The sequence below is a fragment of the Oryza sativa genome, chromosome 8 (genome assembly GCF_034140825.1).
Source record: "Oryza sativa Japonica Group chromosome 8, ASM3414082v1".
NCBI lineage: Eukaryota > Viridiplantae > Streptophyta > Magnoliopsida > Poales > Poaceae > Oryza > Oryza sativa.
This window is the reverse complement of record NC_089042.1, coordinates 12,309,531-12,453,709: the sequence shown is the minus strand read 5'-3', so window position 1 is coordinate 12,453,709 and position 144,179 is coordinate 12,309,531. Positions and strand designations below refer to the sequence as shown.

The following is a 144,179-nucleotide window of genomic DNA, read 5'->3' as shown; positions in this document are numbered from 1 at the left end:
ATAACAAGATAATAAACATGATATTTACAATGGGATTTGATCCAGTGATAGTTGTGAATGTAATCAACATAGCATGCTTAACGTAGAATAAGCATTAACAATCATATAATAACGTAATGTTGACATTGCGATGAACATTAACAGTAAAACTTCTAATGTAAGAAGGTTATACCCTAAAAATGGCCCTCCGCTGGAGTTTGAGGAAATATTTCCTCCGTTGGTGTTGACGGGAACCTCCTTCTCCTTGTCTCCAGTGTTGCTGTTGTCTCCAGTGTTCGACATGTTGGTGAAGACGATGTAGACGTTGACGAACAGTGAGTAGTCGCGCCTTACGCTCCCCAAAAACCTGATCGCCCTCCCGTCCGTGCAAACATCACAGCAGTGCGTAGTTTCGGAGGCCTACTCTCCCAACGCGTGTGTACACACTCGTCGGGATGGGATTACCGTAGCAGCAACAGCCTTAGAAATGGATGAAAGTATATCTCTTCTCTCACGCGGGAGATCAAATCCATTCTCATTTTATAGGAGGAACGGAAGATGAAGAGTAAGAGTTATGGAATAGGAAGAGCAATAGAGTAACTAATTCTCATCAACTAGCCATCAACCATCCTCCACTACACATCCATCAACCAACCATTAATTAGGAGTAATTGATGTAGGTTACCAATTCACTAATCAAATGGATTAATTCTCAAAACTCTTCATCCCATTGATATCCCATAAGAGAATGAATACACATGAATTCCTAGCATAATGAGCCTTGGAATTTATTTGATTTAATTTATTTAAATGGATCAATTACCCAATTAAATCTAACATTACAAACGTGATGCTCAAGTTAAGTGAGCTTACATAATAATAAGAATAGTGTAACAAACAGAAATATGCATAGCATAGGAAATCCGTAAAATATCATATCTTAATCTTTGCTATGAATTAGTTCAAAATTGAAAGTTCTTAAAAAAATACTACAACTTCATAACTCTTTATTTTTACTTTTATCAACTAAAAAGGTCTTATTAAACCAACTCGCCCATAAAATTTAACATTGGAAAGAAAGATAAAAACCAACTCGTCCCATCTACATATGTGAAAGCAACAAGCTGTCTCAAAAAATGATGAGCCATGTCATCTGGAATACTAATGGCCTTAGGATGAGAGTAGGAATAAATATAGACCGTTGGATCATTTGCGTGTATACCAATCACATGTCAGGAGAATTCTAGATGAGAAGGTCCCATGCATATGCAGATACTTTCATATGATAGTCAAAGCAATCTAGTCAAACAAACAATAAAAAATAGAAAAAAAAATAGAAGTATTGGGAAGGTAGCAGAGCAATGAAATGAGGGGATAAAAAAAGGTTAATTGAATCATGCCATTTGTAACTTTCTATGTTCAGAAAAACATCTTAAAGAAGTTTGACTATTAAAAAGGTTTAACTAGAAGAAAAAAAGTTAAAACGACTTATATAATATAAAACAGATAAACGGAGGTAGTAGCATTTTAGTCTTTTTTGTGCAGTGGTTTAGGATTTATTTCATATTATACTCATTTTCAGGCGGTGTAGTATATGTTAATAGATGAAAGCAACCAACTTTATTCAAGGAAAATGAGCCACATCATTGGAATTGCAACGGCTGTCAGACGCAATAGACAAAAAATGTAAACCCTTCGATATTTTACGAGGATGGTATCCATTGGACCAATTAGGAAGCTTCTGGACCAAAGGGCCCTTAGCATCAGAGAACTCTCTTTCATAATCAAAGTCAAAGAAAATACATAATTTTTCATAAGCATAATACTACACAATACAAAAATGTAGATGGAGAGCACCTGAAGCTCATCTCATTGGCATACAATGGTAGAGCTCCATCCATCTTAGTGCTAATTTTATTACTCTTTTTATCTCAAAATATAGGCACCTTTAATTAATATTTAAATTTTGTCCTAAAATATATATATATATATATATATATATATATATATATATATATATATATATATATATATATATATATATATATATATATATATATATATATATATATATATATATATATATATATATATATATATATATATATATATATATATATATATATATATATATATATATATATATATATATATATATATATATATATATATATATATATATATATATATATATATATATATATATATATAGCTACTTCAAATATTCCTTCATTTTTTTATCTTAAGCGTGCTCTTTATTAACTCATTGGCCCGATACGATCACGAGCCACTAGCACATTTACATATTCTGGGAGGGGGTCTGCCCAAACAGACATCTGACCCAGGTCCCAACTTACACTTAAACGAGCAATGTCATGAGCACATCTATTACATGAATGACCTGCAAAAGACACCTTGACATTTGGGAAGTCCATTTGGAGCAAAGCTCTGATTTGCCTGAAGACTACACCACCCGGAGCACATTCAAAATTTCTTGATGTTAGGGCACCCACCAGAGCAGAACAATCAGTCTCAATAGCAAAATGCGAGATGCCATGGTATGCACAAAGTCAATTCTTCCCGAGCCCGCCAGCACTCCGCTTGCTTCATGATCCCGAACCACAAAGCCCCGGATGCCTGATTTATTGGATTCAAAGAAAGCCCCATCCAAATTCAGTTTCAGCTCGCCTGGTGGTGGAGGTTGCCCATCCAAATATTCCTTCATCTTAACTAAATACAACTATCTTTTATTTAATTTCTTCATTTGTTTCTTTATCTCAATCAATCATAATATCCACCCTTTATGTTAAAGAATAGAAATAAAACAAAACGTTCTCATTTAATTTTATTGCCCTCTCCTTGGCCCTTCATTTTTTTTTTGTAAAGGTAGCAACTCTCTTTGTCTATAAATATAAGCATTACAAATGAAACATATTCACAAATATAAGGATTTATAGAGTATTATTTAGCCCTCCAACCATTCCTCGATAAAGTGATATAAAGGCATTTTATGCTCTAACGCAATCTTTGTTAAACAATATAAAAAACCTTATATTTAAGGACAGAGAGTAGTCTCGTGAAACATATACTGTAATTGTCTAGATCAATAGTCAATTCCTATACACAGATTATGGTATAGTGCTTCGCACACGGATTATGGAAGAGTACTTCGCACGACTAAGGCTATGTTTGTTTCAGCTTAAGATTATTATAATCTAGATTATTAAATTAGATTACTCTAAGCTGGATTATAATAAGCTGACATAAAATAAGCTGCGAGTTGTTGCTGACATAAAATAAGCTACGAGTTATTTGTTTCTCAGGATTATTAGAGGCATATAAGGTAGTGGGTCTTTAGCCACTCAATAATCTGGAAAAAGCTCATCTAGAGGAGATTATTGGATTATACTAATCTGGCTTATAGATTATAATAATCTAACATAATAATCTACTTGTTTGTTTCAGCTTACTTCTAATAATTCAGATTATAATACTCCTAAGCTGAATCAAACAGGGCCTAAGTGGCTGCTAAAATTTAAAATTGAAAAGAAAGAAGTAAAAGGACCTGACCTTGAATTAGACCTCTATCCACTACTCTGAAATTGTGTGGATTTTTTAGTTAAACACGGTAGGATAAAATGATTAATTTAGAAGGGATAAAGATTTTCCTAACTATGTCAATCTTTAATGGGAATCTTGATGGAGTCGAACCATCACTCCCAGCAATTGCTCGCTGGGATGCTCTTTCCAATTCAGAGCTATAAGATCCACGATGTCGGAGAGTTCATTATAAAACTAGGTAATACCCCGCGCTTTGCTGCGGAATTTATAGATGAATATATGTTAAATATTGCCGAAATAAATGTTGAAAAAATAATAAGAGGGAAATGATTTGACACATACTCATTGATCTCTATAATATATATTGTAAATGATGTGTCATGCTTGCATGAGATTTAAAATAAGCTAGAATAGTAATTGCTAGTGAGTGAAGATGTGGCATGCTTGAATGGGATTTAAATGGGCAGAATAGTAATTGCTAATGAGCGTAATGATGTGGCATACTTGCATGTTGAGCTTTAACTTCTAATAATTGTTAGTGGGTACCACCTATATTATTTTTGCCAGAATTAACTGTGAAGGGCCGAAGTACCGTCTTGATGGCAGCGTGTAGAACCTGTCCAAAACGCCCGCAGGGCAAAAAATTTTGAACCACTATTGCAAAAAAAAAAAAGAAAAAAAAAGAAAAGAAAAAAAAGAGTATTGCACGGTAGAACAGATTCAACTATTCAACCGTGCTTAAACTAAGCTGACTGAAGCAGTTTTTCCTATTAACAAATTGTGCTCCTCGAGTGATGTTTTTGACAGGAAAAGAAACAAACTCGGTTATATCTAGTGTATTTCCACTGTTCTAAGACAAACACAAACTTCAAAATTCTGCTACTTATCAAAATTCACCTTACACATATTTTAAGGGAAAATAACGAGGCAAAATCTAAATCTCGTTTTAGTGCTAACGAGAGACCCTATCTAGATAACTTAACTGTAGTATTAGTCATCATCAAGTAAGTAGAAAATATATTCTTATCACCTATGTTTCAAATAAAATTTTCTCTTAAACTACTCATTCGATCTCCGATCCGATCACACGGTTGTGTTCGTAAGAATTAAATTTTTATAACAAGATCTCACGTGATTATATTTTGATAAAAAATACAAATTACTTTTATATTATATCTAAATTACTTTTAGATTTCACTAAACTACTTCTTAAACATGTAAAAGTAATTTCAGTAAAACTTAAAAGTAATTTACATATATTATAGAAATAACTTAAAATAAAAAGAAAGTACCTTTATCATGACATTAAAAGTAGATCCGCTATGAAGATAAAAGCGTGAGTATATCTAAAAATTAAATTTAATCAGTACAAATTATAAAATTGACTAAAAATGATAATAAAATAAATAACTCAGAACATTATGAGTGCATAGTAATTTAATCAAATAAAAAGTATTTATATATATAATAAAAGTAACTTACATATATAATAAAAGTAATTTACAACATTTATGTAAGATCTTATTGTAAAGATTTAATTGCAACGAACACAATAGTGTAATCGGATTATAAACCGGATAAATAATTTAAAAGAAAAATCTATAAGAAGGAAAAAATACATGTATTATTTGGTGTAATAGTAGACAACAAGGTCTAAGATAGCAACAAGATCTAAGATAAGTCTCTAGTTAAGACAATACAGACTAGTACAGTCTGTATGTAGTATTGTAGTCATGTCCAAATAACAAACAGTCCAAATAACAAACAGGCATGACGTGCACATGGTGTTGGTGGCTGATGATTTTGATCCATCTGACAAATATTTTCAATCATTATTTGTTTTGTTAAATACAAGACAGTTTACACATAAAAGTAAAAAAAATGCATTAAACATATTTTTTTAAACTAAGTGGCAAGCTACAGGAGTAACATAAAAATTGAGAACGCATAAAATTCTATTATTAATTCATAATAAAGTTACCTCTTAGCTATTTTAATTGATGTTTCATATTATAAATTATTTTGATATCTTTATTAGTCAAACTTTTTTGAGTTCAACTAAATTTATAGAAAAAAATAGCAACATTTATAATACAAACTAAACAATTATCAAAACATATTCAATGTTATATTTAATAAAACTAATTTAACTAACTAAATGTTGTAGATATTGCTAGATTTCCATAAATTTGATAGAACTCGAAAACGATTAATTACAAAACGAGTCGAAACGACTTATAATATGAAATGGAGAAAGTATCATTTTTGTATTTTAAGAAAATGTTATTAAGTCCCTAACTAGGATTTCAGGTTGCAATGGAACAAGAATTATCACCGAAACGTCTCTTATAGTAACTAAATAAAGTATTAAGCACCAAAAAATATTGTCAAGAGGTTGCAAACAAACAGTAGGTCTTTCTTTCTTTTTCTATAGGATACACCACTAGAAGGATAAAAAAACAAAAAAACTGTCATACCCAAATGCTGAAAACAGATGGGAGTGAGCCAAAAAAAAAAAAAAAAGAACCACGTAGCAAGTACAACAGCTTCGAATTAAAATAGGTTTTGGATAGGCGACCAATGCCAAACACTTAACCTTAGTAAAAACCTAGCAAAAGATGGAACTCAGTACAACCTCAGTAAAAATCTAGAGCAGAATTTATAACTTCATTAAAGCAAAACAGCTCCTAGTGAATAAAACAACAATAAACTGTGCGACCATCCTAGGATAACGAAATTCCATAGGAACGGTAAAATCTGAGCCTCTACAAATTGCTGCAGTGACCCAGAATAAAACATGCATGGCAAAGAACTACTCCCTCTGTTTCAAAATGTAAATCATTCTAGCATTTTCCACATTCATATTGATGTTGATGAATCTAAACATATATATCTATCTAGATTCATTAACATCAATATGAATATGAGAAATGCTAGAATGACTTACATTGTGAAACGGAGGAAGTACTAGCTTAAATTAATTATCATACATCACCAGGCGTGCAGTCATGCTATCACCACTTCACCAACATATGCAGATCTTTCACCTCCCCCTCAGCAAGCAACGAGGAGCAGATATTAGCATAAATCTATGTAGGCTTCAATTATGTGACACCCAATAAGACAACAAAATTCAGATGAATCAACAGAATCTTCCCAGAAGAATTTGATCCCATGATTTTACTGCCTCAATGCCACAAAAACCATAGGAACAGCTTCTTTAAGATTACCCATTTCGCCTTGTGTCTTCCTCAACAAATTCCAGATTCGCCAGACTCACCATCAGGACATCGCCTTGTATCTTCCATCATGACACCAGTCCCCTTCCAAGGCCAGGTTGGTGCTGGTTGCAGCATCATGATGAATACTAGCTTCAGATATGTAAATTCTCCCCGCAGCTCGCTAAAGATGAACTAACAGAAAGCATACTCAAATGATAACAGCTGTGGACATGCATGTACAGCAAGCTCTGTCCAGCAACTGCTCATTTTTTGTACAACAAAACTCATATACAACAGCAATTGGAATGAAGCACCCCTTGACAAATGAACACCACATACATTTGTGATTGTAATAGTCAACAATCAAATGTACATCAGCAAAACGACAATGAAGTTCAGGAGATTAGTCAATACCGAACGATTGAGATACTACATGATTTAGCTTTTGTGGCGACGCAAGGAAATGAAAACAATTAAGCATCTACAAATGTGGAGTGAATAGAAAACTTGGTATGTTAAGCCCTAATCACGTATGGTTGTCTAGCGAAGTGGCAGGCTACTTAATTAAGGCCAAATTTAATATTATAGATTTTCATCTTAGCTCAAGGCATGGTAGCTAAGCTACATGCAGGTTATATCGGGGACAAAAGTACAACCTAAGCATGACAGTAAGACCGACCGTATTCAGTTTGGAATGCAACAAGTTAGTTTAGTTGAGTTTAAATTAGCTGAAATTGCTAGTTGCAGTATTGTCTCGAGCAAATTAACAATAAATGATATTTTAGCCACATGAAGGACTGAAAGGCAGTAACCTTTCAGTGTGGAATGCAACAAGTTAGTTTAGTTGAGTTTAAATTAGCTGAAATTGCTAGTTGCAGTATCGTCTCGAGCAAGTTAACAATGATTGATATTTAGCCACATGAAGGACTGAAAGGCAGTAAATTATGTGTACCTTCGACATGTAGTTATCCATGAGATGTATCGTTGATGATCTTCGACATGTGATTATCCGCATGGTAGGACTCATGAAAGCGCACAGTCACGCACCACATGAACACCAGGACATAAGAGAGAACACAGTGGAGACAGGGACACCAGGTCGGGGTGAAGAACCCGGGGCAAAATAAAATGAATAGTTCCCCGTGCGATCTCCACCCCAACAACACAAGGAAAATATCTTTTTATTGTCTTGTGGCCTGCCAAGCGAGCGCACCCAACATGGCAAAGGCCTTCCTACCCTAAATCTAGATACATCATACATAGTATATAGTACAACATGATTATACAACATGCACATACATGTGCATTAGCTTACCGAGGTCATTACCTTATCTTCTGGTTGGGAGATATGGACATACATCATCTAATTAGCAGCACATCAATCATCAAACAAGAAACATCATCACCATCACGATTCCTAGATGAAGGAATGCTCATGGCACCATTGCAAGGAAGGAAAGCATCTGTGCATAGTAGGAAAATCTTAGGAGTCTGGCTGTAGGCGACATTAACGAAGAAATCATCGTACATGGTTACAGCTCCACACCCAAAAGATCAATTACGCACACAGGCCACCAGTTGCAAAGTGAGCAACACGGATGAAGCAAAAATCTCATCATATCTGCAGGAACAGAATAACAGAATTAGAATTAGGCTAAAACTGTGCGTGCAATAGTTCTTTCTACCATGAAAGAAGGTATATAAATCTACCAATTTAACAGGGATTATTCAAGTCAGATGAGAAAAAACTAACATAAGAAAAAGGTTCAGAAAAATACCAATTTTGGGTTCAAGTCAGATCTAGACACAACTATGAGGAAAAACAGATCTAATCTATAAAACCTATTGAGACGTGATAAAATTCAACCACCACCACCACCACCATCCTGAGAAGGCAAATCAGATCAAGAAAAGCCCCAACACATCAGGAGAGGTAACTACCACCACCATCCTGAGAAGGCAAATCATATCAAGAAAAGCCCCAACACATCAGGAGAGGTAACTACCAACCATAGCAAGATGGAGAAGACAATATTAATAAGGTGCGGCGGCTTAAATCAGCTAAAGTAACGGAAATAGATCCTGATCTATGAAATATGTATGGCGCATAAAAACAAAACAGGACGAAAACTGAAAATCAAAATCTACTCCATCCCAAAACAAACGTAATTTAATCTTCCAATGTAATCAACCATCAACCCATCTTGTACTCCTATACTAAACGTTACTCCCTCCGTTCACAATGTAAGACTTTTTAGCATTGCTCACATACATATATATGTTAATGAATCTAAACACATATGTCTAGATTCATTAACATCTAAATGAATATGAGCTATGCTAAAAAAATCTTATATTATGAAACAGAGGAAGTAGTAAGAAGGGAGCGGAAGAACGAACGAACCTTACGAATCGAAGAGGACCCCGAGGAGAAATCGTGACGAGACGAAGAGAGAGAGGAAGAGGGGCGAGGGGGAAGACCATATATACCGGCGTGGCTGCCCTGGTTGGCGGTGGAAAACAAGTCGGTTCGTGCTTGCTATGGAAAGGACGGGTCGGTCATGGATATACCACCATTGGGTCTTCTTGCGTGTCGGGTGCGGTTTAGTGCGTGGCTTTGCTGCTGGCCACGTTACGTATACTTCCATTGACCTTTGCTGCTCGTTTACGTCATCCCTTGCGTCACATCTAGGATGGATCGCCTGTGCCCATCCAGCCGTATGGCCGGATTTATAGGTGTCCAAACGGGCGGCACGGCCCGGCCCGGCACGGGCACGGGTCCGGCACGGCCCGTTTCGGCACGGCCCGTTAGGCACGGCTGATGAAACGGGCCGTGCCGTGCCGGCCCACGTGCCGAGCCGCCGGCCCAAGCACGGCCCGTGGATGGCCGGGCCGTGCCCGTGCCGGCACGGCACGCCTGCGGCCCACGGGCCGTTCGGGGCACGGCGGCCCGTGAAGGCAGGCCGGCAGCTGAGGCCCAGTGCACAGTGTTTTTTTTTTTAAAAAAAGCAAAGGAAATGTATAAGGAAAAAAAAATTAAAAATGGAAATAAAATGTTTAAAAAAAAGTAATGATTTACTAATGTTAAAAAATGAAAAAATGGTATTTAAAAAATGGAAATAAAAGTTTTTAAAAAAAGTAATGATTTGCTAATGTTAAAAAAAAGAAAAAATGGTATTTTTTTGTTGTGTTGAAAAATTTAAAAATATAGATTGTGATTCATTATTTTGAAATAATTTAAAGATAAATCCACACTTGCGAAAATATTGCAAAAGAATTTGTTAAAAATAGTAATGACCTTTATTGATGTTTATATCATTACAGGATACAATGATACATGCTGCCTCGTTAAAAACTTTGTCATGTAAAAACTCATAGGGGAAAATGAGAAAACCATGACAAAGAAAAGAGTACAGCTCAAAGGTCAGAACTACTTCTAACAAAATTCTACTGGGGTTAGTCTGGATCCAGGTAGAGTTGCTCGAACTGGGCGGCCAATTCTTGGTTGTCCGCAGTGTATTGGGCATGTTGTCGAGCAAGCTCCCAGTCTTTAACGCTTAGTAGCATTTCGACGTGGTCGCTGCGCAGAGTCGTCCTCCGGTCTTCGATGATTCGGCCGCATAGACTGAAGGCCGATTCGGAGGACACCGTCGACACGGGCACCGTCAACACATCCCGTGCTAGTTTTGAAAGCACAGGATATGTTATCTTGTGGTCATTCCACCACCCGAGGACGTTGAAATCTTGAGCTTCGTGGTGGATGGCGTCGCTGTCCAAATAACCGGACAACTCTTCGGCCACAACATGCGAAGAGGCGTCTCCACTTGTAGCCGACGAACTGCCACCACCTTGGATTGAAGACGATCCACCCCAAATCCTACCCCACTGTATCTTCTTCTTACCTGTAGTGGGGATAGGAGGGGGTCTCTGCTGGCGAACTTCCTGAAACTTTACTTCATATCTTCCAAAAACCTCATATAATTTACGTCTAACCTCAGTATAAAAAGAACTATAATCTACACCTATAGTATCTCCAATAAGTGATAAAATAGCAGACAATCCCCTTAATTTACACCTAGGATCTAAAACAAAAGCAAAAGCATACAACATAGGTATATTTTTCCAATATTTCAAATATTTTTGTTTCATGTGAAAGACAGGTTCAGTTAGAACGTCATCATTTTCGTATTCTTTAAATAAATTAGCAATTTCAAGAAGGTTGTGCAAAATTATATTAGCAGTTGGATAATAAACTTGTGACAAAGTTAGAGTACAATCATAAAAAGTTTCTAGAAATTAGTGAAATTTTTGGACAATTGCCCAAACATGCTCGTTCAGTACTGAAGACCCGTCACTGTTTCTTGGGCCACCACGTGACTGAACAAAATCAGAAAGTAAACTACTATAAGGTAAAACAACTTTTAACATTAAATACGTTGCATTCCACCGATGCTCTGCATCGGTGGCAAACTTACGAGCTTTCACACCGGCCGCATTGCAAAACCTCTTCCATGCAGCAATCCGTGGGTTAGAAGCAGTTAACCACGCGATTGCTTGACGAACAGCATCGATGTGGTCACCTACCCTCTTCATGCCAGTCTTAACAATCAAATTAATTATATGACATGCACAACGCTGATGGAGTAGAAAAGATTGAGCATACACACAAAATAAAGGTTGCAATATTTCAATAGCCCTAGAATTAGCAGATGCATTATCTAGGGTGACAGCAAATATTTTATCAGCAAGATTAAATTCATTAATTACTTCCCTAATTCTTTCAGCTATGTTTTCTCCTGTATGTGAGACATCTATTAACCTAAGCCCTAAAACTCTCTTTTGTAATTGCCAATCATCATCAACAAAATGAACAACTACGCTAAGATAATCCTCTCTAGCTCTACTACTCCATATATCTGAAGTAACACTAACAGAGAAAGTACATGTACTAAACAGTTCCTTAAGTGCAGTTGCTTCCTTGTGATAAACATTCTCTAAATCTCTAGTTGATGTTTGCCTACTCACAGCTTTAAACCTAGGGTTATGAGATTGCTGAATGTAATGTTCAAAAGCAGGGGACTCCCCAAAGTTCAGGGGTAAATCTTGCCTGGCGATTAACCGGACAAGAGATTCCCGAGCAACCATGGGATCGTATTCCCAACTGCGTACCGTACCGTCTGGGTTTACCATAAGTTGCTGCTGCCGGAGTTGTATTCCTTGCTTCTTGGCACACGACTCCGCATGGCGCTTGAGGTGACCTGTACCACCAGAAGAACGAGCAAATAAAATTTGCCTACATATTCTACAACGGGCTTTCGATACCTCCCTTCCGTCGGGGCATGTTTCCTTTATCTCGTCGAAGTTTTGCCACACACCGGAGGTTCTCGATCTCTTCGAGCCGGTGTGTGTCGAAACACTTCCGCTCGCGGTTCCGGAAAATCCTTCCGAAGCTGTCGCCGCCTGAACCGGTACCTCCTCAACGACAGCCGTATGAACCGGTACCTCCTCCACAGATGGTGGAGTTGGAGCCGATCCGGAGGTATCGTCAAACCCCGACATGTAGTTGGGGTCGAAATCACCCAAGGTGAACGACGGCGACTGGTATGGAAAGTTCGGATCCATTCTGAAAATTTAAACCGACATAAACAAATTTTCGAATATTTATTGAATTCACAAACACAATACAAATAATACACAAATTTGAATATTACTTACATCTTTCCAACCGCGAGCTCTTCAAACCTCTGCGATCAAACTGTTGAACTACGAAGCTAATTTTGATTTTTGACAAAATTTGAGCAAATTTTGTCAAAATCAAAAAAAATGCACACTTGAGAACAAAGAGAGCACTTAAAACACTTGAGAGCACAAGATGAGGAGTGTGGGATGAGGAGAAATGGCTGGGGTTCATGCCCTATTTATAGGGCGAAATTTGAGATTTTTTGGAATTTTTTCGAAATTTTTATGAATTTTTTAGCCTCCCAACGGTTATTTTCAAATTTGAACGGTCAAATAGCCGTTAGTGCCACGTGGCGCCTTCCCATTCGACCGCCGCCCGCCCTGTCAGTGCGCCGCTGGCCCGCTTTCGGCCTGACGGGCCGCCGGCGAAACGGGCCGTGCCGTGCCGTGCCGTGCCGGCCCGCGGGCTCGGCCAGCGGCCCAAGCACGGCACGGCTACTCGTGCCGTGCCGGCACGGCCCGTTACTGTAGCAGGCCGTGCCGGGCCGTGCCTGCTACAGGTTCGGCCGTGCCCCGGGCCGCCCGTTTGGCCTGGCCCGTTTGGCCACCTCTAGCCGGATTCGCGCGTAGCTGGTGGGCGCCGCGAAGTTGGCCTTCGCAAAACGGGAGGCGGGAGACGAGGGTTGTGTGGCGGCCTCCGAGGCCATCGCATCATTGGCCAAGCCACCACCAACTCCTTCCCAAAATCACCCCAACCCCGGCGCCCTCTTCGGCCACCATGGGAGATGGCCTGCTCTTGCCGTAGCCGAGCTCGCTGTGGCCCCACAACAAGGAGGAGGTCGTGTTGCTGGTCTCCGACGGACGCAGCATAGTGGCGGTGACGTCCCAGACCCCGAGACCTGTACCTACTAAGCTCGGTCTTGCTCTTCATCTTCTTCACCTACCACGGCGCCTAGAACCTGCAGAGCACCATCAACACAGTAGTAAACAGAGTCATTTTCTCAAAACTGATCTACATGCACGCTAGCTTCCATGGCGTCAAATTTCGATTGAGCTAGTGTAGGACAAGAACCTGGGGTTGGTGTCACTTGGATTGTTGTACACCGCATTCTCGGTGGTGGGCTAGCCGTTGGTACGGCAGATAGGGTCCAAGCGGGCGTTCGTGCGGCGAGGAGCAGAAAGGGAAGACCGGGCGGCGGCGACCTTCCCACCCTGCCCCCGCTCGCTGTCCTCCTCCCTCCTCGCCCGGCCGCTGCGCGCCGCCCCTCCTCACCCGCCGGCCACCGCGCGCCGCCCCTCCTCACTCGCGCCTGGAGAGAGGACAGAGGAGAGGGGGAGAGACGAAGGGGAGTGAGGCCAAGAACTTTCAGAATATGCTATCGAATTCGCACTGCTTCAGGATATGCCATCTAATTCGTGCTACTTTTAAAATACACCATCAGAGACGAATTTTTTTGTTCCGTGCCACTCCGTCTCTTCCGTCCATAGCGTCGTCGTCTTTCGTCCGCCCGGCGGCACCGTCGTCAGTACGCCAGTCCGCCACCGCCCGCGCCGACGTTTGTCCGTCGCCGGCATCGTCCATCCTCGTCGGCGTCGTCGTCGTCCACGGCGTGGCGTGGGCGCGGAGGGAGGCAAGTGCTAACAGCAAGGCAAGCGCGGACGTGAGCACAAGCTCGAGCACTGCCGCGAGTCCGCCACCGCCTGCTGCCCATCCTCGCCATCTACAGCCGCCGCATTCGCCCCATTCCGCCTCGCCCCGCCATCCACAAGGGGCTTCTCCCTACCCCTTCCCCACCGCAGCAACCGCCCTATTCCGCCTTGCCCCGCTGCTAGCACTCGCCTCCCTCCGCGCCCACTACATGCCGTGGACGATGCCGCCGCCGATGAGGATGGACGATGCCGGCGACGGACGGACGCCGGCGCGGCGGTGGCGGACTGACAACAGCGCTACGGATGGAAGAGACTGAGTGGCACGGAACGAAAAAAATTCGTACTCCGATGGCGTATTCTGAAAGTAGCATGAATGGATGGCATATTCTGAAAATTCTCGTTGGGCCTGGAGAGAGGACAAAGGTTTGGGAAAGAGGAGGAAAACGAGGAGGGGTGAGCATGACATGGGGCCCACCATTTTAAATTTAGTTATTTGGTGTAACTGACATGTGAGACCATGATTTTTATTATTTTCCAAATCAAATTGCCACGTAAGCGCTACGTCATATGACGATCAAGTCAAATTAGTCAGATAGACGTGCACGTCAGCGAAAACTGTTGTCCAAACCACCATGGGACCCACCGGTTTTGTCAATTGAGGGACCCGTTGTATCTAGTTTTCTAGTTGAAGGATGATAATCGGATTCATTGACAAGTTAAGGGACCTCAGATGAACTTATTCTGCTAGAGAGAGATAGGGGACGGAAAACGGACTTTTCTGGAATTGGCCCAAGAAGAAGAGGATTTAAATTATTCATTGAAATGATATTTTAATTTTTAAAAATACTTCCATTGCACAAATAATTCTAAAAAATACTTGGATACTCAATGTATTCAATAAAAATTTATCTAGCTCGATTTGATGTTCAAATTTTTCATAGTTTTTATTCAGACACTTACTTTAATTATTAAATAATTTCTAAAATTACTTTTTCACAACAATTTATAATTTAGCAATTTTTAGGGTGTGACAAGAAGAATGGGGAAGATGTAATAAAATAGCGGAAAAATTTAAAAAGTAATGCCATGTCGTCGAGACCGGTGGCAACGAGAATGAAAACATGGGAGAGTGTCATTTGAGCATATGCAAGTTGGGAAGGTCGCCGCTAGAGACGTCATTGTCATGGTCTCGGCCATGTGCTCACGCACACATTGCGTCACCAAGAGGAAGGGGATGATGACGAGCCGCTCCTCGATCTACTTCGTTGTCGACTCCGCGAGAGAGGAACTGTGGTGCGGATGACAGAGGTCATGGAGGTCACCAGAGCTGCACGCTAGAAGGTCAAGCCCCCGATGGAACCAACCGCACGTGCGATGTCCACCACTGCCAAGATCTGGAAGAGGGAGCTCAAGGCTAATATCGGAGCATCGATATCGTGTTAGAGCGTCTCATGTGAAGCTTGTCACTGGTCATTGCCACTTCACCTGCATGTGGGCCCTTTAGCTCTCATCGTTGCTACCGAGCTCGAGCTCAACGAGGTGGCTATCTAGAGCTTGAGCTGGCGATACAGAGAAGCCACTCGCCATTGTTTCCTTTCTCTCGTCAATGATGCACACGCAAGAGCTCATGGTGGCGGCCATGGCAACCTCGACAAATGGCAGCTATCTTGGAAGAAGATAAAAAGGAAAAAAAGAGAAGGAAAAAAAAGTGGGAAACGAGAGAAGAAGCAAAAGGAGAAAAATAAAGAAGAAAGAAGAAAGAAAAAAAATAGGTATCTGGTGGCCAAATATGGTAGTCAGGACCGTAGAGTTAATGATGATATCAAATCAGCGCAACTTAAAGATTCTACAGGATGGTGATAATTTGGTATAAGTGCTTGTACAATAGTCTTTATTAGTGGTCTTTCTATTGCCATGCAAGTAAAATTAATGACATAGAAGAAATAGAAATATGGTTGTTAGAGCAAGTATAATAATGAGCTATAGGTGTACTATAAGCTTATGTGAACTGTGAAGGAGAGAGGTAGCAAAAAAATTAAGAGTGTTGGCTCTCATGCAAGAGCTAACTTAATACAATCTACAATACAAATACATTCATTGTATAAGTTAGAGATAGAGAGCGGAGAAGAAAATTGTAGCCAACCTTATAGCTAATCTATTATATATATTGACTTTAAGATGGGCTAATAATAGGAAGTAAGCTATACTATTATCCTTGCTCTTATGCATGACAATGGTTTAGAGTCGACTCTTAGCATTTATTAGCACAAATTTTATTGCATGGTGGCGAAAGAAAGGAAAGAAGAGTAAGAAAAAATATTTTGATACATTAATGATTAGAGATCATATTGTCTTCAACTGTTGTAGAATACTGGTCTCTAAATAACGTAAAGCTCATACCTGACTCTACCTCTGTACATGCCCTAAAATAAAGTTTAACAAGTTTTGTCATCCAAATTTGGATTTTAAGAATATAGGAACTTTAATAATAGAAGCGATTAAGTTTAGTGAGTGGTTGTCTGTATAGTTTACTGTAAAAAAGTTTATACTTGTGTTTTTGACAAGCTAAGGGTGCGTTCTAATAGGCGGGATGGTTTAGCCGACATAGCTGCACGTAAATGAGAAATGTGATTAGTATTTGATTAATTAGATAATATTTTATAAAAAAGTTAATAAATAAATTTATTAGATTTTTTTAAGCAATTTATATATATAAAGTTTTTTCACAAAACATATCGTTTAGTAGTTTAAAAACATGCTGACGAAAAACGAGGATTAGCTAAGCGGCTTTAGCTGGAAAGGACGCACCCACTAATACTGGAAAATATTGAAAAGCTAGTAAAAAATAATTACTAAATTAAGTTTGAAAATGTAAAATAAAACACAAATATTTTCAAGGGAGGAGAAACCGTATCGTACAGGAAAAAAAGAACGTTCATCACATTTTAGTATTTCAACTACTTTCAGGCTTTCAGCAGAGTTCATGGAACCGATGTGTTTCGACGGAACCGATGCGCTATCATCCCATGGCCTAGGCTGTGTGCCTTTCTTTACCTAGCGAAACTTTGTCACTTTTACGGGAGATATTTAACTAAGTGCAAGTCTGCGACTCTTACATGTAGCAATTGAAAATTTATCACCACTAAACCTATATGCTATAGGCATATAAGGACCCATATCCACATGTCATGAACTGCGAATGATAAATTTTTTAAATTTTTAATTGCCACATCACAAATAGTTAGATTCCCTCTTTTATAGAATTCTATCAAATCCAACAATCCAACAGTTTTTATTTATCGATCTGCCTTTTTGTCGATCAAGTCGATTTCACGAACCATTTTTAGGCTGCTTTCCTTTCCAGCCGTTCCTAACTCAGCGTGTACGTTTTTCAAACTACTAAACGGTGTGTTTTTTTAAATGTTTCTATACAAAAGTTGTTTAAAAAAATCATATTAATCTATTTTTTAAAAAAAGATAGCTAAAACTTAATTAATAACATGCTAAACGCTGCTTCGTTTTGCGAGGGGTTTTTAACTATTTACCACTCTTCCGGAGTGCCACTATCCATATGCCACTCTTCTAGATTTTTTTTTATACAAACACCATAAAAGAGATATTTTCTCCCTAATTAATATGCTATGTCAGCAAGGGAGACTTGAAATGACCTTTTTGCCCTTGGTTTCATATAATTTGAGAGAGATTATATACAAACATATGTTAACAAATATTGATTGAACAAGTTCACCACAATATAATAATAGATTAAACGTAGCCACTTTCATATAGAATCGAACCATCCATATTACAATATATATTGGCAACCTGTCATGTTCACAAGGCCATAATAAGACATCGCGTACAAGTAATCTCTCATATAATAAAGTTCATTGAGAGATGCTAGGCCGTACATGCAGGCCATGAAGTTCGGTTTAGTTTCAAAAATATCACATCGAATCTTTGGACGCATGCATAGAGTATTAAATATAGATTTTAAAAAAACTAATTACACAGTTAGGGGAAAAATTGCGAGACAAATCTTTTGAGCTTAATTAATCCATGATTAGCTATAAGTGCTATAGTAAACCACATGTGCTAATGACGAATTAATTAGACTCAAAAGATTCGTCTCGCGGTTTCCAGGCGAGTTATGAAATTAGTTTTTTTATTTATATCCGAAAACCCCTTCCGACATCCGGTCAAACGTTCGATGTGACACCCAAAAATTTTCATTTCGCGAACTAAACAGACCCGAAGTAGTTTGTAGCAAAATAAGAAGGCATACGATCATTAGGCCATACACATCATATCACAACAAAAGGCGCCAAAGGCTTATCAGACCATTCATCATTTCATAAGTTCATCAGGCCACATCACATAGCAAAATCAGTTGAATAGCTTGAGTGGTGAAGCAATTTTGGGCTTGTTAGCTAGCTTTTTTCTAGGAGTAAGCTTCTTGGATTGCTAGCAAAAAGGTCATTTCAAATCTCCCTACTGACATAGCATACTAATTAGGGATAAAATCTCTCTTGTGGTGTTTGTGTAAAAAAATCTGGAAAAGTGGCATATGGATAGTTGCACTCCAGAAGAGTGACAAATAGTTAAAAAAAAAACCCCGTCGGCCGCCGCGCGTCACTCCCTCCTCACCCGCCGGCTGCTGCGTGCCGCTGCCTCCTCTCCCGTCTCCCTCTGGCCGCCGTGTGCCGCCACTCCTCACTCGCGCCTGGAGAGAGGACAGAGGAGAGGGGAGAGAGATGAAGGGGAATTGGGGAGGGAGGAGGAAGAAGAGGAGGGTTGAGAATGATATGTGGAGCTTCCATCATTTTAAAATTAATTTTTTGGGTGTAACTGACATGCCGGCTGACAATTTTTTATTATTTTCGAAATCAAGTTGCCACATAAACGCCACGTCTTTGCCATGTTATATGAAGACCGAATCAAATTAGCCACGTAGGCGTCACGTAAACCGCCATCCAATCTGCCATGGGACCTATATTGTATTGGTTTTGACAAATCGTTATATCTAGTTTTTCAGTTGAAGGATGAAAATTGGATTCGTTGACAAGCTAAGACACCTTTTATGAATGGAAAAAGTATACTGAAGATCCCTCAACTTGTCATCGAGTTACAAAATCATCCTCCAACCACAAAACCACGTATGTCTTTAGTTGGTTTTAACCCCGGTTTTGTCATACGTGACGGCTGAGTCAGCGTGGGACCCACATGGGTCCCACATGTCAGTAGCCACGTCAGCCTCCTATCTCCTTCCTCATCTCTCTTTCACGCTTTCTCTCAGATGGGTGCCCCCACGCGCGTCGCATCCCCGCCACGAACGCCATGGTGACGAGCCCCATCGCCGCGGCCCCCGCCACAGCCATATGCGGCGCGGCGCACGCGCGGCCGGGACGGTTCGCGCCCAGCTCGTTCCCCACCCGTGTTGACACGCCGAAGCCCAGCAACGACGGGAACATGTACTCCAAGGGCTCCGGGAACACGCCGAATCCCGGCTCCCGTGTCGTCGCCGCCGTGCTTCAAGGGCAAGAAGATGTGGGATGACGAGGAGGAGGTCCAGAGCCTTCTCACCGGTCGCGAATGGCGCCGGCCGGGAGGTTGAGGTCGAACGCCCGGGCGGCGGAGTGGCCGTTGCCGGAGCTGCGGGCGGAGTCGGCAGCTTGACCCGGTGGCTCGTCTTGTGGCCGCCAAGCGCCTGATAGGCTTGCCGCAGACGGAGCACTTGAACTCCGCACCTGCCGACGGCCGCACCAACGCCGAGAGCGGAGGCGGCGCCTGGACACGGTGGTGGCCGCCGCGGGCTAGCATGAGGAGGCAGAGCCGCAATATGTAAATTGATCAACTAGAGGCTTCTGTTTTCTTACCGTGTCTGTAAGCAAAGGAGACTGAGGTGCCAAAACAAGATGTTTCGGTTCTGTACAAATATGATCATGAAATCAATCTGTGTTTATGTTACAGCGTACTGTACACGAATCAATCTCCCAATATGATCGAATATGGTCTACAATATATGACCGCCAAAAAACTAAGTGTAAAAGATACAGGTACAGTTCCAGTGTACAAAGAACCAAGGAAGAGCTAGACATAGTATCTGTATGACTATGTATGGCTATGTATCACTCGTTTGCTATGTACAAAAGCAGGAACAAATTAAACAATAGCGGCACAAAACGAATCAACGAATAGTTTGTTTCGACCGTGAATTTCACTCCCTAGACCAAAAACTGTTTGAGAGATCAGATCCGTGCAGCTGCTGAATTACGCGGTGAGAAGGCGAGGGGGCTCTGGACCTCGGAGGAGGCAGGAGCCAAGACGGGAGATGCGGGCGGAGTAGGCAGCTTGAACCGGTGGCTCGTCTTGTGGCCGCCGAGCGCCTGGTAGGAGCTGAAGGACCTGCCGCAGACGGAGCACTTGAACTCCGCACCTACCGGCGCCGAGAGAGGAGGCGGCGCCTGGACGCGGTGGTGGCCGCCGAGGGCGAGCATGAGAAGGCAGAGCGCGAGGTTCTCCTCCTCCGATCGCTGGCGGCGCGACCTCTTCCGCTTCGCCCACCCCTGCGGTAGGTGCCCGCCCTCCTCCCCGCTTGTGGCGCTGCTGCTCGTCACGACCGCCGCCTCCTCCACCTCGTGCTGCTGCTCCTCCTCCTTGAGCACCGCGGCGTGGAGCGCTTCCGTCTCGCCATTCGCGACCTGCCGCCGCCGCCTCACCCTGGCGGCCTTCGCCCCAGCCACCGGCCGGCTTGCCGAGAAGAGTGAGAGAGAGAGAGATGAGGAAGGGAGAGGAGGGGGAAGAGAGAGAGAGGGTGCTGACGTGGCCACGCTGACAGGTGGGACCTACGTGGGTTCCACGCTGACTCAGCCGCCACGTATGATGAAACCGGGTTCAAAACCACCAAAGGACCTAAAATGAATGTTTTTTAAGTTGGAGGATACTCTGTATCTGGTTTTCTGGTTGGGGGACGATTTTGTAACTCGATAACAAGTTGAGGGACCTTCTGAACCGGGTTCGCGACGGATGGCCGACGTTATTAATCCTATTTTATCAGTGTAAAAATAATTGTAAATGATATCATAAATCTATTTAATCCTTTTAATTAGGCTTTAATTGGATTAAATATCGTAAAATTCATAACTAATTCATGCAAACTCGAAATGAAGTCGTTCAAGTCTCAAAATTCATCTCAAATCTCATAGTTAAACTTATTTCTTTTCATATGGACACAGATTTGGACAAATTTTATTTGAAATTATAGCTCTTGACGAGATTTATAATTTTATAGGTGATTTTTTTTTCATTTGAAATGTTTTAGATACTTAAATTCATGTTTCAAGTCTCAATTAAGTAGGCTCAAATGAAAACATATCTATCTTCTAATGAGATATTTCATGAAATGCCATTGACAAGCATCCAAATACCAGAAATGCCATCGACAAGTGTGAGTTCCAAGAAATGCCATCGTACAAACGACTTTGTCCCAAAAATGCCATCGCCATTAGGGTTCCGTTCACTCAGTACCGTTAAGTTCTATAGGATGAACAGTGTATTTAACGGCGCAAAATAGACGGAACCCTAATGGCGATGGCATTTTTGGGACAAAATCATTTGTATGATGGCATTTCTTGGAACTCGCACTTGTCGATGGCATTACTGGGACTTGGACGCTTGTCAATAGCATTTCTTGGATTATCTTTTTTCTAATAGAATTTATATGTAGCTGAGTTGGTAAAGGAGAGAGGTGTTGGGTTCGAATCCTAACCATGACAAGGCCGGTATAAAAAAAATACTTAGGATGATAGTTTAATATAGTGTGGAACTAATGCTACATATGAAGTGTTGCAATGTAATTTTTTGCCATATCTATTTTGTGGCAATATGAAAATTTGTTATCACTAAATAAAAATCATTACAATAACCTATTACCACTATATTTATTAGCAACAATTTAAAAATGATAGCAACATATATGTATTGCCACGATTTTTTTTCGTGGTGACAAATCATTTTCGGTAGTGATATTCGTTTCATATTATAATTCGCTTTAATTTTTTTCCTAGTAAAACTTTGTTAGGTTTGATCAAATTTATAGAAAAATTTAGTAACATCTAAAACGCCAAAATAATGATGTTAAATTCTACCAGGAAAATAGTATGTTTGTTTTGTACGAAAATGGTACTATATCTTTTTATAAACTTGTCAAACTTAATTTTTTTTAAAAAATCAAAACAACTTATAATATAAAATAGAGGGAGTAATATACAAGCAAAAAGAAGAAAAGAAAATTGAATGATTGTGTCTATGTCATTCATGACCACCAGGTATAGGTGCTGTTATTATTGCACAAAATTCACAAAAACTCAATGACCAATCCAACGTGTATGTACGTATATTTATGTGCAAGCACTCCATCATCATCATCCCTCGTTGTCCGGCCAGAATGTATGTGCGTGTATCAATATAATGTACTCCTCTGCATCGATCGATCAGCCGCTGTCGTTGGCTAGCCAGTCGAGGAGCGACCGGAATTTCTTGGCGACGGCGCCCTTCTGCCACCGGAGCCGCTTCCACCGGCTTCCCACCAGCACCGGGTGCAGCCCGAGGATGTGCTCCGGCATGAAGTCGTGCCTCGTCAGGATCCCCACCACCGGCGACCTCTGCAACGATCTTATTCGAATGAGAGTTTGTAACAGTGGAACAAAAGGTTAAGTAATTTGTAATTTGGATTGGAGCAGGTGTGTGTTAGTAATTTGAGTAGTGGACATCGATTCACATACGTCGCAGGACTTGGGCACGACGAGGAGGTGTCGCAGGCCGACCTCGCGGAAGAGGACGAGCGCCTTGGCCAGCGACATGGTCTCCACCACCGTGTACGGCGACGTGTTGGTGAAGGGGTGCAGGTCGACGTACATCTCCATCTCCTCCGGCGACAGCTCCACGTCGGCGATGGTGTCCTGCTTCCCGGACCCGCGCTTGTCGAAGTCCTGCGCCTCGAACCTCCCGGCCATGTAGTCCTTGGGGCACCGCACCGGCGCCGTCAGGAACTCCCGCTTCTTGAGCAGTACCAGCAGGTGCGCGCGCAGCACGAGGCCGTACAGCACCGGTGCCGGCGAGAAGGGCGGCTCGTCGACCACCGGGAACGCGTGGTGCCCCGTGGTCCGGAGCGTGTGCACGATGTGGCCCACCTTCTCGACGCCGTTGAAGCTCCGCAGCGGCCCGGCCACCACGTCGCCGACGGTGAGCTGCCGCATGTACGGCTCGGCGTGGCCGTCGAGGTGCGGGAGGCCCTTGAGATTGAGGATGAGGTCGTAGATGCTGGAGTTGAAGGAGTCGGCGACGGTCTTGGAGATGAGCAGCACGAGCATGACGAGCGGGAGGAGGAGCAGGTTGTTGGTGAGCTCCAGGATGATGACGCACACGGACACCGTCATCCGGAGCGTGCCGCCGAGGAAGGAGGCGGAGCCGAGGATGGCGACGAGGCCGTGGTCGAGTCCTGAGCGGCCGCCGAGCAGCATGGCGACGAGGCGGCCGTAGGTGGCGCCGGTGAGGATGATGGGGACGAACAGCCCCGACGGCGCGACGACGCCGTAGCTGAGCACGCCGAGCGCGTAGGAGGCGACGAAAAAGGCGAGCATGGAGCCCGGGTGGTAGACGTCGTTGGTGCCCGTGGAGTAGAGGTTGCGGATGGCGTCGTCGTTGATGTTGAGGAAGAGGCTGGCCAAGTCGTTGTAGTGCCCCGCCGGGCAGTGGAACCGCCGGAATCGGTTCAGCGAATGGCACGTCCCGTTCGGCGGCGACGGCGCCCCGGCTGTCGGGCACGGCCGGCACGGCGCCAGCCACGGCAGGCCGAACACGCAGCACGACGTCAGGATGGACACCACCGCCGCCAGAAGCAGCTTGTGCGCGTTGCCCCTCCTGCACATTTCAAAAATTAATTTCATTGGATTGGATTGGATTTTTCACTAGAATATAATCAGTTCAACTTCAATGTGTTCCAAATGATGTCATAATTAATTAATTGAACGAACAAGTAAGCCATGTGAAATTGGCAAAGATATGGAATGATCGTAGCTAGCTAGCCATACTCGTTGATCACGCTGTAGACGCGCAGGACCTTCATCATGAGGAAGTTGTAGAGGGCGCCCAAGATGGCGCCGATCACGCCGATGAGGACGACGATGGGGATGTCCTTGAGGTGGTAGGTCATGAGGTCATCAAACTTGGTGCTGACGTCGTACATGATCAGCCCACCCTTGCCGAACAGCCCGCACTTCCCCGACGCGCACAGCTCGATGAACATCCGCAGCACCACCGCCACCACCGCCGTCGTGAAGAACGACCGCCAGATCAGCGCGCTCCGCCACCTTGATTAATTATCAGCCACAAATTATACATTCTTGTAATTAAGTTGTCAGCCAAAAGCTTCAGAGGATGAACAGAAAAAGAAAATTGCAGCAGTGCATATCATTCATGTGTAATTTGATGGGTAGTTTTACCATGACGAGAGTGATTCGAGAGCGAACAGGACGCCGCCGACGGGGGCGCGGAAAGCCGCGGTGACACCTGCGCCGGCGCCTATGGTGACGAGATCACGGCGGTCGCGGTCGTTCTTGAAGTAGCGCAGCCAGCGGCAGGTGAGGCCGTACTTGCGCGACCCGCCCTGGCCGAAGATGGCGGCGATGCACGCGCCCGTGTGTACCATTGGGCCAGCTTTGCCGACGTGCAGCGAGGATGACACGGCCGCGATGTTACCGATTATCTGCACAGTTGGAAATCAGAATAGATATGGGGAGTTCAGCTTAAAATGCTCCAGTTTTGTCAGTTACACAACGTTCGACATGTGTAATCATCCCTATTATTATCACCGTATTTTTACTCCCTCAGTTTGTTATTATTCATGATGTTCCATTTATTTTCCCCATATTTGAACGTTACGCTGGTTCATATCTGTGCCTGGAGTTGTACAGGACATCATTGCCTTTGCCTAGACTAACCACAAAAGCATAAGAAGAATGACCTGTTTAATTTGCCATTAAAAATTTTGCACAATCCTATGTTTGCCATATATTGTGGTACCCTGCCGGTCTTGATTCAATTCCAACAATCCAATATTGCCGGCACATTTCTTGCAAACTCTTGGGGTACATTATTATTTTATTTTTAGGAGCTGATCAATGTATGCTTTAGGATAAGTTTACCATACTTAGGGCCCCTTTGATTCAAAGAAAATTCATAGGAATTTTAGAGGAGTTCATTCCTATATAAATTTTTCCTATATAGCCATTTGAATTAAAGGAATGGATCTTATGAAATCCTATGAAATTCCTATGGAATGACTCTTTCCATGCAAGTTTCGGAGGAAATTTAACATAAGGTAGAACCTCATGGAAAGAATCCTTTGAGTCTTTATCTCTCCTCAAATTCCTGTATTTTTCCTATGGCCCAATCAAATAGTCATTCCTATGTTTTTCCTGTGTTTTGCAATCCTCTCTTTTACACTTGCATTCCTGTCAGAATCTTATGTTTTTCCTATTCCTCCGTTTTTTTCATTCCTATGATTCAAAGGGGCCCTTAAGATATTAGGAGATAACATATTTTTCTAAGTGTAAAACTTGATATCTCCAGATACTAGGTATTACACTTAACTTTTATGTAAAATTTTGATGTCTACAAGTGCTTTCTTAAGAACCATAAAATTTCTCTTTTTTTTAACATATGGATTTTGTCTAATGACCCAATAATTCTTTTTCTAAAAAAAATAAGAGTGAATTTCACTACTTTAGCCAAATTATCAGAAACCTACAGATTTGACATGATGTTTCATAATACTACATATTTAACATTAAATTTATCACAGAACTACAGATTTAAGGTGGAATATCGCAAAATTACACATTTAGTAACAAAGTTATCACAAAACTACATGTTTTATATCAATGTAATCACACAATTTGGGCATTTACAACTCAAACATAAAATTAGAGCTAAATATTTAAATCCCAAAATCAATAATTGTTTGATAATTTTATTATTAAATTTATAGTTTTTGGATAAATTTATCGCTAAATCTGTAGTTTTATGATACATCAGTTAAATATGTAATTTTGCGATAATTTAACCCATGTATCTGTAGTTCTATGAAATTTACTAAAAAAATAATTGATAGATAGGAATATTTCAGTCGCTCAAATGAACAAGTTGACTCGTTTTATGAATATTGGGGTTTTAAGAAATCTACAGAAAAACAAAATAAGTATCAATTATTGAGGACTTTGTAGGCATTCCAATTCAAACGGAAGTCGTGCTGTTACATTTCACTTTCATGAGATAAAGATCTAGAGATTCTATATCAATCATGGATCCATTTTATAACTCTGTCAACCCCAATAGAGAGCAAACAGGTAAAGTAAACGGATGAGTGATGTATGTAGTGGATCCAAACAATAATAAAAAGGACACCCAAGGTCTCAATTATTAATGATGCCCATGTAAAACAAACAGCCACACACATAAAACAATTCTTTGCTGCAAGAACATGCCCTTTCATCGTAAAAGAATTAGCACTAATTTTTTGGCAGAAACTTGCACGATCACGGCTATTCTTTTGATCCTAATAGTACTACCACTAAGGCCGTGTTTAGTTCTTTGGCCAATTTTTTTTAAGTATACGGACACATATTTAAAGTATTAAATGTAGATTAGTAACAAAAATAAATTACATATTTCGTCTATAAACTGCAAGACGAATTTATTAAGCCTAATTAATCTGTCATTAGCAAATGTTTATTGTAGCTCCACATTATCAAATCATGGTGTAGTTAGGGTCAAAAGATTCGTCTCGCAATTTGTATGCAAACTGTGTAATTGTTTTTTTTCGTCCACGTTTAATGATCTATGCATGTGTCCAAACACAGAATTTTTGGAAGTTTGAAGGGAACTGAACACAGCCTAATATAGAACGAATTAATGTCCCTTTTGCCCGTGGATAATTCAGGCACACAGTTCCAAAAAAAGAAGAGAAAAAAAAATCAGTCGCACAACTGGCAATTACAGTAATTGGGAGTGGCTCATGTGCTAATCTGCGCTGAGCTGTAGAGGAGGATAGGAACGCACCTTGACAGCGAGTGTCCTGAGCGAGAAGATGTTTGGCGCGTCCACGCCGTTGAGGTAGGCCTTCACCTCCGGGATCCCCGACCCGCCGGCCGCCGGCGACACGAACGCCGTGATGGACGACGCGAACAGCAGCAGGGCCAGGTTGGTTCCGGCGAACAGCCAGAACGCTGTCCAATAGCTGCATCCGACATGAGTTTCAGACTTCAGACTCGGAGTAACAGACAGAAATTGATCTTTGTTCCAAAAATTCAGTCAATTTTGAGGGTTCAGAATTCTAGATCACTTGACAGATAGCATTCTCAGATTTGAACAAGAATTGATCTGATCAGGGACAAAAAGAGTACGGGATAATAATAGACAAAGCAGGAGACAAGCATGAGTGAATTTGTCGTACTCAGCAAAAGCAACATTACTTTTTTCTTGGACAAGGCAATAGGAGGCAATGAGCAGAACCTGCTGGACTCCATGAGGGCGGACACGGCGGTGTGCTTGAGGCCGGCGACATTCTCGACGGCGAGGTTGATGACGAAGCCGGCGATGCCGGTGATGATGCCGATGGCGAAGCAGAAGGTCCACTTGAGCACCACGTACCGCACCTGGTCGGCTTTCCCTCTCGACCTCCAGTTCTGATCGAACAGGTCGTTCTCTATTATCCTGTAACCCAAATCAAATCCCCAAAGAAAAGGAAAACGAATTAGCATTGTCGCAAACCGACGAAAATATTACCAACAGGTTACAGAGCTGTGTATATTACTATATTAGCAAATTGGAATGGTAATTGCAGCGAGTAAGATAACCTCCGCAGGAGTAGGTGGATGAAAATGCAAGTGGGGGCAAGCAAGATACAAACATTTCTGACAAGACAATAGGTGGCAGGAACATGACATGTCCTTGAGAGGACAGCTGAATCAATAAACAGAGAGCAATTGGATCACCATACGAAACGAGGCAGCAACATTGAGATGCTATCCCAATCAAGAAGCAAATCATGGAACACTATTGGATAAGAAAAAGCATTTCATCTCGACATTGAATCAACAATTCAACATGATGGAGAAGCAAGGATTGGGAAAGATCAGACGATACAGGTGGTAGGATCCAGAGTCCCTGACAAGAACGAACGGAGAGAGAAAGGGAGGCAGAGCCACAGAGGAGAGGGGGCGCGTACTCGTAATCGAGGCTCTCTATGGGGCAGGGGTTGGAGCCGACCATGGCAACCTGGGAGGTGTTGTTGGTGGCGCTGCGGTGGAGCAGGGCCCGGTTGAGAGGCGGCCGGTGCTCGTCTTCCTCCATGAGGAGGTCCTCCTCCCGTGGAGCCGTGCACGCCATGAGAGAGCTTGCCGCAGAGGGAGACGAGGGGAGCAGAGCATCTGGGTATTGCGAAGTGTAAATAGCGGGGAGCAGAGACGGGTTTGAGTTAGTTAGGCCTGGTCTATAGACCAAGATGTGGAATTATTGGAGTGTGTTTATTATTTAGTGTGGCAAATGTCCATATCAATAGTAGTACATATTATTTTGTCAGCAAATATTTCTTGCCAACCACATGGCGGAAAAAACTATTTCCTTAAATTGTACCGACCAAATATGTGCCTTCACTGTCGGTACGAACTTACGATGGATAAACTATATTAAAGAGTCTATATACCCCACTAAACTTTGGTAGGAAATTCATCTAGCATTCTTAACTTTAAAATTATACATCCAACCCCCTAAACTTTGCAATATCATTTATATTGTCCTCTAATGCCTTGTTCGGTTAATCCCTGCGAGGGAGAGATTGAAGGGGATTTATTCCACATGTATTGTGGTGTAGAATTATTCCTCATCAATCCCCTCCAATATTCTTTAATACTCTCTAAACCGAACAAGACCTAAGGTGTTTTCGGATGGTGGTTTTGTGAATTTAAAAGCATAAATGAGTGATTTTGAATAATTAATATAATATATTTATATATCATTAATACTCGGTTCTCAATTTATACTCGATAGTGATATCATAGTAATATTATGTAAGTCAGAACAAACAAGGAGGAAAAAAAATAAAGATTTGGGTGGAGATTTTAACACATATATCCAATGTGTATGCCACGTAGTCAAACTCATTCAACGTATATACATATTAGATTAAAAACCACATTGCAAAACCACATTAGGAGATTATATATAATGGTATTATAAAGTTTTGGTGAGGTGGGAGGGGATTAAATATCCGGTTTTAAAGTTGAGGACTTTCAATCAAAATTAGGGAGTATTTGGAATTTTTCCTAAACTATATTATGTCATAATTATAATTAAACTATAAATATATAATAAAAGGAAATTTTGAAAACTAATTTCTAAAAAAATACTAACTCTATCATAAAAATACAATAACCTACTATGAGATGTGACAAATTCTAATATTACGAGTTTGGATAGGTCCCATGTCCAAATACCTAATATTAGGATGTGTTCCATCTCATACTAAGTCGCTATTTTTGAAATATGGGAAGTAGAGAATATCATGTAAGTTTATCTAATTTGACTACCTTTGATCAAAATTTATAAATTTGATTTATTTTAAGGAAAAGAAGCTCCCTAGAAATAATGAAAAATTTAGTCATACCTCGGTGAAAGATTGGGATTTTAGTTTTACTGAGTGAGTACTAAATAAACATGGGATTTACCATCAATTATGATAGGAAAAAACAATGCACGATCAACACTGTTAATCTTTTTAGATAAGGATGCTTTGTGTTCATGGGAGGAGGAATGCCTAAGGTAAACCGGAATAACCTGAATGCACCAGTTGCTTTGAGATTTCCTGAACGAGTAGCTAGTAGTGTATAGACCGAGCCCACAGGATTCTAGGGAGAGAACAAGAGCGTGACAGGGCTGGGAGGGGTAGGATGACATGATGAGTTGGCAACCCGGGCTGGTGTCTTTTGCCTTTTGGGATGCAGGGGAGCCGTTGTTAATTATCTCATGCCAATTATTGATTTGTCGTGGTCGTGCGATGCGCCTGGGCCAGGAGCATCTGGGAGAGACACCTTCTTTTCATGAATACTCCGTAATAGCAAAGGGAGGACAAAATAAATTGCTCGTAAGGATGTGGTATGGGTTGATCACTTGATTGCCTATTGCAGTTGTAAGAGCATCATCAATATTGATTACAAAATATCGATTTTCCTTCGGAGCTAGAGATGGTTTATAATAACGATGAAAATGCTTATTCAGACTACTGAAAGCTTGTTTCATTAATATAATATATGTGCGATGAGTACATGATGAGCTATAGAAATGAAGAAATTGTAATATGCACTTTTTAAACTTCATTATTCTTTTATTTGCCACACCAATCCTATATACCTATACAATTCATCCCCACTAATAGGAATTTCCTGCATTGTTGTGCAGCCATGTCACCTCAAATTAGCACAGCCATTAGATGAAATAGCAATGGTTCAGATTGCAGTCCCTCTCTTCCCTGCCTTTAACCACATCCCAATATAGATGGGCAAGCCCAAGCCACTGCCTAGGCCCAATTCGCCCATTCCGATTATACTGCGTCGTTATCACTCCCGACCCCCAAGCGTTCACATCTGCCGGTGCCGCTAAAATCGTGACCGACCCGCCGGCTCCTGACCTCCCGCGCGCCTTCCATGCTTCCCGGCTTCTCGAGACTGATCGCCTTCATGGTGTTTGGAGAGATAAAAACTAATCGCCGCCGCAACTTCGATTTGTCTCCTACTTCATCTACCTCGCTGGAAACAGCCTCTCCCTCCCATGAAACCTTCACGGCTTCACCCGCTCAGTCGCTCACTCACCTTCGAGTATATTCCTCTCCAAAAGTATGTTTCCTTCTCTTCTTAAATCTTATATATGTTCATTCAATTTATTAGCATTTATTTTCTTTCCAGTCACGCTAGACTGATTTTTTTCATATTGTCAGTGAAGTTATCAAATGATTAAAAAACAGAGAGATGGATTTGGTTTCGCATTTCTACTAGCAAGATTGAAATTTATTTGGTCTGTACACATTGAGTCAATTCATGGTATTTATTCGGTTTATACTAGCCCTGTTCATTGTATATAAACCAATTTTACAATGTTTCTACACCTATAATTTGTTGTCTTTATGTATTCATATTGCAGTTCATCATTAATATTAATTCCTATTGCAGTTCGTTCCTATTACTACTGCCTACTGAGGTCAGTCCCCAGAACACTCCCATCCAAAGCAGCAACTGATTTGGTTTCTCTATATGAGTTCTCTATGAAGTAAAAATCCCAATATATTCGGTACCTCATATTCGTTCATGGTCATCGGCTTTCCAGATATTATTATTATATGACCATCCTACGATACCTTCTTTGTAAGAGGTACTAAGCAATTTCTTCCATAAAAACACCGTTAGAATTTTCATGTGTAGACAGAAAAAGATCATGCTATGATTGTTTCAGCAATTAACTTAATTTAGGTACATATATTGGTTCCTGGATGTGCACATGCTACCCTTCCTTGCTATATGATGTTTCTACTTTACGTTCAGGTTTGTAAGCTACAGTTTTATGATTGATGTAACCTTATTCTTCGCATTTTGTTCTGCTGGAGGTTTTAATGTAGTCCAAGGATGTAATCACATCAGCTGATGCAATCAACCACAAAACAGAAATGCCATTGATCGCCATTGGCAACAATACATATAGTAATTTGATTATCCTGGTGTTCAAAACTTTTTCTCGACAACTTTTGGATCTCAGATTTTCCTAACCTCCATCCGGTAAGTTTATTGATATTGTGGTCATAAATTTCTATTTGTGCTACATATTGCTTTCTCCTTTCTATCCGGAATCATCCGCCAGATATCATATTTTCTCTTTAATTAGTTCGCTAAAATTGCAGTTATGTATCTATGTGGTATTTCAGTATGAGGTAAAACTGACCCTTTTAAAGCATTTTATGGAATTGTACTTTCTTTTGTTGAACTATTGCCTTTGTTATACATGTTGCGGGCACCTACATTTTGTGTCTTCTTAACAGGATGTTTCAGCTGTAGACTTGCTGCATTGCACCAACTGCACAGACCAAGGTTAGTACTTTAGATGGCAGCTTAATTAGTTGCAAGGCCCTAGCTACAAAATTGATTACAATTTAATCTGCTTATTCCACTTAGACATGGTTTAAGAATATAATTCACTCTAAAAAAACTATTTCCTTTAATTATCTAATCTATATATGCATTACATTATACCACAGCATCACCAATCAATTGCACCCATGAATGGTACTTTGATGCTTCAGATTATTGCATAATATTTCTGTACTATATTAATCATGCATTTTCTTAGATATTACACAGTTCAGATTATCGAATAATATTCCTGTACTATATTAATCATGCATTTTCTTAGATATTTCACAATTGAACTATTGATATATGTTTAAGTTTATTATAACTATATATTGCACATGAATCCCCGCAGCAACGCGCGGGGTACTATCTAGTTATTATTATTATGGGTGATAAATTTTGCTTGCACACGCCACTACACACATATTGCATATACCACTAGAGTGTGTCTCTTTAACACACGCTTAAAAGTTACTCCATCTGTTTTAGGTTATAAGACATTTTGACTTTGGTCAAAGTTAAACTACTTCAACTTTGACTAAGTTTGTAGATAAATATAATAATATTTATAATACCAAATTAGTTTCATTAAATCAATAATTGAATATATTTTTATAATAAATTTGTCTTGGGTTAAAAATATTATTATTTTTGTTTACAAACTTAGTTAAAATTAGAGCAGTTTGACTTTGATCAAAGTCAAAACGTCTTATAACCTGAAACGCAGGTGGTAGATGCTAAAGATAAATATTTAGTCTTCATGACTGGGACACAACATGATTTTGAAAAGTTGAAAGGCTGTTTATTTTGTTTTATATTTAAATTGTTGATTACATATTGTTGTTCCCATTAATCACTAGTGTATGTGTCAAGTTATAATGTTTCTACAAACTAAACAACCATTATATTCTAGAGAAAATCCAACAAATATCATTGACAAATGTCCTATTCTAAGAAACACCATCGACGAATGTCGGTTCTAAAATATGTCATTGTACAGGGCTATTTGTCCCAGAAATGCTACAGTTATCAGTGTTCCATCCATTTATCTTCATTAACCCATGTAAAAATGTGATATGGTTAACGAGTGAAATGGATGGAACCTTAACAAAGATGGAATTTCGAACATAAGTTGGCTCATACAATGGTATTTCTAAAAGTTGCATTATTATTTAAAATGGGCACTTGTCAATGACATTTATTATATTTTCTCTATATTCTAAGGCACATAAGCCGCTCATAATTGGAACAAAATACTCCTATGGAGCAACATAGGGTACATGCAAAACTTTACATACTATTAGTACATGTACCTTGGCTTGTCCTTTTATCACTTTCTTAATTTTTGGCATAATCCCTACAAAGGAAGCAACAACAAGATATAGATTTTTGATTTCTTGACTTCTTCCTTGAATAGCTTTCAGCTAATAGAAGCAACATATAATTTTCAAATGCTTTAATATATACTATCACCGGATTTCATAAAAAACTGTTGACTTTTGATATAGATCATACCTTTGACTTTTGAACATATGTTTGATCATTGGTTTTATCACAAAGTTATATAACTATTATTTATTTTGTTGTGATTTGGTTTATCATCAAAGGTATGACTTACAATTTTTTATATTTATGAAGAAAAATGTAATAAGACAAATAGTCAAATATATTGCCAAAAATCAACAATATTATCTATTAAAAACTAGAGAGAGAATGAAATACAAAGCCATGTTGAAAAAAATTGCATATAGTTAAATAGGGGAAGTTATAAAAAGCCACGATAATTCTATCCATACATGTTAAGGATAATGTGGCATATGGTTGTGTCATTGTCATGCTCAAGGGTAGACTCGGGCCTCAGGACACTGGGCTGGGGCACAAGGCCTATGATTGAAGGTCCATTAGGATGAAGATTTTTCAACCATATAAACACATACATATAAACACATACAAGTCCCAACTCTCAATGGGCTGGCTAGGGCCTTAGGCTAATCCTGGTTCCGCCCATGATCACATTATCTCTGTTTTATACTATTAGATGTGTTGATTTTTTATAAAGTCAAACCTTTTCAAATTTGACTAATGTTGACTTCAGCAAGGGGGTTGGGAGCCCTTCCCCTCTAGCATGCAAAATGGAGTGGTAGATTAGCACGTGAATAATTAAGTATTAGCTAAAAACATAAAAATGGATTAATATGATTTTTTTAAGTAACTTTCCTCTAGAAAATTTTTGCAAAAAAAAAAACACATTGTTTAGCAGTTCGGAAAGCGTGCGCGTTGAAAACAAGTGAGTAGAAGTTGGGAAAGTGTAGTATAGAACACTCATAAGTTTATAGAAATAAGTAGTAACATTTTCAAGACAAATAAATATATTTAAAAAATATATCCAATGTTTGATTTAATGAAACTAATTTAGTGTTATCGATGTTGCTAATTTTAATATATTTAATGAAACTTAAAGAAATTTGACTTAGAAAATTTCAAGATATCTTATATATGAATTAGAGGGAGTATGATGCATCACATATGGCTTATACTAGGAGCATCTGTACCAGTGATCGAGTATTGGAGCATGAGGGCACTTGACGTGCCAAACAGACTAAAATCCGACGACGATGGAGCCTATAGGAAACCAATAAAAGTGTGGCATCTAAAGAGAATATGATGAGGATTGCTAGTTTGCGTGTGTGTGTGCCGCAAACATAAGTCACACATGTGGTGCGTCCCTACCGATTCCGCTCCTTGCTACTGAGTAGAGAAGCGTTAGCTTTCTGCTAATTGAGAACTCATACTACGTTCAAAACATCAACTTGTGCCATAAACTTTAATCTCAAAAAGTCACAAACTTTCAAATCAAATAAAAAACTTTCAATTCAAATCTAAAACCTTCATATCAAAATCACAAAAAATCTCAATTAAAGTCTAAAACGAAAATCTCAAATAAAACACTTTCAATTTAAGTCTAAAACTTTCATATCAAAATAATAAAAATGTTTAATTTAAAGTCTAAAACTTTCATATCAAAATCACAAAAACTTTCAATGAAAGTCTAAAACTTTTATGTCAAAATCACAAAAGTTTCAAATGAAGACCTAAAACTTCCATCTAAAAATCACAAAAATTTTCAATTCAAATCTAAAACTTTCATCTTAGAAAATACACAATACTTTCAATACAAAATCTAAAACTTCAAATAAATACCAAAATCTATCTTCTCTTCTAGCCTCAGCCATCGCCCTTCCAGCCCCGTAGCCACGAGCACATCGCAGGGTGCACTACCTATGCTCCTCCTACTCTGAAAAGGTTAGCACGATCCCGATGCGGTACACAATGGCAACCGTGAGAGAGACGCGGAGACAAGGAGTCCCCATGGCGGGAGCAACGACTGCCAGCGAGGTAGGATTTTCACAATGAATATACAAGTTAAGTAGCTCTTGCTGGATAATAAAATGAATGCTTATAGTATGTAGAAAAAAATGGTGTTTTAGATTATGAAAGACAAATAGTGCTTTGAACTTTAATTTCCACTCAAATGGAAACATCTAATTAATTAATTAGAGTATGGCCCTATTAATTGTTGGACTAGATCAGTTGTAGTCACATATATAACAGTTTGAGTACCATACCAATATGTTGACTTGATATGATCAACGTAAGAATTCCTTAGCCTTGATTTGTGGTTTGTTGATATACTGATGATATTATTGTATGATAGTACTACTTATTGTGTGTAAGCTCATGGTTCACTACCCACACTAATCTAGTGGTTAGAAAACCGACTAATACTAGCTATCGGTCAATCGGCATTAACCGTGTCAGTTTGTAATATACTGGCCATAAACCTAAGATGATGGAATTGCATGATATATAGCTGTCTCTATTGCTGTTACTTGCTTCGTCGTTATAAAATAATTAAACGTAATTCTAGCATTTAAAATTTACTCCACCAAAAAATATAATTCTAACTTATAGAGGGTATCATGTTTTTTACTTATTATTTTAGATATGGATACATAGTCTGTAAAGTAAAAAAAAAACCCAACCCATCCCATAATACAACAATTGTAGCATAAGTATAAATTGCCACAGCCAATGAGCCATCGCTCTCAATTTCTCATTCCCTGATCAATCTCCGCAAAATAAAATAAATAAAGAATAGCCATACAATAATAAGATTAGTGCTGCTCAATTATTATCCGCCCTGCTGCTCTGCTATTACCGAAAGCTCCATCTTAGAGCAAGTTCAATAGTATAGCTAACTACTAACTTCAATTCATCTATAGCTAATCTAACAGCTCATTCATATAATAGTTACATACTACACTATTAATATCTGGTCCCACCTGTCATACATAATATGTGTCTTGGAGTCCGTGCTATAGCTGGCTACAAATTTATAGCCCGTTGCCCTTTTCTCTCCTCATTTATCTCTTTAAAATATGTTTGCAGCCTCTATTTAAAATATGTTTGCAGCTGGCTTATAGCGTGCTATTTCCACTGACATCTGTCGCCACGAAAACGTGGCCCCTCCGGCAAAGTGACACGAACCAATAAATGCTACCATCGCATCCTTTTCCTCCGTACCCATCGCAAGCAACGAGCCAACCGGCAATGTAGATATTCAACGCACATCTTCAAGCCCCCACCACATCCCAAGCACGCGATGCGAGATCCACCCACTCCCACTGATATGTGGGCCCGCGCGTTCACCGACACCCCACTCCTCACCCTCACGCAAAGTTCCCACACAACAGGGGATTAAATAATTGCAAATCCGAATAATAAAAGAAATATAAAAAAATTGGAAAAAGAGAAATAGAAAAGGAAGCGCACCACCGCTCTCGGCTCGCCTTCCCTTGGTTCCCGCACCTTCTCCTCCGCATCGAGGCAAATCAATCAATCCAATCCATCCCACACACCGCCCATCTCCCTGGCGGGCAGCCTCGGCCTCGCGAGGGAGGGGAGGAGGAGGAGAGTGGCGGCGGCGGCGGCGCGCCATGGCGTTCCTGCTCGGCGCCTTCCTCGGGCTGGTGCTCGGCGTCGCCGTTGTCATGGCGTTCGCGCGCCTCGAGAACACCCGCGCTGAGCAGCGCCGCGAGCTGGTACGTACGTGTCGCGAAATGAAATCCTCCCAATTCATTTCCTGTTCGTGCCGGGGTAGCGCATTGATTCGACCCAGTCCGATACCCGCCGCGGGTGGGTGTCGGTAGTGATTGGGAGCTGGTACTGGTGGTGAATTGCGAATTTGCGAGAGGTGTTGGTTTTCGGAGAGGAGCGTGGAGGGGGAAGTTGCTGGCGGTGCCAAACTGTGAGCAGACTGGTTTGGAACGCCGTATGCCGCCGTAATTGCTAGGATTTTTATCCTAATCTTCCTCCTTGCCACCAACTGTGTATGTTATGCAATACGTGGGCCGTGGGCATGATGGAATCGGCAGTAATGATCATTAGAGAATTTATTAGATAGTGCTTAATATGGCATTATACCGAGTAATGATTGTTTGCAAGATGTCGTTGATCTTGCTTCCGTGTGAGTTGAGGTGATTAGTTTTGACCAGGCCACCCGATCATGCGGGTCAATTTAATTACTGTGATTTGATATTGTTTTAGTTTGGTTTATCTGAGTGGAGAAAGGACATGATGCTTAATTTTGGAAAATTATTGTGTAGGCCACCCCGGATTTTCCTAATATCATCCGCCATGTGGCATACTCAAACTTGCCCCTTTAGTTTGTTTTGGGTTAGTTTATTATTGAAACAGTTCATTTGAAAGTAGTAAGATTGAAATCTCATGAGTAAAATGACCACTGAGTAAGTATCACAACTTATAATAGTCAAACACACCATCTTCAAAGGCTGACATGTTGGTTCTGTTTCTCAACTTCTTACTATTCTAGTATTTTTATAGAGTAGTTTCTCAATGGTAGTGTATCTCAGTGAACCTCCTCAATTGTGCTGTACATGGATAACAATGCTGCATATTGTGTGTCAGTGTTCACCAACCTAGATAGTTCTTTAAAGCTCAATCCTCGTTGGTGCCTTCATAGCCATATGTTCTGTTGCAATTGCAAAACAATGGAATAAACCTGTAATTGGTTTAATTCTTATGAGTTCTGAACCTCTGCAATTATTCATTTCTGAAGTTGCTATTGCTATGATCAACATGCACTAATAGTATGTACAGATAAACCAGGAAATTAAATCATCTGAATTTTTTTAATGTATCTGTCATAGTGAGTTTTGACAGTATCTTCTGATCTATTTAGTGTAGTATCTGCATGAGTATATGATTTTTCTAACTGATAAGGTCATAAAATGTGCATTATTCTAATCATATATAGTTCTTGGATGGTACATCCATATGGTTGTTTGTCATTTATTTGCAGATAAGTGTCATTTTTGGCTCATGCACACATATTAGGTGTACTTCTATTAATAAATGTCCAGTTGGCATTGTGGTGGATTATGATAGTCTGATTTGGTTCAATGGCTTCTAGACATTGGTGTTTGAAAAACTGTTTCTATACATTGGTGTTTGGTAACCATAATATTATTGCATTTTGAAAATTTGGAACATCCAAGAGAGACATGACAGCTAGATCATATATTTTTGTCTAACCTTAATTTAATTCATAAAAAAGTCTATAATGAATATAAGCTCTAATTTTCACAAAATCTTAAAAACAAGCACTGCACAGAAAAAACAAACTAAGCATAAGTCCTTACATTCACAGTTCGTAAAGCCCAACTGGGTGTCACCATGGTGAGATCACCTGTCAACTGGTTAGCATGGCTGGCTTCATGAGGTTTTGTCTGAGAATTCCATCCATTCCACATATTTCTAGTATTGTCCTATATTACCATATAATTGCCTTACACTAACTGCAATTAAGAACTTCAATCATCATCCATTAGAGATCCAAAATAAAATTTGCGGATAATGGTCGTACACCCAAAATTTCTTTATCTCACCCCTTGCAAAAATTACATTGCCAGCACTACAAGCCATAGTTCCATCCCATCTCATTTCTGAGCGACATGACTTGGTGACACCACCTCCCCTTATCTGCAATTGTTGCTGTTCTCTCTCTTTCTAATGCATCTCCACTATGTGAAATCATTGATGTTTCCCTTCCTATTCGGCTTCCCACGTCTCTATTCAATATCATGCTTGAGTTTGTCACGTCTTCTTGAATTCCTGTTGGTTTATCACGCATAATGGCCATACATGTGTATCTGTTTGAGTTTTCACCAAATATGGCAAAGTAGCAGCCGCACGAGGCCACTACGTGGAGGATCCATCAGCATTTGCTGGCTGTGCCTCCAACTCCAAGGGTGTCAACGGATTTCATCAACAGCGGGTATAACTTGCTTAGTTGTTTGCAATCTTGACCAGTTCCTCTGACTAGAAGCTGCCACATGGCCCACATCATTGAGTGCTCCATCTCCATCTTCCTCAATTCAACAAAATACAGAAATGATCTTACCTACTATAATTGTTCTCTGTTGCACCAATTTGCTCAGATCAATCATTACAATAAATTTTTGGCAGCATTGCATCCGTTTTCCACTGGTTTTTAAAATATTACATTGTCCTTAAAACATCTTATAAGTTATAAGCAATTGGTTTTCCATGCCACGGAAATTGTCATTTGATGTAATACTATTTTAATATCTTCTTTCATTTGTCATTAGATGCATTTTCTATCATGCTTCTGCTATCTCCCATTTTCTTTCCACTCTGATTTGCTCGTTTATTTGTTGATACACCAAAGATGGATTTACTGCAATGCTATGTTGTTTGCCCATTCCCAATACATACTTCTCTGCTTCCAAACAAAATAGAGTATACGGATGTTATAATCCATGTTTTCTTATGCTGGCTTTTGTCACCCTTTCTTGCCCTCATTAATTCTTCCCAATCAAGGAAATAATTAAACATTATAATTCTTTCTTCATTAAACAATTATCGTGTCCAGTTTCAGTAACTGTTGTTATAATCAGATAAATCATTCGGACTAGTAAAATCAGCTAATCGTTTGGACTAGTAAAATCAATGTTCTGGTTGATTGGTTATCTTGTTCTTTATCTTTTCGCTGACATTATCGAACACTTTTTTGTTACAATACCTTCTTAGATTACATTGTAAGAGGATATAAGGACGGAATGATTATTTTTCTTCTCATGGTTGATCTTTCCATATGTGTTCTATGTCTCTTGACACCTAATTTTTACCTGTTTCTGCAGGCTGCTACTGTTTCATCCTTCTCAAAGTTGACTGTAGAAGATTTAAGGAAACTAATTCCTCTTGAGTTATATCCATCATGGGTGTCTTTCACTCAAAAGCAAAAGTTGAGTATTTCTTTATCTTTGCTTATGTTTTGATGTTGTTGATGTCGAGGATTTGTTTGTGCTAACACTTTATTAATTTTAATTAGTACAGCTTAAATGGCTGAATCAAGAATTGGTAAAAATCTGGCCATTTGTCAATGAGGTGATAATATTTCTTCCATTATTTTAGTACTCCGTCATTGTGATGCAAGATGTTTACTTACTGTTCTCCTCGTATGAATACTAGTACAATCAATGTGTTGCTTTATCCATGATTAGTGATGGTTACTTAGGAAGACAATGTTACTTTTGTTGTAGGCTGCATCAGAACTGATAAAAACTTCTGTGGAGCCTATTTTTGAGCAGTACAAGTCATTCATTTTGTCCTCACTCCATTTCTCAAAGTTGACACTTGGAACAGTTGCCCCTCAGTTTACAGGTAGGTCATCTTTAGAGACTTCTGGGTGTTCTTATAGTTATATTGCTTGATCATGCTTTTCTTTTCAGACTCAAGTATTGCTATATTCTCTGGTTTCCGATATAAGCCATTTTTAGGGTACATTAACAACAGTAGCCAATGTTCGCGTGTGAAATTCTTTTCCAGAATGATTTGCATATTGAGTTTATATAATTCTGGAAAATGTGTACTTAACTCTTGAAGTATTGTGGTTGGTCTACTTAACCTCTTGTAGTATGGAACTGGATATTCTCTTTGTTTCTTTGACTAAAAACAACAGGAGAGACCCCTAAAAGTTGATATATTAATAATATGGGGCAATTGCAAATTTACTACCTTTCAAATCGTTATTGCAAGCTTGCCATTAGAAAATTGCAAAAATGTCACCAGAATTGTCATTCGAATGGCATTGTTGCAAAATATAAAAAAAAACTAGTGGAAAACTTGCAAATGCCCCTATAATATATAGAGTATTTACAAGGATGGTTTGGGGGAATTTACCAAGCCTAAACTAGTGATTGCCAAGATGGTCTTGTCTGTTTCCTTCATTCTCTATATATGTAGAGTGGTATCTTCGTTAAAGCAGTGTTTCCAGGCTGTAAAGTTTATCTGATGTTGAAAATCATACCATTCTGTTGACACCAGATGCCCCAAGTAGCTATGCCACCACTTCAATAAGGAAAGGTTGCACAAATTCATTCCTAGCCGTAATGACCTTGTTCATGAATTTCATTTTCTCATTCCTAGATTATGCCAGCTTGAGTTCACAAATGGACAAGTGGAAAAGAGATGTAAGTTGTCTCCAGTGAAGCATAGCTGATCTACTAGCAATAATAACCAGATAAGCATTTAAGACTTTCATAGAACATTTGATATCCCAGATAATTGCCAGTGGCAGTGGCAGTTGAATATGCATGAAATTTATAGCATAGACCTTCGTCTGCTTTACCGACCATTTCCCAGATATAGCCATATGTCTTTTGCATCTGCCAGATTAATGCTTTGCATTTTCAATCTCGCATTGCACCTTGCGATAATGTAATAAGCTTTTCTTCTGGAGGCGTATTACCAATAAACTGTCAGACCGGCTCATCCTCATTTGTCACAAAGTTAATAAAGAGCAGGGTACTCAATTTGCTTGTAAATGGGCATTTCAGATCTCTCCAGAACAGAACCTAAACTACCTGTTCCAATTGTTACTTGTGAGAGTGCTCTTTGGAGAGGTGAGAGTTGCGGGATGTCTTTTGACCATAATGAACCTGTTTCTTGACATGCGTCATGCATGTGGAGTGTCAGCTAGGTTATAAGTTTGCCATATTAGTTGTACACATGGGAGTTCTTTCCTGTTTAAAAACTTATCCAAATGCTTCATACGTGAAGCTTCATTTTGATGTTGTAGGCTAATTATTCCCAGACCTCATTTTTTTCTTGGCTTAGATACCATATCCAGTGCCACTATGGAATTTGACAAACTTGTACTCCCTCCGTTTCAGGTTTTAAGATGTTTTGACTTTGGTCAAACTGTTTCAAGTTTTGACCAAGTTTATAGAAAAAATAGTAATATTTTCGACCCAAGATAAATTTATTATAAAAGTATATTTAATTATTAATTTAATAAAACTAATTTGGTAATGTAAATCTTACTATATTTGTCTATAAACTTAGTCAAACTTGAAGCAATTTGACTTTGACCAAAGTCAAAACATTTTATAACCTGAAACGGTGGGAGTAGGTCAAAGATTTCTCTACAAACAATATCTTCTTGTTCTGTCTGTATGAGCAATGATCTTTTTAGCTAGTTTCAACATGCACATATATGAAGTATGCGAAGATAATAACGCTGCATTCTCCCTCTATGAGATGGGAAAGTTGAGATACATGACAAGCAGAGATCCACTCTGAGATAATGGTGCAAAATCAACCACTTTTGTCTTGGTGATGCTCACTAGCAATAGCAAGTTTGTGAAAGGGAGTGCACCCACTTGACCTAAGGTGCCAGCAAGGGTTTTGGATAGTATCTTCAGGCATGTTAACTGGAACCATACAGGATTTATGAACGTTAACTTTCAAGCTTGTCCACTGTGCATAAGTATGTAGGTGGGCTTTAACCTTTTAAGACGGAATACTTCCTTTTGAACAGTGGAATGACACGTAATGTATCATCTGCTATTGTGCAATTTGTAATTGTCCACTTTCCTCACAAGTTATGTATCTTCCACAAGTTTTGTTGATGATGGATTGTAGGAGATCAGCAGCAAACAAAAAGCAATGGTGATAGATGGCCACCATGCCTAACTTCCCTCTTCCTAATGACTGGGTCCAATATAACTGTATGTTCCAGTGAATTAAATACCTTTTCAAAATCCAATTTACAATATTTTCACCCCTTCTTAATATACTTCAGCCAGCTTCTTTGCCGGCCCGGCGAAAAAAAAACACTTCATAATATTTTTTGAATGAAAAAGGTTCCCAATAATTATCTCCCTTGTACTTGTAAAAACCTCAGTTATGCTTGAAATATGTTAATTCCAGACTAAATATTCTCGTTACCATTGGTTCAAGAATTAAGTGGATCAACCATAATACTTCAGGGGGTTAATTCAACCTTTTCCTATACTTTTCGTGGTTGACTACATTTGTACGAAGTACCTTAGTACTTACTGCAAGTATATTCATATAAATCTCAAGGAAGATATTGTGTGTTATTTTTGTTTTGTATTGATAATTTTCTGTTTCAGTCAAACTACGTTACTAGTGTTGTTAATTTCGATACAATGAAACATGCTTTCTGTTTCTTTTGAGTTATGTTAACAAATGTGCTTTTCAGGAGTTTCAATTTTGGATAGTGATAGTTCTGGTATCACTATGGAGCTTGAGTTGCAATGGGATGGCAATCCAAATATAGTACTGGACATTCAAACAACACTTGGAATCTCACTTCCTGTGCAGGTAACTCGTAATTTTTGTAACATGACCTAAAACAATGGTTATATGTAAAACTGCTGTACAAAATATAGTGTGGAAACAATTTTTTTGTTATATTTATTTATTAGTGTTCTGTTCTTTTGAACATCTTAGATAGAAAACCACATTCAACTTCATCTCCTGTTTGCTTTATGTTTAACTCAATTAATAAGACAGCTGTTTCTGATATTGTTTTTAATAGTAACTAAGGTACTGAGTGAGTGATTAATACGGGGTACTACACTATCGTAGAACATCATGATTTTATGATCTACATTTTGCATGATAAATGAACAACTTTTACTATTGTAGAGTATATTGGAACTAAGGATTTGATTAAACAAATTTGTTGGTGATTTATGTTGGGATTTTATTGACTAGTTTGCAATTGGTGAACAAATTTGTTACTCTGATTCAGTGATTTACTAGTTTTGCATGTTTCAGTTTTCAAATTTCCTCTTTTGAAATATTTCAACCTACAAAAGGAGCTTCTGAATAATAACTGTTTCAGCTTCTACTCCAGTTTTAGTTGCTCATTTGTTATTTTGAGAATGTGGAGTGAGACCATTTTATGTTAAAAAAAAATATGGTTATGCCTAGAAAATGAATTGTAAAGAATCTATTTTCATGTAATTTCATTTGGCTGTATGTAGAGACTTTTGTGTCAATTTATGATCTGGATAAGGTAAACATAATTACCTGAAGAGGGTAATTGAGGCTTCATTTACTATTGTGTCATGTTATACGTATTTTGTCATACAACTAGTGTTCCTTAGATCATGATGTATATGCTATACTAATCTTGTCATATGACTAGTTTTCCTTAGATCAGTGTGTGACCATGTATAAAATTCCAAGAGACTAATTTTAAAATGTCTGTCCTATATTTAGGTGAAAAATATTGGATTCACAGGAGTACTTCGCTTAGTTTTTAAGCCTCTGGTTGCAGAACTGCCTTGCTTTGGAGCTGTTTGCTGTTCTTTGAGAGAGAAGGTACAATGGTTTCTTTTAATCTTGTGATCTTGGAATTGTTCATAGTAGGTTGCATGATTTCTGTTAATTCGACTGTAGAGCAAGGTCGATTTTACCCTCAAGGTTATTGGTGGTGAGATGACAGCAATTCCTGGAATTTCTGATGCAATTGAGGTTCAGTAATCAGTAACCCCTGCAATATCAACTAATACTTCAATACATAGTGCACAAATTACATTGTTAAACAATGCAGGGAACGATACGTGATACCATTGAGGATCAGTTGACATGGCCTAATCGCATAGTTGTACCTATTGTGCCTGGAGATTATAGGTGATTCATAGCTTTGACAGTATCAGAGTTAATCTAATGTTTATCCAAGGAATAGACATATTGACAGTATGCCTGCTCTTTTCAGTGACTTGGAGCTGAAACCAGTTGGACTATTAGAAGTAAAACTTGTGGAAGCTAGGGACTTGACGAACAAGGATCTTGTGGGGAAGTCTGACCCTTTTGCTGTGTTATACATTCGGCCATTGCAAGATAAAATGAAGAAAAGCAAAACAATAGTAAGTGATGCATTCATCTGATTAATTCTGCTATCAAACATCCTTATATTTATTTTGAAGGGAACATCATTGTATTTGTTCTTCTGCAGAATAATGATTTGAACCCCATCTGGAATGAGCACTACGAATTTGTGGTCGAGGACACATCTACCCAGCGCTTGACTGTGAAAATTTATGATGATGAAGGACTCCAGGCATCTGAGCTTATTGGCTGTGCTAGAGTGGACTTGTCTGATCTTCAGCCTGGAAAAGTCAAAGAAGTTTGGTTGGACCTTGTCAAGGACCTGGAAATCCAGCGGGATAAGAAACGTCGCGGGCAGGTCAGTTGCTGCGCTTTACTGATACATGTTACAATATTTAGTTGGAGATATCACTATACAATGTGATATTGTGATCCTGTCGAATGGGTCAGCAAATCTAACAATGTTAAAATAATCATGTTTCTTTGTCTATCTTTTCGCAATAATTGGATAGAATTGGGAAATTCCTTGGGGTGAAGCTTTTGAATGATTTATTACACAGGTACACCTGGAGCTCCTGTATTACCCTTTTGGTAAACAGGAAGGGGTTTCCAATCCTTTTGCAGATCAGATTCAGTTAACTTCTTTGGAGAAGGTCCTCAAGACTGAGTCTAACGGATTTGATGTTAACCAGAGGAAAAATGTTATTATGAGAGGAGTCCTATCAGTAACTGTTATCTCAGCAGAGGACTTGCCACCAATGGATGTGATGGGCAAGGCTGACCCATTTGTAGTCCTGTACCTGAAGAAGGGAGAAACCAAAAAGAAGACAAGGGTTATTCTCTCTCTTTATCTTGGGACCTTTTCTTTTGTGATGGTAGCTTTGTTCTTGAGGCTGTTTTGTTATATTGTTTTTCCATACTCATGATTATGTTTGCAGGTTGTAACTGAGACACTGAATCCAATATGGAATCAGACGTTTGATTTTGTTGTTGAAGATGCCTTGCATGATTTACTCATGGTGGAAGTATGGGATCATGATACGTTTGGAAAGGTATAATGTATCTTTTTTACTTTTCCACACTGTTTCATTGTACTATGTTTCAATTGCTCTCCTCTTGTTAACATTGTATAAGTGCTCCATTAATCCTTAACCATTACTCCCTCCATCTACTTTTGATAATCATATTTCATCTTGGCACACAGACCAAAGATAAGTAATTCTACTTATTATCCATTTAAACATGCTACTAATCATTCATCGTAAACAAGCGATTCATTAATATTTACATTTCTCGATGCCTATGTAACCAATCTTGTGTGGAAGAATGTAGTCACGCATTAAATCCGAGAAAGTAATTAATAGGATAGGTTGTTGGATTGAAATATACCTATCAAAAATAAAATTTTCAGATTTGGAAATATGCCTATCAAAAGTAGATGGAGGGAGTATAATATTGGTTGGCATTTGTTGAATTCATGTGCATTTTCATAGCGCCTCAGTCACTAAACATTGTTCTAGTTATTGCTGCATATCTACATAAACTTCGTGGTTGTACTAATACTGTAGTTCTAATGCCAATCTTCTACCTAGTATCTGGTCCTGTAGTCCTGTTATTCTTCTGATCTTGTCACACTAACTTTATTTATTCAAATTGCAGGATTACATAGGGAGATGCATCTTGACACTTACGAGAGTAATACTCGAAGGCGAGTTTCAGGATGAGTTTGTTTTGCAAGGTGCTAAATCCGGAAAGCTGAACTTGCACTTCAAGTGGACGCCGCAGCCAATTTATCGTGATCGTGATCGGGACCAGTGAAATCTGTGTAGATACATCACGTCAAGCAGCTGATAAATATTTCTTCCCCTACGGTGCCTGTACATTAGTTTTTCTGTACAGTTAATTCACTTATCTTGTAGCAACAAGGTGTAATGGAATAAAAGAATGGTGGTTTCATGTTCCGACGGAAATGCGATGTGCTATGAATGGAGGGTTGCAGAAAGATGGATGGTAACACGGGGAGATGGGTTACCCAAGTATGGAAACATTAAGTTCATCATGCAAGCAGATACTTTATGCATCTTCTACTGGTAAAACTAAACGTGTTTGTCTTTAAAATGCAACTTGTAATATAATTCCTTGTACTAACAATTACTACCTCCGTCCCATAATAATTGCATTTCTAGAAAATTGGAGACAGATTAACAACAAACACAATTTACCACAATAATCCTATTTAATAACTACACTGCATGTATATATTCCATATGTAAACTTGATTAAAAGGAAGGTTGAGGAACATATTTCATATGTAAACTTAATTAAAAGGAAGGATTGGGTACATATTCCATTTGTTGCGTCCCATCTTATCAGAAATATAATCTTTCTGGGACAAAATTTGAATGGTAGAAATATAATTATTATGGGGTATCAGAAATATAATCTTTCTGGGACAAAATTTGAATGGTAGAAATATAATTATTATGGGGCGGAGGTAGTAGTTTTTAAACTGCGGTACTGCCTCCCTGATTCTTGTCTTGAACGTATGTTTGTCAGAAAGCACTAATATAAAGCCGATGTAACAGGATGAATTTAACTCAACACCAGCTAACAGTGCTTTGAGACCTGGGCGGGGTAAACTTGCAACAATAAAATTCGAGTGAATTTCAAAAATCTGTCCTATTGTTTTACTCGTTTCTTCGTTGTTTTATAATGGATCATTCATCCATTTTGATTTTAGTCTGAATAGCCCCATTTTGATTTGGCAATGAGCCGGTGTGAGTAGCCTAGACCGCTGCAATTCAGTTCGTGATGTTATCCTATCTTTCTATCTTTTAAGAGCAAATATAGTAAGGCTTATTCAGCATGCGATATAAAATCCACATCAGACTCGGTGGTGATTTGGACGAGAGAGAGAGGAGGAAAAATGGTGCAAGCGGGCGATAGATTAGTCGCCAGCTCCGCACTGGCTCCAAGACACCACTTGTGATACTTTTTTTGAAACAGGTGATACTTTGTCAGTGTTGCAGCAGAAGAGAGAGAAAAGAGCACCAAAGCACCGCAGAGAAAGTCATTGATGTGGTTAAAAAAATAATAAAGCTTTTGGTTGTTTAACGTGACTATTATACTCTCCAACTATTAGGTTGCTTTTAGATGACATGGTACACAATTATCGCTAGCAATCGACGATAATATTAAACCTGCCCTAATGCCGACGTAGTCTGTCTTCACGGAACAAAGGTCGCAGCCATGTCCCCGAGGTCAGTTTTTGGCTCAAATTTCGGAATCATGATAAACATGCTGTCCTTCCTGTTGTTTTTTTTCGCGAACTGTCCTTCCTGTTGTTTCCAAGGAGATGATGATAAGATACTCTTTTTACATGAGCTGAGACATAAGCGTGCTCTTTGTGTTGGCGCTTAGATGGTTGCAGATGATTTCAACTTATATATACAGAAGAACTTTGTGTTGGCCATTAGATAATAGCAGGGTATTTCAACTTATACTAGAATTGTATCGAGCGGCGACACGCCGCGCACCGCATGCAAATAGTGATTAAACAAAAGATTTACTCCATTGGCCTAAAAGAGTACCCAGACGTAGCATACCTATACAAGTGACATTCATTAAAAATTAGATTACATAGGTCAGTACTTCAGTTGCAAACTGTACTATATGACTAATTTTAAGTTTGTTATTGAGTGGCGTCAAACTTCAAAAGAACACATTTCGTGTAACTAATACCATGATCTCACAAACATTGTACACATAATTCAAAGTTTGGCAATAGAGTGGCTCTTTAGATAAATTGAACAAACTTCAAACAAACAAATCTCGTGGAAGCATTCGCTAATGGAAACTTGCAAACATATCTGGACTGGTCAATACCCAAAACATCACTCTTAAAACTATCCTTGCATTTGTTCATTACATTACATTGTAAGAAATAAGCATGGTCAAGATCTCAAGATGTGAAAGGCAATGAACCTCTGTAGAAAAATGGCCAAAGGAAGCAACAAGGGGAAAACTGACATAACCCAAAAATCCACATGAATAATCGCCCATGAGTCAATAACTTACAACAGCCTCTCATGGCCACATCATCACAGTGCTCCATTTGACATAAAGAAATTTGAAGAATTCATCCCATATTTTCCCAATTCTACGGACAAAGAACCATGCGGGCATGCTCAGGCGCGGGGGACGGCGATGGCGCCAAGGGGTGTAGCGGCGGCACACGGTGGGGAGGAGGTGGGAGGCGGCAGGGTATGGTTTGGAGGTGGGATATATGTGGTTGTTTTCCGAAAAACCCCGTCTTTTTAGGTTTACAGTGCTACCCTAGAAGCAGAATTTTCACTTCTTCTGGTTGTACTTCTATGGAACACGAGGGGTTTTCTGGATAAAATACAACGGGGTAACCATCGGTTCGAGGACGTGTGTGCAATTCTGTGCAAATGCGAGGAGTTTTTTTACAAAATAACAAAACACGCATAATCTTTCCGAGGAGCCAAAAAATATCTGATGGAACTGGAAAATACCCGTATAAGGAAACCGACACACAGACAGATGGCACGCAGTGAAAAATCGGTTTTACCGGCGCACCGCGTAACAATGGTTACAGCGCGAAATCGAGACGCTGAAGGAAGCATGTGGATACGGGTAAATCAGCGAGATAGCCAAAAAAAAAATTCTAAAACATGAGAAAAACGAAGCGGCATCAAGTTTTATTATATGATGATATACACTAGCACTATACCTTCTTTCGTGGTTCAGAGACTTCACAGGAGAAAAGAACTTAGTTCGTCCTGTAGTCACAAGATTTGCCGCGGCCTACTAAATATTGAAGTCACTTCATGAAAACCAAGGTACTTTAATAAACTCGTTCTGCTCAGAAAAATGGTGGTGCAGCAGGTAATAGTTTTAGTCTTTAACCACTTTGTATTTAGCATTCTTGCTGTAAACTAAAGACTACTTGTTTACTTCTATTCATGAAGATTTCCAAAAACTGAAGAGGGAAGACAGTAGGACAAATCGTGCTAGATACTAATGGATTTTGGCCTAATCGTCTAACATATGCCTTTGGTCAAAGTTCTGCGCTTAGTTGATTCAGATGAAAAGCCTGCCATGCCATACATTTATGAGCATATGGTCCATGCAAAGAAAGAATTAAATAAAATTTTAACAATAATGTGAAGAGAAACTACATGCCTATATTGAAAATCATTGATGAAAGATGGGAATCACAGCTTTCTATAGGCCTTTACACACTGCTGCATATCTTTTGAATCCAGCCTTCAGTATAAGCATTGAGACCATGCCTCCTAATATTAAGTTTGGTTTGTATTCCTGTATTGACAAGATGACACCCGACAAATCTGAGTTAGTGAAGGTTCACCTGTAGCTTGATAGATCTAAGAGTGCAAAAGGACATTTTGGAGACTAAGTGGCAGTCTTAACCAGATCAAGAAAACTCCAGGTAACTAATATTTCCATCTGGAAGTGTTGGGCTCCCCTTTAATGCAAGTTTTTCATTTGGTTGGCCGTATAATAGGTGTTGGACAGCCGATTGATTGGCGAAGTGAGGCCTGCAGCACCTGTGGTCTACCCTCTTTGTGATCAAAATGAGGAATCCATCCAACACATTATAATTTCTTGTGTCAGTCTCGCCAAGTGTGGACAATATTCTTCCTACGGTTGGGGTTACCCGATGCGGCGCCTCAACCTTCCACGGATCGTTTTTTGAGATGGTGGAGCCAAGCTACTAAATACCGGCCGAAGGAGGTACAATAAGGGATTAATTCTTTGGTCACTTTAGTGGCTTGGGAGATTTGGAAGCATCACAACGACTGTGTTTTCAATGGTGTCAATCCTAGAGTTGCGTCTGTCTTGCAAGTGGTAGAAAACGAGAGTAATCTTTGGTGTTCTGCAGGTGCTTTGGCACTTCAAAAGCTCCTTAGTGGGACAGCTAACCTAGGCAGTTAGCGCTCCCCGGTGTGGTCTTGGGTGTGTGGGTCTCAGTGGAAGTGGAAGGGCTCGGGTCCTCATACTTTGTAAATATTTTGTACTTTGTTTTTTCCCCTTAATAAAATGAAACGCAGTACTCATGTGTTTCTAAGAGAAAAATAATATTTCCATCTGTACATATTATATACATTCTCTAATTCATTCATAAGCTAATTTATTTTTATATTAACTGATTGGTGGGATTTGTACGGGGATAACTTGTTAGCGCCTTTTCCGGCCAACACGGAGTCGCCAACCACCTCAATCTATAAAGCTCTAAATTAAGATGGGTTTAGAAAAGAAATAAAACCGGCTAGTGAAGCCAATTTAGAAATCAAACCAACTTCTAGACCGATTTAGATCCATTTAAAGATAACCACCCATCTCGTGGGCGAATCAAAAGGTTTATGGGACAAACCTACAAAGAGTATCACACTCTCGCAACAAAGGCAGGCGATTTACAACTGCAAATCGACACAGATGGACGAATCTAGGTTAAAGTAGAAAAAAATGGCTGAAAAGTAAAGGTAAAAGAGCGATTCGATTGATTGTGTAGGAGTTGAGGTCGGGGGCTGGAATCGAATCGGCCATAGCCCTTAAGGGGTTGGTCTGGCCTCCACGGGGCCTTATCCACATCCTATTAGGCTTAGAGATCAATTAAGACACAACAAACCTTAGGCCCAAACAAGGAAACACGATATTTGCCTTAATTGAATTCGGACTTGGCCTCTGCCAGTCTGACCGGCCACTAGCCATCGGTTTGACTGGCCCTAGACCGTCGGTTAGACTGGCCTCGCATGGTAAGCTAGGACTCTTCCAAATCTAGCCCGAGTTTTCCTATTTTCCATTTAGGTGTCAAATTTTGGTGTTAAATGTCCACTGCCTTTTAGACAAACTTATGTGCCGAAAAGTCTAGAACGCATAGTCTTAGGGCGATAATCTGTATCGGCCTTACAGGCTCCCAAGTTCTTAGCAAATCTTTCTCTTTCTAATATTTCAACAAAGCAAGAGCTCCTAAGAATGATTTGCACAACTCGATTAGGCATTCCCGACTAAATGATTACCCAGCGAGCTCTTTACAGGCTTCTAACAGTAAAATCGTCTTTTCATGCCAAGTCTTTAATCCCGAGACGATTCCACTCCAGTTCTGTTGTTATGGGTTTTGGCTATAACTTCGTATTATCTCTTTAGCTTGTTCTAAAGTCTTCAAACATTTATCGGTCACTTTATCACTATTAACGTCTTATAACCACTGACTGATAAATCATCTCACTCAAACAAGGAGAATCAACAGGCTAAATAATTTATCCCCTAAGCTGATTGATAAATTCGATAATGCCTCATAGCACTTTATCCATAGCAATTTTGGATTGGCCAGCATCTAAACATCTTGAAAGTACTAGCTCTATGGTTTGCAATGAAATTCTATATTAAACAAAATGTATTTAGATGCTCCAATCAACCGTCTTGTTTAGATCTTTGAAATATTAAACTAGTGGAATCCTTCGATTGGTAATCTTAAATTCATAACACATCAATAGCTATGTACTACGGGCTGCAATCCTTGGTCAGACGGGCATTATCCTCACGGTCATACCGTTCCTGTGCTCAATCAGACAGGACAAGAAGCCACAGTCAAACTGACATTGAATCATCGGTTAGACCGGCCATGTAATTGAGGTTAGACCGACCTGATCTAGAATTATCATACACAATTTGTAATCAAGCACTGGCTTTGTAGTACAAAATTTGGCTCTCCTATCTTAATAACCAAATGCTTGTTGTGTCAAACTATTGGTCAACATGATTTCTGAAGTAGCTATTTGAAATAATTATCAAAGAGAAAATCCATTCTATACCCCTAAGTTTACTCTAGTTCAATGATTTGCCATCGACTTTATCTCCCTCTATAATATGCCACCGACTTTGTCAATTTTTCTATAATATGTCATCGAGATGGATACTTTTTAAAAAATGTCTAAAATGCCCTTCAAGCCATATAAGGGTTATCGATTGATTGTCTCATTATAAGCTTCAAAAAATATGAAAGTTTTGGTGTAGCCTTCATATACGACATAAAAGTTTGTGTACATATTTTAAGATTTTCTTCATTTTTTTTGAAAAATTATTTTTATGTGGTATATGAAAGATGAATCGCGTACACAAAACATAGCTAGATTAAAAAAATAATTTTGTGTATCATATGAAAGATGATTTACATAAAAGAAATCAATGCTAAGGTATTTTTTTTACTTAAATGCTAGGGTATTCTATTAGCATGTGAAACATAAATTATATTTTTTTAAAAAAATAATAAATGAAAATTAAAAATCTTAATATGTAAAGAGACTATGCAAAAAAAATTAATATTTTTTTGATACTTCTAGAAGGTAAATTAATTGTCAACCCTCTATGTCTTGAAGGGTATTTTAGGCATTTTTTAAAAAGTAGCTACTCCAAGGGCATATTGTTGAAAAAATTGACAAAGTCGGTGGCATATTATAGAGAGAGACAAAGTTGATGGTAAACCGTTGAACTGTAGTAAACTCAGGGGCATATAATAGATTCTCTCCATTATAGATGATGCATCCGAAACTCACAGCCACTTGATGCATCATCTATAATGAATCACCCAAAAGATTGACATGTTTTGCACCCATGGATTCTAATAAACTACAATGTATGTAACTGGCTCAAGCATAGATGAACAAAACTCTAATAGGGCCAATGTAGCAAAATAGCATCTCTAGGTACTATTAGAAATCAACATACTGGCCATTTGTATAAGACAAATTATTAAGAAGTAAAACTCTCATAGTGCAATATTAACAAAATCAATATTTAATATGGTGATCCATAAAATCATATATAGTTTGGCTTTTAATAGATATAAAAAAAATCAAGAGCCAAATCATACTCAAACAAAGTGTATGCCAACTTGTTAATTCTATCACTAAGAACTGGCCTTTGCAGCATGTATGTACAATATCGATTTAACAAGCAAAGACACATGTGCTAGATAGCAAGCAATGTTCTAACATGGTATAGGCATAATATAACGATGAACATGATACACATACATTGTCTTAGCATTCAACAAATTTTGGCTCAAAGATGTGATGTTGTACCCGTTGCCGTTCATCTCTCTCGATTTCTTCAAAAGAACATTAATGTCTTACCCCCCGAGCAAAATCAGCTTTTCTTAGTGCTTGATTTTGAGGGCAAGATAAACACCATATTAATGTCAACAACATCATGTGGATCGAGGAAGCTTATGACTAATGACCGATGGTTCTTCTCTCAACGAATTGGATTTATCACTACTTTGGGAAATCACCGTTCTCTCATCTTTTACCGCCTTGGGTCTCCACACTCTCTTAGGAGCTTGAGGCTCTAAATTGTTGCACGTTTGGTTCTTCACATCTTCGGCCTTTGTCTCCTTTCGATCCTTGGCCCCAAGACATTGTAGCCTCCTCTTTTGAGAGCGCGATAAGCCAGAAGGTATCCACTGCGGTTGTGATTGTGTTCCAGGAGGCAAATGATGATTTTTGATACTCTTGTTTGAATTGGAAGCTCATGTACTACTCTCAGATCGCCTAGCTATCTCTGATGCCCCCCGGTTAGACCGGCCTTGGGGCTCTGTTGACGGTCCTTAAGTACCAAATCCGACCATCAATTCCTGCATAAAAGTAAATGAAAGAATACAAAATGGAGTAGCAAACTTAGAGGTAGTGGTTATTAGTAACCATTTTCATAAGTCTTGTGAATATTTGTATGTAGGTGAATTACGAACGGATGCGAGTACATGGATTGGAGGGCCCACATATCAATCAAAACAAATTACAATTGAGCCCAACCAAGGTACAACATGTAGATGGCCCACCAGATAGCTTCCCAACCAAAGGAGTAATCGGAAGGTGGGACAAAGGGGTCATCCGAACCCAAGGTTGGCCGAACCTCCTTTGTCTCCCCTCGCCATCAGCTTCCACGTGTAGGTTCCTGATGACTCCCAAAAGGCGGTTATGAGTGATTCCCATGAGTTACTAACTTTATAATCGTCATAGGATGGCTATAAAATGAGGAGAAGCTCTTACTCTCAAACAACAAAACAAGTGGAGTACAACTCACTTACACATTTAAGCTACTCTCTAGTAGAGTTAGAATATAGGAGGAGAGAGAGAGGGAAAGCTCCGGAATGAGTGCCCCAAATATCAGAGTTCCGGAGGAGTGCCATAGATGTCGGCATTCTTCCAGGGGAGTTCCGGAGGAGTGCCGGAGATGTTGGCACTCTCTCCGATCTTATACTTCGACGGATGTTTCTTTTATAAGTAAGCATTCATGATTCTTTTGGTATTTACTTTTTTTTATTTAAGATATATAATCATCGTTGCGGTTTCATCGCTCTGCTTAAGTAGAGTGTTGACAGTCGTTAAGTACCGATTTCGGCCATCAACTATCTGTTAACGACCAAATTTGGTAACCCAACGATCGGATGTGAAGGAGGAATCGAGACGGAGTTCGAGGTAGAGATTGTTCCGGAAACAGAGTGAGGATCGGCTGAAGTCTGAATCGGCTGCGACTAGGATCGCCAGAGTTCGAGTCGGACAGGGTTAGCCGATTGAGCCGAATCCGACAATATGATGCGGCATACGTTGTCGGGTTAGGTTGACGTGCTTCATGATGGTTGCCACGCATGGATAGAGTCCTGAGAAGGCAATTGTATCTATTAATTAGGATATTTTATGTAATTTCCTTAGAGATATGTTTGGGCAAAAGTCTGCCGCAAAGACTTATGATATCTTAGAGTTTGTTAAAGATAAGAGTCATGTCCGATATGGACATATTTTGTAATTCTCGGGTATAAATAGACCCCGAGCCCCATGTAATCAAACTAACACACGTTCAATACAATCTCGGCGCATCGCCACCCTTTTACTTTCGTTTTATTTCGACGAGTTCTTACTTTCGGGTTGAGCTGCATCGGTTTCGATCTTCAACAAAAGGTAAAACTTGTTATGGCGGCTTGCGTTCTCGGCATTAGTGCTTCCATCTCTATGATACTCTAATCTTGTTTATGTAATTCGTCGAGTTATCATATATCTTATATAATCTCCGGCAATATCGCTATCTAACCTACAATCGGCTAACATCTGTCAGTAGAAGGTAGCCGATTAGGTTAAATATCGATGCTGGCTTAGATTATACAAGATATCCACCACTCTATGAAACATCCAACGGCTTGATTGTCTAGATATTGTTCTTCTTTTCATACTTATAGCTGCATCAGTTGAGTTTGATCTTATGAGTCGTGATTAGAATCTCAATCTCTAGCCTGCCTTTGATTGCCGATTAGGGTAGTATCGGGGTTTCAGCCGATCTTACCTGATTTAAGTACTTTTTATCTTATATGCTTGATTGACATGTTAAATCCACCCTTTATGTTAAGATCTTGTTGCATTTAAGTATATTAGGCTTTTGTTTAGTATATTCTACTTGCCTTAATATCTTAATATAGAGTGGTATCGGAGTATTAGCCGATACATGCTAGATCTATCTGATCGGCTATGCTATGAACATATATAATCTTGCTGTTAGTATATATTTCGATCTAGGTGATTTATACTGTCTTGGCATGGCGACCGATCTATCCCAATCACTTGAGTTAAGTATATATCGACATAAGGATTACGTATTGTGAATATCTACAGCCGATCGAGTAGATTTAGTTCTTTCTTACTTATTCATGACTGCCGATCGATTCACATATGACATCGGCTCAAGGATAAATGATATGTCATCGGCAACTAACCGATCGGCTATCGTTTATAGATTTAACCGCGGTTTCTTTGTCTTTGTTTCTTGTTGATTGCAGGATCAAATCAACTGGCATGCTCACACACCTAAAGGCAAGCTTTTGGACCTGCACTGGAGTTAAGCAGATCTCCCAGGCCTCGTGTTTTTACATCAACACTATCTCAATGAATAAAGAGAGAAATAATATTTCTTACACTTATATTAGTATTAAATAATGTAGTTCCACTTGTCATTAGAGAAATACTATAGATTCAGGGTTATGAGACAAATTAAGGAGAAAATGCACTGACATGCGAAGAAATACACTTCCGGTGAATCATGTGAGAGCACACGGATTGATGGGCCACAAGTCTAGTCCAAACCGACTTAAAGTGGGGCCAACCAACCATGCACCGACCAAGGAGTCCACATGTCAGCCTCAGGACAAGGTCGGTCAAGAATGGTGGTTTCCCTGGTTCGGCCGAACCAGGGGTGGCGCCCCTTGGTCCTAGCTTCCATGTGTCACTCTCTTAGCCACTCTCAATGATAGTTATGCCTTATTCCCGGACCAAAACCGACTTAAGCAACTGTCATTGGAAGCTATGAAAAGAGGAGGCCTTCATACTCTCAAAGCACACACTTCAAGGAGCAATTCTTTGATTCCATATTGTATTCTCTCTAATAGTAGTGGAGTTAGGTTTAGAGTAGTCTTCGGTCCTATAGCCTTTATGGAGATTCCAATATGTCTTTAGTACTTTATCATTTTGTTAGACTATAGTTGCAATAAAGAAAGTAGCTTCTTTATTTAATTGTGTTCATAGTCCATAAACTACTTTGCTAGTTATGTGTTCTATGAATAGATTATACTTCATTTATATGCTTCACTTGATTAGGCTAGTCTATCTAAACTATGGTAACGACCCAATGATCTTAACGGGTTGCACTAGTTCTAACTTGTCCATCCTCTGGATGGTAATCCGGGGAAATTAGTGGTATTATTTGTTAACATAAGCATGGTGCTTAGATTAAATAAATACCATTAGATGCAGGAATGCCCCACAGAAAGTGAGGTAGGCGGCATGTGGTGATAGCTCTATCCATCCTTTGTATTCCTCCATGTCCGGGTATGACGTAAGAGTTCGTAAAATGCCCTCCTTGACCACTCGAGTTCCTTAACCATGCACACACTCAACCATAGTGCACATCTTCACCTTCTAGTTTTCTTCGCGTACATCAGTCATTGCACAATTGATCTTGTGAAGTTTGTTATGAACACCTCCTGATATGATATCACCATGTTTTTTATTGAATAGTTTCATTTTCAATTTTCCGATATTGTTTTCAATTCCGGTTACCATTTTCGACTGTGTTTCCGGTTAAAAAAATACGAATGTCGAAATGGTTTAGGTGTTTTTCCGACAGTCTCAGGCTGTTTTCATCCTTCTCTATCCAAACTCTAAAGTGGTTATATCGTGGCCGTACCGAATCGATTAGTTTAGTGATTAATTTTGACAAATTGACCCTTCTATAAAACTTATTGCCAAAATAAACCGTGTCAAAAACTAATTTCAAAAATAGACCGTCAAGGGCCAACTAAGGTGGCGCTGAGACATTTTAGCTCAGCGCTGTCGGGGTTGGTGCTGAGGCCACGGTCTATTTTTGAAATTTGTTTTTGGCATGATTTATTTTTGAAACTAGATGATGCCCCCGCGCTTTGCTGCGGGATATATGTTAGATATTGGAGAAATGATAAAATGATTTGTATTGAAATATTATGAAAATGATTTGAGAATGATGATTTAGTATGTGTATGTTTAGTTTTAGAATAAAACTAGTTATCGTGCACGTGCAAGGCACGTTTTGGTTTATATACATAAAAAATAGAATAATAAATATAACTTTTTTATGTACTGCACTCCATACAAATTATACAAATTCTAAAGGTAGGTCTATAGTAGGATGACAATTTGCAGATGGAAAACAAAACCAATAGTTCAATAGGTCCCTGTCAAACACTTTCAATTTGGCAGTAACCAAATAAAGCACTCTTACTATCACCCCTGTCAGCCCATAGGACAAAAAAGTACAGGAAACATAACTGTAAAAATTTCAAAATAAGGTTGTGTTTAGTTCCACGCCAAAATTGAAAGTTTGACTAAAATTGAAAGTTTGAAGAAAAAAGTTGGAAGTTTATAGGAAAGTTTTGATGTGATGGAAAATTTGGGAACTAAACAAGGCCTAAGATACGATGCTATATAATTAATTTAGGAAATCTGCTGATTTTTTTTGCAATGATTGATGTATACTCAATATCATTTCTCATGAAACTTGCTGAGTTGATCATACCTTCGTTGTTCCAAATATAACCCAAAATCACCAACAAAACAACCTTGATTCTCTTTATATTCACTACAGGAGATTCAAATTGTCTTTCGGCTTGATAACAGGTATTTCAGATAATTACCTATCCGTCAATTTGGAACCATTAGGTTGTAAATAAACTATTAGAGAAGAGATGAACTGCACAGGAACTAAAGGAGGTTAAAATGTTTCTCCTCTTCACCTTGACCATGCAGTCCGCTCTCCTGCCCCAAGAACTGTAGCCAAGAACATCTGTTCACTGCAAAAGTTGTACTTCCTCCATTTCACAATGTAAGTCATTCTAGTATTTTTCCACATTTATTTTGATGTTAATAAATCTAGATAGATATATATGTAGATAGATATATATGTCTAGATTCATTAACATCAATATGAATGTGGAAAATGCTAGAATAACTTACATTGTGAAACGGAGGGAGTAACTTTGAGTTGTTGAACTATTGCTCTTCCACTCAGGTCACACCATCTTTTACAGGATTGTGTATAGCTTGTACTACAAAGACAACGATGGAGTATTTTAGCCTCCCTACAACATAAATATGCAAATAGGAAGAAGAAAAAGTAACTTTTCAATAGTGCAACAAGATTTAAAACATAACAGGTAATTAGGACTGCTAGCAACTGCGAGCAGTTGTGATTCCTTCTATTCGAGCGTTCTATACATCACCAAGAATGATTCCTTCTATTCGAATCAAATCAAATAACACAGTTGTGAAACTATTCGTTTGTTCTGAGAGCACTGGATTTGATCTCGGTTTGGTAGATCAAAAAGAAATCAAGAACCAGGTGGTGATTCAAAAAGAGAAGAGAAAGATAGGAGCGAAAGCAATAGAGCAGTACCTTGGGGCGGCGGCTGCAGCGTTACCCGCGAGAAGGAGTGACTGCGGGGGCAGCAGTGGAGTGCGGCGGCGGCAGCGGTACACGCGAGGAGGAGCGACAGTAGGGGCAATGGTGGAGTGCAGTGGTGGCAACGGTGCACGCGAGGAGGCGAGGAGACTTTTCAGGGGTCCGGTGTGAAACTAAATGTAGAGGTGTGAAACTATACAATGATAATATATGAATTATTGTCATAAACATTTAAATTGCATTTAGAAATAATATTTATATAAAAAAATTGTATATGCTACCTCAAAATTTTTTTCCGAGAACACACTAATGTAGCTAGGGCCTTCGTTGGTTCATCCAATTCTGAGAACAACTGAATTAACTAGTATGTACCCCGCGTGTTGCCGCGGGACATAATGAAAATTGGTTATTATAAGCATGGAGTGAAGCACGGAAACAAAAGGTATTCATGTAGATTTTGAAATATAAATCCAACGTCAAAGCTGATATGATTAGAAACTGCAGTGTCGTTAATATAAATGTGAATACATATATTTTTAATATTTCACATGACAACAAAAATATTACTGGAAGTTTACTTACTAAAGCATATAATATATGTAAGATATGTTATTTCATCGGACAAAAGAACTGATGACGGTAGTCAGTTGGCAATTAAAATAGTTATATTATTTACATGGCAGGCATACAGGTGAGTGAGACAAATAATTTATCTCGTAGAACACTCTTGCAAGCCAAAAGGTACATACTAGGGCATAGAGGTGCATTGATATGTTTTCTAGCAGAACACCTGCTGATGGAAAAATGAAATTTATGATGATCATTGAGATGGCTGGATGCTTGGTTCTTCGTATGATGGCAGCCTGCATTATAGTAAGATTATGAGCATCAGCCATAATCAAGACTGGTAGCATAGTGAATAACAGATTAATTTTTAAGTAAAATAGGTATGTGTGTGAAACATCCATATACAGTTGTTAAAGTAGCTGATCACATTGAAACAGGGAAAATAATATCATGTGACAGTTGATGAGATGACAAATGAAGTGGTAAGACATGTTATGAAACATATATATGGATGGAAAACTTAATGAATTATAGCATACTATGAACTTGTATCAAGACTAAATTAATAGGAGTAGGTGTGTGACCAAATATGATAGACTACTTAAAAGCATTAGCTGTGAGAGAATCTAGATTTGGTGTGGAAGATTTTTTTTTTTGGCAATGCAGGAATGCAAGGATCTTCAAATTTATATAGGTAACCTGTAAAATGCTGTAAACTTCTTTTCACATTGAACTTGTTTAGTGGTCAGAATGCAAAATATAAAAAGAGGAAAACAAACTTACGAAGAAACCATGGATACCAGAAGGCATATATTAGAGGAAAGTTGAGTGTGAAGATCACATAAAATAGACAGGAAAGAACTGAACTATTGTAACAATACCAACTGCGTGCTGCTTTGACAAGGCAGAGGTTTCGGATAAAGAATCCTACAAACAATGAACATAGGTAAATTTGACATTAAGTATCAAAACACAAAGAATATAATCAGGTCAAGTTAGTAGGTCTGAGAAAAAAGAACCTAGGACTCACATTGGGGGCAAGGCAACAAAACACAGCAAATTACCAATAGGTAGAACACGTATGCTTGACTTACCTGTAATCATGTATGCATTCCTTGTTGATCCAGATCGTTAAATATTTCTTTGTAAACAACATTGTGAGTGCTGGTCACATGCTCAGTTGGACTATTCTCAATTAGAATACGAAGACCATCAGGCGATGTTAGACGTGAGAATGCGACATAAAGTTGTCCATGTGAGAAGACATGGCTAGGTAAGTAGACACCAACTCTACTAAGTGTTTGCCCTTGACTTTTATTTATAGTCATTGCATATGACACACGTACAGGAAATTGTCGGCGCTTTAATTTAAAAGGCCACTTCTTATCAATTGAAGTGGTTACTATCCTTGGTATATATGCCTTGGATCCTTGGTATATATGCCTTGGATCCTTTAGCCTTCCCTGTAATTATCTCCCCTTCTATCACACGACGAGTCAATTGAGTCACTATAAGTCTGGTTCCATTGCAGAGACCTTTAGATGGGTTCAGATTGCGCAGCAGCATAATTGGCACTCCTATTTTTAGTTGAAGGTGATGGTCTGGCAAACCGCTGATTTTTATAGTGTTCAGGAACTCAGTTGGGTAAAGAGCATCAAGAGTGGCACGATTACTTGTAGTATCTTCAATTGTATCTGAACTGTAGTATGACATTTCTTGAGTAGTCAGCTGAGCAATCATTTGGGAATTTATACTTGCAGCGATTTCATTTGTTGGGGCTAGAATTGCTCGCTCACAGAGATAATTGGCTGTGTGAGAATTGATTGAGGCATCATATACAAAAGAGATAAGGCCTGAAAGGTTTCTTGTGTCATCTGGCAAAAGCAAACACTCTGGTATTTTTACCCAAGAAACATCCTCTCCATCAGTAGGTGAAGAATCTGCTACTGCTCCCTCCCCTATTGCTAACAACCATTCTGCAAATTCTTGAAGGTGTTGGCGATGAGTATTAGACAATGTTGGGGATTGAAGTCTCATATTTTCCGTAAGATGCATGAGAATGCAGTGTTGCCATAAATGAGAACGTGTGATGGATGAAGATAAGATTTCCTGTTTTTTTTTTTTGCATAGGGTAGAACCGGGAGAGTTTGCCTAAAATCTCCTCCAAGAACAACTGTAATGCGTCCAAACTGTTTGTTAGCAAGTGATGGATCATTGGATGCAAGAATATCTCTCAATGTTCGGTCAAGAGCTTCAAAGCAATGTTTGTGATTAACAGGTGCCTCATCCCATATGACTAAGGAGGTTTGTTGAATTAATTGAGCCAAGTGAGTGTTCTTCTTAATAGAACAAACTGAATGCTCTTGTATGTCCAATGGTATTCTAAAGCAAGAATGAGGCGTGCGGCCACCAGGAAGTAGAAGTGATGCTATACCAGAAGAAGCAACTGCCAAAGCAATTTTCCTTTCAGCCCTTACACTATTTAGTAAGGTATTCCAAAGGAATGTTTTCCCTGTCCCTCCATAGCCATAGATAAAGAAGGTATGCCCAATGTCACTATTTAAAGAATTGAGAATAGCATCATATATATGTCTCTGGTTCAGATTTAACTTGCCTAACTGATCAGCCGCTTCAATCGATATCTTCTCTAGATCATATGCTTGTTCATCTATTAGCAGCCTATTGCCAAGGATGGATGTGCTTTGAATAGTAGGCTCAGGTAAATGGAAATATGCCAAAGTACGACCAACATTTCTAAGTATGCTATCGATCTCGGAAAGAACATAGGACTTGACATATTGTATGACTGAAGGTGCAGAAGAATTTATACCTAGTGTGGCATGGTTAAGGTGGTAGGCTGCATCTTGACCCATTGAAGACAGATGCTCTTCAAATAAACTCAGTGGGTGTGTAACATCACAGAAAAGAAGCAATGTTACAAATAACTCACGGAGTTGGTAGGGAAGTGCCCAATGAGTCGCATCAGTCATTGCGAAGGACCATTCACGGTCATCACCAAGAAGGCCTAGGGCTTGACATGCAGCTTGGAATGTAGGATATACATGTCCTTCAATGGTCCGGAGATCAGAATAGGATTTTGCTCCTTTGACAATGTGCAGCAACATTCTAAGGTAGTAGACATCTCCTTGGGCAGGACAAACATGTGCTATCCTTCCAATTTTCTTGCGGCAATTTTTCTGTGGAGCCCAATATTTGCCATTACCATGCCAGGTAAAGTATTCTGGGAACTCTGCATATGTATATGCAGCAGCCTGAGAGTATTCTCTATTTGCAGCAAACCATGCTGTAAGTTTCGTAACACGATTGCGTGGGTTATCCAAGATCTGTTCCAGATTATCATCCTCTGTGAATGTAACATTATTCTCTAATGGCATATGTACATGGAGACGCTCAATAGCAGGATCAGTATAATGAATCTCAAACTGAAGTAAACGCCATGCCGCCTCATTCGGCGCTATACATCTACATTTAAACGCCATGCCGCCTCATTCGGCGCTATACATCTACATTCTAAATAGTCATGAATCTCATTAGTTCCAGCACATGCCCGCTTGCGCTTGAGACTAACCCTCGAACAATCAAAACCCTTAGCAACATATTTGAATAGATACTTTTCCATTCCATCACGATTAACTCTTTCCACGTTGATATGCGCCTCATATTTGACTAATAAATCGATGTTGTGGGGGACAACATGCCGATTATCAAGAGAAATTCTATTTTTGGCAACAATTATATCATTTTTTGGCCGAGCATACCTTACATGGCCATTTGGCAGGATTGTTGTTTTCTCAGAATATTCCTTCGGGTAATTCTTTGAGCATTTACCGTCAACCATGCATGAACAATGCGGATTTGCATCACCACAAGGTCCATGCATCATGAATGCCGCAACAGCATCATAACCAACTCGATCAATGGATGGATCTGGAAGCTGTGCCGATATTAGTCTGTCAATATCAGCAGGTGTCAACGGACCACTCTTATCTAACCACAATATGATGTGAACATGTGGAAGTCCACGCTTCTGAAATTCAATTGTGTACACAACTACATAAAAGGAAAAATTATGTGAGAATGACACATGCAAAATATTTGAATATATGAAGTGTGCAGTATGTTGTGTCATGCATGATTCATGAACAATTAAATTACTACCTGCAGTGACAGGGCCAAAAAATTTCTTCTTTACGATGTCGTCCATGAAGAGGTGTAGCTTAACATGGAATACACGATTAATAATATCAGGCCTATCTGCTGAGTGTTGCCCAGGGATGATAGCCAAAGCTTGTGTTACCTCTGACCATAAGGAATTTGATGTGAAAGTGATAAACAAATCAGGGCAACCATATTTTCTACATAGAGCAACTGAATCTAAGTAATTTTGATATAAATATCTTGGCCCCCCAATATAAGAAGAAGGCAATATAACTCGCTGCCCGGCATCTGATGCTTCTGTGATGCCTGAATGGACCATAGTGGATACCTCACTGAATGAAGCTGTTCTATACTTAAGCTGAAATGTCTTGGATCTGTAGTGACTCAGGCGAGATTCTTCCATACAACAATAGGCATCTATGACATAGGCCTAGGTTCCTCTCTTGCAGCGCATAGGAGTATTGAAGTCATCAGCTCTGTCATGAAGCCTATATGCAAAGTATTCAACCATAGTAGCCTTCTTTCTTTTGATAGCTTGTGATCGAGCACAACGTCGGTATGTGATATTTTCATGATAGCCATCCTCCCCATATGGAAATAGAATTGGATATTGCATTGACATAAATTTACAATGCTTTTCTTCAACTTTTTGTAAATGACCCGCTTGGTCCTGCACAATAAGGTCATGGCCAACATCACTTATACCTACATCACCAACAACTAACCCAACAACCTCTGATGCAACTGGAGCACTAAATATATCACCATGCTTGTCGGGATCACCAAATAATCTTATGATGTATCGATCATCACCATTTTCAGCCAATCTATCACGAGCTGTCCTAAATAGGTGGACAATAGGATTGTGGGTGTTGAACATGTCTATAAGTCCAGCCACAATATCCTCATTAGGACAAAAACTCCTATTTGCATAGGTTCCAACATTCATCCTATTCCTAATCTCATTTTCTGTGTCAAAGATATATAACTGAGCATACTCTGGTCGTCTTCCTTCTTTTGGTATGAGTGACCCAATGCAGTGGCAGAGCTGGCCACTAATCTTGAAAACATATGGGCCTCGTCCATCATTGATAGAATCAATGACATTTACACCCATCGATGTGAAGGCAAACATCGAATTGTAGAACCTAATGTTCTCAAAAAAATGGGCTGACAATGATCTGTTAACTCCTGTGAGTAGACTATGCAAAGGTTCTGGGGGTGGCCTATATGGAGGTAAGATGACACTCCCACCTTTACAGCATGTATTGTATATTGGTGATGAGCTGTGCTGTTCTCGGCGGACACGCTCCTCAAACCAAAAGAAAGCCCCACAATATGGACAAGTGTGACATGGGGGCCCAAGCCTTGATGGAGAGAAAATAGTGCCTAGTAATTAAAAGAAAAGGACATAAGTGTGTGTAATAGGTGGGAATTTTTTTTCGTGCTATTGATTGACATACATCAGGTCGAGCATCAGAATTACATTAGTGAGTCGAACAGCAGGTCGAGCATCATACTGTATGAGTGATCTGATTTGACATGTCGAGCATCAGGTTCACATCAGCAAAACCACGATAATTGATGAGCAAATGGTCTGTACATTATTAGCATTGTAGTTGTCATGATTTGTAAAGGGTGAAATGAAATGATAGTTGTAGAGAACTAATATATGACTAAACTTATGTTGGTGTGTGGGAGATGGAGACAATAAGGCAAGAGGTCGACGATGAACATGCTGTCATTGGTTACATTTGTTGAAGAATTAGGAGAGAAACACAGTAAAATAAGTGGAAATAGGAATAGGACAGACCTCCATCGACAGTTGCAAAAGGTTGTGTATGGCCACAATTGATAGGAACCAAGGTGGATGACTGAGATAGACTGGTTCGTTGTCGAACATTCCGTTGTAGCACATGGATATGCGTCCGATGCTCTATCATTTCAGTGGTACTATTAATTTCTAGAGAAAACAACACGTGTTAGGGAAAAAAAAATTTTGTATAAGGCATGAAAGTGCACATGTAGATAAACATGTGAGTGGATAAAGAATATAATCAAACCTCTAGATGATTTGGCAGCCATAGAGAGCTTACGCTTTCGACATGATTGAGCAGCTGTTATAGGATCCGGGTGGGGAAATCCTGATTTAGAATATGAGCAACAATTTTCGGTCAAAAAAGAATTAGGTTAATAACATGGGAAATTGATATGTAAATGTGGACTGCGGTAGGTTGAACTGGTAGTGATGATTATGCATAATAAATGGAAAGAAATGCCATACATTTGGAAAACAACAGGGTAGACAATTAGAACGAAAAAAAAATAATCAAAACAACAAATATTATACCAGCAGACTGAGCAAGTAGTCTTCGACGTATAGAGCGCCTTGATGGCAAATGAAAACTTGTAGGGAAATCACCAACATGGGAGAGGGCGTCATCAGCCAGCAGAACAACGCCATCGCTAGGAATATTCCCCAGGAAATAGATATGGCACAACAGAATCATTTGTTGACAAATAGGAGAGCTCAATAGGAAAATGGTTTCAAATGTAGAAATAAAAATTTATATGGCTTGGAGCTAACCTGAAGGTATAAAAGCTCTCTCGGGTTGCCTGCGCTTGCGAGCTGGTTTAGGTGTTGATGGCCCAGAAGAGGCTGACATCATTCAAACTGATTTATGAAAGTAATTAGTGGTTTACTGGAACTATAATAATGAAAGTGATATATTTATTATAGCAGCCAAAACATCATTATATGTGTAGCAATCAAGTAGTATACATATAAAGAGAAATTTATGCATCCATAAAGTGGCACATTAGGTACTGGCCAGTTTGCTATATCTTTTTTTTTTTTGCGATAGGAAGCTCATTTCATTCGTCAGGGAACAGCAGGATTACAATCTTCAGTCACAAGGTGCTCGATACAAGCTGGGGCTGACTGCCACTCACCCAGCCTGTCATCAGCCGTGACTTGCTTCGCTAATACATGAGCTACATGATTGCAAGATCGGGGGGTGTACAGTAAAGTAAAACCATGAAAACTGGAGCTAAGCTCTATAGCATCACTGATAATCGACGCAACATGCGATCTTTGAGAGCCACCCTGCTTCCACAGTTTGGTTAGCTCTTGGCAGTCCGTCTCCACCTGGATTCTTAAGACTCCTTTCTCCCGGGCAAGTTGTATCCCATCCCGGCAGGCAAGGGCCTCCATCATCAAAGCATCCAGGCCATGAGGATGCCATCTAGCCCGGCCGCCTTTGAACCTCCCATCAACATCTCGTAGGACTGCCCCTGTTGCTCCCTGGCTATCGTTCCTAGAGAAAGCTCCCTGGCCAGTTTGCTATATCAGGTAATACTAATTAAACTATATGGGAAGAGCCATAAAAGGAAGCAGATAAAATGCACTACACATCTAGTCATAATTAATCTTTTTGACCAATTGATATGGAGTTCTTTAAATGTGAGTGTACTTGCAAATTGTAATGAAGAGGCTATAATGCATTTTGTTTATGAAAGAAAGCACCAAACTGGAAAGAAGGTTAAAAAAAAGATATGCACATAGGGAAATTGATAGGCAGTAACAGAGAAAGTTCAAAATCAAACCACCAAGACCAAATGCCATGCTGAAGCGTACATATATTCTAAATCGACCCAATATGGCAAGCCAAAATAAATAGCAAAATTAGCACTGCAATAATCCAAATGCCAAGCTGCAAGTTGACGGCCTACAAATATTTAATAAGCTGACAGGCAAAATGAGAACATATCAAGGAAAAGCGCATATCTATCTTTCGTTCATTAGCATATTGTCATATAGTGTTTAATCTGAAAAAATCGCAACCTTGGTAGTATTCACTCAGCCTAACTATCGCAAGGAAGCATAGGGAAATAGATTCATGTTTTGGTTGTTAACAACAGCAAAGATTGATCAGCCTGGGCATTGTCTCGGTGACTCAAAACTGAAAGAAAGCAAGATTGGTATCCAACAGCAACAAAGAGCAGTATAGAGAAAAATGACTTACTGAAGAAAACCGAGGATGGAGGCAGCCGTCCAGAGCAGACGGGCTGGCAGATGGCAGCCGCTCGACCAGGGCAACAATCGGGAGCCTTGTTGGGTACGGCCAGCGCGCTGACAGCCTGACCGATGGAGATAGCTGGACGACGACTATAATCAGCGGCAACCACCACGGGGCAACCCTACAATCACAGGTGGTGGGTGGGGAAGAACGCAGGTCGGGGAAGAGGAAGGCAGCCGCCGGCGAACTGGTGATCGATGGGGCAGAGGGGATGACGTCGATTTCTCCGATGGATTAGAGAATTCTCTTCATGAATTGGGGATTGATGGGTGTGTGGTGGAGAGGGCAAGCAGATGGATTAGGGATTTATTTTCATGAATTGGGGATTGATGGGTGTGTGCTGTGTGGAGGGCAAGCATATCGGGTTGGCAAGCGGACGGACAGATCACAGCCACGACAGAGCATCGCACGGCAACGCAGCCGGAAGGAAGCTGTTGCACTGTAGCAAAATACTGGCCTCTGGTGGAGCAAGTTACTGTTGGTAGTGGCTTAGGAAAAGGACGCGACTACACAGCTAGTGCTAGCTAATTTGTCTAAACAAGCTACTACTCCATCTATGAAAGACACTATCCACCTATACTTCAAATACAATTTTCTCTTAAACTACTTATCTGATCTACGCTCCGATTGCACCGTTGTGTTTGTAACAATTAAATCTTTATAACAAGATCTCACACGATTATACTTTGATGAAAAATCACAAATTACTTTTATAATATATCTAAATTACTTTTAGATTTCACTAAGTTACTTCTTAGACATATGAAAGTAAATTCAATAAAACCTAAAAGTAATTTACATATATTATAGAAGTAACTTAGATCAAAACGAAGGTAACTTTAATTAATGCCTTTTTTCATTGAACAAATTATCATATATATAAGTTACTTTTAGATTTTATTAAAAATACTTCCTATACATTCATAATGCTCTGAGTTGATTACTTTTATTATTGTTTTTAGTTAATTCTATAATTTGTGCTGATTAATTTAATTTCTAGATAGAGTCATATTTTTATCTTTACAACGAACTTACTTCAAATGACATGCCAAAGTTACATTCGTTTTGTTTTAAGTTACTTCTATAATATATGTAAATTACTTTTAGACTTTACTTAATTTACTTTTATATGTTTAAGAAGTAACTTAGTGAAATCTAAAAGTAATTTAGACATTTCATAAAAATAATTTGTGATTTTTCATCAAAATATAATCATGTGAGATCTTGTTGTAAAGATTTAATTGTTACGAACATAACAGTGTAATCGGATTGTAAATCGGATGAGTAATTTAAGAGAAAATTTTATTTGAAGCATGAATGATAGGAATATTTTCCCTACTTACTTAATGGATTAATACTATAAAAGGCACGCATGTTGACATAATAGGTTGGTACAAATCCTTTCACCCTAGCATTAAACTCTAGCTTAGATTTCTCTCATACTTGGCAACTGGACCGTCGCTGCTTTGTACTAAACCGAGAGTGCTCTTGGTTTAGATTTTACGTTAGGAAAACTAAAGATTTAATATGATTAACCTAGCATTACTCGTATGTGAACAACAAGCAAGTTAGAAACAGCAACTATGGGAACAACAACTACTGAATCAATTTTTCACATGGGCTTGACGCGATGGCAAATTGGCAATTGCGAAATTGACTCACCTGATCAGAAAACCTACGATCGTTGTCCTCGTTCAAAGGTCCAGTCGGTGCGCAAGCAAAAAGCAGCGGACAGCCGGGCTTGCGTCGGCGCGGCGGCAGGGGTGCTCGGCGCGCCGCTCCCTTGAGGATTGCGCAATCTACCGATCTCGTCGCATGAGGAGTGAGGATGAGGGTGGCGCCGCGGCGGTAATCTCGCTCGCTCGTGAGGAGTGAGGTCTCTCTCGCGTCTCTCGCAATTGTCACCGCGCCTGTTGGGTTCCGTTTTCTCGCATGCGCCTGTTCGGTTCCTGGATCAGGGCGATGTGGATGCAGATAGATGGACGGTATGGATTCACCTGTTGATTTGGCTGGTAGGGTTGGAGGGGTGCAACTCCTCATTTTTATATTAGTATAGATATAGATAAATTGTAGATATAATTACTATATGATTGCATGTTGAACTTTTTGTGCTTAATGGGTTGATGTGACATGCTTGCATGTGATATTTAATTAACATTAGCTTTATAGAAAGAAGGGATAAGTTATACTCCCTCCATACTCATAAAGGAAGTCATTTATGACAATGTTTAAGTCAAACCTTGGGAATATAAATCATGAATAACTCTCAAGTTATTGAGATTGAAAATGTAAAAATTATACGTATAGATTTGTCTTGAAAAATATTTTCATAAAAGTATACATATATCACTTTTCAATAAATATTTTTATAGAAATAAGAAGTCAAAGTTGTGTTTTAAAGACCGTGCCGCTGTCCTAAACGACTTTCTTTACGAGTATGGAGGGAGTATAGAAGTGTCAATTTGTCAAAATAACGGTAGTGTTGAGAAATTTAACAATATGCCACTCCATAAAAATGGTTTTAACAGAATGCCACCCTCTAGGATGTTCTTATAAAAGTTCCACTCAATAGAGGGTACTCCTTAATAGAATGCCACTTTCGGCTGTTTTGAAGCTTTTAACGTGAGAAATGACAAAAATATCCCTGATTTGTATGAGCGGCGGTGGTGCAGTGGGGGCGGCTTGGTGGGGGAGGAGGGTGGGGTTGGTGGCTGTCGCGGCGAGCGCGGCAACGCCGTTGTCAGTGACGAGGTGGAGGGAGTGGAGCTTGAGTCAGTGGAGGCCTGGGCCAAGGCGGTCAGTGACTCGCGCGAACGTGGGGTTGACGCGACGTGGAGCCGCGCCCGCGCGTAGAGGATGAGGCGGCGCACGAGGCGGCGTTGACGGAGAGCCAGCGGCGCAGACGAGGAAGCAACGCTTGCGGTCGCCAGAGCCGAGGAGGCCAAAGACAACGGCCAGGAGCTCGGCAAGGAGGTCGGCGGTGTGATCCTCCTCCGCGGGGGCGTCGTCCTCAAGGTAGGCTGTGCCGCCACATGCTTGGCGGGGGTGGAGAGGGAGGAGGCCGAGGTGGCTTGCAGGGGTACCTAGCGATGATGGTGGTGGTAGTGGTAGTGGAGTGAGTGTAGGGGCCTCATGGCCTAGGGCCAACGACGGCAGCGGCGAGAAAGAAGGAAATACATCTGGTGGTGCAGGGGTATTTTAGTCATTTCACGAGTGAAGTCTGATAAAAATATCCAAAGTGGCATTCTTTTAAAGAGTACCTCCTATTAGGTGGTATTTTTATAAGGACATTTTAGATAGTGACATTTTGCTAAAGTCACCGCTACGAAGTGGCGCCCCGTGCGTCAGTTCCCCACTCAAACCCTCGCTTCCGCCGACCACACGGCCGCACCATGGCGCCGCCGCCGGAGCTCATAGACAACGTCACCGCCTCCCTCCCGCCGGATCTCATCTCCGAGATTCTCCTCCGCCTCCCGCCGGATGAGCCCGAGCACCTCTTCCGCGCCGCCCTCGTCTGCAAGTCATGGCTCCGCGCCATCTGCGAGCACGGCTTCCTCCGCCGGTACCGCGCCTTCTCGGCCTTCTTCACAGGCTCAAAGTCATGCAGGGAGACCCCGCCGCCCGCCTCGCCCGCACCACAGCGGTGCCCCTCTCCCCCGATCCCACCTTTCGCCGGGCCCTCGATTGCCGCCATGGCCGCGCCCTCCTCCACGCTTCGGACGATGATTGGTATCTCATTGTCTGGGATCCCGTCACGGGCGAACGGCACCGCGTGCCAGAGCCTGGCATCCCGTGGCTGATCTACTCCGCAGCAGTGTTCTGTGCCGCGAGTGGCTGTGACCACCTCGATTGCCACGGCGGTCCCTTCAGAGTGGTTTTTATAGCCACGGACGATGACGACGAACTCGTTAAGGCGAGCGTCTACTCGTCGGAGACGTGTGCGTGGAACAAGACAGTGATTCTTGCTGATGGTTATCAAACCTGGCAAGAGCGTTTGCAAGCCATCACTAGAGGTGAATCATACCGTACACCTTATGTCCAGCCCAGGCGAGGTGCCCTTGTTGGAGATGAAATCTACTTCACGCTTCGGAATGAGAATGCAATCATCAAGTACAACTGGGCCGCGAACTGCTTATCTAAGATTGACCCGCCGATACGAGATGTGTATGACATTTCCCTCATGGAGATGGAGAACGGTTCACTGGGTTATGCCTGCATTCAGGGTTCCAGCCTTTATGTGTGGTCGAGGAATGCCAGTTCAGAAGGGGCTGCAGAATGGGTACAGTGCTGGGTGATTGAGCTGGAGCAAATGGTACCTGTTGCCAATCGCGGTGATGAAGCATTTGTTGTTGGCTCTGCAGAGGGTGTGGGTGTCATATTCATGAGCACAGGTGTTGGATTATTCACGATCGAGCTCAAGTCAAGGCGGGTGAAGAAGGTTGAAGAGCCTGGGGTCTACTCTAGCGTCTTACCCTACATGAGCTTCTACACTCCTGGTATTGTACTAAAAATTGCTTATCTCCTGTCCTTCATTTCCTTTACAGCTTCTATATATTTGCTTTGTCATAATGTAACTGCAATATTGTAATTTCAATTGACAAAAACAGTTTTGTGTATGCTAGAGAATACTGAATAGAGGCATTGCAAATCAGAGCCTTAATTTTTGTGATGAGAGTTTGCTTGCTAAGAACCATGACCTTGCATTGGTCTAATATATTCGGGATACAAACTTGTTGATCTGGTATATTTGTTACTCTGTTACTTTCAAGCATATCTGTTACTCAGGCCCAGTTGATTCATGGAATAGTTCATGCAGCAGTAAGTAGCTAATAGGCTAAACTGGCTATTGCTAAAGATTTATAGAAGCCTTCTTGTTATGATATTTATAGAAACATTAGATTTTCCTTAAATGGTATTGGTACCTTCTGGCATAGATGAAGCTCATATCTCAGACCCAACCTTGTAACCTTTGGAACTGGTTCTCTGTACATAGTTCGTCAAACTGTAAAGTTTGAGCTGGACAGTTGGTTATGAGTTGTGTGCTTGACTGTTTGGTGTGTTTCTTTTTTTCAGATCGTGGCACATTGTTATCGCTAGCGAGGACTCACTGATACTCAAAACATGTTGCAATTGACTTCTTCCAGAACTACCACTATGAAATCATTTATTTTCTGTTCGGCAGTATAAGTATGAACAATGCAAGTAATCATGTTTCGAATGTGGTTCTAGTGTCGAATTCATCCTACCAACCATGAACTGTATTTAATTTATCATGTCTGGCATATTTCAGTTGAGCCTCAGGTACAGGAAACTAAAATCTAAAATTATGTTGACTTTTGTTGCTTCCATTCAGAGATCTGCAAGTCATGCGAAGCTGAATAGCTGGATCATGTTTACTTCGATTACAACCTTACAGGGCCGGGGTAGTGAGGTGGGTTTGATCAGTCTTGCAATTTTTTGGTGGTCAGTTCAACCCGAATATGAGTGGAATATTCTTTTTTTTACCAACTAAACCCACCTAATCCTCAAACCAAACAGCTGCAAAAAAAAAAAAAAAAAAAAAAAAAAAGGATGGCCCCGACCCGACGTTCAACTTGCAGCTACATACTGGTATTCAAGTAGTAGCTCCTGCCCCATCTTAACTGCCATCTTAGTGAACCTTTTGCATCATGTCTTATTGGCAGGAAAATGTTTTGGACAAGGACGGGAAATATGGATTATAGCATCATCGATCCTCTTGCACCAAACAATGCTGCCGTTTTTGTTTCCGTTTCATGAATAAATGAATGTCAAGTGGTACAGCTCGATCGAAACTTGTGCTCTCAACATTTTATCTGCTTGTTTCCGTTCCTACAATACTTGTGGACTACGATTACTTTTTCAGTTGTAGACTACTGAGTACCGACTACGGAGTACTAGGCTTTTGTCTGATCACTACTGTGCTCAACTTATTCAGGAGTTCTTTATATTGTTTGGGACAGGGAGTCGTATGTTTATAAAGTTTTCCCAGGTTTTACTAGTTTTATATATCCCACGAAAATTCTATTGGCTGTTCTGTTTTCAAATAGCCCTATTGGTTTGCAAACATGTAATTATATATTTGTTAGCCATTTATTTATTTTAAAGCTTCATAATATCTTAAACTTCTATGGTGGCTTCATATATGCATTAATAGTTACATCTCTATTTCAGGTGAACTATTTGTTCAAGTTTAGGTTCAAAATTACAGCTAATATCTCCAATGAGGAACAAAACATAATATCCACACTAATTTCTTTAATCAAGGATTAAATTTCTGGGATGTTAAAGTCCCTTAAAAACTTGATGTGCATAAAAGGCAACATCAAGTTGTGGATAATGAAATGGAAAAAGTTACCCCCCTACACTATTCTGGAAGTACGAATTACCCGCTCAATTAAAAAACCAAATATTCTTCACCCTCAATTTTTCATACGGGACAGATTTACCCTGATAGATTTTGGAGCGGTTTTGTTTCTATGTGACAGTCCAGTTAGTATAAAAAATTATAAAAAATATAGGACCCACATATGGTAACCAAGAGAAGAGGCCGAACGAATAAGTGGGCCTATTATTTTTAACTTTTTTATGTTCACTGGTCACGTGTGCACCATGTAGGACCAAAACCGCTCCGGAATCGTCAGGGGGTAATTCGACCGATATGAAAAGTTGAGGGCGAAAAATGTCTAATTTTTTAATTGATGGGGGTAATTCCTACCGCCACAATAGTTTGAGGGATAATTTGGATTTGTTTCCTAACGAAATATGGATAACGAATGGGCGGACAATTAATCGGAATTTGTTGGAAATTTAACATTTTTCAAATATACGTTAGTTGATAATAATTTGACCTCTTTTAGAGAGAAATATATTTAAATGTATTCCTACCATCCTTGTCTCATGGTCGTCATCAGAAGCAAAGAAGAGGAAGTCAGTTCCTTCATTCCTTGTTACTTTCATAGTGTTGCGCTGTGAGAATTTTGGGAAGGCAAACGTCTAGGTCTAGCCAGCCAATAGCAGTAAAGAACACACTAATGGGTTGGAATGCTAGATTATTGTGGGATGGGCCTATGTCATCGCACAATTATATTGTTACTAGCAAAAGTGTCCGTGCGTTGCACCGAGTGATTACGGAGTGTGTACAGTGATCAAAAAAGTGTTGCTTAGGGACCTAAATCAGACTTTTTCCCGCCCTAGCCGGTCGGCCCATGGCCTCTTATGCGCACATGCAGGCGCTCCCCACCTCCTCGGGCCGCAACCTGGGCCTAGGCCGGGAAGCCTCCCCACGCGCGCCTCCACTTGGGTTGAATTCGGTCTAGCCAGTGCCGGCCGTCCGATCTTAGGGTTTCGATCAGACGGTTGGGCGCCGACGTCGGAGGGACAAAACCCCTTCCCTCCCGGCGCCGGCGAAAACCCTAGCCTCCTCGGCCCTTCACCGGTGTGCGCACTCGTCGCAGGGTGAGTGCGCCGCCGTCGAGCGGCCTTGCCCCAACGGCCCTCCCCATCGTCTTTCAAGCGGCGCCCCTCCCCATCGTCTTCTGCGGGGCACCCTCCCCTCCACTAGATCCAGTGGGAGGGGAGGCGGCGGTGGCCCGGCGGCCTAGATCCGATGTCTCGGATCTAACACTAGTAGAGAAACCATCTTTGGTCGGTCGACCCAAATCCATAATAGTCCCGGTTCTATTAAAAACCGGGACTAAAAATGATTTTTAGTCCCGGTTTATAAGAGAAAGATCTTTAGGACCGGTTGTTGTTACCAACCGGGACTAAAAATCATCTTTAGTCCCGGTTGGTAACTCCAACCGGGATCTTTAGTCCCGGTTGATTCCATGTCAGACCGTATCAGGGTACTAGGATCTTTAGTCCCGGTTAGTAACACCAACCGGGACTAAAAACCTATTTTTAGTCCCTAAAAATAAAAATAAAAAACACACTATATAATCCCTATTACCGATCCTCTTTTCCTGTCCACACAACAAACTCCTCCCTCTATCTCTTTCTCCCTCTCCAACTTCTTTATCTCTTCCTTATCTCTAACTCCTACCTTCTCTTTCTTTTTTTTCCTTCCATTAGTCACAGCGAAGCAGACGGCGGCCGGCGAGGGGGCGCAGGGGGCCGGTGCGGCGGCGGCCGGCGCGGAGGCGCGGGGAGCCTCACGGCGGCAGCGGCGCGAGGCCGCGCGGAGGTGGCCTGCGAGTCGGCGCGGGGGACCGCGCGGCGGCGGGCGAGGGGCCGCTCGGCGGCGGCCGGTGCGGCGGCGCGGGGGACCGCGTGGCGGCGGGCGAGGGGCCGCTCGGCGGCGGCCGGCGTGGCGGTGCGGGGGCCCGCGCGGCGGCGGCGGCGGCGGCGACCGGCCGTCGCAAAGGGGAGGAGGGGAGGCGGCAGTGGCCGGCCGGCCGGCTTTTCTTTTTTTTTCTTTTTTACGATTTATCCTGTGATGTATTTGATTTGTGTGTGGTGGGGATCTGTGATGTATTTTTCAGAACTTGTGATGTAATTTTTTAAAAGTTTGTGATGTATTTGGAGATGATCTATTTGAGGATTTAGAGATGTTCTGTGATATGTGAGAATTTGGATTTGGGATTTCTTGACATGATTAGGGGATGGTGTGAAATCAATATTCAATACTAAAACAATGAAAAAGAGAAAAGAAAGAAAAAATATCTTTAGTCCCGGTTGTTGTTACCAACCGGGACTAAAGATCGATTTTTAATCCCGGTTATTTGAACCGGGACTAAAGATAGCGATCTTTAGTCCCGGATTCGTAGTCCCGGTTGAAAAACCGGAACTATAGGGGGGTTACGAACCGGGACTAAAAAGCATTTCTCCACCAGTGTAACGGGAGGGAAGGGGAGGTGATGGCGGCCCGGCCTCCCCTCCGTCGGATCCAGCGGGAGGGGAGCCAGCGGCGGACCGTTGTCCCCTCGACGGCGGTGGCAGTTCGGTAGCGACGGTGGCACCCTCTCCTTCCGGTATCCTTTTTCTTCTTGTGTTCTTGTATCCAATTCATATGCTTCAGTTTTATTTGTGCGATGGAATTCCGACTGGGACTTGGATTGGGGGATGTGCGATGGAATTCCGACTGGCGATTTTTTTTGGGGGGGGGGGGGGCGGACGAAAGACCACTGCACGGATGAGGTGATAAAAGGAAAAACACGAATCTTTTAATTAGTTTTAATTAGTTAAGAGATGGAGACGGATGATTATCGGTAATGACAGATTTATTCGTTCATTACACACTTAATGATGACCGTATCGGCATGACGGTTAGGGAATAACCGAAAATTTTGGTTTTGTTATTTGGTCTTTAGTCTTAAGACCAATTGGACTTCGACAAACCTCAAGACCAAGCACTTTGGCCTTAGGTCTGTTTGGTTCGGTCTCGGTCATAGACCGAACTAATTGTACCAGAAGTTTGATTTGCAAAAAAAAAGCCAAGTAATCAGTACAAGATCGATGAGTCAAAGCAATTAGACATATCTGCAGTTTGATGCCACTAGCAAATCGAGCACAATTCAGAACAAAAGAGGCAAATCGAGCACGATTCAGGAAAAAAAAAAAAAGAAGCCAATCGATACTTGCATGACTTGGATCCCATCAATCTCCACCAAACCACTAGAAGCTCCAGGGACCAGATCTCATTCATCCCACCGTCTCCTGTCATTGTTGTTCCTGTTGCTCCTTTCACTTTGCTCATGGCCAACCTCCTCGGCACAGCCTCTTCCGCATCCACAGTGCTCATAGCCAGCCTCCTCGGCCACGTAGGCCTCCAGAGCACAGCCTCTTCCGCCTCCACGGTGCAGCCAACCAGCAAACACCAGAGGGCGTCGAGTTGGGACAGTGGTGTTGGTTTTGGTGAGAGGTGAGATGCGGCGGTGGAAAGGGACAGCACAACGCAGGTCGTCGATGACAGTGCCACACCATGGGAAGTTGTGATCTCCATTTTTTCTCCAAAAACTGGGAGATGGGGATTGGCGAGGATAAGATCATGCCTAGTGATGGTGCGGTAAGGTGTTAGAGCATCACCAATTCTCCTATTTCATTCCCAAAACTAATTTTTCAGGGATTTTAAGGGGTCTGGCTAGCCATCACACGACAAATTTCTGACCCACAAATCACACAGATTTCTCAGCCATTGGATTAGCATCCAACGAGCAACAGAATCAAATACAAATAGACTTTTTTTTCTTTTCACAGACATAATGGGCCAGATCTGTAGAGAAAAAAAAAATTAAAAAACCCATCCAAACAACAATAGATCCAAACATAAGCCCAAATAAAAAAATAGATCAAATAGATAATTTCTCAGCCCAAACAATGATCACGTGGTCCCCATGAACAAAGATCAACTTACACCACAAGGAAACAAACTCAGAAACCACGTGACTCTACCAAACCACATCGATCGAACAGAAAAAATCGCAAAGATGGAGAACGAGAAGGGGGAAGCTAAGAAGAAAAAGAAGATCTGCTCCAAATCTGAAAGTCAACTCCAAAGAAAATTTAAAGAAGGTGAGTAAACTGCATACCTCAATTTCTAACAGCATCTTCAAACACAAAATTGATTGAAGTTCACCTTCTTTGAATCTTGAAAAGAAATCTGGTCAATTCCCTTCAAATCTTGGTAGAAATTCTGAGAATAACTACATCTTGAGATGAAAAACACAAATCAGTTTAAACAGTAGACCAAATCAGTTTAGATTGAGATGCAGGAACTTGCAAAAATAAACAACTAACAACAAATCTGACATAAGGACATGTCAACTCAGAACTAAAATACAGTTGACAAGATGAAACACAGTACATGACCTGAACTTGTATATTCCTATACAACATTCTCCTTCAAACAAAATTTTCTTCCACTTCTTAACAAAACAGATCATACAAATTCAAGATTCTCCCTGAATAACAAAATTTATTAAAAAAAACAATGCATAACAAAAACCTAAGTACTATGCAGAGTTTTGTTTCTCACAAAGAGAACTCTACTGCCCGCGCCGCGACGACAGAAACCAATGCCCATTGCAAAACACCTGACAGCAACATAGTTAAATAGCCCTAATCTCCCAGGTAATAGGAGCTAGGAATCGTGGGCGAGGTCCTAATGGTCCTACCAATACAAAAATATGCAACACTATAGCCAATATATAATCCACATCAGTATAAAAACTAAAGTATAGCAAATTACATACACAGATTTCTAAAGTTACAGTTATAACAATAGCACAATTGCCATGTAAGTTTTCAAAAATTACACTATGCAGAGTTTTGTTTCTCACTGAACTAGTGCTCTATATGGACTACAAAAAAAAAAGGGAAAAGAACCAAATAATTAACAAGTCATAAAAATTACATGATGAAAGATCTAAAGTTACAGTTGTAACTTTAGTACAAAGGTCATGTAAGTTTTCAGATTTAGATTTAGGCATTTAGGCATGAAACATTAAAATCAAATATAATATAGCAGATTACATACAACAAATATACAAAGATCATGTAAGTTTTAAATCCAGCTAACTAATTATTTTATTTTATTTCATAATTAAATTACATACACAGATTTCTGAAGTAACAGTAGTAACTATAGTACAATGATCATGTAAGTTTACATCTGATTCCTATACACTTGTTAAATTTTGCAGGAAAAAATGTATTTGGAGAGTCTACTCAACTGAGCAACATGCTGGGCACAGGAGCAGAACAAGTCATCAAAGAAAAAGAACTAATAGGTATTTATTTGTGTGATATATGATTAAAATCAATCTTCCCAAAATGCATAAACTCAAAATTACATAGGCACACATCTAATATTACATATGTAATTTCAGTGGAATTGGACTGTAACTACCTATATTTTCAGATTTTCTTTTCTAAAAGACTATATAATCCTATACACTTGTTAAATTTTGCAGGAAAAAATGTATTTGGAGAGTCTACTCAACTGAGCGACATGTAGGACAAAAAAGCTAAACAAGTCATCAAAGAAAAAGAACTAATAGGTATTTATTTGTGTGATATATGATTAAAATCAGTCTTCCCAAAATGCATAAACTCAAAATTACATAGGCACACAACTAATATTACATATGTAATTTCAGTGGAATAGGACTGTAACTACCTATATTTTCAGATTTTCTTTTCTAAAAGACAATATATTCCTATACACTTGTTAAATTTTGCAGGAAAAAATGTATTTGGAGAGTCTACTCAACTGAGCAACATGCAGGACAAAAAAGCTGAACAAGTCATCAAAGAAAAAGAACTAATAGGTATTTATTTGTGTGATATATGATTAAAATCAGTTTTCCCAAAATGCATAAACTCAAAATTACATAGGCACACATCTAATATTACATATGTAATTTCACTGTAATTGGACTGTAACTACCTATGTTTTCAGATTTTCTTTTCTAAAAAGACTATATTTTCCTATACACTTGTTAAATTTTGCAGGAACAAAAAAGTTTGGAGAGTCTTCTCAACTGAGCAACATGCAGGACAGAGCAGCTGAACAAATCATCAAAGAAAAAGAACTAATAGGTATTTATTTGTGTGCTATATGATTAAAATCAGTTTTCCCAAAATGCATAAACTCAAAATTACATAGGCACACAACTAATATTACATATGTAATTTCAGTGGAATAGGACTGTAACTACCTATATTTTCAGATTTTCTTTTCTAAAAGACTATATATTCCTGTACACTTGTTAAATTTTGCAGGAACAAAAAAGTTTGGAGAGTGTTCAGTGTTCTCAACTGAGCAACATGCAGGACAGAGCAGCTGAACAAGTTATCAAAGAAAAAGAACTAATAGGTATTTATTTGTGTAATATATGATTAAAATCAGTCTTCCCAAAATGCATAAACTCAAAATTACATAGGCACAGATCTAATATTACATATGTAATTTCAGTGGAATTGGACTGTAACTAACTATATTTTCAGATTTGTTAAATAAAAAACTTGCATAAACTGAAAATTTTATGAATATTTTCAGGTTTGTTTACACCAAGAGTTACCTACAGCCCACAAGCACTACATGATGAGTTAACAATGCTCAACTCACAAACGACACAGGTTGGTTTTTATAAAAGCATTACAAAAATCTATGCAATTCATATTAATTTCTATTATACTAACATTGAAAAAATTGCAGCCGGGAAACATGTCCTATACTGAATCTAATGCAACATGTCATTAATAGTCCACGCGTTACACTACAACCTTCCCAGGTAAGAATATTTCTAGTTATATTAAAGTACATATAATATGGATCAGTAATAACAAATATTGCAGGAAGGGCAACAAAACTTCACAAGGTTGTTTCAGACACCAACAGCATATCATGTAAGCAAAAAAAAAAGGAGCATTGCCTATATTTTGATGACATAGAAAGAAAAAAAAATTATACAATCATGCACCTATAAAAAAGTATACATGTACTAATTTTGTTTATTACTAACAATGATTAATTATTTTAATCATGCAGAACTCAATGATCTTTAACAACAAGCAGATTTTCCCCAAACTTGGGAACAAATCATGCACTGCCAAGCATTGAATGGAACTACCAGGAATTTGATGAAATTTACAACAACAGCAGTCACAATACTTATGAGGTAATATTAACAACAAATTTTTCCAAACTTATTAATAAAAAACTCATTGCTGTGAACTAACATTTGTTTGAAAAAAATGCAGATCTCAGAATGGACAACAATTGAAGATTTGTATGAATTGAAGAACACACATTTCAAATCACAGGTATATATATATATGGTTCAAAAATAAACAGTTATATTGACAAGCATAGAAAAAAAATAGTTAAAATTAATTTTGCTACTAATAAACATGCAGGGAAAATCAAGCAGTTTCACAAATGGAGATGAACAACCAGCAATATACACAAACAATGAACAGGTGAAATTGAAAACTTGACAGTGTAATTAGTAGATATCATGCATTATTCATAATAGAGCTTACATAATAGTACTATTTAACTTTTGACAGGAAATTAGTCTATGCATACAAGATCAACATATGGACAAGGAGAATGGAACTGCTCAAGAAACAGTTGAAGAAATTCAAATACAGCAAACAGAGCAACATGAGACAATGCCAGAAAGCAATGAAACATCAAATTCAGAACCTAACAGCAGAGAAGAACTAAATGAAGAGGATATTGATAATTTCTTGAGAAATGATGAGGATGGCAATACACAAATTGACAAAAAGCACATACCTGAGCTTGGAATGAAATTCAAAACAGACAAAGAAGCTCATGGCTTCTTCAACTTTTACGCTTATTTAGCTGGTTTTTCTACTGTGATAACTCATCACTACAAGTCAACAAGTAAAAAGAGAAATGGTGAGATTACAAAGTATACATATAGATGCAACTTGCAAGGAAAAAATGAACCAGAGGACAAAAATGCAGAACAAGAAGAAGAAGAACAAGAAGAAGAAGAAGAAGAAGAAGAAGAAGTGGAAGAAGAAGAACAAATAGAAGAAGCAACAGAACAAGAAAGGCAAACTAATGTTCTTAAAAAGACTGGCTGCAAATGTATGATGATGGTGGAAAAAATGTTTGCCCTAGGAGATGTATGGCAAATAGCAACACTAGATTTGAAGCATAACCATGCACTTTGCCCAAGGAGAGAGGCAAAATTTCTGAAATCGCACAAGAATATGACAATAAAGGAGAAAAGGCTAATAAGGACATTGAAGGAGTGCAACATACCCACTAGGAGCATGATTGTTATCCTCTCATTTCTGCGTGGTGGCTTGCCAGCACTACCCTACACCAAGAAGGATGTTAGTAATGTTGGAACAGCAATAAATTCAGAAACAAGAAACAACGACATGAAGCAAGTGCTGGCTTATCTCAGAAAAAAAGAAATAGAAGACCCAGGAATATCCTACAAATTCAAACTAGATGAAAACAACAAAGTGACTAGCATGTTTTGGACTGACGGGAGATCAACTCAGCTATATGAGGAATATGGTGACTGCATAAGTTTTGACACAACTTACAGAACAAACAGATATAACATGCCATTTGCACCATTTGTAGGAGTTATAGGCCATGGGACAACCTGTTTATTTGGATGTGCATTCCTAGGTGATGAAACAGCAGAAACTTTCAAATGGGTTTTTGAAACATTTGCAACAGCTATGGGAGGGAAACATCCAAAGACTATAATCACTGATCAAGACAATGCAATGAGATCAGCCATAGCTCAAGTGTTTCAAAACACAAAGCACAGAAATTGTCTATTTCACATTAAGAAAAACTGTAGAGAAAAGACAGGGAGCATGTTTTCTCAGAAATCAAACAAAAACCTATACGATGAATATGATGACATTTTGAGCAACTGCCTGACAGAAGCTGAGTTTGAATCACTCTGGCCTCAAATGATTGAGAAGTTCAATTTGCAGAATGTGAATTATTTGAAGATAATGTGGAAAAATAGAGCTCAGTTTGTACCAGTCTATTTCAAGTATGATTTCTGCCCTTTTATACAGAGCACAACACTAAGTGAGGGGACAAACAGCAGATTTAAAAGAGGAGTTGGACCACAACATAGTGTAATGAGTTTCATGAAGGAATATGAGAATATAAATGATACTATCTTTGACACTTTGTACAGCAAAGATTTCCAATCAAGAACAAAGAAGCCAAAGACCTTGTGGTTCAACTATCTCATTGAAGAGCAAGCATCAGAACTATACAACCTTGAAATATTCAAGAAATTCCAACTAGAACTAAAGGAAACATTGAGTTTGCAAGTATCAGTGCTACAACAAGGTAAAGTTTATGAAGTGTTTGTGTCACCAAACAGCATACAGAAAGAATATAGACCAAGGAAGCATATAGTCATTGTTGACTTACCAAATGAAAACTATAGTTGCATCTGTGGAAAGTTCTCAAAGGATGGAATGTTATGCTCACATGTCCTGAAAGTAATGTTGGACCTGAATGTCAGAAAAATTCCAGAAAAATACATAATTGAAAGATGGAGAAAGAAGGAAAGGAAAGAAACAAAAAAGCACATCATGCAGAAAGAAAATGGAGATAATTCAGTCCTAATGTTTAATGTGCTGTCTAGGAAAGGAGCTGACATAGCTTCAAAAGCATCAAAAAGAAAAAGAACATATGATTACCTTGTAGATGAACTTGACAAGTTGGAGAAGAACATTGACTTAATGATTCAACAGGAAGATCAAACTCAATTCTCACAACATCAAGACAGTGGTATAGAAATTGCAAATGCAGAGCAACAAGAGCAAGAAAAAGATGTTCAAGAAGAGCACATAGAAGATCCTGATACAGCAAATACAAAGGGGAGAAAACCAAAAAGGTATAGAAGAATAGTGGAGAAGATAATAGAAAGTTCAAAGAAGAAAATTGAAGAACAAGAAGATGCAGAAGAAAATCAGAATAAAGCAAGGCCAAAAAGGAATAACAATGAAGAAAAACAAACAGCGAATTCAGCAACCAAAGGTAATGCTGAAAACTAAAGAAATGTCATGTACAATGAAAAAAAGATAAAATAATACTAAATATTTAATTGCAGGAAAAAGAAAGGCAACAGAAGACAAGGGAACAAACAAGAAGCAGAAATCAAAACAAGGCTGAGGAAGCAAAAGCATTGAAGACAGAAAAAAAAGAATACATATATGACTTTTATAGTTCATGTAATAGGACTGAATGAGTTTTATATGTGCTACATAAGTTTCTGTATGCATATCATATACTATGTCAAATAGAAAACTATAACTTTATGATGAAATATATTCTATATACACATTTGACTAGACATAAAGCTAAAAATGCTGATGTGTGACACTATTCAAGCATCAATAGCACGGTGATTGCTTGGAAACCTTGCCTGCAAAGAAAATTAATAATATAAAACATATCAAAATTTGATAAATAAAACAAGTGTATAAAGCATTATTTGCAAAAAAAAATTTGTGGTGAAAAAAAGAAACTTACTGAATCAAACCAATTGACACCAACATTTTCAACTTCGGTTTGCAACATCTTGTTGTTTGGATGAAAAAACATCTGATTCGCATACTGTACGCGGATATTGTTGATATTTTGTCCAGTGAATTGATTAGAAAGAATAATTCTTGGAGACCAAATTTCCATGAACTTCATTGAGAATATGCCTGAATCAAAACTACAAAACATAACAAAACAATAACTAAACTTATTTTGAATTTTTTATTACATCTGAGCAACAAAAACTGAATATCATTTGAGCAAACAAAAAACTGAATATCATCTGAGCAACAAAGAATCTACTGGCATAATTATAAAATTATGTCACTAAACTAAATGCAGATTTTGGTGGTCAAAAACCAATCAAAATATCATCTTCCAAAAACAATACAACCTACAAAAATGCCAAAAAAAATTTGATTTCTCAAAAATCAGTTTGAATTTTTTTTTGAAATGACATAAACATGCAGCATCTAATATATTTCAATTCAATTACCAAGGGATAATTTATCATACAAATATCAATAAAATATTGACAGATTTAAAAACTAACCTGTATTCTTGGCGTGGAACAGGTGGGAACTTAATTTTAAAAGTGCTGAAGTTCATTGGAGTGCGTTCATATTTATCCCACACAATCTGCAAATTTTTTAACTGCAATTCATACATAACAATAAAAATAATTACCAGCAAATTCATTCATATCAATATAGTTGTTAAAAAGGGAAAAAAGAACATGGAAATAAAAGTACAGGAAAAACACATTACCAGCAAAGGCAGAATTGGTTCAAAAAACTCATCATCTGGTTGATGCAATGAATCTAAAAACACCAGCATCCTATCTTTTATATCAACAACGAGAACAAACCAGTGCTGACCATGTAGTATAGGGAAAAAAAGCTGCAAAAAAACAAAAACAGAAACAACCCATACAGTAAAAATAATGAATTACAACAAAACAAAATAAACATAATTAGAATAGTAAAAATCAATACCATGTCACAAAGGTGTAGTGGCCGAGCACTAGCAGCTCCAAGGAAAGATTTTTTCACTTTTTCTTGATCAACAAAATCAGGGTCAAGAATAAGTTGTGCCTAGAAAAGATATATTGTACAATCAGTTTGGGGAAACAAAAGACATAATTTTAAATTTTTTTACAAAAAGATGTAATGTACAAATCAGTTAGCTCACTTACACCAATGGATGGGAAGAAATAATGCTTCTTAGATTTTGATGGATGATTGTTTTGAAACAAAAAGCGGCAGAAAACTGACATGACAAATGGCAAAACAACACCAGTCTTTTTGAGAGAATGGCCAAAGCTAGAAAACTTGGCTCTGACATTGTCGATATCAACAGCATCATAACTACATAATAAAAAAATGAATAAATAGTAAATTAATAATAGATATAAATGAACAACACATTTTTAAGAAAAAAATCAAAAAAAAAATACAGATGGCAAATTAATCTAAAAAAATGGCTGTGGCAATGTTTCTGATGCTTCTGCTACTTAACTTGTAAACAAAGGGTTCAGCTGTAAAAATGCTATTAACTGAGTTCAGTGGATGAAATCTAGAATCAGACAAAAAACATCGCAAATACTCTAATAATGAATTATGCTTAGCAAAGGACAAATCAGAACATATCATGACAGAGACATAGAAGCAAACTGATTGATAAATAACAGAATAGAAAGTGCAAACAGATTAACAAAAAATGGAACATCCTGAAAATTTAAAACTTGTATTGTCTAATAACAAAATTGATGAAATGCTAAAAATCTATACCAAAATAACAACAAAAAGGAAATATTACCTCAAAACATCAAGATAATATTACCTCTGCCACTTGGAACTATCTGCTAAGCGACAGAGAGCAATGTAATATCTGTTCTCTTGATCGGACACTAGAAAACGACGTTTCATTGCAGGAACAAATGGATCAGAAGCATGCCTGCTAGGAACAATTATTCTTCTAGGACCATGAGCAGGTAATTTTCCGCCTGAAGAGCTCATCCCATGTGTATACCGTGATAGATTATTGGTTGCATTGTATATCTCTTCGGTTTTAACACAAGATTCTTTAACAGTTTGTGGAAATTTATTTTCACCCAAGAAAACAACATCTGGAGAGTTCTACAGAAAACAACAAAATAAAAACACAACTAAATTTAATTTGAAAAATAAAATGGCAAAATAAATTAAAAAAACACATTTCTATACTTACAGTCACATCTTGAAATACCCTGTTGGAAAAAATTGAAGAAATTTGATTAATCCCAGCTGAGTTCTCATTACTTCTTATATTGTTGTGATCAATGACATCAATAGAATCAGGGACAGATCGAAAAGATTTGCACAGCTACAACAGAAAAATGAATATAAATATATAGAAACATCTTCTAAAAGAACTATAAAATACAGTATTAAAAAACAAAACTAGTACCAATGATGAAGGAGGAGTAATATCTCCATGAGCTTGATTATCCTCTTCATTTAACTGATTATTGGCATCATCATTAGAACTACTAACATCATCTTCAGAATCAAGCAATTTGAATGAAGGCCTTGAAAAATCAATAATATTGTCTCTGGCATTTTGATTTAGTAATTCTGGAAATCTTGTCTTAAACTTCTTTGCAACATTATGAATAGAAGCAGCAATGGTTGCACTAGCAGAACCTACAGAAACATAGTATAACCAAAAAATTATAAAAATTTACACTATTTAGCAAACTTATAAAAGAAATGAAATAAAATATCAATGAAAAAAACATACCAGCCAAATTATGATCAGCACAATATTTGAACTTCTTCACAAAAGCACTCTTAGGAGTCAACAACTCATAATCTAAAAAAAAGCACTAAGTGAAGAGAAAAGAAAACATAACTAAAATAACATCTTCTGAATTGAAAAATGTATTAACAAATACCAAAATCTCTGTTACTTGATGAGATAAGTGCAGCAGCATGACCAGATGCAATAACATCATCACCATTAGCCTAACAAAGAACAAATGAAAACAAATCAAACTTAAAACTTAAAAATGGGAAAAATAAATATAAATGATATAGAACAAAAAAATACTTACAACAAAAGAGTTGACACATGGATCATTTTCAATGGGTGTACAGACAACAACATCATCTGGTATTGAAGCATCAACATCTACATATAAAAAAATAAATTTAAAAAACATGCATATAGAAAATAAAAACAGAAACTAAATTTCTAATCAGAAAATACTAACTTGTATTCATTGGGGTAGAAATACCAGCATTATCATCAAATCTAGAAGGAACAGCATTACAACCTTCAGTATTAGTATCATCAACATCATTTTGAACTTTATCTGAGGGTGTAACACTATCTTCAGCAACCAGAACTAGAGCATCAATAAGAACATCTTCACAAGTATGACTCCCAGCAGCATGAACTTCAGAACAATGATGTTCCATCAGAGAACATAATTTCTCTTTCATACTAAGAGGCAACACAGAACCTAGAGCAGAATCAAGTTTCTCTTTAAATGAAATTCTTCTCTCAGCAGTAGGATGAGGCTAAAAAAAATGAAATCTATAAGAAGACTAATACCAAAGTTACCTAGTAATAAATCAAAAAAGGGGACCAAAAATATACCTGATAATAACACACAGATTTAAAATCTCTAAGAGGCCTAAGACCAAAATTATCATCATCAACTTTGTCAAGATCAGAGTAAGTTTGTATCATGTTCTTAGTCCAAACAGCAATGCGAGGAGTGCTATTTCCAGGATTCTTCTTGCCAAAATCAACATGGTCAAGATAAAGCGCCTAACAAATTTACATTTAAGTCATATATTACTAAATAGAAAAATAACAATATCATAATAAGAAATAAAGGAAAAAAATACTTACAGCCCAATAGAATAAGCACCCTCCAAGGTTGTTAGACTTGAAGAACTTTTTCAGAAAAGTCATAGTCCAATCATAAATGAACTTTGACCAATCATAATTTCTCAGATTTTCAATATCCTCAAAAACTGTCAGATACTTGGTGCTAGGTGTCAAAGATGAATTTGGGCAAAGAAAGCAAGCTAGCGCAACAATCAGAAATGATGTGATCACTTTATCATCAGAAATCTATTCCTTTTTAATAAACTAATCACCAAAGAACCGAACTGAAGGTAGATCACTGAGACCATACTTTGATAGAATGAACTTCTTTCCACTTTCAAAATCCCTACTGAATTGCAAACCACCTTGAGGCAAACCAAAAATAGTACTGACAGAATCTTTTGAAACAGAAATCACTTTGTTGCTCAAAATAATTTCAGAAGACTTGTAATCAACATGCTTTGCAATCCAAGTGGCAAATTTTATTAGAACATAACTGCTATCAAACAACAGTAGAGATCCAAAATCATAGCTTCGAATGACATTCTTTTGATGCTCAGACAGTGCAGCTATAACATCAGAGAAATATTTGCAAGAAAACCTCGAGAAAGATACTTCATTCTTCTTATAAATCCTTGCTCTCTTATAATTCATAAAATGAAAATTAAATTAATAAATCATACATAACTCAAACATCAATGCAATGTAAAAATTATAAATACAAGTAGGAAACTTAGGCTTAATGATCAGGGTACACTAATATTTCACACATAACAAAACATTTAATTATCAATTATACAAAAAAGTGATGAACAATGAAAGACATGAAACTTGCATTGGCTGAAAACAAAAAATAATAATAATAATTCATCATCAAGCACATTGTCAAATTACATGAAAGGTCAAAATTGGATTAAAATGATTAAGATAAAGTAGATACATAAATTCAACAAACAAAACCAAAAAATTACCAAGTTCAATACTAAATATTTATAAACTGCAGAACATGCCATACAACACTTAAATACAACTATAATTTACACTTGAAAAACATGACAAATGTACTAAATCAAGAAGGATACACATAATGCATATATAAAAGATTTAAATGCAAGCATATAAAAAAATGAGACAAAATATCAGAAAATAAAACACATAATTGCAATATCAGACAAAAATACCTTGGATGTATGGAAATCATAAGATTTTTTCAAATGCCTTTTAATCTCATGAACAACCTAGAAAACAAGAAACTTATCATAAGAATGAAAGGAACAAATAATACAAAAATAAATTTATAACATACCTCTTTCCTGTGCATTCTTAAGATTAAATCATCCAATTCAGAATCACTACTGGATTCACTATCAACATTACAGTCTTCTAAAGCATCAACTTCAATTCGATCCATCTAAATAACAAAATAGACAATGCAACAAAACAACATGAGTAAAAAAAAAGTGGAGTTTCATCAGCTAATAAACAAAGTATATATAGAGAATACTTTTATAAACTATTAGTATAACATTTTAACAGAGATAAACTAGTACTATAACATGCATCAAAAGAATGAATATCAAATCAAAAATAAAACATTACTACTAAAAAACCTAGTCAACAGATCTAGTTAAAAACTAGATGTCAAACATAAAAGCTCCTAAACAGATCATACATAAAACTAACTAAGTTCATATTTAAATAGGAATAAACAGATCAGATTCAAGTATACATATACATGAGTACTTCAAATTGAAATGTCTGCCATATATACCTCAAGTATACATATACATGAGTACTTCAAACTAGAAAACTAAGTCAGAAACATATAATTAAAATGTTCATAAATTGAAATGTACCTACATTCATACACTGATAGTAAAAATTACATTGCTTTCAACCTAAAATTACATTTGTAAAAACAGTAGATTTGGCATGTAAGTACATTGTAATTTTAGTATAAATGCACTGTAAATTTTGGTAACTTAAATATGTTAACTCATCAAAATTTCATAAAGTCTCCATCAACAGTAAAGCATAAACAGAAATTATATAAAACAAGACAGGGCACAGATAAAGCACAAATCAATCAGTCAAGCTATGAGGCTATATATCAAGCACAGATTAAAAATTTTGAAACAACTATAAAAATTGCATAAATCATGAATTTAAATACTGAATCATCTTAAAAATAACCAGAGCTAAAAATAAATCATGCATTTAGATACACCAATAGCTAAAACCTACTCAGATCCAAAACCAATAACCAAAAAAAAACATGCAACAAATTACACTACAAAACCAATCATCACGAGTACTGTCTTAGTGATTCTTAAACTAGTTCAAGCAAATCATGTAGAGCTTTAGTTATAAATATTTCAGAAATGTTGGCATCATCAAATGTAATTTTACAGATCTGGAGTATACTAATCACTAATACAACAATAACATAAGCCATCTTATGATTTTGAAATAAAAATCAACAGATCAATCACACTGCATCCCGAGCATAAAAGGACACAAAAAAACCAGAGAAACTGAAACAACCATAACTAAACCTCCAGTTTGAACCCTAGCCAGATTCAAATCGAACCTAGCCTGATTCAAATCGAACAAAACAACTAAACCTACTCAGATCCAGAAACTACCACTACAAAGATAACTAAAAAAAACTTGCAAGTTTGAACACAAACACAAATCACGGCGAAATCAAATCCAAACTCCTATGGGATTCCAAAAACTACAACGATTTAAAACAAAAACAACCATAAATCACAAAAAAAACAAACCCCCTTTCAAAAACATCAAACTCGAATCCTAGCATGATTGAAATAGAAAAAACCACAAAAAAAAACTGGGAGCAAGCAGCGCAGCACACACCAAACTGTCGAATCAACAAATTTTGCCCCCACGCCGACCACGCAATCAGACTACCAAACGAACTAGAACTCAAATCAACAAACCTACCAAACCAACTACATGGAAAACTACCAGATCTACCATACGAACTACACAAAAAACAACAATAAACAACTCCTCGTGGACATCATCAACCTCAACCTCAAATCATCCATTTCATACATCCGGAAAAATGCCGAGCACACACACACTCTCTCTCTCTCTCTCTCTCTCAAAAAGCAAAACACTCCACACATAAAGGCTGGAACCCTGAATGCAGGCATAACCCAGTGAGCCGTTCTCCATCTCCATGAGGGCAATGTCATACACTTCTCGTATCGGCGGGTCAATCTTAGAAAAGCAGTTCATGCCCCAGTTGTACTTGATGATTGCATTCTCGTTCCGAAGTGTGAAGTAGATTTCATCTCCGACAAGGGCTCCTCGCCTGGGCTGGACATAAGGTGTACGGTATGATTCACCTCTAGTGATGGCTTGCAAACGCTCTTGCCAGGTTTGATAACCATAATCAAGAATTGCTGGCTTGCTCCATGCACCCGTCTCCGACGAGTACACGCTCGCCTTAACGAGTTCGTCCTCATCGTCCGTGGCCACAAAGACCACTCTGAAGGGACAGCCACTCACGGCACAGAACACTGCGGCAGTGTACATCAGCCACGGGATGCCAGGCTCTGGCACGCGGTGCTGTTCGCCTGTGACGGGGTCCCAGACAATGAGATACCAACCGTCGTCCGACGCGTGGAGGAGGGCGCGGCCATGGTGGCAATCGAGGGCCCGGCGAAAGGTGGGATCGGGGAAGAGGGGCACTGCGGTGGTGCGGGCGAGGTGGCGGACGGGATCACCCTGTAGGACTTGGCGCCTGTGAAGGAGGCCGAGCAGGGGAGGGGATCCGTGGAAGGCGCGGTAGCGGCGGAGGAAGCCGGGGTCGCAGATGGCGCGGAGCCACTCCTTGCAGACGAGGGCGGCGCGGAAGAGGTGCCCTGGCTCGTCCGGAGGGAGGCGGAGGAGGATCTCGGAGAGGAGCTCCGGCGCGAGCGAAGCGGTGATGTCGTCCATGAACTCCGGGCGGTGGCAGCGGCGCCATGGTGGTCGGCGGAAGCGAGGGTTTGGGTGGGGAATTATAAGGATTGGAGAATAGAGGCACGGGGCACACTGCCTTCTTTGTACTACAAATTTGCTAACCCGTTAGACCAACTTTGACACCTGCGTTGGATGGTGTCCATGATGGACAGTCCATCTGTGCATCATGTGCTTCCTCCGTTTTATATTATAAAACTTTTTAGCATTGTTCGCATTCACATAGATATGTCTAAATCCATTAACATCTATATGAATATGTATGAATATAGTCAATGTTAAAAGTCTTATAATATAAAACGGATGAAGTATTTATTATGGACACACACCTATTATCGTCAGTACTCGGTAGCTGCTATCAAAATTTGAATTTAAAACTTAAAATTCTTGATTATAGTCAGTTTTCTAGTTTTTCATCCTAATCATTTTAATATAATCTTTTACATGCGTTTGTAATACATGAAAATTTTCTTCATCTTTGGTCAGTCATGACCATACCTTGGAGTGGTAATGGGCCAAGGTTTATACGCATTTCGTATCCCATCTCAATCTTTAAATATTCTTTAATCTTAAAAATCTACTAAATTTCAGTCTAACCCTTTTTATCCGGTCCTTATATTTTGTAGGTCAAAAAATTGGGCTCGTTACCACTTCTATCCATACTACGCTAGGACCCATGTATCCTTAATTGATTTTTTTATACGTGCACCCAAACACACCACACTCGCTGATTCGCACCTCCACAAATGCATCCTCTAACACATGCTCAAAGAAATGAAAATCTAAACGGCACATCCCTGGTCTAACTAAATCATATTGAAAGTCCAACTGCATATGCGAGTAATATTGAATCCCGTAGAAAGATCATCAACATGTGCATAATATTCATGAACATAAGATTTAAACCCTCAAGGTATCATGCATCCACGATTTCACCGCCCATGATTCCACCACCACACCACTAGTACTTACCCATCCATTATTGATTTCTATTTGCACACATATACAAATGGTTAAAACCACAAAGGATATCTCTACTACCTTAAAAGTGGAGTTGTTATTCTTTGGTCACCTCCTCCCATTTTGCACCGCCCACGCATGCTTAGTGTACTACGTAGGTAACCACCGGATCAATGTTTTATCACTAATATTCTTACAACATATGGACATGTTAATAGTCTACAAATAATAGGCAGTCATACGATCTTGGATCGACAGACTAGATTAAACTCTAGTACGGGGTAAATGTTTGCAACCAATTGGGGTAGAGCTAACTTGACATACGATATTTTACACAATTTTCATTGTCTAACTAAGATAGCGTTTAATTATAACAGCATCATCATATTTTTACAACTACTGGCGTTGTAATCTATACTTAATTAAAAAATACATGAGGCTTTCGTAACCTTTGTCGTCTTTCATCGTCTCTCAGTTGGCCCCGCTCCGTTTCTCCCCCCTCCCCCAAGCCTCCATCTCTCTCCCTCTTGGATCTTATTCCGTATTTTTTTACAAGGATTCCGTTTTCTTAGAAGTCCAATCCATTGCACGCATGCTGTGCACACCTCCAGCTGCCGCCCGGGCCAAACCCTACACCGCTGACACATCAATCTGCCTCCCCGTGAGTTTCCTCCAATTGATTGCGGATTCGCATCGATTATGGGTGAAACAAAAAGAGGAGATCGAGTGGATCAAAAACCCTTAACTGGTTTTGGGAGATCGAGAAAGATTCGTCCGAATTTGATGGGGAGGATCGACTTTGGCATTGTACGGGCACAAGGCTGTCGTCCGGAGGTTAAAGACGCTACTAAAGATAGTTGATGTATCACTGGAAGAAAAAAACACCTTTACCCATTGCAATGCACGAACATTTTTTCTAGTAGGAAGAGAAGATAGAGGAAGTTACCGAAAGAAAGTATGATCAGAGGACAGTTCAGATGTTAGTGTACAAGGAGAGAGTGTTGTTCGACGGCCGCGGGAGGCGGTGGTATCACAAGTTCTAGTAGAGAGAGGAGAAGAGGATTGTGATAGGAAGATATTAGTTTAAGACCCAAAATTAATAATTTCATCGTAATTTAGCTACGTACAACAAACTACGTGCCTGTAACACCTCACACTTTTACCACTATAGATAAAAGCGCAAGGTTGTGGAATATTATTTAACAAAGTATTGTTTTTTCTAAATAATACCTCACAATCAGAGACCACAATAGACAAAATAATTATAACCACCTTTACTTTGTTCCAGAGTTTTGAGGCCATCTCTAATCCATCTTATACTTGCAAAGAATGGGACCTATTGTTGACAACTTTTTTTTGGACGAGTCACAAAAGACAATCGACACACCTAAATGTCTTGCGGTAATATGGGATTTCCAACCACCGCGATCTAGAAAAGCCAAATAAAGATGGGTTACCGGCTAGCAGAGCGGATTTAAAGACCAAAATTAGCCTCAAGGCCAGTTTAGATCAATATGAGGGTAAACACCCATCTCATGGGTGAATTGGAAGGTTTACGGGACAAACTTACAAAGGAATTTCGAACTCTTGCAACGATGGCGAACGATTTATGGTGCAAATCAACAAAGATGGACGAACCAGGCTTGAACTAGGAAAAAAAAGTAGACGCGATATTGAAAAAAGATTCAATTGGCTAATTACGTTGAAAATAGATTATGTTGGTTGTTTTTCCAATTGAACTGGCCTTGGCCCTTATAAAGGGGTTCGTCTTGCCTCCTATAGGTCTTCCTCCACCTCAATTTCAGGGTAGAAATCAATTAGAACTCGAAAAATACCTCCCCATGCAAGGAAACTCAAGACTCGGTGAAATTTGACCCGGACTTGGACTCTGCCAATCTGATCGGCCACACGCCGCCAGTCAGACTAGCTCCACACACCGGTCAGACCGGCCTATAAGCGGTGGTCAGACCGGCCCCGTGAAGGAAACCGGGCGCCTTCCAAAATTTGGTAATGTTTTCCTATTTCGAATCTAGGTGCCAAATTTGGGGGTTAACATATGCCCCCTGCCTTTTTGTCTATATTTGAGAGCCAAAAAGCGTAGAACACGTGGTTTTAGGGCGATAACCTAATTACCTGCCATATCACCTCCTAAGCATCTTGCCAGACGCTTGGGAAGTATTTCTTCAAATATTTCCCATTGATTGCTCTTTAAAATCATTCTCCTTGCAAAGTTTCAAGAAAATACGCATTCCCTCGAACGATTCCACATATCCGATAAGGACCTTCCCATCTAGGCAACCACTTACCGAAGTCCTTACATCTAGAACCCAAAGGAAAAATCGTCTTCCAAACCAAGTTTCCTACTTGAAATGATTTTTCTCTCACTCTTTTTATATAGGCTTTGGCTACTCTCTTTTTTTCCTTTTCTATCTCCTCTAAAGCCTTTAGACGTTTATCGGTCACATCATCAAGATTGTCTCCCATCAACGTCCTATATTCTTCGGCCGATAAATCATCTTGCTTGATATATCTAACAGAGCCAAGATTTACCTCTACTAGTAAAACGGCTTCTTGCAAATAGATTAACTCAAAAGGAGTAACTTTAGTACCACCATGCTTAGATATTCTATGAGCTCATAACGCTTCAAAGAGTACCTCATGCCATCTCTTTGGATGTCCCTCATTATTTTTCTTGACTAATTTCAACAAAATCTTATTACTTGACTCAACTTGTCCATTAGCCTGAGCATAGTAAGGAGAAGAACTTAACAATTTAATATCATAAGATTCTGCAAAGCTTTTCAGTTCCTTAGACATAAAAGAATCTCTTTGATCCGTAGTTAAAGTTTGAGGAATGCCAAACCTATGAATAATATGCTTATTATTCTTCAAAATAAAGTCAATTACCTCCGTGTGAGTCATATTCTTGAGTTGCACGGCTTTGGCCCACTTGGTGAAGTAATCTGTTGGAACTAGCACGAACCGATGCCCATTTGGTGATGAATGATGAATTTGACCTATGAAATCCAAAGACCAATCTCGGAACAGCCATGGCTTGATGATAGGATTCAACACTACAGCGGGTGCTAATTGGACATTGCCGAATTGTTGACAAGCTTCACATCCTCTATTGTACTTAAAACAATCATCAACCATCTTTGGCCAATAGAATCCCGCTCTATTAAGTAACCATTTCATCTTGTTGTAGGATCAAGGAAGTTAACTAGAGGGGGGATGAATAGCGGTTTTAAAATTTTTTGTCTGAAACCGAGTTTTGTATGCGGAAGCATAAATCAAAACGGTTTTGCACAATTCAAAACCTAAACAACTAGTCTAAACTAAGTGCACAAAGAAGCCTATGTTGAGGTTTGCAAGCCTAGGATGATTTTAGCACAAATAAACTCTAGTATGTAAACTTGCTCAAAGTAAATTGGCACAAATATAAATTGCACAAAATAAAGAAGACAAGAGACAAAGTATTTTTCCACCTGATGTTTGGAAGTTTGCCAAAGCCAACTTCACCACTCAAATCACCAAACATCCAAACCTCTCGTCAACAGATGAGCAAGGTGGGAGCCGGTCTCGAAATGGTCTCCCAAGTCTCTATCACTATGGTTGTTCTTCCTCCACTCTGGAGATGGCAAACACCGAGCCACTCACAACCAATTCCAGGCCTTCTCCACAACCTTCTCGGAAAGGTCACTGGGCAACTCATTTGTTGGGTAAAACCTATCGATGACGGGTTTTATTTTTGGCCCAATTGAGATAACTGTTATCCGTGATGGCTAAATGCTTGATACAAATGACTTCTCACATCTATGACCTTTGGTTCGTGATGGGAGCCCTTCCTGATACAAATGAGGGTTTCCGCCCGATTGAGATGACCTATCCCGTGCTAGTGGTTCGTCACCAAGATTTTTTAGAAAAAAAATACTGAATTTTAGAAAATGCATGTACTAGCTAATTGTAGGAGTTAGGGATGAAAACGGAGCGGATAGTTTCCGTCCGCTCCGGACAAAAACGGATATGGATACCTTTCGGATCAGATAATTCTCGGATAGTTCGGATACGGATACGAATACGGATATTTTCTCCCGAATACGAATACGAATATGGTACCAGGGTTTCCATCGGATACGGATAATAATTCGGATATCCGGTGAACAGTGCTATTCGGATATCCGCAGGAACCATGAGACATACCCCATTTCTTTCTAACTCTATAACCTTCAATATACCTTTATAGATTTTAATAATAGTTTATCTCTTAACACTAGTCCATACTATTAATATTATTTAAATTTTAAAAAATATTTATAAATTATACCTCATTTTATATAAAATGAGCTAATTATATATGTTGATATTTGTTTCTATTAGAAGTTGAGTTGGTTTTCGTGTTCCGAGAAAAATTTGTTTCCGTATTCGTGTCCGATCATATTCGATTCTTATTCGTATTCGAGATAATCCGTATTTGTTTCCGTATTCGAGCTATCCGTATTTGTTTTCGTATCCGGTAAAAAATATGAAAACAAATATGGTATGAGCATTATCCGTCCGTATCCGCTCCATTTTCATCCCTAGTAGGAGTGATATGTAGTAGCATGGTTGCTACATACTCTAATCCCTAGCATGGTTGTTATTTAGAACTCGACAGCCGCAATTTTGATTCATCACATAGCAACAACGGAGTGAGTGACGATGACCGCGAAGGGAGGGGTGGAGACAGTGGAATATAATGAAGGGATTGCTACATATCTTGGCCTTTTTGGCTTAGTTCGTTTCCCCTTTTTCCAAACTCATCACTCTCTTTTTCCGCGCGCACGTTTTTCAAACTGCTAAACGGTGCGTTTTTTATAAAAAGTTTCTATACGAAAGTTGCTTAAAAAAATCATATTGATTCATTTTTGAAAAAAATAGCTAATACTTAATTAACCATACACTAATGGACTGCTCCGTTTTTCGTGCAGAGAAGTTTGTTCCCAACCATCCAAAACTAACACAGCCTTAGTCTGTTTGGTTATCAGCTCTTAAAGCCAAGTAAAACACTGAACGCTAAATCCCAGAGTAGGGGGAAAATAAAACCAAAGGCTGAAAATAAAAACGGCCTTTGTGTCTTTCTGATTTGGTGCAACATTTGGATTGCACTTAATTTGTGCCCACCCCTACCCATAAGGTTGTGAATAAATATAGGAGTTAACTTATCAATACACGATGCTCTTTTCCGATGCAAATGAATATCACTGTGAATATGCATGTCACTCAACTATGACCCTGTTTGGAGAACTAGCCAGAGTTATTTTGAAAGCTTATTTTTAGCACAAGGAAATAGTCCTCCAATAAAATAGCCCTAAGTTGTTTGGATCCAAGAGTTATTTTGAGAGCTATTTGGTCTTTAAGGTACCTTCCCATGGAGAGAGATAGAGAGAAGACATGTTTTCAGTGGGCCCCATCCAAAATAGCCCCAATTAGCACCCCTTGAGTGGGATATTTTTTTTGGATGGGTTATTTCCAAATAGCTCTCAAATAGCTCACTCTTTTAGATTTTTTTGGACTATTTGAGCTATTTAAGGGAGGGTTAAAAATATCCCTTCAATCAAAACAGAGTCCATGTGGCAAACAAGTAATTTCCCTAATATTTTTATCAGATGGAGGTTGTACCGAAATGAGTATGAAGGCCTGGAACTAAAAAATAAGAGCAGCAATTTTGGAAAGGTGGGAATTCAACGACGGAAACATGGCTATGGCACATAGGAGGCAGGCCCAGATCTCACTAACAATATTACACCTACTAGAAATATCTCATTTGTTGCAAATCTCTGATGTTAACAAAAACATATAGCAAAAGCATATTCTCTCCGTCCAAAAAAAAAAAAACCCACTTCTGGGTTTAAATCTGGACATAACCAGAAGTGGATTTTTTTGGAACGGAAGGAGTAGCAAATATCTCATTAATTGGAAATATGATCAAAGCAGTTATCTGCATAAAAGTTCCAGTTATATTTATCTGGATGGCATGTTTAAAAAATATGCAAAAGCATAGCAACTTGTTGATCTAATGAATAAAGGCTGAACACATGGTAACATGTCCTAGTTATATTTATCTGGATGGCATGTTGCCCTTGATACAAATGGACGGTGCATTAGAAACAGGAGACTAGTTTTGGGTAATAGAGGCGGTACATTATAGAAGAATAGTGCCTTCACATTCCATCAGTAAAGTAGTTGACATGGAACTCTTCAAGCAGTTCAGAAGTAGAGTTATGCTCAAAGAGACGGTGCGATACTCTGCCCATCAAGCATGAACTGCAAGGTTGATGCCACGCTCATCTGAGTCTGGGGCTCAGCTGTTTGCTTGGCATTCTTAACCACATCATTTGAATCGACAATGTCATCTATTACATTGAGGTTACTGTCGAATGCCTCCAACTCATGCAGCCCCAATGCATTTACATCACTAGCTAGCCTCACATCCTGACCACGCTGGTTTTTCTTCTTCTCCACTTCATTCTCTTGTTGCAACTTCTGGTACTTCAGATTGAGCTCATGCACTATGTCAGTCTCATCACCATTGCCCCCATCACCCATGGTAGGGTTACTAGGACCCACACCAAGTAAGCGACGAGTGACAGCTTGAACAGTAGGGCAGCCAAAGAAAAAGGGCTTACCAGCAGGTGAGAGCACAGCAACAGCAACATTGACACCACATAATATGCTGAGTTCGTTAGCCTTCTTGATTACAACCTGGCGGCGCTTGGAGAAGCATACATCACGAGCCTTTCTATTTGCAATGGGCTTGATCTTAACTTTTCCCCTTCTCATGGCTGCTTACCCTTCACTATCACCTAAACAAAAATGTGTTCTCTGTATTTTGTCAAGGGATGGTACAAGAACCTTTATATAGACCTCTATGGAGATGAAAAAGGAAGTGATAAGTCTATATTTTGTAAGAAATTTATTTTGTTAGTCATAAGTATATACAAATTAATAGTTGCCAATGAATCTAGCCAATTTTAACAATTCGACTTCCAAAATTGACGTTTGTACTGATAAAAGGATAGGCTAGAATTGTGCTAACTCTAATTTTAGTCGAACGACTATATTGATCATATTGGTAGGGAGTAATGGACGTCATGACATATTGCTGGCTAGTAACGCCCCTGATTTTACGAGGCGTTAAAACTCTTGTTTAGTAAAAGATTAATTACTTTTTTTTTGCTTTTCCACTGTCATCTCATAAGCTGTGTCAAATAATCTCATGTTATGCAGTTCATCCCTCCAAAAAAGCAAACTCCATAAACTCGAGTCCAATCCATGTTTCAAAAACCCAAATATTCAAATCCCTTCTAAATTAATTTAAATATTACCTCCCTCTAATCCAAGTTACAAAATACAAAAATAAACCCAAATCCCAAAATCAAGTTCCAGACCAAACACCATAATAAAAAGTACAGTTCACATTTTATGTTGAAAGTTCATTTAAATTTTCCATGGAATTCCCTCATTGTATCCGTCTTAATTCAATATCTCGTATCCCTTTCCATGACTTCTAATCTCAATATTTGAATTAAAGTGCAGGTATAAATGCCGCACCACAAAGTTACTCTAAAATTTCACCCTTTAATTTCATTCCTTAAAATTGGAAGAATCATCAAGAGCCTACTACAATTTAAAAAATCACCAAGTAGTAACTCCTACCCCATCTTAACTGCCATCTTAGCAAACCTTTTGCATCATGTCCTATTGGCAGGAAAATGTTTTTGATAAGGACGGAATATATGGATTATTGGAGCATCATCGATCTCTTGCACCAAAAAATGCTCAAGGCTTGCTGTTTTCGTTTCCATTTCATGAATAAATGAAAGTCATGCAGTCCTTCAAACCTACTTGTTCTGTCGAATTTTTTTCTGCTTGTTTCCATTTCTAAAATACTTGTGGACTATGATACCTGTTTCGGTTGTAGACTAGTACTGAGTACTGACTACGGAGTACTAAGGCTTTTGTCTGATCACTACCATGCTCTATTATATCCCACAAAAATTCTATGTGCTGATCTGTTTTCAAATAGCCCTATTGGTTTGCAAAAATATGGTTATATAATTGTTAGCTATTTATTTTAAAGCTTCATACTTTCATAAACTTTTATTGTAGCTTCATATCTACATTTATAGTTAGATCTTTATTTCAGGTTAACTATTTGTTTAAGTTTAGATTCAAAATTACAGCTAATGTCTCCAATGGCGAAAAAACATAATATCCACACTATTTTCTTGTAACTATTAATCAAGGATTAAATTTCTGGGATGTTAAAATCCCTTAAAAACTTGATGTACATAAAAGGCACTGACAAGGTAGTCACCTTCTGACAGGTTGAAACTACGGAGTTTAAGAATCAAGATTTTGTTTGTCGAAACTTGTGCAATGAAGAAAGGTTATATCTTCCATCAAATAAAAAAAGAAGGGTTATATCTCTCTGGACTATACATGCCATTTATTGATCCAATTCAGAATTTGGGAGGAATATATAAATCCATCCTAAAAGAAGGCCACACAGCAGGAAAAACTGAAGCCGTCCCATACTCAGAGTTGGATTCAAAAACTGATAACTTGTAATACATCCATGCTGTTCAGAAATTTCCATAGACATCACTTACGTTATTATCCAACTATGTTAACTGATTAAGCAAAAGCATACACAACTCTGTCCAGAAAGAAGCAGCCCAGTAGCAGCACGGGCCGAACGAAACACTCAGCCAGCCAAAACGAAGAAACCACGTCAGAGGTAAATAGCATATACAAGGGCAAGACCACTAAGTTCAGAGAACACTAATAAAGTTAGGAGAAATTGATAAAATAGAATTCAGAGAAAGAAATTCTGATACCTGAGCCTTCATGGCCTCATCAGCGTGTTGATGCTTATTCCGATAGTTGGCCCATTCCTGTAAGGCTGGAATCAAAGCAAACATCACCGGAGCCATCATGGGCGTCTTGATGCTCAATATAATCACAGAAACCATATTACCCAAAGCGCAAACCATGCTCTCAAAACGAACAATAAAGAATAGGGAGCCAGCTATTCAGCTTAGCACGACTTGCTGATCTCTGAATGGAAGCAACATAAGTCAACATAATTTTAGTTTCATGTACCTGAGCTCAACATAAAACAAACAGTAACTGAAATGTGCCAGACATGTTAGACTGCTTACAGTTCATGGTCGGTAGGATGAATTTGACACAACAACCACATTTGAACATCAGACTTGGCATTGTTCGTACTTGTACTGCCCAACAAAAAATAAACAGCTTAGTAGTAGTAGTAGTTCTGGAAGAAGTCAGTGGCAGCAGATTCAAGAGTCAAGACAATGGATTTGTCCATTTTGCAACAAGTTACTCTTGAGCATGACATCAAAGATCAGTGAGTCCTTGCTAGCGATAACAATGTGCCACGATCTGAAAAGACACCAAACAGGCAAGTGAACAACTCATAACCAACTGTTTCCAGCTCAAAGTATACAATTTAACGAGCTATGCACTTAGAACTAACTAGTTTCAAAGGTTGTAAAATTGGGTTTGAGTTGTGAGCTTCAGCTATGCTAGAGAGCAACATAATACTTTGTAAAGAAAACCCGAAACAATACGATAGGATAATATTATATCAAGAAGGTTCTTTAAATATTTAGCAATATCCATTTTAGCGTAGTAGCCACTTCATGTTTTATCAATTACATCAACTATTCCATGAATCAACTGAGCCTGAGAAGTTAGCTTCAGCTATGCCAGATAATTAACAGAAACCTTTGTAGCAGCTAACAGATACCAGATGCATGGTCATGGTTATTTCACAAGTCGAATCTCAATAATAAAATTTAGGTTCTTATTTCCAATGCCATATATTCAGTATTCTCTAGCATACACAAAACAGCCTTTGTCAATCCATATAACAAATGTTGCAGTTATATTATGACTAATAAGATATATAGAAGCTGTAAAGAAAATGCATACAGCAGATAAGCAAAGTCTTAGTACAATACCAGGAGTGTAGAAGCTCATGTAGGGTAAGATGCTAAAGTAGACCTCAGGCTCTGCAACCTTCTTCACCCTCCTTGACTTGAGCTCGATCGTGAACAAGCCAACACCTGTGCTCACGAATATGGCACCCATACCCTCCCCAGAGCCAACCACAAATGCTTCATCACTGAGATTGGCAACAGGTATCATTTTGTCCAGCTTGATCACCCTGCATTGTACCCATTCTGCTGCCCCTTCTGAATTCACCTTCCGTGACCACACATAAAGGCTGGAATCCTCAATGCAGGCAAAACCCAGTGAACCGTTCTCCATCTCCATGAGGGCAATGCCATACACGTCTGGCGACGGCGAGTCAATTTCAGATAAGCAGTGCATGCCCCAGTTGTACTTGATGATGGCATTATCCTCCCGAAGTGTGAAGTAGATTTCATCTCCGACAAGGGCAACTCGCCTAGGCATGACATAAGGTACGCGGTAGAATTCACCTCTACTCTGTGCATCTCGCCATCGCTGTTCCCAGGAATCAAGACCATCATCAAGAACTACCGGGGTGCTCCACGCCCCGGTCTCCGATGAGTACATGCTCGCCTTAACGAGATCTTTGTACTCATCACGGGTGGATCAGAAACAAAAAATTAGGGAGGCTCAATTACACAGTTTTTTCAACCTCCAGCCATTTAGGGACTTTTAGTTCATTCATAGTGAAAAAATCGAAGGGGGTGCTCCGGGGTATCCATGAGTTTTGTGGGTGTAGGTGTTGGATCCGCCCCGTCATCGGTGGCCACAAAGACCACTCGGAAGGGACCGCCGTGGCAGTCGAGGTGGTCACAGCCGCTCACGGCACAGAACACAGCGCTGGAGTAGATCAGCCACGGGATGCCGGGCTCTGGCACGCGGTGCTGTTCGCCGGTGACGGGGTCCCAGACAATGAGATACCAATCATCGTCCGAAGCGTGGAGGAGGGCACGGCCATGGCGGCAATCGAGGGCCCGGCGAAAGGTGGGATCGGGCGAGAGGGGCACTGCGGTGGTGCGGGCGAGGTGGGGGGCGGGGGCTCCCTGTAGAACTTGGCGGCGTAAAGGAGGCCGAGCAGGGGAGGGGATCGGTGGAAGGCGCGGTAGCGGCGGAGGAAGCCGGGGTCGCAGATGGCGCGGAGCCATTCCTTGCAGACTAGGGCAGCGCGGAAGAGTTGCTCGGGCTCGTCCGGCGGGAGGCGGAGGAGGATCTCGGAGAGGAGCTCCGGCGCGAGCGAGGCGGTGAGGTCGTCCATGACCTCCGGCGTCGGTGGCGGCAGCGCCATGGTGCGCCCGTGGTCGGCGGAGCGGGGGCAGGCGAGCCGCGCGACACGAGAGGGTTTGGGTGGGGATTGGGAAAGAGAGAGTGAGAGACCAAGAATGGGCAAGGGGGGACCGACCGCACGCCCGCACCCGCGCTGCCTTCTACCCGGTCCGGTTCGACCCTATCCTATACTACAAATTTGGGTTTGCGAACCTTCGATTTTGAGTAAACAAGGCAATATTCGTTTCTGTTGAATTTTGATCTGCTTTAAGATCTGCATTGGATGGTGGGCCTGCATCATGGACTGTAACGTGATACTCCCTTCATCCACAAAAGTTACACATATTATTTTTGACACCAAGACGTAATCTTTCACATTCCGCCAAAGAAGAAATTAGAAAAAAACTATAGGCTGACGCCAAAGATTCCATCCAAAAAAAACCATATTTTGACTGTGCTTCAACTATATCAACTGTACTTGAACTGTTGGATAATCATAGTCGACGATAACATCACAGTTCCCACCGCTATTCCAAAACCGTACATGAAACCTTAGTTTCATACGGCTCCTCTATGATCAGAAAAAAGGAAAGTACTTTTTCATTTCATTATTATCTTCTTGGGCGTAGTTAGAATTATCTAAGATAAAATCGATTTCAACGTCCTAAATTAGACCAAAGGAATTCTGTCTGCTAGAATAATAAAAAACGCTTCGGAATTCATCTCATCCTTTATAATATAATGGTATTTTTTTCTTTGTTCAGCAATAACTTAATCTTGAAATGAAACACTCGTTATAACAATTAATAAACGAAGAAATTAAATCATCTTAGATGTTACAAAATCAAGTAGTAAATGTAAACATGCAACCAATGAGTATTTCGAGGACTCCTTAGGATCTAATAAAAACATTTAATTTATCTCTTCATTTAAGTCCTGAATGTATAAAGACTACAAATAGGAACAACTTATTTGGAAAAACTCAAATATGAAATAGGTGTAACTGTTGTGGATGGAGGGAGTAGTTTTATTCTCAAAATAAGTAGTCTGCAAAACAATGTGAAGATGATATTTATCATGGAATTTGACGATGTGTTTGGCACGACAAGAAACATTTTAGCATAGCAACCCATGAGATGGCCCACTACCTAGTACCACAGTGAGAAAGGTGTAAGACTGTCTCCAACAGAGAAGGCAAAACGCAAAATAGCTCGTGCACAGTTTTTTTTGCATGTCAGAAACAGCCTCCAACAGACGACGCAAACAGAGGAGGCATTTTGCGTATGAGGAGAGAGAGAACGCAAAATTGCGTCGTCTCTCTCCAAGACGCAATCGTCTGCACGGCGTGGTGGTGGGCCTGAAGATTCGCGTAGGGGCGCGGTGGCCAGCGGACGATGACATCGAGGCGAGCCCGCGGCCGGCGTTTCCAGGCATGTCCGCGACGGGGCGAGGAGGGCCGATGACGGATCCTCGTCGGGGGGCGGCGGCGCGGCGCGGTGAGCCTGCGGGCGGTGCTTGCACGGCGGATCCATGTCGGCGAGGCGTCCACGTCGACGAGGCGAGGAGGATCCGCGTCGGTGCGAGGCGCGGCGGCGAGGCGAGGCGGATCTACGTCGGTGCGAGGCGCGGCGGATGCGCGTCGACGTGCGTCAGGGCGAGGCGGCTTGTCGGGCACGGCGGGTGCGAGGAGGAAGACGGAGGATTTGCGTTCGTTTGTTGGAGTTGGCTTTGTTTTGGGTGCCCACCTTTTCCTTTCAACGCGAGGCATACCAGGTATAGGTCTCCTATTTTGCATCGTATTGTTGGAGACAGTCTAATAGTCGGTGAGGCACCTTGCTACTAGTTCCATTGAGAAAGAAGACGTGATAGGCGCTAGCCGATGAGGCAACAAAATGTTTTGTACGGTGTCAACGATATCAAGTGGATTGTGTTAAGACGACCACTTAATCTAAAGCGGGGTGTGGCAATATAGCCATAGCTTCTCGCAGTGTTAGTGGTAGGGATTCTTTTTTTTTTTTTACTTGATGTAGGGTGACTAGGAGCACCTAATTTGTGGGCATCGTTTTTATTTTGTTGCACGTACAAATCAAAATGATGTTTTATAATGATTGATTAAAAATTGAGTGGATATAAGTTGATAGGCAAAAAAAAAATATGTTAGGGTTTAGCTAGTTCCGTGATCAGTGTCGGATGGTTAACTGGTTATATCGTTTGTAAATATTACGGTTCCTTAAAACTCCTCTCTATTTTCTGTTGTTCCTTTGTTACAATGTTTTGGTATATGTTCGCAAATTCTACACATGCATCATTATGTTAATTGTCATCAATGAATTATATAGTAAGTTGCTCATTAATATTGCAGCAAAACAAAGGACAATTATACACTTATTAGACCCTCTTTTATATTAATATATTAGCATATAGGCTAGGCCATCTAACAAACCTCCAATAAGAGGTTACTCAACTGTCTATTTTTTTCAGCCAACAGGTAAATACTATTATCCGGTTATTTGGAAAAAAATAAAAGATAAGTAATAAGGTCTTTAAAAAACAGAAATAAGTTACGAAAAGAAAAGACTGGGAACACCAGCTCAATATAAATGTTCTCCAATTCCATCAGAGGTTGTAAACGATGAGACGCTCATCCTTTAACCCTACCACGATTCAAAGAAACAAACATAGACAAATTGGAGCAGCAAAACTAGTCACATCCTCATATCCTCTGGCAGTACATAACCGCTCCAACTTCTTCACCAGCTTCTCGTGGACAATGTCTAGACAGGCGCGGTCTTTTTGTTTTATAAGCACTTTCCAACTCATATGAAAAACTATCAAGACAATTTCTGTCTATTTAGAACTATATATATAAATTTCAAATTTCAATACTCTCATGAAACAACATTATACAATCGCTAAGTTATAAGATAGAATATGGTGCCAAACAATCTAGTATCAATACGATTGACAAGGAGTGAAAAAGAAAAACTATGCAGATGGTCCAGTTAGCCACGTAACTATACTGTAGTTGTACAAAAGATGAAGATGTTCTATCAGGACATATTTAGCTATGGGAGGGGATGATTTGTCACTCGTAGTCAGTCACTCTCACCACAACTTCATCTTCATATCAGCAGCAGGCCAGTTAGACAACATCTTCAGTTCATCTGTTCTTATTGCATTTACACATTTGGACAAACGAACAAATCCAATTCAGTATGTACAAGTTCTTCAGCAAGCGGACCAACCTTCCGAGGCAAAGCATGTTTGCAGAGCATAGCATAGTACATCCTGTAACCTTGATGGTTTTTCATATGCTGTATGAGAACGATGAGGTCAGGGAGTAAGGGATCCGCGTCACCGTGGCAGGCTGCTGCTGGAGCTTGTGGATGTCCTTCACGATGTCGAACACGGCTTCTGGCTGCGCTAGCTTCAGCGCGTTGAGGGAGTATCTCCGGAGCTCGTTTGTGTGTGTGGTGAACCATCTGGCAACCTGTCTCGCGGCTTCCCTCGGGTCCTTGGAGAACACACCGGCACCATTGTCCACGACGTAAGGCACATTCCCGACTTCCTGTGCGACGACAAGAGGGACGATATTTGTTTAGCCTCAATATCTTGGCCATCCCTTCTTTCAAAAAATATTTTGGCCCACTCACGTGTATATATAACCATGGCCCATATACATGCATTCCGGTCCATCTAAACAAGGGCTCCATTTGATTTTTTTTTTCTGAGAGCGATGTAATTGCCAGACTCCACTTAACTAAAACAGGGACTGGATGACTCTTTTTTTCCAAAATAAAGTGGAGAGCGCTACGGCTCGGACGTCCGATATCTCACCAAATATTGGACGCCCAGCCGCAGCGAGCGTATGTGTGTGTATATTGCTGCACTTCATTCTTCACTCCTCAATCATGAGGAATCTTCCCATCTAACGTCCTATGTCCCAAAGAAAATTGGTTGGTCAAATGTTCTAGTTGACCAATGAGTGAAACATCAAATTATATATGGTGAAACAAAAAATCAGCAACTGAAACATTTAAAAATTTTATGAAACATGAAAAAGATACATGTTGAAACATATCGCTATCACATATAAAACAACTAGTGTTAACGGATTGAAACATATGTTTTTCTTTCATCAAAATATAATCATATGATATCTTGTTGTAAAGATTTAATTACAACGAATATACCGATGTGTTCGGATCATAGATTGGATAATTAGTTTACGAGAAAAGTTGTTTTGAAGCTCGCTAAAATGCATGCATGTATGTATGAGGTGGAGAGAGGAGAGAGAGTAGTGAGATGTAGTTCCACGAAATTTGTGAAACATGCTGAAGAGACATATTGAAACATATTACTATTGCGTATGAAACAAAGAGTGTTAATGGATTGAAACATATGATTATTTTTAATCAGAATATAATCATGTGACATCTTGTTGTAAAGATTTAATTACAACGAATACAACGGTGTGATCAGATTGTAGATTGGATAAGTAATTTAAGAGAAAAATTGTTTTGAATATCGTTAAAGGTATATGTGTATAGGCTTGATAGGATGTGTGTCAGACTCAGTCCATCCGATTTTTCTCCTTCAGTCGGACGTCCGAGGAGAAGCATTTTCGAAATAAAGTACGCACGCATGTTGTCATATTGGGCCTGTTCGGTCGGCATTACTGTGAATGCAGTTGCAGTTGCTGCAACAACAGTGTACACACGTTTTGACTACTTTAAATTTGACTATGTTTATGCACAAATATAGTAATATTTATAATACCAAATTAGTTTTATTAAATTAATAATTGAAATATATTTTCATAATAAATTTGTGTTGAGTATAGTCTTAAAATCAGAAAAACAATTTTGTTACTCTAACGAATTCAGTATAGTTGCATCCGCACACACCTGTCCAGGTATGAAGTCGTTGAGAATAATTGGGAGTCCTCTTATCAGGGCCTCTGCAATTGTACCAGGACCAGCCTGCAAACAGGACACAAACATTCCTAAGTAAAAACAGTAAAAAAAAAAAAACCATCAACTCCTCCATCAGTCCAAGAACCAACCTTTGTGATGATGCAATCGCAAGCGCCCATCCACTTCTCCATCTGCTTTTCGAACCCTCTAATCTGAGATCAAAACAAAAAGAGAAAAGAAAATGTAAAAATGTCAGCCAGTGGTCACTACCAAACGCAGTAAGAGCAGAAATGCGCATCTAGCACGGCATCATCCTCCCCAGATTCGGCATATACATGGTACCTTGACAGGGACATTCCACCGTGACGACTGCAGCGTGGACCGCAGCACCTGGTTCCTGCCACAGATGACAACGATCTGCCCGACAGGCCGGCGTCTCCGGCGATCGTAGAGCTCGTCGCTGAGTGCTCTCGCCGTCTCCTCCACCGGACCCATCCCCTCGCCGCCGCCCATCAGTAGCACTGCAGGCAGGTCGGGATCCATGTCCAGCTCTTTCCTCAGCTCATCCTGTCACCCCAAACCCCGAGCAGAGTTCAGTTCAGCTCTGCGTCAGTGCAATGCAGCAATGTGCGGCTCATGAAGATTATCTGAAAATGCGCGGCAACCGGATCGACCGACCTTGTCGAGCACGGCGCGGCAGAAGGACGGCCTGATCGGCAACCCGTACACACGGATTTGGGACGGCTCGAGCCCCCGGAGCAGTGCCCTCTTGGCCACCTCCGCCGACGGGCAGTAGCACCTCGTCACGCCATGGTGGAACCTGCACAAATAAGCTCTATCGATCAATCTGAGATCGCGCCGCGCCGTGGCGAGGCCGGCGAGAGTGCGTGGCTCCGGTGAACTGAACTGGTTACCATGTCGGGTGGCAGGTGTTGAGGTCGGTGATGACGGTGACGAATGGCACCTTGGGGTGGAGGCTCTGCCACTTGAGCACCCACAGCGGGATGTGCTGCATCAGCGGGTGCACGCTGATGATAATGTCGGGGTTGTACCTCATGATCCCGGCCACCACCTCGCTGAAATCAACCATGTCAGTTTTCGCGAATCGATCGGATGAACAGAGACGGAAACAGAACGTGATTTGGATTGGACGATCAAGTTGTGATGGCTGCGTGCGTGCGTACTTGGCGTAGAAATAGGCCAGCGCGGCGAGGTACATGCCGTGCACCCAGCGCGGCGAAGTGCCGTGGAACGCCACCTTCCAGAGCCGGACATGGCGGATCATGAACTTGTACGACCGCTCCATGTCGTTCAGTGGCCACCCGCCGTACTCCTTCCCCAAATCTCTCACGAACACCTGCGCGAAAGCAATTCAGTTGTGATTGGAGTTCAATTTTTTTTCGCGAGAAATCAAGAGATTCATCAAACCAGTTTACAAACAATTCATGTGATTGTGAGTTCAAATGTTTTGGCGAGCAAATTGAATTTGGGGGCGGCTGTAATTTCGGAGCGGGGAGGAGAGGACCGAGGCTTGGAGCGCAAGGAACAGCGGGCATTGAGCGGACGGACCGACCGACCTGGTAGGCGTCGCCGAACTCGAGGCGGAAGGCGTCGCGGAGGGCCTCGGCGGATGCGCGGTGGCCGCCGCCGGTGTCGCTCATGAGGATGAGCACGTTCTTCGCCGCCGCCGTCTTCCTCCCGCACGGGAGGGGGACGCCGCCCTCGGCTCCATCCTCCGAGAGCGCGGCGGTGAGGCCGCCCCCGGCGGCGCCGTCGTAGAAGGCGCAGCGGAGGGGCTGGTAGAGCTGGCGGCCTCCGGCGCCGAGCACGCCACCCAGCACGGCGTCGCGGATGGAGCGGCGGGGGGTGGCGACCGAGATCACCATGGCGGCGGCGGCGGGGGCGGCGGCTTCTCCTCCTCGTCTCGTGGATCGAGCCTACGAAAGGTTTGCCGGCGAAGAGAGAGAGACAGAGAGAGAAGGCAGGGAGGCGAGAAGGTGGCGAGGAAGGGAAGGGCGGATACGCCATTTATCAGTGCTCTCATATGGATTACTTCAAATTGCCCCTTATCCTTTACATATTTCTTGTTCCAGGCCATTTCAAGTTTTGTTCCAAAATATTCCTCTGGCTAGATTATTAATAAGTATATAGTCGAGAAAATTTTCATGATAACATTTACTCATCTCTACTCTATCCAAATTTCAAATTCTTAACTAGTCGTCATTCGTAGTTACAGAGAAATATAGGCATTTATGCGACAAAGCTGGGTTACACGGTGCCCAGGCAAAGTACAAGCGGGCAAGGCAACTCGGGCAGGCAGTGCAAAACCACGAAAAAGCCCCAGAGCGTCCGGTCCACGTGGCGAAATGCTAGTGGCCGAACGAATTGCTTTTGGGGGGTTGGGCACGCGCGGCTAGCGGGCGAAAGGGGATGATTCCGTCGGAGATGCTGGGATTATGCTTGGAGGATTGCTTCGTTAGCCTCATGTCTGTTGCTCAATGAGTCGATCGAGTAGTCTTTTACCACACGCTTAAAAAGGATAAGAGACAGAAACTGGTGACAAATTTCTGATGTTACTAAACCTATTTGCACTTGCATGTGCTTTACATTTGTGGGAATCAGAATTTAAACCTTGATGGGGTGGAGTCATACACGTTTAACGTCTTTACCACCACAGAATCAGTGCTTCTTTGTCTTTGGCTTATTTTATTTGACTAGTACATGATAATTATGAGTATATGAGTTAAAGGCCCTGTTTAGATCCTCCAAAATGGTAAAAGTTTTGCCATTTTGAAGCACTTTTTGCTATTTTGGATCTAAACACTAGTAACAAAACTTAGCAATTTGGCATTTGGCATTTGCTAGTCCATAGTAGCAAATTGTGCCAAAAAGTGCTTTGGGACCACTCCCTCTCTCTTTCTCTCTCTCACTTTAGTGCTAGAATGGTAAAAGTTTAGGATGCATCTAAACACCAACTAATACTTTTGCAATACCAAAACTTTTGCCACCAAAACTTTTGCCATTTACCATTTGCTATTCCAAATGGACCTAAACAGAGCCTAAGTATTATGTGGAAATAATATAGTAATTCTAAAGAACCCGTTTAACAATAATTGATGAAACCATTTGAATTTTCAATACTTCAAAATCTATAGAATAGCTATTACATGTTACAACATGCTCCCTTACTCCACAAATAAAAGAACTTAAGTTTTTTTATTTTCAAAATTAGGATGGAACTATGATGCACTCCCTCCATTTCATTATAAGTCACTTCTCTTTTTTTTCTAATCAAACTTGTTAAGTTTGACCAATTTTATAGAAAAATTTAGCAACATCTAAATTATCTAATTAATTTTATTAAATTTAATATTAAATATATTTTGATAATATGTATGTTTTGTGTTGAAAATACTATTATATTTTTATATAATCTTGATCAAAATTAAAGAAATTTGACTAAGAAAAAAGTCAGACAACTTATAATATGAAGCGAAGGGAGTACCCATTAAATTAGGGGTGTGTGGGAGGATAATATTGGCTAAATATTACATGAGGATAATGAAAGGTGGTTGGGTGATAAAGTAATACTCTAAGTACTTATATTTGTGAACAGATGGAGTGGTAAATATCAGTAACAAGGTTAGTACAACACTACACAAATTTCAGATTAACAAATAAGTTTTAGACTAACACACTCTTGTAGTCTTGTGTTCCTTCCTCCTGCATCTAGAACTCCTAGACCCTAAACCCTCATCATATAATCAAATAAAAATGACATTTTTCATATTTCTATGTTTACAATTGAAGTTGGCTATTATACTTTTTATGTAACTGTATATGCATGACTTTAGCTACCAGTATTTTAGTTATGATATTTATAATTAGATGGATATGTGCATTCACTTTTTTTTAATAATGGAATATAACATCCCTGTCTTTGCTCAAGAGAGTTACAACCAATTATTACAGAGAATGTGCATTCACTTATTATAATACAAGTTTTCTCAATATTTACGAATTAGAACATAAAGAAAATATATTCTCATTCGTTGCAGCCCAAGTGATGAGGACATCCTACAATTGATACAAACATACCTAGTGCATAACAAAGACCAATGCATGACTTGAGCTTGAACACAACTAAAATTGTTCCCTGTTATTCAAACAAATTCTTTTTCGAATGATGATTTTATTATGCTTAGGAACTTGGGACACGAACCATGTGGGTGAAGGAACAGCCACGACAATGAACAAGTGGAGGCCGGCATGAGCAAAGGAAGGATTAGACCAAATGATTGTACTACAAGTTCGGATAGCACGTTTGGACCTCCAAGCAATGGTAACTTTAATTGGACATAGCTCTTTACTCTGGAGGGTGTTGAGGTCCATGAGTACTTGTTGAAAATGTCTTGATGTCTTCTTTGTAGATGGATCAAGAAACACTACTACAAAAATAATTTTTTTACGAGAACCTCTTTATCTGCCACCGTAACTGGTTGCATCTGCAAAAATCATCCTCTATTTTTACGTGAGGCTACTTAAGAAGACTGCACGGAAAAATCGATTTTCGCAGACGGGCCTTTTAAGTAGACCGTACACGAAAATGAGCCTATTTTCGTAGACGGGCCTCATAAATGGACCACGCACAAAAATATCACTATCCTTTACAGATTTTTTTATCCCATCATTTCTCTCTTTTCCCTCTCACTCACGTCAAAATTTTCACCTCCTCTCTCTCACTTTCCCTTTTATTTTCACTCTTCTCTCTCTCTTGCTCTCCTCTCCTCTCCTCTCCTCTTCTCCGAGCGCGCGGCTAGCCCTACCGCATGCGAAAACCCCTTTCGGGTTGTCCGCAAAAATCTCTTTTATAATAGTGAAACACCAATAAATTCCATCAATGTTGCCTAGAAACTACAGAAGAGATGTTCAAGACTCTAACCCGCGAGTTGGGCCTCTTGTATCTAGAAGAGCCCATCAAGGGAGTGTCTTAGCTAGGGTTTCCCATACCTCCTACTATTCCCCCCATATATAAGATAGCAGCAACCACCAAGAACACTTCCTTACCTTTTATTTAGATGCAAGTTTCGCTTCAGCTACTTCCTTTTACTCACGTGTATTGGCTAGACCACCCGGATGCTTGATTTAGAACCCCAACTTTGTGTGTTTGTTTTATCATCTGGCAAGTGATGTAAATCGTTTCCTTGTCAATTGGTTCTTGATGCCTATTCTTTTATTGCTTGCAGGTTCAAGGTTGTCGGGGCCCACCCTGTCTTGATAGGTAAGGAAACTCCGGCGATCGAATTCTATACTATTACATTTAGCATTCCACCTTCTATTTCCAGCCAGATAGCTGCGATTTTTAGCAACAACTATTTGGATTTTCAACAGTGCTGTCATGGAATGTAGAAAGGCTACCCAACAGCCCTCTCAAGCACCTTACTGCTGACAATACTATCACAATTGACCCATATATGCCAACAACCTTGTCACAGTTAGTACCATGATGCCATTTCCACTTCAATGGATGATAGGCTTGTTGGGAATGTACCATGACAACTAGACACTAGCAATCTGTCGGAGATATGGGCCCGGGGGTATGTGGAGTAGAGGGGAATTACTTTCCCTCCGGCCACGTGACTCCGCAGGCTGGCCCCACTCGCGTGCCACGCGAGTCGTAGAAGCGCGCGGGGGGGGGGGGGGGAGGGGGGGGGGCCCTCGAGATATGACGTCACCCTCTCGGGCTCTGCCGCAGCTTCGCCCCGAGGCCCTCACCCGACTGCCGTGTGGCAGAGGGAGAGAGCAAGAGGGGAGCGCAGGCTGAGCAAGCCATAAATGTGCGACGCCCCAACTGTCCCTCACCGCATTTAATGCGGTCAGGGCAGATGTGCGGCGTGCCTAGCTAACCCCTGTCCATCGGATGTGACCGGTCTGTGACCAGCCCGTCTCCGTCACATCCGATGGATAAGGCAAACATGTCCCCACGTCGCCCTTTGTCCCCGGCGGAGTGGGGGTGAGTATGACCCATCACATCCGGGCGCCACTCGAGGAAGGACTGTTGCATGTCACCGTTCATTTATGAGGGAATGATAGGGCTGTCCCCCGTGTCAGGCGGGGGACGGCACCGGGTTCCGCGCAAGAATCGGTTATTGCTTAGCTTCCGGAAGAAGGCACAGTTGGAAGCCAAAAAAGGTGGAGTGGGGTTTTTCCTCCCCCCCCCCCCCCGCGATGGAGGGGAGGTAGAGGCGGCATATGTGGTATCCCCTTAAGCTATAAAAGGAGGACCCTGCCCACCGAAAAAAGGGGGAGGCCCAGAAAAGCCTGAACTCCAGAAGAGAGGAAGCGAGCGCGCTCTCTGGAGTAAAGAAACCCTTGTAAAACTTGTCCATAATCCCAAACACAGGAGTAGGGTGTTACACTCTATAGCGGCCCGAACCTGTATAATCCGACGGTGTGCATTCACTCCTAATAGTCATAGGGACGAGCAAGCGACTAACGAGAGACGAGCCTCCGCCCCCGGCCGAACTCATGAAAAGGGGGTCTCACGACTCCCTGCTATTGAGGGTCTTCCCTCAACACAATCAATGTATGATAGTGCTGTTGCAGATATATTTTGTATATATTTTTTAACATATAAGTTAAAAGGCATGAATTTGCCTTAATTTTCCAAGAGCCAAATATATTCCCTTTATTATTCCTCTAACATATTACTTGTGTGAATTTGACACTCACCATTCACGATGTTGCTTTAAAACTTTTGAAAAAGATACACAAAACTTAATTAGAGTATTTATTATATTCCTCATAATACATTTTGTTACGATAAAAGGCTTTTATTTTCTTAAAACATGTACTAAAAAAGATATCATGATCAAAATATTGAAATGTGAGGCGAGAAAAACAAGAAGAAATGTGAGGGGGGAGGAAAAAAGAGAGAAAAATAGGCATAATTAGGAAGAATAGGAAATACATGAGAAAATGGAAAAAAAAGAAGAAAATAGGAAAAAAATATGTGAAATTTTAAAAAAAATATAGGGGGAAATAGGGAAACAGATGGGTCGGTTGGGCAATGCTCATGCTTGGGTCGTACCTTGTCGGAATATCGGCAACCATGCCGTGGTGTGCCAAGAATTTATATAAGATACTTTGTGTATGTGTGAACTTTTTTGCTTGTAAATATATAAGAAGAAAGTAATTAGTTTTTGCAATAATTTCAAAATCTGAATTTAGTAGTTACAAAGTTATATATAGAAGCAACTGCGTATTCGTACCGTTACCTTTTATGTTATTAGCTTAATAGTTCTTAGATTTGAAATTCATAAATACAAAGTTTTACTCCTTTTCAAAATTAATAAGTTCCATCCTTTTCATCAAAACTAATAATGAGTAAGTCCTATATGGGAACAAATTTATAAATAGAATGTTGTATTTGTTGTGGAGTGATAACTATTTTGATTTTATTCTTCAAATTTCGAAAATAATATATACAATCCTGTCAAAAAAATGTTATATACAACGTTGTATTTTTCTTGTAGTCTAAATATCAGTTTTCGTGATAAAGAACTAAAATTTGGAATTGATATACATATATAAATATATATGTAAAATTGTAGTCAGCCAAAAAACTAGTATTATCTAAATCTCTAAAAATCTAGTATTTCCATCCACTTATTACAATTTTTTTTGAATATTTTCTAGAAAATTTGAACCAGCTTTGGTCTAAAGGAAATAATGCCTTCGAAAAATACATCTAAAAATCTAGTATTTCCATCCACTTATTACAAATTTTTTTTTGAATATTTTCTAGAAAATTTGAACCAACTTTGGTCTAAAGGATTTTTTTTTGAATATTTTCTAGAAAATTTGAACCAGCTTTGGTCTAAAGGAAATAATGCCTTCGAAAAATACTTCAAAAAAATTGTGGCAGGAATCGAACAAGGGACCTTGTGTTTCTCATCAGGCATGCATGCCAATTTTATTCTATGTGCGCGCGAAAATAATTCACTTCCCTCGGTTTTTCCGCAGGAAATTTTCATTTCCCCCTAATCCCGCTACACGATGGCGATTCTCCTATAACCCCGCGAACTAGATCTCGCTTCTCTCTCCAAAGAAGTGCTCGCTCCCAAGATTTAGGATCCTAACTGTCGTTTCCAAATTAGTTTACTTGAGCTACCTATTTCGTCGGACTTTCCAGACAGCCATCTCCAAAAAAAAATCACCACGCAGTTCTTTCGATTCTACTTGGCGACGACATCCATGTGTTGAACCATGTTCATCTTCAACAACGGTGATTCAAGGGAGAGCCGGTGTCATATTGCCTGATGCAAGCATCTTGTAGACCACAATCACAGGTGCATTTTCTTTTGACTAGAAGCTGTTCGATCTATTTCCCCTTCCGTAACTTGAGCGTACACGCATCTGTGAGTTGGTGTGGGGAACGGGGCGGGGGTTGAAGAGCAGTGCTGCAATGATGCCGCCGCCGGTGGTAGTGAGGTGTGGTGAATGGAGGCTGCGGTCGGCTGGGCACGTGGTTGTCGTAGGGGTGACCGGTGGCCGGTAGAAAGGCGCCGGGCCAAGGCGTGATTGCACGGGGTGGAGATGGCCAGCCGGCTAGGAAGCTGGTGCCTGCATCTAGAAAGCTAGAGACTAGAGTCCTAGAGCTAAGGTTGTGGTTAGTGTTTCTTGATTACTGAAAATGGATAGATGTAGGAGGAGAAAAGCATTGGAGTTCTACAACCGACAGGTGCATGTTTCTCTGTACTAGTTCTATTCTCTGCTTTTGTAGTAGGGAGGCACTGGATAGATATCTTTGTTTATCTGGAATCTTGTTGGATGTTGTGGCAATGCACCTGCTATGGATTGCTTCACATGGATCTGCAGCTTTACATTCTGTAATTGGAACTCAGTAGATACATTGCTCTTTTACATCAGTCTAGATTCAGGATCACTAAATTGTATTATCAGATTATATCTAACAGCTAATTGAATTTATTGTGTCATGATGTTTCTTGGATGGTAAAAATATTAATATTGTTTCACAGTTGGACCAAATGTTATATGGGTAAGGGCACCTTTGGATGCACAGGTTATGTACGAATGCACTGGACGCAAGGCACATGGGAAGTTTGCAATGGCGGATGGTGCAATTGATAGCTCAGAAGTGCAATTATCCACAAATGCTCATCCTTCTCACACTTACACAGTTAGACCTAGCCAAATAGAGGTTGAACTGCGTCAAGAGCTTGCTAATTTCAAGCATCAGCGACAAGAGGATTGCCAATCAATACAAAATGCTCTATCTGAGTTCAATAATCAGACAAAGGAGGTTATTCCTCTTTTCATGATGCTATATTACTGTTCTTTGTTTTTACTGCAATGTGAACGTGTCTAACTATTGCCTAATGAATTCTTATTAGTATATGATTAATGGATCTGCAAGTACACCTCCACCTCAGATCAATTTGGCTGCATTATTTCCTAGCCATTCATCTCCAACTACTCAGCAGGTAAGAATATTCTGAAAAAAGTTTTCTACTACAGATCTGTACTACTTTGGAGCATTCATCCATCTTTGTTTAAAATATATATGTTTGACTAATGGCATCATATTTTCTTTTATTGTAGAATACTACAAATAATAGCTCCAGAAATGTGTTCAACCAAATAGATGGAAATAATAGTGGAAACTGCAGCCAACAAGATGCTGGTTTGAGCAACAATGAACAGGTATTAACAAATCTACTCTTTTGGTAGTTCCTTTTTCAGAATGATTGATAAAGTAAAAAACTTGTAATCATTTGTCAATTAAATTGTGGAACTTAGTCAATAGCAATTTCTCTGTCTTCTCAAGTGTAGATCAATATGACCATGGAACATTATATTAGCCTAGCTATTTTTTTGTACCCACACTATACCAGATTATGCATATATGTTACATACATAATTAAAGATAATGTGTTGATTAGATATAGTATGACATATCATTCCACATATTTAACATTATTCTAGCTTTTTCACTTGGAGCTTTTATTGAGGGCCGGAATTGCTTGATGTGATGTATCCTAAAAAACTGAAGTCATCAATCTCTAGCAAAATTTACAATTTTCTTACTAGCTAGAAGTAACTTTTACCAAGCAGCTTTACTATGTTTTGTCAAAAACTAGTTTGATCATAATCTTGCGTAGTCATTGATGATCACCACATGAGAGTATAAACTAGCTTGTACAACTAAACCATTGTTTCATATGCTGAACCATATAGACATTAACCTATCCATAGAACACTTTCCAAGTAGACTATATCTGTTTCAAACATCTTTAGAAGATATTTTTGTACTGTTAGCTAAATTGGAGATTGGAGGGATACATTGTCACCTGATCCTTTTTCCTTTTAGGGTGACATGGGAAACAACTCTGAAAATGTGGTGTTACAACGCATGGATGGAAGCACATTTGGTTATTCTAGCCAACAAACTGCTCCTGCTACTAATCAAGGCAACAGTAAGCGAGGGAGAGATGGAGACTATGTTGATAGTGAAGATGATTATGCTGATGATGGAAACTATGATGATGCTGATGAAACTCCTGAACCGTTCGTTGCTGCAGTTATAGTTGATTATCCTTGTACAAAGTAGTGCTCACTGTTTTATGTTGGTTAGGAACTTCAATTTACTTATCCTTAGTGCAAGACAATTACTTTTATTTAGGAACGATGATTTATGTTTTTATTGTGAAACCTAATGTCAGTACAATTTCTGATTATATGTGATATTATTAATTAAGTCATGAGATCACTGGTTCAAGTTACCTTTGCAGTCTGTAATAGTATTGAAAAGTGTAGTGCTATGAAAATGGTTGGAAATGGCAGTGGTTCATTTATAATAAACATAATTCTAAAGTATATCCACTGATTTGATTTTTGACAGTGCTATCGTGGAAGCATCTGTATCCATGACATGCCTATTGTGGTTACTGCTATAATACCCTTGTTTTATTTTGCTACTTGTGACTGTGTTGTCACTATGTATGTTGAATTTTCTGACATTGCAGTCATAGAAGGGGGCTAGCTGGACACCATGTTGAGATAGCTTGACACCAAGTTACCCCAACAATGTGGGCAGTCAGTAAACAAGAACCACAACATGGCTGTCAACGATGAGACCATATCCCCGACATAGCAACCCCAACAGGAAATACCCAAGAGCTGGCTGTTGACAAATGGCATCCGCGACAGTTTCGTACCTTTCACCAACAGTTCTAGGCTGTTGCGGTTGCTATAGTATGGTGTTCATATCCTCCACATGAACCTATAATAGTTTCTACATATAAAACACCACATATTCAACACGCACTGCAACGCAACTAAGTTAGGCAAATCACCCGTTTTTACATCACATAGTTATCCAAATGGGAATATAAATGAGGATATTTTTAGCATATTACCATTTGCTATCCAGGGTGAGATCCAACACGGCATATTGTACCCCCAGGCTCCATTCGAATGAGATGCAGATATTAAACCTTCTCTTTCGCGTAAAACAAGACGAGTCATTAGCACATAATAAATTCAGTATTAACTAGTACAAACTTAAAATGGTTTAATTGATTTAAAGAAAGTTAAACCAGACCATTTAACAGTTTGGGAAATATGCTCATGAAAAATGATGAAGTAGCATATCCCAATTGAGCCAAATCAAAGATATAGTCTTAGTCGGCTGTAGGTATAACAGTAACCCTGAGTATCATTAGTTCATTAATCATTACAAGAATGCATTAGCATGGCAGCATGCTACCGTAACGTAGGTTAATTATGCGGAAATACTTAAAAGTTTGTAAGAGGATGTGCGTGATAGTGATATTATCCACTCATGGAATCATCTCGCTTGTGTACTTGACCAAAGAGGGAATATGCCACGGAAGGCAGTCGCTAGTCACAAATGTGTTGTTCAGGGCTACTGATTTGGAATTCCTTTTTTTGGAAGGCAGTTCCGTTTAAGTTTGATGGAGACGAGCATCAAGTAAAGGTAAATTGAGAAAACCATTAGTGTTTGATTAATTGAGTTTTATTTATTTTTAACTTGAAAAATAAATTTATTTGGTATTTTATAGCAACTTATATATTGAAAGTTTTCGTACGAAACATATCATTTAACATTTTAAAAAACGTGCTAACGATACCAAGGTCTAATATGCATCTTAATCATAAAACAACGGGCAGAAAATAGGATGTGCTCGTATCATTGGAGAGGATCTATTGAGCACAATCCGCAGCAACGAAAAAGATTCGGACAATGATATATATATTGCAGAATAAAATAGTAAACACTAGTGGCCAGGAAGGCAGGAAGGAGCCCATGCACCAAATTGTAAGTGGCAGAGGATAAAAATAATAATAATAATTGTACGAGGCATAATCCTCGGGGTGGTATACAGGCCTCAGATTTAGAAAATGTGCTCAACTTTTCATCCAAGTAGAATTGAATTCAGTGAACTTTTCCCCTGTCGCTGCTAGAACAGGCTGTGACAGGTACATGCTATGTTTTCCCTAGGATGGTGAAATACGGTTATTTGATGTCATGGTCCTTGTAAACCTTTAGTATGAGAATGCCATTTCATTGAATTCGTGGGTGGTATATACCTCCACATCCCTTAAAGAGGCAAAAAAAAAAAGAGAATTAATTAGCTAAACGGATGAAAAAAAGACTGGACGATTGGCAAGGTACAAGATGGAATTTTTGACATAACATTTGATCATTGGTCAAATTAAAAATACAAATATATATTGATCAGGTTTAAAGTACATTTGGTAAAAAAAAAATCAAAGCAATAATACATATCACGATAAATGACCAAATATCATGTCTAAAAGTTAATGTTGCCATACATTGAAAAAGGAGATAGTATATATATATACCTTAACTCATATTGTTACACACTAAGTACATATAGACCTTGCAACTGTTTTTTTCTCTCTCTAAAAATAAGTTTTGCAAAAGAAATCAAGTCAGCCCAACTGATTCTTGATTTGTTTTGTGAAACAACGCCACAACAATGATTCCACGTAAGCTCTATAGACTCAAAAGATGTACAGCAGAAAACCAAATAGGTGGCCGCATGCTTAAAGCTGATTGAGTACTCTTTAGCTCGTTCGAAAACACCCTCTGCTTTCTTGTCCCGCACTTGTATGTTCAGACACAGTGTTCGTTATGTGCACCGTTGGTAGGCAAGTGGATTTTCATAATTTTATGGAACATGCTTGAAATACAGCAGCTATACACGAAGCAAGTACACTTTCAGTAAAATAAAAAAAATCAACTCCTGAGAATAAATGTGGATAAGCATTCATCCTTAGAAGTTGAGTTTTCTAAAACAGAGAGTAGTATTCAGCAAGCATAGTAGTGAATTACTTAACCCTAGTTGGAAGCCCAATTTCAAGCCCAATAAGATGGTAAATTGTGGTACCTGAAACTTTTTAACCTTGCTCATTTGCCATGAGAAAGAAGTAAAAAATTGTAAATTTTACAAAACTATAGATATTTTAACAAAATTACTGTAAAACTACATATTTAATATATAGTATCGCAAAAATACATATTCAAAAATGATTTTATAGTTTCTTAGAAAAAGAAGGAATGGTTTTATCATAAAACTACATATATAATCTATGCTATCTTCAAAGTATAAATTTAGTGTTGTTTTTTTCCACAAAACTATAGATTTTAGATGCTCCCTTCACCTATTATCATGGTAAATTTCTAAAATGTGTAGTTTTGCGAGGAAATCAATGCTCTATCTGTAGTTTTATGGGAAAAAAAAGATGACACTAAATCCGTAGTTATGAAATATAATAGCTTAAATCTAGAGTTTTATGATAAATTTATTACTAGATCTATACTTTTATGATACTATGGTTTAAATATATTATTTTGTGATAGTTTTATAAAAGTATTTGTAATAAAACTATGTTGACTTTTGATATAAACATTATACATAGAGAATATTAATAGAAATCAAAAAAAATTTTAGTTATAAACTTCGTTTCAAAGAAAGCAGTGACATCCTGACAAAAAGGTGGGGAGCATTCGCGCAACGCCTGCAGGGCACCCACCCAGGTAGCTTTGATCCCTGCATCAGAAGGGGCCCCCTAATGGGCGATCGCTCGCTTGGAGATGGGGGCAGCGATCAATTCGCCCCCCCCCCTCCAGCCTCCCTCCCTCCACTTGGTTTTCTTTTTTGGCACCGCATTACTTTCCTATTTTAGTAAATTTATGCACCTAAAGTTTATACACCTCAAGTTTACACATCTAAAGTTTAGAGACCAAAAGTTTATAAGTCAAAAGTTTATATATCCGATTCAAATTTGAATTTGAATTCAAATATTTTTTTATATATAGTATTTCTATACATCTAAAGTTTATACACGTAAAGTTTATAGACCTAAATTTTATATATCCGATTCAAATTTGAATTTGAATTATATCCGATTCAAATTTGAATTTGAATTCAAATATTTTTCATATATAGTAATTCTATACATCTAAAGTTTACACACCTAAAGTTTATAGACCTAAAGTTTATAGACCCGATTCAAATTTAAATTATATCCGATTCAAATTTGAATTTGAATTCAAATATTTTCTATATATAGTATTTCTATACATCTAAAGTTTATACACCTAAAGTTTATAGACCCAAAGTTTATAAGTCAAAAGTTTACATACCCGATTCAAATTTGAATTTGAATTCAAGTTTTTTATACATAAATTTTTTTAACTTTTTGTTTTTTTAAAAATTTTTTGTGGTGTACTGTAATAGGAAGAGAAGAAGGGGAGGAGGAAGGGGGAGAAGAGAGAGAGGAGCACAGGGGGAGGCGAGGGGTGATCGCCAGGGCAGCGCGGGGGCGATCACCCGCGCGTTAGGATTTCCGCATCAGAAGACCATATCAATTCCATAATGCGAGCCATGCAGCCATTATATCCGACCATACTTAACATTCTCTAATCCACGTATCCACAGTTCGTTACCCTAGGTGTGAAAACGAAGTAGATAGATCAAAACAAATACGGATACCATTTGGAGCAAAATCTTCAATAGTCTACAGGGGCAAAGGGAGCTAGATAGAAGAGGGTGTGCCCAGAAACCCGGTCAAGCAAATTTATAGTTATAGTTTATTTATTTTCACCATATGTGCTCAATCCAAATTCAGGCGCTCAATCAACCTAAACTTGGTCTAAAGTAGACTAAGGCCCCTTTGAATCACATGAATAAAAAAATGGAGGAATAGGAAAAACATAGGATTCTCACAGGAATACAAGTGTAAAACAGAGAATTACAAAACACAGGAAAAACATAGGAATGACTGTTTGATTGAGCCGTAGGAAAAACACAGGATTTTGAGGAGAGATAAAGACTCAATGGATTCTTAATATGAGGTTCTACCTCATGCTAAATTTCCTCCAAAACTTACATGGGAAGAGGCATTCCATAGGACTTTCATAGGATCCATATGATTCATTCTTTTGATTCAAAGGGCTATATAGGAAAAATTCCTATAGGAATGAAATCCTTTAAAATTTCTATGAATTTCCTTTGAATCAAAGGGGGCCTAAGGGTGAGTTTGAGGAGGAGGAGATTGGGAAGATACACAAAACGAGGTGAGCCATTAGCGCATGATTAATTGAATATTAACTATTTTAAATTTTAAAAATGAATTAATATGATTTTTTAAAGCAACTTTTCCATAGAAATTTTTTGCAAAATACGCACCGTTTAGTAGTTTGAGAATCGTGCGCGCGGAAAACGAGGTGTTTACTCACCCTATCTCACACGAATGAACGCAGCCTAAGGCCCTGTTTGGTTGGAGAGATGTCCCTTAACTTTGGTCCCTTCCGAGCATAGGACTAAAGTTTTTAGTTAGGGATTAATTTTAGTCTCGGGACTAAATGATCCAAACAGGGCCTAAACGGTGTGTCCGGCACCCTTTTTCTCAACTCCTCTCATTCGTTTTCCACGCGCACGCTTTTCAAACTGCTAAACGGTGTATTTTTTTGCAAAAAATTTCTATAGAAAAGTTGCTTTAAAAATCAAATTAACCCATTTTTGAAAGAAATTAGCTAATACTTAATTAATCACACGCTAATAGATTGTTCCGTTTTCCGTGCGGGAGAGATTAGTTCCCATCCCTTCAAACTGAACACACCCTAAAGTAAGCGAATGTTACCCCTCTCTATTTCGTTCCGGCTTCATCCGTGATAGTCCATATACAAATACAAACACACAACAAATACAGATGATTTCATGACCTTTCTTCCCTACAGCCAGCCAACCCTTATCCAACCTTATTGTCCGGCACGGACAAGCAAACAGTACGAGGAACAGAAGCAGCATGGCGCACCAGCGATTCTATCGAGATATGCACAGCGGAGACATGTAAAAACATTAAGCACTATGTGTAGATTAATGTTAGCTAACAAACTTTCAGTGTGTACTACGGTTGAAATGTCAAATTTATGCATCCTAAAACCAGAAGCATCATCATGTTTTTAAATAGAATGACAAGTCTGAACTCTGAACTGAATGTCTGCATAAGAGTACGTACAAAGGCGCATATTATACCTACTCATATTTACCAGAAGACGGCTGTATGGAGTTCCTTTTTTCACAATAAGGCGATCTTTAATAAGCAACAAGAGAAACAAACTGTAAAAGGAAACACCTTTTTCAGAAAAATCATTACATTCAATTCACAATCCGATTTCGCAACACAGCACAAGCAAGTACACTAGAAGAGTGAAATCTTCAGTGGACAGGCAACAAGATATGGCTGTGTTCGGCATTGCCGGTTCCCATCCTCTCCCTAGCTTTTCACGCGCACGCTTTTCAAACTGCTAAACGGTTGTATTTTTTTGCAAAAAGTATTTTACGAAAGTTGCTGAAAATCATATTAATCCATTTCTAAAAAAAATTAGCAAATACTTAATTAATCACGTGCTAATGGACCGCTCCGTTTTCCGTGTGTACATCCTGTGTTGGGAAGACTGGCTTCCGAACGCAGCCTTAGGGCCCATATTATGTGGAGGGATGAATTGGGGTGCTCGATGGGAAGGCGAGGCTGTTGCAGCCTCGCCGCCCCGGAGCCTAGGTGAGGCCGAACATAGAAGAGGGGAGACTAGAGATATGTTTAACTTCTTTTTTGATTGATTCCAAATGACTGCGGTGAGGTCCTCTAACAAACATCCTAACAACCTTATCTAATAAAGCCTAACAAATCTCCTAACAACCTTATAGGGAGGCTGAGTTCTGCCCATAACACGTGATTAATTAAGTATTTATTAAGTATTTGCTATTTTTTTTTGCTAAAATGGATCAATATGATTTTTTAAGCAACTTTCGTATATAAACTTTTGCAAAAAACGCACCGTTTAGCAGTTTGAAAAGCATGCGCGCAGAAAACAGAGAGTAGGGAGTTGGGACTAGCTCTTGCAAACAGAGCCCGAGTCTTTGTGCTACCAAGATCTATATAAGTGTTAACTTCATGATAAAAAATGAAACATGAGATTCTAATCAGGTGGTACCGTGGTAGTACCTTCCTTGAATGTTTTTTTCTAAGTAAGAGAAGGGATTCAATTGAAATTTGCAACCAACATAATGAAATCACAAGACAGAGAAACATCTAAGCTATGTGGGTGGACACTAAGTTAGAGTACATAAGCAACTTGAAGAATTCATGTAGCCCATCACACATCAGAACCGTTTTGATAAATCAGGTGCATTGCTGAAGTGCAGTATCATCTTGATTAACTGCTCCTTTTCAAATCATATACATATATAGCTACAAATTTCAAGAATCAAGTTAAGAAGTGATGCAGCATGTCCTGCCAGCATAACATGTAATGCCAAGAGTGACGATTGCCGACCTCCACAAGAATGAACACAGAAAATGAGGATGAAGGGGATCCCCTAATAATTTACAGGGTTATACAGATTAAAATTGCAATTTGCCGCCACGAGGAAGTTATAAGCATAAGGAACTATACCAAAAGGAGGAGGATTGCGATAGTGGCATAGTGCCATCAAGAACACTGTTTTTTTGGGACATGAGAACCAGTTGCCCAAGTCAACAACCATAGACAAGTAGAAGAGAACGAAGTTGATGAAGTGATATATGCATAGCAATTAGGCCATGTACTTTTGCTTGATCAATCTGCCTAAGGGATTAGATTATGCAATATCTGATAATCTTGACATCACCTAAAAAGATCAGGAGGAGAGCAGAGTAGAATGTAATCCGCAATTGACATGCCATGTGCATTGCAGTTAGTTACATATGAAACCAAAGCAGGAAACATATGTAGTTTGTTGGTTAGGCATGTAACAAGTGTAGCAAAGATACCTAAATATTGCTAGCTGTAAGCTATCAGAAAAACGCAATTGAACATAACAGAATCTTATTTTCCTCACAATTGGAATAGCGAAATTGCAAGAGACAACGATATTTTGCTTAACACATTGTTATTGCCTCAGAAACAATAATCATGTCTTAAAATCACCAAGAGTACAGCAATGGAGTATCACCTAGTTAAGGAAGAAGCTTTCCAGCCATAAAGCAGGCAAACTTATTGCTCCGGGAATACTCATACGGCACGCCGGCCACGGTGAGCAACCGCTCGAGGACCTGCTTGGCCTGCTCGGGCTCCGCCGTTTCACACTCCAGCTCGTAGTTCGTACCAAAGTCGAAGCGCGTCTCGTCGAGCTCCACGACGAGCCCGAGGGTGTCGCCCTCCTCCAGCTGGTACACGGCGCGGGTGTTCCGGAACCCGCCGAGGCAGACGAACGGCGCGGCGTCCCCGCCGACGCCGTACTCTTCGGAGACGAGCCGAATGATCGGGGACTCGACCCCGCCGAGGCTTGCCGGGTCGTCGACGCAGGCGAGGGCGATGGCGGGGTCGAGAGGCTCCTCGACCTCCTCGACGCGGCTGACGCCCGCGTCGATGCGCGGGCGGCGCTTGAGCGCGAGGACGGCGCGGGAGGGGGCGCGGTCGTCGAGGCCGTAGAGGCGGACGCGGAGCGCGGCGGTGGCGGCGGCGAGGGGGCGCGCGGCGGCGTCGAAGAAGAGGTTGCGCTGGGCGTCGGTGCGGCGGAGGCGGGGCGCGAGGAAGGAGGAGAGGCGGCGGTGCGCGCCGGCGTCGGGGAGGCGGAGCTTGATCTCGACCTCCATCAAGGCGGGCGAAGGGGGGAGAGGAGAGGCTAGGGTTTGGGGTTGGGATTGGGATTGGTAGGGAGGCCGATGCGGTGGGACTTGGAGGGCGCGGCGCCAGGCGGCGGGTGGAGGAGGTGGAGGAGGGGGTTGGAGTTGGAGGGCGGCGGGGTCGTGGTCGGAGTGGATGAGGCGGTGGGGGTGCTGGCCGCTGCGGCGGCGGCGGCGCGGAGGTGGTCTTCGAGCTCGTCGCGGTCGGAGGAGCGGAGCTCGATGCGGGTGGGCTTGCGGCGCAGCATCGATGTGAAAGGAATGGGTTGGCCCGGTGCACTGTGGTGACCGGGTGGGCTCGGGATGAGATTATAATGGAGCTGGAAAATAAACTGCGATGAAAAAAATCTTAAAATTAAAAATTTAAATTTTAGCTTGTCGGTGACATGGGACCGGGGGTATCTTGACTAGAGGTTTGGGGCAGCCGCGGTCACCCACGTGGCCTGACCCCCTCGGGGGGGTCGGGCCCGAGGGTGACGTGGCCGCCCCTCCCTCTGTCTCCCCGAGGGGTCGGGCCGCTCCCGTTTCGGCCCCGAGGGCTGGGGCGCCCCGACCCCCTGTGGGTTTGGCGCCACGTGTGTGGGTGAGCACAGCGGCGCTAACCTAACCGCGTTTATTGCGGGTTGGACGAGCGCCCCACGCCGCATTTAAAAAAGCGTAGCACGCTCGTTCGGTCTGTGACAGGTCACAGTGTGTGACCGGTCACAGACCGGTCAGATCGCGGGTTAGGTGGCAACAGACGGCCTTTTACACGCCTCGCCCTGTCCCGTCGGAATGATGAGAGCCTCTAGGCACTCGTCCCTAGCCGGAGCCGGCGTGCTAACTCCTGGAGTTAGCACGTCAGTCCCGGCTAGATTCATACCAGGCTTCATCGCAACCATTACAAGGAAGTCATTTTATGAAGAAGGGCTGACGTGTGGCATGCTAAACTGACGCGTGGTAGACAAGAATGACCGGTTTGTGACTGGTCTGACGCCGGTCACGTCATCGGCAGACAGCCGTGCTCCCACGTTGCGCCTGCTTCCGGCGGAGTGGAGGTAGGTATGGCCCATCCCATCGGAGGGTCATTCGAACAGCAGCCATGGCAAATCTCCGCCCATTAATGAGGGAGTAACAGGGAGATCCCCGGTGTCAGGCGAGTGATGACGCTGGGCCTCACTCAAAGACAAGCTGTGATTTAGCTTCCAGGCGAAGGCGCAAGCCAGTTTTTTTTGGGAAGATAGGGTGAGTCCCCACCCAAAAGAAGAGTAGGTAGAAGTGGTGCGTGTGGTATCCCCTTGAGATATAAAAGGAGGACCTTGCCCACTTAGGAGGGGGACAACTCAGAGAACACCTGAGCTCGTAGAGGAGAGAAAGAGGAAGAGGGTCTCTAGAGTTTGAACTCTCTTGCTCTCCAGCTCTTTGTAACTCCTTCATACACAGATCCACCAGAACACAGGAGTAGGGTATTACGCTTCTCAGCGGCCCGAACCTGTCTACATCGCCCGTGTCTTGTGCATTTGCTCTCTCGCGAAACATTCCACAGATCGAGGGCTTAGAACCTCACCTAACGCCCCCGGCCGAACCGGCAAAGTGGGGCCCGCGCGGTCTCCCGATGAGGAGCCCCACGCTCCGTCATCTGGCGCGCCAGGTAGGGGGCGCGTGTGTCTTTCTAAGCCCTCGTCCTCTTTCGTGTGCGCCAAGCTACTCCCGCTCAGCCCAATGGCCGAACGGGCAGTGGCGCACAACCTCTCTCCGAGCGCTAGCGGTGACGATGGGGAGCAGAACCCGCGCTGTCGAGCTCGTACTCCACCGTCCCCCTCTCGCCGAAGTCTTGGGCGGGAGGAGGCGCTCGAGGGGGTCGAAAAATCCGCGACTTCGCCGCTCGCGGGCGATGGAGAAGGACGGCGGGACGGGGAGCGTCGCCTCCTCGTCTACGGCGACGGCAGCACGCCCCAGGGCATGCTCCAGGCTGCGGGCGCGCTCCTGCGTCACCCGCCCGTCGTCCCCGATCCAGAGACTCCAGCCCGACGTTGGCTGGATGACGTGGCCAACTTGGTCATGACGGCGCAGCAGCACCTAGGCACCGGCAGGCGGTCCTCCGCCACCAAGGCCTCTGGTGTTGCTACCACCGGCTCCGCGTCGTCGAGGCGGAGAGCGCGGCGAGCGGCGGCCGTTACCCGCTGTTCGTCCGCCATTCCCTCATCAACGCTTCTGACCCAAGAAGACGTGCGTGGGGGGCCGGATGCCCGCCTCAATGTCGAGCGCCGGCGCAATGGTCGTCGTGCTGCCCACGCAACAGAGGGCGCTTCCTCGTCCGGAGCGCCACTTTGGTCCGGGCACGGGGGCCAGCCCCCCATGTCCCCGGTTGGCGGTGCCGGCTGTTGTCACGCCCAGAAATTCCCGAATAGAATTCCAAGCAGAATGTGTATTAAAACCCCCGTCCAGGACCAGCCGGGGTACACAAACGACAATGTTGACATACAGATCCACGTCTTACAAACATCATAAAAGTCTTACAGAAATGCAGCGGAAAAACAAAAGAAACTGGAGCTAAGCCTTGACTTGAACGGCAGCGGGAACACCACTCCACAGGCATCCTCGACGGCACGGACGAAGCCTACTCCTCGGAGAACCCGCCATCGGACACATACTCGAGCTCTGAGGTTGGGGGGAAAAGTAGAGCAAGACTGAGTACTACCCACTGTACTCAGCAAGTCATACCGGAATAGAGGTATGATGCAGGGATTTAACAAGGGATAGCTAAGCAGGTTCATTTGCATAAATGCTGGCATTTATAAACAGGAATTTAATGCGAAAACAGTTGTAATAATTAAGCAGTATTAAACATCCGCTGTCCAACGCTAACCCACGTTGCGACAGGCCCAACCATCCACCTAAACTATCCAAGTTCAACAGGTTACACTAGGGTGAGACTAATCACGGTGAATCTGGTTGACCGCCCATAACCGCGGGCACGGCTATTCGAATAGTTTTACTCTGATCAGAGGTGTACAACTGTACCCACAAGACACAGCCCCACGACACGTTTCCGTGCGCCGACATGCCACCACGACATACCGGAAAGAGGCCGTGACAGGACCCTTCGCATAACCCCCTCTAGCCAAGCACACCACACCTCAGGTTTCACCCCCGTCCCCAGCGGGCGACGGGCAGTCCCCTCTCGTGCCTAGGTGAATCCGGAAGCGACAGAGGCCGTCGCAGGGCCCGCCCCGCTCCATCACGCCCACCCTTGCCTGGATGCGTCGACTAGAGGAAAGCTACACTACAAGCCCAGCCGTTGCCCACGCTGGCTTGTGGTAAGTACGATAAATTCTTCCAGGGCATCCCGCGAACCGGTCCTTAACTGCCATGGGTGCGACCAGCAAAACCATGCACCCACAGCCCACCATGTGGTTCATTTTATTTAACCAACACCAGAGCGGTGGTATTAAACCAACATTATCATATAAACCTATAGTCTAGGTTTTAAATGAGATCCCCAATGTGTGCTAGTTGAACTAAGCATGGCTAAGCAATTCCTAGTCCAAAGTCTAATCATGTTATAACCCAAGCTAACAAAGGAGCATGATATCCAAAAGCATGGCTGTAACAATAGGTATCCATCCCATAGTGATATTATAAAACAATGCAATATTTGAAAGAAAACAATAGAGCATTTGCAAAATGGGATCAACATGTTCAAGTGACAAGCATGACTTGCCTTGCTCTGCTGCTGGAGGTACCTCGGCGACTATCTCGAAGTACACCGGAGCGTCGGAGGGATCGGAATCTAGCGACATACAAAGCAAACATTGCAAACAGGCTATAAGACTACTGAAACAGAGAACAAAACCATTTTTAATGGATTCTACACATTTTTCTTGATTTACTGAGACTTGAATGGGATTAAACGGAGCTCGGATGAATTAGTTATGAATTTTAGAAGATTCACTGTGTTTATTACTATAAAAGAAATCCTTAAATAATTTATTGCGCAATATTAACCAGGGCTGACGTCAGCGAGGGGCGCGGCGCCGACAGGCGGGTCCCACCGGTCAGCGACCGGGAGAGAGAGAAAGGGGGCGGCGGCTCGCGGGCCCACCGGTCAGCGACCGGGAGAGAGAGAAAGGGGGCGGCGGCTCGCGGGCCCACCGGTCAGCGACCCGGGGAAAAGGATGGGGCGGCGGCGCCACGTGGCGACCGGACCGACGGCCCCGATCTACCCTTGGGTAGATCGGACGGCGGCGCGGGACCTCGCGGCCGGGGCGCGCGGGCGCGGCGCGAGACGGCGGCGACCATGGCGCCGGCGGCGCGGCGCTCACACGGCGGCGGCGCACATGCGGCAGCGGCGCAAAGCGACGACCGGCGGCGACCGTCCGGCGGCGGAGAGCGGCGGCTAGCGGCTCTAGGGGGAGAGGAAGGGGAAAAGAAGGGAGGGGATGCCTCACCGAGGGTGGCCGGCGCGGAGGAAGGCGATGGCGGACGGCGACGGCAAGCCACGGGAGGACGGCGTCGGCTAGCGGACGAGCTTCGGCGTGCCCTAAGGAAGGAGAAGAGAGGGATTAGAGAGAGAGAGATGGACCATGGCGATCGGGATCCATGGCCGAAGGCGGCGGTAGAGGTGGCGCTCACCCGTGCGCGTGGAGATGAGGGTTCCGGCGACGAACCTCGACGGAGGAGGGGTGGACGAGGTGGACCTCGGCCGCGCGAAGCTAACGGCGGCGACGGCGTGAGACGGCGGCGAGCCTAGCGGCGGCTAGCGGCGGCCGGAGTAGCAAAAGCGGCGGCGGCGGGTGGTTGCACGGCGCGGAGGCGTTGGGGAGCTCGGGAGAGGTCGGCGCAATGGGGAAAAAGCGAGAGGGGGTGCCGGCGATGCTTAAATAGGGGATGGGGGAACCGGACGTGGCCGGGAGCGGCGGGATTCGACGGCCGACGTGGGGGAGTGGGGAGGAGAGAGAGGCGGGATTCGGTTTTCGAATCCCGGCCATCTCGGGCGCGGGCGCGAGCGGGAGAGAGAGGGGAACGGGCGCGGGGAATGCGGCGCACGCGCGGGCGTGGTCGACGTGGCCCGGGGAAGGCGGAGACGTGGGCGCGGCGTCGGTTGCGGCGGTGGCGGCGCGAGCGGGATCGGCGGGAGGAGGGAGACGGGTCCGACAGGTGGGCCCCACCTGTCGGCGACCCCGAGAGGAGGGAGGCGGGCGGCCGGCTACTGGGCTGGGCCTCGGCCTGCGGCCGGCCCAGCAAGGAGGAGGGGGGGGAAGGAAAAGGGAAATGGGCCGACGGCCCATTTCGCAAAAAGGAGGAAAAAGAGGGGAAAAAGAAAAAGAAAAAGAAAAAGGAATTTCCCTGGAATTTAAAATTGCACTTGCTCCATTTTAATTGGTTAAAATTATTTCTAGAGCTCTGAAAATTCCACTAAAAATCCTGTTAGTGAATTTCGACATGTAGAACTCAAGAAAAATTCCACATGTCAAATCCGATTATTATTTGCATTGTTTTCTTAGGGTTTTGTCCTGATTTCCTCTGCATTTTCTTAGGGTCAATTATAAATTACAATTTTGACTTGGGAGGAAAACTCCGGGGTGTGACAAACCTACCCCCCTTAAACGGAATCTCGGCCCCGAGATTCGGAGGAGCTGGTGAAGAGGTGCGGATGGGCGGCTTTCAACTCATCTTCCCTTTCCCAGGTTGCTTCCTCTTCCGAATGATGACTCCACTGAACTCGGCAAAACCTGGTGACCTTGTTTCTGGTCCTCCTTTCGCTGGTATCAAGTATGCGAACCGGCTTCTCCACATAGGTCAGGTCCTCCTGGATATCGATGTGTTCCGAATCAGCCTGTTCCTCAGGTACCCTTAAGCACTTCTTTAATTGGGATACGTGGAACACGTCATGGATGCCGATCATGTTGGACGGAAGTTCTAGCTGATAGGCAACCTCTCCCCTTCGTTCCAAAATTTTGTATGGTCCCACGAAGCGTGGTGCCAACTTGCCTTTTGTCTGGAAACGGTGTACTCCCCGGAGCGGGGTGACACGAAGATACACGTAATCTCCTGCCTCAAAAGTGAGCTCCCTTCGGCGGTTATCCGCGTAGCTCTTCTGTCGAGACTGAGCAATCCTCAACCTTTCCCTGATGATTCTGACTTTCTCTTCTGCTTCCGCTAATACTTCTGTTCCGAACAGTTGACGTTCGCCTGTCTGATCCCAGAAGAGAGGTGTGCGGCACTTCCGGCCGTACAAAGCTTCAAACGGTGCCATCTGTAGACTGGCCTGGTAGCTGTTGTTGTACGAGAATTCCGCATATGGTAAGCTTTTGTCCCAAGCTCCACCAAAATCAAGAGCGCAAGCTATCAACATATCCTCCAAGATTTGATTGACACGCTCGGTCTGACCATCAGTTTGCGGGTGATAGGCCGTGCTGAAGTTTAAACGGGTCCCCAATTCTTCCTGCAGCTTCTGCCAGAACTTTGAGGTGAACTGACTACCTCGGTCGGATACTATCTTCTTGGGTACCCCATGCAAACACATGATCCTTGCGAGGTACAATTCTGCCAATCTCTTTCCCGTATAGGTGGTATGTACTGGTATAAAGTGAGCCACCTTGGTGAGTCGGTCCACGACTACCCAGATTGAATCATGTCCCGATGATGTCCGGGGCAGTCCCGTTATAAAGTCCATTCCAATCTCCTCCCATTTCCATTCCGGGATTTGTAGAGGTTGGAGTAAACCTGCGGGTCTTTGGTGCTCTGCTTTCACTCGCTGGCAAACATCGCAGAGTGCGACGAATTCAGCTATTTCTCTCCTCATGCTGACCCACCAAAACTTCTCTTTGAGGTCTTGATACATTTTAGTGCTGCCTGGATGAATGGAGTACTGGGTCTGATGAGCTTCGGTGAGTATCAGATCCTTCAACTCCTTGTCGTCGGGTACACACAATCTTTCTCCCATCCAGATTGTGCCGTGCTCATCCTCGTGGAAATCTCGAGCTTTTCCAACCCTCATGTTCTTTTTCAGTTCCGCTATTTCCGGGTCATTTACTTGAGCTGCTCTGACTTGGTCCACGAGCGTAGGCCGTGCCTCCAAAGCGGCTACAAACCCGTGTTCAACAATTCCCATGTTGAGATGTTCAAACTCATGCCGCAATTCCTCACACATGCCCTCGATGCATAGGGCAGTGCAGTAACTTTTCCGGCTTAAAGCGTCTGCCACCACATTGGCTTTACCCGGGTGGTAGTGAATACTCATGTCATAGTCTTTGATTAGCTCCAACCATCTTCGTTGTCGAAGGTTTAGGTCCGGTTGGGTGAAGATGTATTTCAGACTTTTATGGTCCGTATATACTTCGCAGCGGTTGCCGATCAGATAGTGCCTCCAGATCTTCAAAGCATGGACCACTGCTGCCAATTCCAAGTCATGAGTTGGATAATTTCCTTCGTGTGGACGCAACTGCCGCGAGGCATATGCAACCACTCTGCCCTCTTGCATTAGGACACATCCAAGTCCGTGACGGGATGCATCGCAATAGACTTGGAAGTCTTTCGTCTGGTCGGGCAGGATCAAAACCGGTGCGGATACTAATTTCCTTTTGAGCTCCTCAAAGCTCTTGTCGCACTCAGCTGTCCATTTAAACTTCTCGTCTTTCTTAAGCAACTGAGTCATGGGTCGGGCGATTCTTGAGAAGTTTTCGATGAACCGACGGTAATAACCAGCCAGTCCTAGAAAACTTCGAATCTGCGACACTGTCTTCGGTGGGGTCCACTTGGTAACTGACTCCACGTTCGATGGATCAACTGCTACACCCTGAGCTGTAATGACATGGCCCAGAAATTTGACTTCCGTCAACCAGAAGTCACACTTGCTGAACTTGGCGTATAGCTGGTGCTCCTTCAACTTCTCGAGTACTAGACGGAGATGTTGTTCATGTTCTTCCTCGGACTTTGAATAGATAAGAATGTCGTCGATGAATACCACAACAAACTTGTCCAGAAATTCCATGAACACTTTGTTCATCAGATTCATGAAGAATGCGGGTGCGTTAGTAAGTCCGAAGGACATAACCGTGCACTCATATAGCCCGTACCGAGTGGTGAAGGCCGTCTTCGGAATATCCTCTTCCCGGATTCTCAACTGGTGGTAGCCTGATCGCAGGTCTATCTTAGAGAACACTTTAGCTCCTTTCAGTTGATCAAATAAATCGTCGATTCGCGGCAACGGATATTTATTCTTGATTGTGACCTCGTTAAGTGCGCGATAATCGACGCACATCCTCTTTGTCTTATCCTTTTTCTCCACAAAAATGACCGGAGCGCCCCAAGGTGAAGTGCTTGGTCGAATGTACCCTTTCTGCAGCTGCTCATCAACTTGCTTCTTGACCTCTGCTAATTCGTTGGCCGCCATTCTGTACGGTCTCTTATAGATTGGAGCGGTTCCTGGTGCCAAATCAATCCGGAATTCAATCTCCCTCTTGGGTGGCATGGTGGTGAGGTCTTCGGGGAACACCTCTGGATACTCGCAGACTATGGGTATGTCCTCCAATTTTCTCAAGTTCTTCTCTTCGGCGTCCACTGGGATTTCCGTCTCAATCTGATTCAACGAGGCTCCTTTCTTTGGCGAGGCTAGAGATTTGTACACCACGGTTTCTCCTTTCTCATTGGTCAGGGTGACTGTGCGATTCGCACAATCGATGACTCCCTTAAACTTGGTCAGCCAATCCATCCCAAGAATGACATCTAAGTCTTTGGATTCGAGAAGGATGAGGTTGGCTAGAAACGGTGACCTTTGAATTTCTATTGTTATAGAAGGGCTGAATTGAACCGAAGTGGAGCTATTCCCTGGGGTATGAACCCGCATCGGTGTGCTAAGTTCCTCTCTTACTAACCCATGCATCCCGACAAATTTCTTTGAGATGAAAGAATGCGTTGCACCAGAATCAAAAAGTACTGTTGCAGGGATTGAGTTAACAGGGAACGTACCCAGTACGACCTCTGGTGCTGCTTGTGCCTCCTCCGCAGACGCGTGGTTGACACGAGCCTGGATAAACCTTGGTCCGGCACGCCTGGGCTTCGGGCATTTGTCAGCGAAGTGGCCAAGCTCGCCACAGTTGAAGCAGGACCCTGGTTTTGCTCCCGTCTCCTTCTTGGCTTGCGCTGGCTGGCCTGACTGTGCCGGTGCCATTGGTGGGCGTGGAGCTGCACCGCGGTTGGGCTGGCCTCCATGGTGGTTCTGGCTGCCACTGGTGCCCTGATGGAAGTTGCTAGGGTTGAACGGGCGGTGCTGGCGGACGATCATGGTGGTAGGTCCACCCTGCTGTCCGGGAGTGAAGCGCGGTCGGTGCTGACTACCTTGGTTGGACCGGAACTGCGCCGCCTTTCTTTTCCTGTCCATTTTGTTGCGCTGATCCTCCTGACGGATTGCCTTGTCAACCAGCCTTTCAAAGTCAGCGTAGTCCCCAGATATCAGTTGGTTGGTCAGCTCGTCATCCAGACCCGCCATGAACTTCTCCTGCTTCTCGGCGTCGGTGCGGACATCCTCTGGTGCATATCGCGCGAGGCGATTGAACTCATGAAGGTACTCTGTCACAGTCCGGTTGCCCTGATGGAGTGCACGAAATTCCCTCTTCTTTTGTGCCACGACCCCATCTGGCACTTGTGCCTTCCTGAAGCTACGGCAGAACTCTGCCCATGTGACTTCAGTACCCGGTGGGCGGGTGGCCATGTGGTTGTCCCACCAAGCTGACGCAGGACCCTGAAGCTGGTGTGTGGCGAAAGCAACCTTCTCCTGATCATTGCACTGCAGGAGATTCAGCTTCTTCTCTATCGCATGGAGCCAGTCATTTGCCTCCATAGGGTTGGTGGTGCTGGAGAAGGTGGGTGGCCTGACACGTAGAAACTCAGGCAGCTTGGACTGAGGGGGAGGGGGACCAAACTGCTCATGCTGCTGTTCGGCGTGCTGCATCATCCTCTGGTGCATCTGCTGGTGCTGCTGCTGCATCTGCTGCATCATGGCGGCCATCATCTGAGTCTGATGTGCCATAACTTGGGCAAGGGTCGGATTCTCGGGAAGTGGTGGCGGACCATTGCCAGAATCACCGTTGGGGTGCACACCATCAGCGCGTTCTTCGCCGTTGCTGCCCTCGCCTGCCGTGCGGTTGCCAGTCCTGGTGTAGACCATCTGGAGGGAAGAGCGGACGGGGAAAAGAAGAAAAACAGATGCTCAAGAACTAAGCTTTATTACAAAGGAATTAAAACTGCAATTGTTCTGATCTGAATTAAAAACACTTAAAAGGGCAAGCAAATATCCTTATTAAGACAGCCATATCATAGGCACATGACATCGACCGTCGACTGACCCCAAACAAGCAACCTAAACACACAAACTAACAAGCAGAGACTAGACAATCGATAAACTAATGGGAAAACGAGCCTAATGCTCGGAACGGCTCCTGCGGTCGGTGGAGTCGAAAGCGTCCTCCTGCTCGTCACCTGGTCCCTCTGAGCGACTCCTAGAGTCTGACGGATCAGTCTCGCCGCTGCCACTGGGAGTAGCAGACAACCAACCTCCGGTACCGCTGGCTGAACCTCTGGCGGCTGATGCTGGAGCGAAGGAGAGAGTGAACGCGGGAGCTGGAGCTGGAGCTGCAGGAACTGCGGGCGGAACTGGAGCTGCTGCGGGAGCTGCTGGTGGAGGTGGGTTCCTGGGCGCAAGCTGGATGCGCACAGGTGCAGTCGTCCTCTTACGGGGCGTAGTGCGGATCCGGACTCCTCCTGGCGCTGGAAGACCCTTCAACTGAGCATTCTCCTTCTTCAGGCGCGCTACCTCGTCCTTCAGAGCGACGATCCTCATGAGCTTCCCATCGTTCAAGGCCTTGGTCGCCTTGTGCAGGTCCGAGTGCATCCTATCCAATCCCCTCATCACAGCACACATGTGACCGAAGGTGGTGTCGTTCTCGCCAGCTGTCGGACGGAAGGAGCTGACGCCATCACCATGGGCTCGACGGGGGTGGTAGCGGTACGCCGTGTCGTGGAAGATGTAGTCGTGGCGCTCCCGTAGTCTGGCCATCATCAAGTAGGCTGCCTCCTGACAGGCGTGATCTGCTGTGCCTCCTGACGCCTCCACCGCCATGTTAGCGAGGCAAGTCCCCACGTAGCCATGGACCTCCAAGCGGACACGGTAAGGAAGCTCGCCACTGAGCGGTGGGATGGTCGTGTATTCCGGCGCGTCGGGGTAGCCCACCACCAGGGTCATGCGTGCCAACTCTGCCACGAAATCAATCATGCCTTCTCCGCGGTGGTTGGGTGGGTGACCGGCCATCTAGAGAAGACAAAGGAGTAGGATCAATGCATGCTCAAATCCAAATTTAAATAAAGCAATAAAGACTCAAATAAAGGAATCAAATAAGAGCAAAATTTTATGCATAGATCATTTTACATGAGCGCGAATAAATAAGACAGACTCACATAACGATAAAATAATGGGAAATTAGATACATAATAATAATAACGAACAAAGCATAAATACCTTGCAACCCATGATACCGAGCTAGGACCGAATGCATTTCGCCCATCAAACCCCAACTGACTGACGAATAAATCCCAATAATTTTACTAAAACCCTAAACTGACTCGTTTTGAAAAACTCACTTTAAACGAGCGACCAAGATTTTTCCCTTGAACCACAAGAACAGATCCCCATTTTCCCGGAACAAAATCCAATTGCAAAGAACATATGCAATGAAAAGGATTCAGAGGGCTCTTAGGTCTTTCCATTTGGCTTGTCCTACGGTCAAGGTCGGCTCTGATACCAACTTGTCACGCCCAGAAATTTCCGAATAGAATTCCAAGCAGAATGTGTATTAAAACCCCCGTCCAGGACCAGCCGGGGTACACAAACGACAATGTTGACATACAGATCCACGTCTTACAAACATCATAAAAGTCTTACAGAAATGCAGCGGAAAAACAAAAGAAACTGGAGCTAAGCCTTGACTTGAACGGCAGCGGGAACACCACTCCACAGGCATCCTCGACGGCACGGACGAAGCCTACTCCTCGGAGAACCCGCCATCGGACACATACTCGAGCTCTGAGGTTGGGGGGAAAAGTAGAGCAAGACTGAGTACTACCCACTGTACTCAGCAAGTCATACCGGAATAGAGGTATGATGCAGGGATTTAACAAGGGATAGCTAAGCAGGTTCATTTGCATAAATGCTGGCATTTATAAACAGGAATTTAATGCGAAAACAGTTGTAATAATTAAGCAGTATTAAACATCCGCTGTCCAACGCTAACCCACGTTGCGACAGGCCCAACCATCCACCTAAACTATCCAAGTTCAACAGGTTACACTAGGGTGAGACTAATCACGGTGAATCTGGTTGACCGCCCATAACCGCGGGCACGGCTATTCGAATAGTTTTACTCTGATCAGAGGTGTACAACTGTACCCACAAGACACAGCCCCACGACACGTTTCCGTGCGCCGACATGCCACCACGACATACCGGAAAGAGGCCGTGACAGGACCCTTCGCATAACCCCCTCTAGCCAAGCACACCACACCTCAGGTTTCACCCCCGTCCCCAGCGGGCGACGGGCAGTCCCCTCTCGTGCCTAGGTGAATCCGGAAGCGACAGAGGCCGTCGCAGGGCCCGCCCCGCTCCATCACGCCCACCCTTGCCTGGATGCGTCGACTAGAGGAAAGCTACACTACAAGCCCAGCCGTTGCCCACGCTGGCTTGTGGTAAGTACGATAAATTCTTCCAGGGCATCCCGCGAACCGGTCCTTAACTGCCATGGGTGCGACCAGCAAAACCATGCACCCACAGCCCACCATGTGGTTCATTTTATTTAACCAACACCAGAGCGGTGGTATTAAACCAACATTATCATATAAACCTATAGTCTAGGTTTTAAATGAGATCCCCAATGTGTGCTAGTTGAACTAAGCATGGCTAAGCAATTCCTAGTCCAAAGTCTAATCATGTTATAACCCAAGCTAACAAAGGAGCATGATATCCAAAAGCATGGCTGTAACAATAGGTATCCATCCCATAGTGATATTATAAAACAATGCAATATTTGAAAGAAAACAATAGAGCATTTGCAAAATGGGATCAACATGTTCAAGTGACAAGCATGACTTGCCTTGCTCTGCTGCTGGAGGTACCTCGGCGACTATCTCGAAGTACACCGGAGCGTCGGAGGGATCGGAATCTAGCGACATACAAAGCAAACATTGCAAACAGGCTATAAGACTACTGAAACAGAGAACAAAACCATTTTTAATGGATTCTACACATTTTTCTTGATTTACTGAGACTTGAATGGGATTAAACGGAGCTCGGATGAATTAGTTATGAATTTTAGAAGATTCACTGTGTTTATTACTATAAAAGAAATCCTTAAATAATTTATTGCGCAATATTAACCAGGGCTGACGTCAGCGAGGGG

The 144,179-nt window shown here is 40.9% G+C and overlaps 9 protein-coding genes, 2 long non-coding RNA genes and 2 pseudogenes across 16 annotated transcripts; 5 read left to right on the top strand and 8 right to left on the bottom strand.

The window, feature by feature from the left end:
- Positions 1-6,505: 6,505 nt before the first annotated feature.
- LOC107281871 (uncharacterized) lies at positions 6,506-9,468 on the bottom strand. Of its 3 annotated transcripts, XR_010734774.1 has the most exons (4): positions 9,166-9,297; positions 8,308-8,382; positions 7,714-8,224; positions 6,506-6,883 (listed from the first exon to the last, which is right to left on the bottom strand). It is a non-coding gene; the product is annotated as an uncharacterized lncRNA (long non-coding RNA). The 3 variants fall into 3 exon arrangements; XR_010734775.1 differs by lacking the exon at positions 6,506-6,883 and having other exon boundaries at positions 7,928-8,224; positions 8,290-8,382; positions 9,166-9,290; XR_001548093.3 differs by lacking the exons at positions 6,506-6,883; positions 7,714-8,224 and having other exon boundaries at positions 8,228-8,382; positions 9,166-9,468.
- Positions 9,469-22,252: 12,784 nt separating this feature from the next.
- LOC4345218 (putative chloride channel-like protein CLC-g) lies at positions 22,253-28,563 on the bottom strand. Its single transcript, XM_015795029.3, has 7 exons — positions 28,378-28,563; positions 27,663-27,863; positions 27,210-27,387; positions 24,593-24,855; positions 24,182-24,460; positions 22,874-24,011; positions 22,253-22,753 (listed from the first exon to the last, which is right to left on the bottom strand). Exons 1-7 carry the CDS (start codon positions 28,536-28,538, stop codon positions 22,583-22,585), a joined length of 2,391 nt encoding a protein of 796 aa, XP_015650515.1. The 5' UTR covers positions 28,539-28,563; the 3' UTR covers positions 22,253-22,582.
- Positions 28,564-37,171: 8,608 nt separating this feature from the next.
- On the top strand, positions 37,172-47,576 carry LOC4345217 (synaptotagmin-5). Its single transcript, XM_015795353.3, has 13 exons — positions 37,172-37,425; positions 40,567-40,671; positions 40,763-40,813; positions 40,969-41,089; positions 43,935-44,056; positions 44,963-45,064; positions 45,143-45,217; positions 45,297-45,376; positions 45,462-45,612; positions 45,702-45,932; positions 46,135-46,407; positions 46,513-46,626; positions 47,234-47,576. Exons 1-13 carry the CDS (start codon positions 37,321-37,323, stop codon positions 47,390-47,392), a joined length of 1,689 nt encoding a protein of 562 aa, XP_015650839.1. The 5' UTR covers positions 37,172-37,320; the 3' UTR covers positions 47,393-47,576.
- A 14,874-nt stretch (positions 47,577-62,450) lies between these two features.
- Positions 62,451-69,773, bottom strand: LOC136351430 (uncharacterized). Its single transcript, XR_010734524.1, has 8 exons — positions 69,367-69,773; positions 67,929-68,684; positions 67,692-67,807; positions 67,405-67,485; positions 67,155-67,304; positions 66,828-66,938; positions 65,342-66,730; positions 62,451-65,233 (listed from the first exon to the last, which is right to left on the bottom strand). It is a non-coding gene; the product is annotated as an uncharacterized lncRNA (long non-coding RNA).
- Positions 69,774-72,703: 2,930 nt separating this feature from the next.
- On the top strand, positions 72,704-75,555 carry LOC4345214 (uncharacterized; annotated as a pseudogene).
- Positions 75,556-79,825: 4,270 nt separating this feature from the next.
- Positions 79,826-83,625, top strand: LOC107281845 (uncharacterized). Of its 2 annotated transcripts, XR_010734257.1 has the most exons (13): positions 79,826-79,950; positions 81,081-81,167; positions 81,351-81,437; positions 81,621-81,707; positions 81,892-81,978; positions 82,162-82,255; positions 82,439-82,518; positions 82,598-82,673; positions 82,738-82,788; positions 82,931-83,060; positions 83,143-83,205; positions 83,299-83,361; positions 83,452-83,625. XR_010734257.1 is itself a non-coding variant. In XM_026019990.2 (12 exons), the coding sequence occupies exons 1-5, from the start codon at positions 79,866-79,868 to the stop codon at positions 82,224-82,226; spliced, it is 411 nt and encodes a 136-aa protein (XP_025875775.2). In that variant the 5' UTR covers positions 79,826-79,865; the 3' UTR covers positions 82,227-82,255; positions 82,439-82,518; positions 82,598-82,673; positions 82,738-82,788; positions 82,931-83,060; positions 83,143-83,205; positions 83,299-83,361; positions 83,452-83,625. The 2 variants fall into 2 exon arrangements, 1 of the variants encoding a protein (XP_025875775.2); XM_026019990.2 differs by lacking the exon at positions 81,351-81,437.
- Positions 83,626-83,694: 69 nt separating this feature from the next.
- Positions 83,695-86,080, top strand: LOC136351543 (protein FAR1-RELATED SEQUENCE 5-like). The gene is made up of 2 exons (XM_066303722.1): positions 83,695-85,945; positions 86,019-86,080. The coding sequence occupies exons 1-2, from the start codon at positions 83,695-83,697 to the stop codon at positions 86,078-86,080; spliced, it is 2,313 nt and encodes a 770-aa protein (XP_066159819.1).
- A 42-nt stretch (positions 86,081-86,122) lies between these two features.
- On the bottom strand, positions 86,123-94,303 carry LOC112936199 (uncharacterized). Its single transcript, XM_066303282.1, has 19 exons — positions 93,482-94,303; positions 91,638-91,742; positions 91,513-91,569; positions 91,015-91,087; positions 90,353-90,531; positions 90,095-90,268; positions 89,730-90,015; positions 89,547-89,623; positions 89,388-89,457; positions 89,234-89,305; positions 88,901-89,136; positions 88,682-88,816; positions 88,295-88,590; positions 87,648-87,819; positions 87,448-87,546; positions 87,221-87,352; positions 87,006-87,106; positions 86,441-86,630; positions 86,123-86,333 (listed from the first exon to the last, which is right to left on the bottom strand). Exons 1-19 carry the CDS (start codon positions 94,298-94,300, stop codon positions 86,295-86,297), a joined length of 3,312 nt encoding a protein of 1,103 aa, XP_066159379.1. The 5' UTR covers positions 94,301-94,303; the 3' UTR covers positions 86,123-86,294.
- Positions 94,304-101,548: 7,245 nt separating this feature from the next.
- On the bottom strand, positions 101,549-102,103 carry LOC136351542 (agamous-like MADS-box protein AGL29). Its single transcript, XM_066303721.1, has one exon. It carries the CDS (start codon positions 102,101-102,103, stop codon positions 101,549-101,551), a length of 555 nt encoding a protein of 184 aa, XP_066159818.1.
- LOC9269009 (uncharacterized) lies at positions 101,589-106,671 on the bottom strand (annotated as a pseudogene).
- Positions 106,672-109,434: 2,763 nt separating this feature from the next.
- On the bottom strand, positions 109,435-113,508 carry LOC4345212 (probable monogalactosyldiacylglycerol synthase 2, chloroplastic). 2 transcript variants are annotated; one of them, XM_066312874.1, is made up of 8 exons: positions 113,082-113,506; positions 112,689-112,861; positions 112,419-112,580; positions 112,183-112,324; positions 111,847-112,071; positions 111,654-111,716; positions 111,496-111,570; positions 109,435-110,524 (listed from the first exon to the last, which is right to left on the bottom strand). In XM_066312874.1, exons 1-8 carry the CDS (start codon positions 113,388-113,390, stop codon positions 110,498-110,500), a joined length of 1,176 nt encoding a protein of 391 aa, XP_066168971.1. In that variant the 5' UTR covers positions 113,391-113,506; the 3' UTR covers positions 109,435-110,497. The 2 variants fall into 2 exon arrangements, with proteins under 2 accessions (XP_066168971.1, NP_001404205.1); NM_001417276.1 differs by having other exon boundaries at positions 109,478-110,156; positions 113,082-113,508.
- Positions 113,509-119,538: 6,030 nt separating this feature from the next.
- Positions 119,539-122,309, top strand: LOC4345211 (uncharacterized). Of its 2 annotated transcripts, none has more exons than XM_015793889.3 (5): positions 119,539-119,855; positions 120,590-120,829; positions 120,921-121,010; positions 121,129-121,230; positions 121,898-122,309. In XM_015793889.3, the coding sequence occupies exons 1-5, from the start codon at positions 119,826-119,828 to the stop codon at positions 122,135-122,137; spliced, it is 702 nt and encodes a 233-aa protein (XP_015649375.1). In that variant the 5' UTR covers positions 119,539-119,825; the 3' UTR covers positions 122,138-122,309. The 2 variants fall into 2 exon arrangements, with proteins under 2 accessions (XP_015649375.1, XP_015649376.1); XM_015793890.3 differs by having other exon boundaries at positions 120,546-120,829.
- Positions 122,310-129,932: 7,623 nt separating this feature from the next.
- LOC4345210 (triphosphate tunnel metalloenzyme 3) lies at positions 129,933-131,032 on the bottom strand. Its single transcript, XM_015793216.3, has one exon. It carries the CDS (start codon positions 130,717-130,719, stop codon positions 130,081-130,083), a length of 639 nt encoding a protein of 212 aa, XP_015648702.1. The 5' UTR covers positions 130,720-131,032; the 3' UTR covers positions 129,933-130,080.
- Between the last annotated feature and the right edge of the window lie 13,147 nt (positions 131,033-144,179).

Coding starts and splice junctions, on each gene's coding strand:
- LOC4345218 (XM_015795029.3), bottom strand. CDS start 28,538: ATGGCGTGCACGGCTCCACGGGAGGAGGACCTCCTCATGGAGGAAGAC. Junction 27,388..27,662: donor GCCCTCATGGAGTCCAGCAG/GTTCTGCTCATT, acceptor TGTCGGATGCAG/CTATTGGACAGCGTTCTGGC. Junction 24,012..24,181: donor GTCTACAGCGTGATCAACGA/GTATGGCTAGCT, acceptor TGAAATGTGCAG/GAGGGGCAACGCGCACAAGC.
- LOC4345217 (XM_015795353.3), top strand. CDS start 37,321: ATGGCGTTCCTGCTCGGCGCCTTCCTCGGGCTGGTGCTCGGCGTCGCC. Junction 41,090..43,934: donor AGTTGCCCCTCAGTTTACAG/GTAGGTCATCTT, acceptor TGTGCTTTTCAG/GAGTTTCAATTTTGGATAGT. Junction 45,377..45,461: donor ATTGTGCCTGGAGATTATAG/GTGATTCATAGC, acceptor TGCTCTTTTCAG/TGACTTGGAGCTGAAACCAG.
- LOC107281845 (XM_026019990.2), top strand. CDS start 79,866: ATGGAGAACGAGAAGGGGGAAGCTAAGAAGAAAAAGAAGATCTGCTCC. Junction 81,168..81,620: donor CAAAGAAAAAGAACTAATAG/GTATTTATTTGT, acceptor TAAATTTTGCAG/GAAAAAATGTATTTGGAGAG. Junction 81,979..82,161: donor CAAAGAAAAAGAACTAATAG/GTATTTATTTGT, acceptor TAAATTTTGCAG/GAACAAAAAAGTTTGGAGAG.
- LOC136351543 (XM_066303722.1), top strand. CDS start 83,695: ATGAAATTCAAAACAGACAAAGAAGCTCATGGCTTCTTCAACTTTTAC. Junction 85,946..86,018: donor AGCGAATTCAGCAACCAAAG/GTAATGCTGAAA, acceptor ATTTAATTGCAG/GAAAAAGAAAGGCAACAGAA.
- LOC112936199 (XM_066303282.1), bottom strand. CDS start 94,300: ATGGACGACATCACCGCTTCGCTCGCGCCGGAGCTCCTCTCCGAGATC. Junction 91,743..93,481: donor TTCAGGGTTCCAGCCTTTAT/GTGTGGAGTGTT, acceptor TTTGTTATTTAG/ATGGATCGAATTGAAGTTGA. Junction 90,269..90,352: donor GGTGCTTATTCTATTGGGCT/GTAAGTATTTTT, acceptor TAAATTTGTTAG/GCGCTTTATCTTGACCATGT.
- LOC136351542 (XM_066303721.1), bottom strand. CDS start 102,103: ATGAGAAGGGGAAAAGTTAAGATCAAGCCCATTGCAAATAGAAAGGCT.
- LOC4345212 (NM_001417276.1), bottom strand. CDS start 113,390: ATGGTGATCTCGGTCGCCACCCCCCGCCGCTCCATCCGCGACGCCGTG. Junction 111,717..111,846: donor GGTGGAATGTCCCTGTCAAG/GTACCATGTATA, acceptor TTTTGATCTCAG/ATTAGAGGGTTCGAAAAGCA. Junction 110,157..111,495: donor ACGACTTCATACCTGGACAG/GTGTGTGCGGAT, acceptor GTCGTCGCACAG/GAAGTCGGGAATGTGCCTTA.
- LOC4345211 (XM_015793889.3), top strand. CDS start 119,826: ATGCAAGCATCTTGTAGACCACAATCACAG. Junction 121,011..121,128: donor CATCTCCAACTACTCAGCAG/GTAAGAATATTC, acceptor CTTTTATTGTAG/AATACTACAAATAATAGCTC. Junction 121,231..121,897: donor GTTTGAGCAACAATGAACAG/GTATTAACAAAT, acceptor TTTTCCTTTTAG/GGTGACATGGGAAACAACTC.
- LOC4345210 (XM_015793216.3), bottom strand. CDS start 130,719: ATGGAGGTCGAGATCAAGCTCCGCCTCCCCGACGCCGGCGCGCACCGC.